General features: G+C 37.7%; 3 protein-coding genes and 1 non-coding gene across 5 annotated transcripts; 3 read left to right on the top strand and 1 right to left on the bottom strand.

Annotated features, from left to right (window-relative positions):
- The first annotated feature begins 301 nt into the window (after positions 1-301).
- Positions 302-13,143, top strand: LOC115427693 (short coiled-coil protein B). 2 transcript variants are annotated; one of them, XM_030146354.1, is made up of 4 exons: positions 302-332; positions 4,421-4,489; positions 4,788-4,868; positions 9,155-13,143. In XM_030146354.1, the coding sequence occupies exons 2-4, from the start codon at positions 4,474-4,476 to the stop codon at positions 9,295-9,297; spliced, it is 240 nt and encodes a 79-aa protein (XP_030002214.1). In that variant the 5' UTR covers positions 302-332; positions 4,421-4,473; the 3' UTR covers positions 9,298-13,143. The 2 variants fall into 2 exon arrangements, with proteins under 2 accessions (XP_030002214.1, XP_030002213.1); XM_030146353.1 differs by having other exon boundaries at positions 327-454.
- A 1,467-nt stretch (positions 13,144-14,610) lies between these two features.
- LOC115427690 (alpha-1,3-mannosyl-glycoprotein 4-beta-N-acetylglucosaminyltransferase B-like) lies at positions 14,611-60,114 on the bottom strand. Its single transcript, XM_030146349.1, has 15 exons — positions 59,809-60,114; positions 47,337-47,510; positions 46,552-46,659; positions 43,945-44,078; positions 39,462-39,508; positions 37,664-37,777; positions 36,986-37,061; positions 34,559-34,673; positions 34,337-34,467; positions 32,494-32,601; positions 32,197-32,390; positions 29,114-29,192; positions 16,611-16,686; positions 16,021-16,136; positions 14,611-14,955 (listed from the first exon to the last, which is right to left on the bottom strand). Exons 1-15 carry the CDS (start codon positions 59,897-59,899, stop codon positions 14,938-14,940), a joined length of 1,581 nt encoding a protein of 526 aa, XP_030002209.1. The 5' UTR covers positions 59,900-60,114; the 3' UTR covers positions 14,611-14,937.
- A 679-nt stretch (positions 60,115-60,793) lies between these two features.
- Positions 60,794-60,865, top strand: trnaa-ugc (transfer RNA alanine (anticodon UGC)). The gene has a single exon. It is a non-coding gene; the product is annotated as a tRNA-Ala (tRNA).
- Positions 60,866-79,778: 18,913 nt separating this feature from the next.
- Positions 79,779-99,040, top strand: mmp17b (matrix metallopeptidase 17b). The gene is made up of 12 exons (XM_030146348.1): positions 79,779-79,901; positions 84,547-84,759; positions 85,497-85,629; positions 85,746-85,893; positions 89,292-89,400; positions 89,596-89,773; positions 90,529-90,705; positions 94,619-94,709; positions 94,802-94,875; positions 94,958-95,107; positions 97,605-97,862; positions 98,435-99,040. Exons 2-12 carry the CDS (start codon positions 84,631-84,633, stop codon positions 98,842-98,844), a joined length of 1,857 nt encoding a protein of 618 aa, XP_030002208.1. The 5' UTR covers positions 79,779-79,901; positions 84,547-84,630; the 3' UTR covers positions 98,845-99,040.
- The last annotated feature ends 3,152 nt before the right edge of the window (positions 99,041-102,192 follow it).

The raw sequence follows: 102,192 nt of genomic DNA, 5'->3' as shown, positions 1-102,192 counted from the left end.
AATTAGCTAATTCCAGCTTCTTAAATATGGATATTTCCTTGTTTGTCTCCTGAAGATAAACTGAATATGACTGAGTTGTGAATGAATTAGAAAACAGACATTTTTCACAATTTTTGCATCATTTGCCAACCAATAACACATTAGATACCCTCTGACCATACTCCATAACACATCAGCCCAGTATGTGGCGGTAATGCTCCTGAGATGGTTACCACCCGACAAATAAACCCGGAAGAAGAAGGAGAAGAAGAAGAAAAAGAAGAAGAAAAAGAAGAAGAAGAAGAAGAAGAAGACGACACTCCACTCCGCGCCTACGTCGCCCCCTGGTGTCTGTAAGTGAACAGACTGACCACAGATGGTATCTAACACAACCTGTAGGGGGTTATTTAAACGCTATTAATTTTCACTCGACCTTCCTACTGGACATCAACTGTTCCGTTTTTCGCTTTGGAAGGTAAGTGTCCTGTCTTCACAGTCTTTGGCTGTGTGGTTACTGTTGTGTGTGCCGTTAGCATCTGGCAGTGTGTGTTAGCTAGCTCAGCTGCAGGCCCAGCCTGGGATTTGTTGTTGATAATTTTTCCCAGCTGATGTCACTCTTCACTCGTCTTGAATTAGCTACTTAAACAAACTAGAAACGTTTTACAGTGGTTAGAGCAAACAGAACACCACAAGCCTCTGCATGTATGGGTTCGGATAATTTAGTTTCAGGCCCTTAAGACATTTAGTGTTAGCTGCCTACGAGTTTTGTGGTAATGACGTCATTCACACAGCATCACTGCCATATTGAGACCAAACCAGACTGTTCAAAACCTTTTATTCCTTCTTTGGGACAACATATTATAGACATGCGCCGGTGTGTTGTGTAAATCCCTGGTCCAAATACTGGATGGCGTGTGGGTATGTTCCGTGTTTTACCTGCTGGGCTGCAGGGGCTTAGTGGGTTTATGGGAGCTTCGGTGAGTGTACTGTATGTACGCAGCAATAGTTTGTAATGCATTTTACGTTTTTCTGAAATGACACCATGGTTTTAGTGACGAGCGGTGTGGTTCATGGCTTCTGAGGCACAAACTTTTTCAGAGTCAGATCTACACATACAGCCCTGGAAACAGTTATGAGACCACTGCAATTTCCTGTGAAGTCAGCATGTCTGCACGATTGACACCCATTCCATTCCTGTGTCTGTTGAATTCCAACACAAGCACACGTTATTCTACTTAAACACCTGATCCATGTCTTATTTAAGAAGGAGAAGTATAAAAAACACTACTGTGGCCATCACTATCTTCTTACAATAGGGAAAAACATTGCTATTAGTACTGCAAAAGTAACAGGAGGAATCAAAAAATAACTATTGAAGACGACTTGACTAGTGCTCTGACAATGTTCCCAAACTCTTAGTTCTTCTATCAGGACAATGCTCCTGACCTCAGCTAGGTCATTAAAGGTGTGGATGATGGACCATCAGATGAAGACCCTGTCATGGCCAGCCCAATCTCCAGACCTGAACCCACTTTGAAAACTTCTGGAGGAACATGGATGGTCACAAGCCATGGAACACTGCTGAGCTTCTTGAATTTCTCTGCCAGGAGCTGCATAAAGTCATCCAACAGCAATGGTGGAGAGCTAAGACACATGAAAGCTGTCATTGAAAGTCAGGGTTATTCCACCAAATATTAATGTCAGAATTTTTCCCAAGTTACAGCATTAGTATTGTGTTGTTTAGAAATCAGTATGAACCGCTTTTCTTTGCATTATTTTAGGTCTTAAAACACCTGCAATTTTTTTTAAATTTAATTTAATTTTATTTTTTTGTTATTTTGACCATGTGTTGTGTTCTGCAAATACATGCTCTAAATAACAATATTTTTGTTTGAAATTTGGGGGAAACGTCAGTAGTTTAGAGAATAAAACAAAAATGTTCATTTTACTCAAACACATACCTATAAATTGTAAAATCAGACAAAGTGACAAATTTGCAGTGATCTCTTATTTTTTTACCAGAGCTGTATATGAACCCAAAAAAGTATTGCTTCAGCTGCCTCATGAGCCAATCACAATGATAGACACAGGATCACAGTTAACTGATAAACTAAGGTTTATTGAAGCAACAGAAAACTGAATCAAACCAAAATGAAGACCAAACGTGTCGATACAAGCACCTAGTGCTGCTGAAGCTGGTGGCCTGCATAATTGGAACCAATAAAGTGAAACAAAGGGCCTGTGAAGACTTGGTGTATCAGAAAAAAGTAGACTGTCAGAAAAAACAACATAAAACCAAAATGGAAAGACATTTTGAATATTTGGTCATATGTGTTTATTGACCATGCAGTTCTCCCTTGATTGACACCAGTGTCCCGGGTCAGATTTCATGCGTCAGTGAACAACGCTATTTTGAATTGTGCAAAAGAAAAGTCTTTTGCGCATGGAAGTGTAAGGGTTAATATGAGATCTGTTGGCATGGATGACAAGTTCCATTGGTCTTTTACTTGCATACATAAAACAGAAAAAAAATTACTTGTTAATCCTCTACCATCGATACAAAGATTCAAATTAGCGTTGCAGTTATCTGGAATTATTTCAGCTACAAGAATGATGGTATTTAAACATATGTTCTTTGTCGACACGGCCTTGCAATTGTTGCCACAATGAGAGGTAACACAACTAATTTGTTTGACCATTTATGTCGGCACCGCACAGCTATTTTATATCGCAATATGTATTGCAGGGTTATATCAGTTTTTACCAATATCATGCATCCCTAGTGCAAGGTGTGTCAGTGATGACACATCAGGTTTTAAAGGGTTAACTGCTGCTGTTGTGAGTGGCCATTTGTACAATTTTAAAGCACTTCTTATGTTCATCATTAATCTTACGGCATACCCATGAATGCTACACTACTAAGGAATATTTTAAGTCAGGCTGTTGCGTGCATTTTTTTTAATGCAATCTTCATTTACTTCATTTACTAACTTATGCACTGTTCATGCATATGACATTCATTTTGGCAAGAATGTGTATTTTGATTCTATCATGTTATTTTCAGATCGGCTCCTGCAGTAAGTCTTACAATGCACCGTGTACAAACGAGTGTTGCATTCATACAGTTTTAAAAAAAGTGCCATTGAAACCCATTCAAACTGGAGCTTTTATTTTACTTCCATTAAAGCACAATACATGAATTTTATCATATCTGAGCTTTTGCACTGGAATTGATCATTTTTACTACTCTCCACCAGGTCACTATTTATATCATAATACTGGAAGGACTCAGAATGTGTGTGTGTGTGTGTGTGTGTTTTTGTGTGTATTGGCATGATTCTGACAAATGTAGACATTTTTAACTGGCCAATGTGGTACGTACAGTTGACACAAAGCCCTCCCCCACAGTTTTAGAAAATCCTGAAGGAAACCCTGAGAGAGATAGGTAAGGTGCGTCCTGTTACTTACAGAGAAGTCCTGCCACCTCAGTCTTACAAACTGTTCACCCCCCACCCCCGTCCGTGTGTAACCCACAATTTCACTCTGCAGGCGTGCCTGCGTATTAATACTGTATACTAATTGCGGGTTACATTTTATAGAATGATTTATCAAACAATTTTTATGTCACTACTTATAAAATATAGACTACTATCTTTTCCCAAAAGGAACAAGGCATTTACTAGCTTCTTCAGTCCATGATGGTTGACCGGAAGCACAGTACCACGCTGCGTGATGGGAAATGAAGTTAAAAACAGGAACAATGCATTTACTAATGTGGTAGAAATTTGATATTAATATGACCTGTGGTTCCCCATGGGTCAAAGTGCTAGTTATGACTATATTTGGCATATGAGGAAAAAAACACTGCATATCCACTAGATAGCACTAATCTTTTCTCAGGTTTAACCCCGAGAAGTATGTGTTTGTAAGTGGGTGTAATAATTCAACACAAAACATTTTCTTTGCACATAGTATGTTGGAAATGAGTGATTAAGTTATTCTGTTTTTTTTAATCTAAAAACATGGTGGCATCATGATAAAAAACTTAAAGGGTTTAAATCTTAAGTCCAGATGTAGGTGAAAAATGACTTAATGAAAGTAGAACATAAGATGAGATATAATATTTTTATAGCTTTCTTTTAAAAATCATACTTTTTTATGCTTAACGGTGTGAGTGTGATTAATATTAGAAACAGCCCTAAGGGTTAAATCAAATTACTTTGAAAATTAGCGTAAAGTCTAATCCCTATCCTATCCCATCCTAATATACTCTATAAAGGAAGAAGAGGAATGTAACAGTTTTGGACCTTGACAAGACATTCAATGAAATTAGGTTTTAACACAGTCTCTTGGTCATTCAGGAAAAGATGACCAGTTGTACTTTAAATTGTAAATATAGACACATAGCTGATAAATAATAAATCTTTTGCTGTTGTTTCAGTGGCCCTGAGAGTCGCAGCCCTGCATTCCAAAAAGGAAGACGAGTACTTCACCATGAGCTCAGACGATGGTGAGACAACCCTCATATGTTCTATTGTATTATGTTATTGTACGAGGGGCCTTCAAAAAGTTTGTGGAAAAAGAACATAGCTTTGACATGGTTTAAATCGCATTGTCCTCAGTTTTATACAGATGGACTTAAAGGCTGATATCAACACTTGCAGAAGTGTATTGACCTAGATGAAGTATATGTTGAAAAATTAACAGTTTATTCCAACTGTCTTTTTTCCACAAGCTGTGTAAGGCCCCCCTTGACTGTAAGTCAGTAAGTAGTGGTTGACTCTTGTTTGGCTGTTATTGAGCTGCAGGTGACATGGAGAACCAGGTTGAGCTGGAGGAGAAGACAAGGCTCATCAACCAGGTTTTGGAGCTTCAACACACTCTAGAGGGTAAGAGAGAACACCTTGGGTCGGTCAGCAAAACTGTCAGTAACTCATACAAACAATGGCTGTTTGTATGCACATCAGTGTTTGTATTGTGGGGGTTTTAAAGTGTTTGTATATGCACACACTCTAAGAACTTTAACTATGCTCTACTCAATTTAATCTGTGCAACATTTTTACACTTAAAAATATTGAATTAATTTGAAAGCTGTGAAATCATTTGGAGTTACCTAATGAATTAAGCAAATGTAATTAAAAAATTGAAGCAGATCTGAATAACTACATTGAGTACCATGATTGAGTTGATTATAATTCAAATTTTAAGTCTATGCAATAGTAACCCTAAGTTCAAACAACTCACAAAATGAGTAGATATAATTAAAATGTTAGGTAGATGATTATTATTTAACACAACAAGTCTGCTACATTTACTGAATGTTTTTAACAGAATGTAGTTCATACTGGAGTTTCAAATATCAGAATAAATATGTTACATTTAATTAATTTTTAAAAATGTGTTAACTCTTTAATCTAGGAGTACTTCAGGTCAATATATGGGTGAGGGTTAGTTTTGAGTAAGACTTTCTCAATGACCCCCCTGACTGATCTGACTGACCAGACAGTTTAAAGTAAGGAGCCAAAGGCAAAGCACTGGCTGGCACAAGTCAATCTGCAACTCCCGGTTAGAGTTATAATCCACTCTCTTTGCACGCAAATGGTGCACATCATGACGTTCTGCGTATCAAAACTTACTCACTTTCTTAAGTTGTTGTTAGATATGAGGGCTATAGAGTTGGAATGAGTAACAATTAAAGTTCTTGACACTGATTGGTATAATGCACCATACTCAAATATTCTCACTGGTATTTACAGAAAATATTATGGATATCTTCAAAATATAATTCGTTACTCAAATATTCATTTCTTTTTGTGAAGTGAACTTAAATAATAGATGTAAATATAAAACAAAATTAACTGTTGGATTTTTAAGCTTTATTTTGGTACCTCCAACTCCAATAAGCACCTAAGTGAATTTCAGAGATTTTATTAAGATAGTATACCTTTTTTATTATTGAGATATTTACTAAGGCCCTGGATTATTTTTTCAAGTGCATGTAAACATTATATCCAAAGTTCAGTAACCTGGATTATCCATATGTTGGCTTTGACAAACTTGGATACTCTAGCTGAAATACTAGAAGTCAGGATACTGGATACATCGTGTTGTTTTTGGTTTGTGACAGTTGTGGTTAATGAGCAGGTGCAAAACAATATAACAGAACTACCAACATAGTGGCAGCAATGAAAGCATTTCACTTCTGGAGGAATGAGGACATGGAGTTTTTTCTTTTGATTCTGAAAAAAATAAATATAGAATTTCATGGGGGAAAAAAGCAGCAGAAATACTGTTACAAGCCTGAAAATGGATATTGGTTTCCTAATAGGGTAGAAAACACCATTTCTTAATAATCAGCACTGTGAATTCATGAGTGGTATCACCAATGCACAATGGCTCTTCCTCAATAAGTTCTCAAAGGAGCTTGTCAAACCGTACATGCGAAGGCGACTGAAGGTTGCCCCCAACTGTACACCCTGATCACTGTAGGAATGGGAAGATGTGGGATGACAAAAGCCACAACTCAGCTACAGGAAAGACAGGGCCAACCAAAGAGAAAGAGAAGTCAGATCTGCCCAAGTAACGAAGATCAGAAAATCAGCAGTCGATCTGAGAAATGCAATATACTTGTGTGTAATGATCACAACCAGAAACAGGTAGTTTGTCACAAATGAACACAGTGATGAGACAGAAGGCAAGAAGAGAGAGAGGAGCTGGACAGTTTCACTCACTCGCTCACTCACTTATGGAAGAGTGTAGGGTTCAGTCACTCATGCATCTAAGGGTTAAGCGGGAAGCAGGAAAATAGGAACATTGTCACTGTGGGATTCTCAGTGAACAGATATGGTTAACCCCACTGTTAGATTTGACACATTCTTTTGAAAGGTGTAATATGGAACAACAGCCACTCGGCCATGAAATGGTAAGCCATGAAAAATCACAGAGGGGGATTAGTGCAAGCTGAGGCGCACAGTGTGCAGAAGTCATTGATTTTCTGCAGAGTCAGTTTCTATAGATCTCTGAACTTTCTGTGGCCTTCAGATCAGAGGAGACTGTTCTCTGCAGTGAAAAATCATGCTTCTCTGGCTGATGGACAAGCCTGGGTTTGGTGGTGACCAGGAGAATGGTACTTGCCTCACTGCATTGTGCCAAGTGTTTAGTTTGAAAGGAGGATTATGACGTGGGATTGTTTTTCAGGGGTTGGACTTGGCCTTTTAGATCTAGTGAAAGGAACTCTTAATGATTCAGTATACCAAGACATTTTGGACAATCATGCTCCCAACTTAGTGGATACAGTTTGGGGATGGCCCCTTCCTGTTCCTATATGACTGCACACCAGTGCACAAGCAGACGGCCCATTACTTTTGGCAATATACTGTATGTTCTGGCTTGGCTTTTCTAGTCATGAAGTTAAATGGCCATTATCAACAGAGTTTAGTGCTCATGCAGGCGATCCATTCTAACATCAATTATTCAGAAGATAAGCATTTGGTGTTTGTCCTTTCCATCATTGTTGTGTCAATCAAATTTGTTTTGGGGATATCCAAAGTAATCCCATGGCGCTCATTCTAATTTCTTAATGAGGGATGTCAGTTTGACTTCTCTCATCCATTTGGTGCCTGTTGTCTGAGAGGCTGATTCATGTCTTGTATAATTAAATGACAACTAGTACCACAATTATGAAAAGAACTGCAATTAGTTCGAATAACTGCAACAAGGCTACATTGAGGTGCTATTATTTGGAGTGCAAAGTCTGGGCCCTGTCATATTTAAAATGTATGATTAACTGGCCAATGTAACCCCTTTAGCACAGTTGGAAATGAAGTCTTCGACTTTATTGGTAACTAGAAGCACTCGGAGAGCGCAGACCTCCGCCAAGGCTGATCAGTGGCCCCCCCCCGTGGGCCCCCCCGCCCCCGATCACCACCAAAATTTAATCATTTCTTCCTTATCCCATTTCCAACAAACCCTGAAAATTTCATCAAAATCTGTCCTTAACTTTTTGAGTTATGTTGCACACTAGCGGACAGACAAACAAACAAACAGACAGACAGACAGACAGACAAACAAACCCTGGCAAAAACATAACCTCCTTGGCGGAGGTAATAACTATTGGGGCTGGGCAATATTTCAAATTAATTTGATTAATCAAAGTTTCGCTTTCTGAGCATCATGAACAAAGCCTAAATTGAAAAACTGAGATTCTTCTTCTGGAGACATTTGCTGCTCAACAAGAATTAAAACAACCTGCTTGCTTCTTGTAATATATTAAGTGTGTTTGTTTCTCTAATCCAGATATGGCATATAGTTTCAGTAAAGAAAGAGTGTTAAGTTTTTTCTTCAGTTTATTTAGCCAGAAAATAATCAACGGAAATTCCAAGTCATCCATAACATTGGAAAACATCCAAATTTAATGTTTTGGCCATATCTCCCAGCTCAAGTAACTGCTGAACTGAAGTCAAGTAGAAAATACCTTAACTGATCAGCATGCACCACAGAACACCAGAGTTAAAGCAATGACTCAGTTAATCTGGAACTGATTATCAAAGTAAAGGTGAAAAACATGTGGCTTTACCCCAAACGACAAAGCGCAAACAACAGTAATTTGCACGTTGAATGGCTTCACTACGAACCTGTTCAATCACCTGGCAAAGTGATATCATGACTCTTGTAAATATACACACCACTTTTAATTGGCATGCTATCTGTATGCATTATAAGCTTTCTGCATATGTGTGTGTGTGTGTGTGTGTTCACGCCATTATTAGCCCCCTGTCCAACCTGAATCGATGTGTGCCCTAACAGTATGCTGAGAGCCAAACTGCTAGAAGACCAGCCACATCACAGCCAGAGGCAACAGGTAGCATTAAGCAAAAGCAAACAATTTTAACGCAAGCATTTAGTAAAGGCACTCTTTATGAGAAGAGTAGCAAATGGTGGAAAGAGGTATTGGAAGCAGTGACTTTTTACCTGGCAAAAGGTATGCAAATTAGTCTCAAAGATCAATGCAAATAATTGTGATAAAATCAAGATGAGGATTTAAAAAAAACAAAAACTGTAAGAGTCAGTAATAAGTTGATGTTAACTATCAGTCTCTGTGGAGCTGGTGTCTGCTGATACTCATGGTTTGTGAAACTTGTGTCTCTCTTTGACTCTTCTCATGTTGTGTTTTCAGACCTGTCTGCACGGGTGGATGCTGTCAAAGAGGAGAACCTCAAACTGAAGTCTGAGAACCAGGTCTTGGGTCAGTACATCGAGAACCTCATGTCTGCCTCCAGTGTCTTCCAGACCACAGAGACTAAGAGTAAACGAAAGTAAGGAGAATCTTGAGAGATAAGCTTTTGACCTAGGACCCCCACACACATACATAAATATCCTAACCTGATGGTCACCCTGATCCTGATCCATCCTGGAAGACTGCAGCCTGACCACCATCATCTCAGACGTGACGCCTCAAACATGCTGCTCAGCCTGTTAATGTGGGTGTATGGATCTACATGTCCACCAGAGGGCTGTCTCACATTCAGAAACCACAAACGGCAAGTTGGTGTCTCTTATATGAGTAAGCCAACATGTTTACCTACATGTGCCTGGGTGCATTTCTGAGGCTTTATTGGATTAAACCCAGATCTCCTGATTACAGACCCAGGGACACATTTGTTTTGCTGTCAGCTCCAATATAACAGAAGTATAATGTAATGCAGGGGTGGGCAACTCCGGTCCTTGTGGGCAGGTATCCTGCATGTTTTAGATATTTCCCTCTTTCAGCACACCTGGTTCAATTAATGATCAGTTCATCATCAAGCTCTGCAGAAGTCTGATAATGATGTAATGGCTTCAAGATGTGTTGGAAGAGGGAAATATCTAAAACCTGCAGGATACCGGCCTTTGAGGACCGGAGTTGCCCACCGCTGGAACAGTGAGTACAGTTTGTCAACTAATTCAGGAGTGATATAATAAATAATGCAAACCTTTACAAGTTACCAACAAAGAACCTGTTGAATGTGAGATACAGATGCTCTGACTTTTGAGTCTAGTTACTTGGGGATAAGCTCCCAGGCCTGTTCCAATCTACGTTACTGTGTTTTGGTGATCTGATCCTAAGTGGACAGCTCAGATACAATTGAATAATGCATTTGAATTACAAGCATGAAACTTACAACAAGAAACATGTTTTTACTGCAGTCTACTGAATTCTTTAGTACGTGTAAGTCTGTCATTGAATCTAGGGGTTGTAGTGATGAGAGGGAGAGGACAGAGCCTGTTCCTTATGCCTTAAATCTACTTCTGGTCCTATTTTTGTGTTTCACAGGAATATACGTTTCCAGTAACTCGTGATTAAAATGCAGTTGGGATTTATCAGATGTATCTGTCATTGAAATGGATGCTTAAGTTATTCTAGTAATAAGGTGATGTAGTAATAATGGTTCATTTACACATGTTTTCCTCTCACATTTCATATATAATGTGACTGAACTGCTCTACACTTTTGCGTTGTTATTAGAAACATTGATGTTTATATTAAGAACTGACCCTAAAGTGGTTATAAGAATTTAACAAAATCATGATGTGCTAACAAATGCTTTCTTTAATGCAGACAAACAGGATTAACTAACCCTAACCCACAGGAAAAGGTGTATTTAAAAAAAATCTCTGGCCTATCAATATCTGGTAATTCAATTGGTCACTGGAAATGTTTTTTTTAATCAACATATTTAAATATATTTTGAAATTAGAAAAACTTTAGATGTATTACAAGAGGCATTTACCATTTGAGCAGAACCACATTCAGCTGTTTTTTTTTTAAAATTTTTGTCCAATTGCAGAAATGGAATATTAATACATGAATGTATTCATGTAACTTGTACCCATGTTGAAGTGCTTGAAGACCCAATAATCACTAAAGCCTTTTTAATGCAAGAGAACCAATATGAACAAATGGAACAGTCAAGAGTTTTTATTTTGACATTTGAAGTGTACAGATACCTTCTAAAGCTGCAATAGTTACATGAATAGTGTAAAATTAATCCGTAGCTATTTTCAATAATCAACTAATTGGTTGAGTATTTTTAAAGAAATGAATAATATCCTAGTTCCACCTTCCTAAATCTAAATATTTTGTGCTTTATTTTCTTCATGACAGAAATCATTGGTTTGCCAACCAAACAAGACAAAATTAGCCATACTGCAATAAATGTTTTCTGTCATTTTACATTCACATAATTCAGTGAGGAAATATTTGATTGGGAAAATAAGGTAATTGTTGCCTCAGGCAACAAGAAACAGGTTTGAAAACATTCCACTGGTAGTCTGTGAGCAGCACAGTAAATCAAAGTTGTTTTTTTCTACCTCGCTAAGATTAACAAGAGGAAAAGGCAGCAAAATATCCTTTACTTTATCATCCACTTCTTAAAACAGTTTCTTGAGTTGTTGGGCATTTGCAAAGAAACATTCCAAAGCATAAAGTGACTTTAGATGCATTCTACCTCCAGGTGTAAATGGATGCACTGAGTCGTCCACTCATGACCTGATCACGCTTTTAAACCTGAACAGGATGGCAGATGTTTGCTGATGATGGGCTATTGCTGTCCAGTGCAACCCCCTACCCTGTTAAGTTTTTACAGAGTGTAAATGTTTACGTTAAACTCCCTTTGTCCTCCTCTTGTGGTCCAGCTCAGCAGGGCCTTCCAGCCAACAAAAGTTAGTGCTGGCTGGAGGGAAACCTTCCTCTGCTGCGAAAGCTCCAGCAGGCAGCAGCAGTGGTAAGCACCATCTGAGAACTGGACTGTTCCATAACAGAGGGGCGAAAAGAGGGGCACCCTTTATCTTTGATATTTATGAGTCAGTATTGATGCAGTAGTTGTAGGTAGATCTTAAAGTCTGTATTGTTATAATAACATATTATTGATTTGGTCCTGATGACTGAAGACAAGAAGGTCCATTTTAAACGGCTCAGAAGTATCACAGTGTTGCTTTTTGTTCCAGTTGAACACTAATGATTCCGTCCGTAAGCCCCATTCAAACAGGACTAGTATAACCTCCGGTGACTTTGAGATGAACCCCCCACATATGTGTTCAATGTGGCACATTCATAAGGGATTAACAATCTGTTTTTAGTTGAATTTCCTGACATTACCCATTGGTTCTGATAAGGGCAGGTTCACCGCTCACAGATAGTTTTAAGATGCCACTTTTCTGAAAGATTCAAGTTTACTCTTTCAGTGAACATCCTTACCATACCATAACACTGGCCTCCAACTGAAATTCCAACTAAAACACTTGTAAATCTTTAATTTATCATCACCAGCTCAGCCTCCACCATCCTCAGTGAGGAAAAGGGCTGAATAAATGTGTGAAGGAAAGAAACATGTTGCAAATGTTTCCATTTAATGCAGATGTTAGCGTAGGACCAGTATGTCACAGGACCTGTGTTTTCTGAAATAGAGGAGGCCATTTGCAGTGGAAGTCTTACAGACATGGTTCTTTCACACAGGATTAAAATCACAGACAACCTCCTTAATTGTAACAAACTACCAGAGGTCCACAGTAATGCTAGTCCAGTGGGGCTATAATGTGTCAAATCCACTTTGAACTGATGAGGGTCAGACTGGTGTTAAACTGCCAAACAAGGCTCTCAGTCAGGATATTTTAAAATCTCAGGCCTGGAGCAGTCTGTAAATGGACTAAAAGGGTATTAAACCCATGAGTTTTAGAAACAAACGCAGAATTTCATTTTGGGGTTTGAGTTTTAAGCGTTTCAGTTTTTGTTTTGGGTGAAGATTCATAATATTTAATCTTCAAATTTGATATTGTAACAAAACCAACATGATTTCATATAGTGCAATGAAAGATGAAATAAAAATAAATGAGGAACAGGTCCTAAGTATTATCATGAAACCCTGTCTTCTAATGAGATGTGAATTCTGTATTGAAAGAGGATTTGAAGTGTGAATGAAAATAATTAGAGAATTTAAGAATTAAATTTTTGAAAAGTTTTCAGATGTAGTGTGAACTTGTATTGGAACCCTACATGAATCAGTGGAAAATATACCGACTGTTTTTCATGTTGAGCCAAATGCATTTTTACATTGTTTACATGTGTGGTTTTATGTCGCCAGGTTAAACTGAATTTGGTTTAATAAAGTGATGATGCTTTTTGATGAACTCTGTCACTACTGTGTCCTCACTTGGCTCATCGTCTCTTTCATATCTCACATGCTCTCGGTCACTAAGGGTGACCCCCTCCTTTACATTCTGCACTTTAAATGTTGGCAACAAATAATAACAGATAGTGTTTCCTGTAATTTGTCACCACCTGTGTGAATGAAGCATGTCTGTTGGAGTGTGTTTTAGATCCAGCACTGATGGGACAGTCCTGGTTGGTTTTGTACACTGGCTCTCATGCAAGAATAACTCGCACTCACAGATTTGCTTTTAAATTCTACATGTGTGATTTAGGAGAACTTGCAACTTTTTTTGTAATTTTATGTTTATTTCACAAGTGGACAAAAGCAGGAATAGTGTAATTGTAAGTTTTACACTAAATTATCTTATATTTCATTACTTAAAAGTAATTTTGAGGGTGAAAACCCTCTAAAACTCATTCAGTTTTACAGCATTGTATGAAAGTTCTGACAATGTTCTTGCATGAGGCTCTATGCGCCCAAGGTGTGGTGAATGAGACTGCGTGTTTTCATGCGTATACTTTTTTTTGTTTTGTTTTTGGCCCCTGTGGCTTCTGGTGACACTGTAGACACTAGCTTCGAGCCCTGGAAACTTTCTAATGTACGGTTTGAAATGAGCTACAAGATGATACAAGAGTTTTGACATTTCTTTTCAAAGTTCTTGAGGCAAATTAATACCTTTTACAAAGTATGTTGCATTTACTAAAGAAAAACAATTTGACATTATCTCATTATTCTGACATCCAGAGCTGTAACAAATCCAGTTCTACAGAGAAAAAAACAGCACTTCTGTTTATTCTATTTTAATGTTTTCTGTTTTTTCATATTGTTTTAAGAAAGCATGTTTTCAATTCCTTAGATTAATTTATTTGTCATTACAACAATGAAGAAATTTATCTGAGATTTTTTTAGTGCAGAACTTCCATAACCTGACAATTTGACTTTAGATAAAGAACATTGATAGTTTTTTTTTTTTAACCAACAAAATATATGCTATGAGAATAATTAGGTTTCAGCTGATTCAGTTCAGCTCAGTTCATGTTGGTATTACAGATGTAATATGAATGATGAGTGAATGTTGCAATGCAATACATTGTTTAACAAGCAACTGTGAGGTGTGAAATGTTCACCTCTTTCAATATGGTTGGTGTTGGTCCAAATAAAGGCTGGGTGTGTTGTGAAGAAACCAGACAGACTAGAAATACTGGCAGTACTTGTTAAGAGGAGTAGTGGAGTTTATTGTTCTTGTGCAGTTTGAGAATAATTACTAAACAAAACTTAATTAGTTTTACCAAATTAATTTATGGTTAAGGAAACAGAAACTCCCCTGTTCTGTCTCTGTATTCCACATGACTATTTTTTGTGCTCTATCAAACATTTTAATCCTTATAAAACCCCATTATCGAAGCAAACAAAAAGCTGAAATTAAATACCCATGAGACAAGAATCTACTGGAGGTCTTTTCTTTATTTACAACAAAATATTAAACTTTAATAAATTATTTACTAGGAAAGTCTTTGAGTCTTGATCAGCTGCTCTGAACCTCTCTGATGTGCTCACATGGCTCTGTTGAAATATGGTGAGCTCAGTCTGGGCCAGAACGTTACATCTAGGTCCTCCTTTCACTTCGGACCACATTCATTGTCAATTAAGGCACTTCATGGTATCAATAAACGTATCGCAGAAAAAAAAGAGTTCCTGTCATAAAAGTCCTGGTCCTGTAGGAGGAACGCTGGGTCAGACGTCCTGAGCAGCTTCGTCTCTGCCGTCGTCATCAAATTTGAATGAGTATCTGACAGACAGGAACAAGAGTGAGCATTAACAACCTGTAGCTTCTCTGCAACAGTATGTCCTCATCTGGTACTAGTTAAAAGCAGAAAAACACATGACAAAGTGAAAGAGATAATGTTTAGTTCCACATGAACTGCTTTCTCCACCTTCTATGTGAAAAATCAACACATTTTACTTTCACCACCAGTCACCAACCTAATGGTCATCTTTAGCTGGTAAAGTATTTTTGATGTCGAAACAAGTAGCCTGTAGTTATTTTGTTGACTAAATAACCCCAACCAAGTATTTTGTTGACTAAATAACCTCAGACAATTTGTTTTTTTCATTAAATAACCCTAAACATATATTTTTCTTGACTAAATAACCTAAAAAAAAGGCAATTTTATTGCCTACTGTCATGAATTTAGGGAGAAAAAAAAAATCAGCGGTGTGTCATGGAGGTTGGGTGGGGGTGGGGCAAATCAGACATTTTTGAGAACTTTTTTTAGGCTTTTCAGGTAAATTTAACACTTTATAGTGTTAGAATATTTAATTTTTGCTCTCTAAACTTTTACCACTTTGTTTTCACAGTCTTACTCCGATCTTAGAAGTCTTAGAAGTTTTTATTTTTAATTTTTACGTAAGTCAGACTTTATAATCATATGAATCTACCACTTGAAATAAAAAAAAAATCTAATTTTATTATATAGCACCAAATAGTAACAAAAGTTATCTCATGACATTTTACATTTAGAGCTGGTCAAGACCAGACTGACTTTATAAGATATATTTCCTCTTGAAATATTACCCCCAATAACCACTGCAGTGAGCCTAATACACCTTTATGTAACAATAGTACAGGGAATACAAGGAAGTACAGATGGTTACTTCTCTAAATGAGAACAAGTTCTACACTAACTTATCTGGTTAAACAAACAAACAAAAAAAATCAGAATACTTTGTCAACCACTGTTCGTGAACCTCTGTTCTATTCATGTGCACTTTGAAGCATGTGTGTGGCTGGATAGTTACAGTTACAGGTGAATAAAGACATGATCATGAAAATGCAGTAGTTGTCAGGTCAGACCTCGCTCAGTACAGCCCAGACGTCAGAGTCGGATTGGACTACCAGGCGTAACGCTGACACTGGCTGCAGGGCTGTGTCAATCTCTCCCTCTGCTAAACCAGTTTTCTGAAACTCAGCTGAAAGGCACAAGAAAAACAGTGCAACAGTCACAAGAGTTTTCTTTGAACTGAGTCGTCATAGTTTAATTTATTCACAAACGTGTGATTGCAGGACAGCCTTTAAACCACGAATCACATCTCCTTAGGTAGTATTTGAAAAGGTTTTTTTTTTTTTTTTTTGTTTCCCACACATAACAGATGAGTCTTGTTGATGAATCGGAGTAGGAGCAGCTTTCATTTAGTCAGTTCTGTTGACATTACATGCCTTATCTGCTACCTCATCCAACCTGTTCTGTCATAAAGACCAACCAGGTGTGGCTGATAATCACCGTTTTCCACTACTGATATGGAATGTGCTCCATTCCATTTCTCCATTTCTATGCTCAGCACTGAGGAGTGATGAGAGAAGAGTCGAGTATTTGATGCACTATGGAGGTGTTATGATGACATACCTATGTGCCACACAGATTATATTTAATCTCTAGTGTTTACCTATAATGATGAAGCCATCACTGGACACTTTAAATGGAGAAGATGAACCAGAAACTAGTTTGTCTTGTGTCAACTCCTGTGGAAAACAAATCACAATGAACAGTTGTGGGTTAACAACATGCACATGATAGCAGAGCTGTAGAACATGACCCACATTTTCATTAGTCATTGTCCATATCAAAAATGATTTTCATCAATGCCAAATCAAACAATTCTGTACATGTAGACATACACATATGATACTATCAAACATGCGTGCACGCGCACACACAGACATACACCTATAATTATGTTTACTTATTTTATATTATTACTACTATTATTTTTACATTTTATCTTGCATTATTATTATTGTTGATGCTATTTTATTTGACTGTTAAGCGTACTTAAGCAGGTAATATCAGTATGGATTACGTTGTTTCTGAGCTTGTAAATGGATACTGTTATGTCTGTTTGTCATGGGAGGACCCCACGAAGAATAGCTGATGTCCTGCATCAGCTAATGGGGATTTAAATAAATAACTAAAAATAATTTCTATCCAGGTTCAAGGCTAATTATTAGTCCTGACTGAACCAGACCATTCTTTGTTTGGAATTCTTGGAAATTGTTGCAAATTTTACAACATCCTCATCTTATTGGAAACATCCAGCAATGTTGGAGACATTGTAAAAGCTGCAGTAAGACAAAGACAAAGGTATAAGAAAGACAAAAATGCTATTACAGACGCAATGAGATGAATAAATGATAAAAGATGCAACAAGACAAAAATGTAAATGACATGAAATGACAATAATAGACAATGACAATAATCTAAAAGATGCAAAGAGAGGAAAAGGCTGTGAGATTAAACAGTAGGATATTGTATAAAGGACGCAATGAGACGAACATAAAAGATTCAATTCTATGAAAACGCTGTAAAAGACACTAAGAGGAACACGTACAACACAAAATAAGATGAAAAGTTTATAACAAACACAAGATAAAATGCTGTAAAATAAACAAGATGAAGATGTCATAAAAGATGTAATGAGATGAAACTCACACAATGTGGCTGAACAACACAAACAACAAATGACTATAAAAAGATGCAAAAGCACAAAGACAAGACCACCTGTCTTGGATTTAATGATTATTGGTTATTTTGTTGATATCATTTACTTTGTTTTCAGTTATGCTGTGAACGTCAGTGTACACCACATGATTGTATAATAAATAAATAAAATCTGTGCAGTCACAGTGTAAGAAGCAGTTTGTAAGTGAATTAGCCAACTTTGTAAACAAAATAAACCCTGAAAATAAAAAGAACTTTCATGATAAATGTAATTGTTTAGATATAAAGTATAAGGGTAACTGTCTCATCGCACAGCCTTGTGTGACAGCTTGTCCTTTTCAGATTGAACATTTTAGGACGTCCATGTGTCACCACCATTAGGAGATGAAACACTAGAGAGCTTTCCAATGTCTTATGATGTTACAGAAAGCATTATTATTTACATTCACACTAGGATCAAATCTCCATCTACAGGACTTAGTTCAGATTCAGTAGCTGAGGGGACTACAGCCAACAGGTCTAGGCTTTATTCCATCACACAAAACGCCTTTGAACGTAACTCAGAAACACTGCAAATCCAAAGCATTAGTAACACTGAAGGTATCTGGCAATCACTGCTTTTATAATCTGCAGTCAAAAGCAATCCTGAGGATATTAAACACCAGGAGCATTTGTGCAGCTGATTCATTTATTTCAATTAGACACATACATATATGCCATACAAGAGCATGACAGATGGCGTGAAAAATAGACAAATATAAAACATGTTGAACATAACCTAAAAACATATTAACCCATAAAGACCCAGGGCTACTTTTGTGTCAGATCCCAGGTGAATTTTTCTCTATATTTAACCTTTGTTAAGTGATTAATCACCATTTAATATATTATCTTCTGTACTGTATTTTCTGGACTATAGAGCACACCTGAATATAAGCCACACCCACCAAATTTTAAAAGAAAAAAATATTTGTACATATTTAGGCTGCACCTGACTATAAGCCGCAGGTGTCCACATTGTAACATGAGATATTTACACAGAAAGATGGTAAACAGACAGATTATTTAAATATTTATTTCCATCCCTTCACTGCTTTTTTCCAAACAGTGCCTGTAACACGGCAGTAAAACGGCAGGAACAGGCTGGTTCAAAAACCCAGAAACATCATTGATCTCTCTCTTCATCTTCCTTCTGCTCACTGAAACCACTGTAGTCGTCTTCTTCAGTGTCAGAGTTGAACATCCTCAGATAGGCTCTGTCTCACACCTTCTCAGTCTCTCTTCTGTTGTCTCTCATTGTCACTTCTGTGCTGCAGCTCTATTTCCTTCTTTACAGACACATTGATTGGTCTGAACTTCAAAGCTTCATCATATGCATTTCTTTGTGTGTTTTCCATCATGAGGGTTTGTGCATGACACGCAAAATGATTGTTAAGTTAAGCTTAAAACTTCTCCTCTTCACATCACCTCTTCCACCTGTCTGTCTCGCTTTTGTGCTTCCTGCTACAGCGCCCCCTGGAGGCCATTAGCCCATAAAAATCTATACTCAAGCCACATCGTTGTATAAGCCGCAGGGTTCAAAGCGTGACAAAAAAGTAGCGGCTTATAGTCTGGAAAGTACGGTCTTTTGCATTTTATCATCTTAAATCAGGTAGTTTCCTGTATTTAATTCACTGATCATGTAGATGTTCATTAAAGCTCAGATTAAAGTTGTGGGTTATCATATCAAAAAGAGAGGAAACTGCAGAAAAACTAATATTTTCAGTAAAATATATCATTAACTAAACATAAACCAAGCCTCTTCATCCACTGTCATTGATCCAACTCCATGAGTTTTACTGGTGAAATTGGTGAAAAGAAGATGACGGTGTTTCCATGGTTACTACGGATCCTCTGAACATTTAAATGGGTCATATCTGATGACCATGAAAAGACGACAAAGTGCATTTTACACCAATTATTTCCATGTATTGACAGGATTAGTGGATCAACAGGTATTAAACATGTTAGATCAGTAGATGCCTTTGGTCGGTGATGGATGTTTGGGTCTTTATGGGTTAAAGACAATTATAGTATTGAGAGTAAAAGTAGGTTTTTAGGGTCATTTTAAAACATCAGCAGACTCAGATTGTGATGGAACGTTCCAGATCCAGGGCCCAGTCAACAAGCCACAGCGGAGGATCTGAGGGATGTTATGGTACAAGGGACAAGACCATGGAGGGATTTGCGGACAGAATTAGAACTTCATCTTGGACAGGTAGAATAGGGGTGATAATGTCATTTTTCTTACTGCTAGATTATAAGTGAGCAGCAGCATTTGGCACTAATTGTAACCATCCAATGGTCATCTGGAAGATGTAAAGGCAGAGTTCATTCTAAAACAATATGAGTGCATGAATGATTCTTTCCAAGTCCAGGGTGGAAAGGAAATGCCACATGTCTGCACATCAACATATTTTCACACTGTTCTTGTTTTTACACAGTATTCACACAGAAAGGTTATTACACAGTGAAAAGATGGGGGTTTTATTTTGCAGAATGTTGATTTTTCTGAAAAGAAAGGAATGAATCAATAAGATTGTGTATCTGTAAATTATTTGTGTTTGTAACCTTTTTTATGCAAAAATGGACACAAAGGTGGTAAAGAAAAAGAACTGAAGGATGACATACCAAGCAGCAGCACTGAACAACCAGACTATAACCCTGATAATAACATCATCTGTATCAAGTACAGTTTTCACTGTGTCTGTACCTGGATACCGCAAATAGGCAGTGGTGTAGTCCAGGGTATAGGGCGGTATAAAACGTACACCTACGTATTTTTAAGTCAGCATTGCATATACCCACTTCTAAATCCCCCTGGTGTGCACCATTCAGTAGTGGAGGGCGGATCGATCCAAATCTCGATAGTATCGATACCAAGTTGATATCGGTATCAGATTGATACTAGTAGGGCTGTGCAATTAATCAAAATTCAATTACGATTTCGATTATTACATGGAACGATTACAAAAATTATGTAATCGAGAAAAAACGATTATTAATTTTGAGTTGTTTTAATTCACGCGCACGCAAGCTCCCATGAGCTGCTCAGCCCCGCCCCCCTCTAAGCTACTGCTGCTGCTAGCCGGCAGGTCCACCCCAAGAGGACAGTTGTACCAGCGGTCTGGAAAAACGGCAAGAGAATCCCAGCAGAAGTGCTTGGTAAACAAAAAAGGCAAGTCAAATTCAATTGTATGGAATCACTTTGGGTTTGATGAAGAAGACGAAGAGCAAAAACACATCACGTGCAAAAAGTGTTTGGTAGTTGTGTCCGCACCGACCGGTAACACAACAAACCTTTGTAACCATCTAAAGTTGAACTGAAACGCATCAAACTGAAACTCATAAAAACAACTCCGTCTACAACTTCGTCCGCAATGCAACCTTCAGTCTCCGAATCTCTTTACGCTGCAACTCCCGTATTAACCTAACCCGTATAACCCTAACGTGTATTCTATAGATGGCTGATGTATACAGAAGGCCTGAACTGAAACCTCACGGCACGCCACTGAATTTACTGTTTCATACTACACTGAACATACTTGAATTTATAATTTGCACTTTACGTGGTTTTTTTTTTTTATTGCTCCAGTTCTATGGCAGGTCTAGAGCAGTTTAATTCCAGTGCACTATTTATTTACAAAAGGAAACAGACTTGAATTTACAGTACACTTATTTGCATTCAAAGATTTTCTTGTTTCGTACAAAAGTGAACAGACTTTGTTTTAGTGGTTAAAAGCTTTATTTATGTTTAAAGAGTATATTTTACATTGTTTTGCAGGAAAAAGATAAACAACTTTAAGGTTAACAAATAATCGTTTTTAATAATCGTGATTTCAATTATTGCTAAAATAATCGTGATTATTTTTTTTTCTATAATCGAGCAGCCCTAGATACTAGCGTGGTGAGATCAATACTTTAGTTTTAATTTTTTTCTTGTACACATTGCTGCAGTTTCCTCAAAGAGGTGACAGCCAGGTCACTGGACTCGCCGCTTCTGTCTTAGTGCGGAGCTGGCACACTTTGCTTCTCCTCCCCCCTCTTGTGTTTCAATGTTGTGTCGTCATGTGACTCAGCAGCACAAAGCAAACAAGCGAGCCACCGGTTCAGGTGTGCCTGCTCACCAGCACACGCACAACGCACACACAGACTGAGACACGGAGCAGAAGAGTGGCATGGAAGAGCAGCGCCATGTAGTTCAATTTTAGACCAAAAATGAGACAACGGCAAGATGAATAATTTGTAAATAGGCTATAAGGTACAGATAATTTTTATTTAATCTTTGTATTGCAGTTTTTGAACACTACCTGAAAAAATTATTTGTTTTAATTTGTTTTCCGGTGATCATTTTGTGCACTTTGTTAATTTAAGAAAAAAATTCCGGACATGACAAAATATAGGGAAAAATTGTTTTGTTACTGTTGTATTGTTTCTGAAAAAAACATATTTTGATAATAAACTATTTTCTATTTACCTATAAACTTTGCCCTAATTCTGTCCTGACTTTTAACTGTTTAAAAAAAAAAAAAAAAAGGAAAGATCACAAACACTTAAAGGTCATGAAAATTCATTGAGATTTAGCAATTGATGCATCCACCTTAATAATTAAAAAGTATCAGTATTGGTATTGATATCGGTGATACCGGCTCTGTATTTATGTGGTATTGGATCAATACCAAAATATGCAGTATCACACACCACTACCATTCAGTAGTATCTGAGCCAAATTGCCCATTTTTTCCCCTCAAATGGTGAAACCTTGAATCCGCCCTACTCTGCCTCTCATTGGCTAGTACTCAATGCCTTCACTGATTAGATTGGTTAACTTTAGGCATGAAGACTGATTAGCCAATCAGAGGCAGAGTAGGGCAGGTCATTCCAAGGAAAACATTGCTAACTAGCGCTGTCCACCTCTGGAACCTGATTGGACACTTGAGGTGCCAGTGCCACCCCAGTTGATTGACAGGTCACTGCACGTCTCGTTGAAAGATGCGCGATTACTGGAAATGCGAATGACAAAGGCAGAATAAATGTATTTCAAGTGACTAACACATATCGAGAGAACCTACTTTCATGGAATCCATCATTCTGAGGTAAGGTGGTTTAAGGTGGTTTCAGAATGGGTCACTGTTTTAAACTACTGGACATATGACTGCACATTTAGAGGAGAAGAGATTTTATCGCCAATAGTTAAACTGAGTGAATAGGCTAACGTTATGAAAGGCTAATGTTATGAAAGGCTAACTGTTTGCCTCATGTTGAATCCATTTCCATTCACGCAGCTGCTTGTGTGTCCAGGAAAACCTACAAACTGCTCCTGATCAAGTGATGATAGTTTTATAATAGTGAACAAATACTACTGACGGATTTTTGGGTAAACTAAATAGAGTAGTCTTACATGTCACTGTTTCTAAAACAGGGTGTTTTTCTGGACTACTTAAAAAAAAAAGGGGGAAAAATTGAGAGCCACTTCTCCAGGGACCACTACACCTCTACATATAGAGTATCTAAGGAACAGAAGGCTGGAGCATAGTTAGTTTGGTACAAAATCTCCAGATTGTTAACGTATTATTTTTGACTTGCTGTCATTTATTTGTCATATCCCAGGTGTCTTGAGGCCTTTAGCGAGGCCAGTTCATGATTACTGGTTTCAGGAATGTTTAGTATTCCCTATATGCCTCTTGTCTGTTCTGACTTGTAACAAGCCAAACATATTCTTGTCAGGAAAAAACACTGGCACTAATGTGAGAAAAATACCAAAGGTTCAAGATCACCTGCAGAGAGATAAGCCTTTCACCATGGGAACTATCTAAGCTGAGCTAGAAGAGCACGTCTGATATGAACTGTGTTGAAACTAAATGACAACCTGTTGGAAGTATTGGTGTAGTCATATTGAATTTTCCAACTATTTGTGCTTGCAGACAGGATATTATAGATTATATTAAGTAATATCACCAAAGAACATGAATAATTAACAAGCATCTTCATCATTCTCCAAATCCCTCTGAGCTATGAACTCTGTCAATTTAATAAGGCTTATGCTCTCGGGGGTTCCCTGAAATCCCCCCAATCTTCTGCTATATAATAAAGCAAATAAACGACACAATGGACAAAAGATAACTTAATTTGTACGATCAAAAAAAAACTAATTTGAGCTTGATTGGCCTACTACATCTCTGTTATAATGTGTAAAAAACAGATTTTTCAACAGAAGCGCCCTCATTTGGACAAGTGATAATATTCATGGAACATCCCAAATCAATAGGGTTCTTCCCCTAGGGGTCACCTAAACACGAAGGATATCCGGCCTGAATAATGTCAGAAAGGATATTAGATATTTGCTGGATGATCAATATGAACTAAGTTTGAGCTTGATTGGCCTAGTATTTCCTTAATAATGTCCACAAAAACGGATTATTCAACAGAAGCTCCCCCAACCATTTGGAAAAAATACACCACCTGCTGTCAGAATATGACATCATGTAAACTCCAGGTAGGGGCATGAAGAAAGAGAACTGTTAGACAATCGATATGAACTCAATTTGAGCTACATGGACCTGATAGTGGCAGAATAATGGTCAGAGAACCATTTTTGACCCAAAAAACTCCACCTAGTGAATGAAAATGACACCATATGAAGTCTGGATGTTAGCGAGAAAATGGACATTTGGAAGACGATGAATATGAACCAACTTTTATCTTAATCAGCCTAGTATTGCTTGATTTATGCCCAAAAAACTGATTTTCAATTAAAGCGCCCCCATGTGGATGACTTATAATACTTATAGAGAAGCTGAAATTGATAGGGTTCTTTCACTAGGGGTCCACTACGCTGGTTATCAAGGGAGAAGAAATCCAACCAAATCTGTCCTAGCTGTCAATAAAACACCAAGGTAAAACTCGTGGTTCGTTCGTGGTAAAACTATTATAAAAAGCCAAATCACATGGATGAAAGTACTCTGAAAACCTTCTTCATTCCTTAAATTATTTCAAAAAATGATTCTATGACAAACAGTGTCTTCAACCTGTGATTCTGTCACAGTCAGCATCATCCACCTGCTGTTAGCATGTTGAATTATAGGGAATAATGGTATGCCCCACTGTCTGTTCCAGAGGGACTGAAACACAAAAATCCTCCTACTTTAGTCTGATAGATATCAGAGACAGATTATTTTTTTAACATAATGTACTGAATATTCAAAATGTACATACAGAATGTACAGATGATCTGTCCCCTAAAACACAGCTGATCATGACATATTATGACATACTATAAAAAAAATAAAATAAAACTTTACTAGCAGTGTTTTTTATAGCCACTTTTCAGCCTTGACTCTTATCATGTGAGGCCGAGTATAGATAACAACATACCTTCACACTTTTCACCACTGGCCAAACACGTTACATCACAGCCATTACACACAATCATTAATTAACAAATCATGTCGGTTCCCGCACCTAATCTCGAACCGGACGACGTGTTCACACTGAAAATCAGAGCATTTGGGAACCGAAAATTTGGTTCGGTACGGGAAACATGTAAAACTTGTTTTTTCTAGGTGAACCGTGACGACATGAGCAGAGGTCACCAGGTCAATCTGGGTCATAAGTGGAAAAATAAACCAGTGAAAGTGTGGAAAATGGCAGAGAAACCGAGTTGTAATGTACTGTGTTGCATTAAATAAACACTACCAGATGAAGTGAATTGAAATGAATTGAACCTCAAGGTTCAATCTTGGGACCGTTATTATTTAGTGTGTACATTAATGACCTGCCAGATATCTGTCCAGCCAATGTACAATGTCCACTGTATGCTGATGATGCTGTTATACTGCATATGTCCATGCAAAAAACAAATTGCAAGTTGCTCATGAGCTGTTGTATGCAATGAATAATATGTTGGACTGGTTGCTAAGGTCCTTAACATGTCAAAGACCGTTCTTTTCAAAAACAACAAGTGTAGATGTTGTTGATCCTGTATGTGATGGTGCAAGGAACAAAACTGGAGGTAGTAGACGAGGTCAAATACTTAGGTGTGTTCATCGATTCTAAACCCTACTTCAAACAAGTAAAAAAAGAAAAAATGTAAACAAAATTAGATTTTCTTTATCCAATTTCAGACACATCAGAAATACCTTAACACCTGAAACAGCCAAGCTGTAATTTAACACAATGATCGGATCGTTTCACACATGACTGACTGCATAACAAGCTGGGCACTGGCATCAAAACCACTTTAAAATCCATAGAAGCAGCATACAAACAAGTTCTGAAAATTTTAAACAAAAAAAAAAAAGACTCATCATCACCGTAGTATTGTAAAAAAAACATCACTTATTGAGCTGGGAAAATGTGATAAAATATGCAGATTGTAACCTGGTCTTCACAATCCTTCATGGATTAGCTCCACCCCCGTGACAGTAATTTGTACAAATAGCCCAAAACAGATCGACCAGGGCTAGTTCCCAAGCTGACTGTATAGACCATTTCAATTATTGGTAATCAGTGATGACATAATTTGTGGGCAGGGCCTGACTGGTGGCAGGAAGTGACAGATGTGGTATCAACAGTACATGGAAGTCGGTGTCAGGAGCGCGAAAACCAGGAGAGAAACAGAGTAACAGTAACCGAGGCCTTCTCCAATTATTTTAATGGTCTGTCAACGAGACAAGGTGTCTTACAAAGATAAGTTGACCATTAGCAGTGGGGTGAGGTTTCCTGATCTATACTCACTGTCGGCTCAGTGGGTCACAGAACCGACCAAATGGTCCAAGCTACAGTGGACAGACATCTTTTTATATCTCGTTGAAAAACCCAGAGTTTACACAAAAGAAAAGCTCAAGGCATACAAATCCCTCGATACCTATAACTTTGTTGGACTGGACCTATTAAGGGTAGGAATACCGTAGTAACTCACAATTCACAGGAGAAAAATCCCATACGCAGCCCGTGTCACTTTTTATTAGTGAACATCCTGTTTGACCCTTCAGTTTGAGAGCACAAAAGATACATAACATGTTATAACATGTAACAAACTTTGTACTTTATGGTCATGTCCAAGATATTGAATACCGAGATTTGTCTGATGGTTTTCGTGTGTTGAGGACCGACGTGGACATAAAGCGCAGTTTTACAAGACGTGGGCGATCATCGACAAGTCGACCAACTATGTACTGACAGCCAACTGCACTTGCATGGCTGGGTACATGTTGTTTATTGCACATACTGATATGAAATTGGCACTGCAGAGCCCAGAATTCTGGATGATTTCATTAATCCAGTTCGTCAGTTTAATGGCTTCAACCATAAGCATCTACGGTTTGCGTCAAAGGGTGTCTTCAACGACAGTATTCGGTAAAAGTGAAGGTTGTTGTTTTTTTTAGCATTTCTATTCTGATAACCTACAGCGCAACAATAGAGTTTTCCTCCTCTTTTTTCTCTATCTCTTGAATCTCTCAGTTCACCTCCGTTGATAGGCAATGTTTTTCTGTCACCAGATTGTATGTACAACTACGGTGACATGGACCGTGACGTCGACTCCGAAGTAGTCTACAATTCCATCTACAAGTGCCTTTGGACAGGCTGTTTTTTCACACCATACCTCTCAAACTTGGAACACATGACCAACCATTATCCTGCCTACCCTCATCTTATTCACTAAACATCTAAAATCATGGTTATTGGAAAATCAAACCTGCCTCCACAATCTCATATAAAGTAATCTGGCACTCTGAAATTGTGTGTGTATGAATGCATGTTGTGTACAATGTAGCATAAATGTAAAATATGTTTAGCTTTTCTGTTGAATGAGTACATGGATTATACTGTTCTACATGAACTATGTTGTTTTATGTAGGGACTAAAGATGGAAATCAGTCTTAGCTATAATCTTGCATATTGACACATATTGTATTTATTGATATGCACTGTCCCTTTGATAAAAATAAACTTCAAACCTTTCCTTTTGGAAACCATGGATGTTAAGCCCTCTGTACTAAAGTAGAAAGGGACCATCAAGTTATTTTAGAATTTCATTCAAAACCTGCATTTCTGATGGTATGAAGATGCATTAGTGTCTATGGAATGGATAGTTTACACATCAGCTCTATTGTGAATAGGTAAAACATGGGCTCATGGCATTCGAAAATCCTTCCATTTTCATTCACAGTTTGTACTATAGTTACTCACTGGCTGGTGTGAGAAAATGTCACAATGTCATTGCTGAAAAGCTACGAAGAATAAAGCTGATACTGATGTAAAGCCCAATGACGAACTGTTTATATAATGTTACATCAGTGTACAGATTGGTATCTTATTCACAAGAGCGACTATTGCTAGCTTTTACATGGAGTTAGCTAAGTACTACCAACAGCTGGCTCACACCAAGTCTGTATGCTGATTTCTATGTAAAGGTGGCGCTTTATTCTCGTTCAAAGCCTCGGTGACTCTCCTCTGATTTTCTACTGTGGTATTAGTAACAATAATAACAATAATATTATTAATCATATTATTATTATTATTATTATTATTATTATTATTATTAATAATAATAATAATAATAATCATATTATTGGTTATTAATTATTATGAATTAATTAATTAATATTATTAATTTAATAATAATATTAGTAACAATAGTATTAACAATAGCTACTGTAGCTTAAAAATAGGGTTGGCTGACATCAACCATTAACCACAAAAGAAGAGAGGACTTGAGCGGAACTATCTGCAAAGGTCTAAAAGGTGACGCTTTTTGCAATCTCAGACCCTGTCTTTCACTCCTCCACAGAGGCAACAGCATCCAGTCTAAGATACTTTTAGTTCAGAGATGGGAGTCAACAAATATCAACAAATAATTGGCTCTTAACACAAACACATACTGAAATGTACCATGCACTAGAAAAGTGCTGTGTTTCTCAATACATAACATTAGTTTAAAGGAGTTTAAACTCAGAAAACAGAGTATGTTAATACTTGACATGAATCATAAATTTCATAAAGTAAGCAAAGTTTAGCTCCAAGTCTGAATGTGTCTACATCTTCAACTGTTGGGGTTTCACCTGCAATGTGAAGCCCCTGCACTAGACTCATCTAGTGTAATGTGGTTTCCCTCTTATCTTCCACACTGACGTTCTATGTGCGTCTAACTTTACTCAAAGGTCAGCTCCGGCATGACCACTTTTCCCCTTAAGTGTGACACAAGTGTCAGTTGACACACAAACAGAGGCTGAATGAGGCAATGGAGCGGCAGCAGATAGCGTGTTGTGGTGGGTGTTTCCTGTGTCTCTGCTGCTCTTTCCTGATGCATCAACACCTGAGATGAAAACCAAGACCTGCTTGAGGGCCGTAATGGAACCGAACACACATACACACACACACACACACACACAAAACACACAGGTTACTCACACTGCTGGGGAGCACTTCCACTGTGGTGTTGTAGAATTTATCTGCACTGGTCTCAATATTTCCACTGTGAAAGCGGTACCTGACAGTAAAGAGGACAGACGCATGTTAAACAACACTGAAAACTCTAGGGCGTAAAATGTAGTGTTATCATGCAAACATATACATGTAATTATGTTTAAAGAATATGAACAACATATCTGTCTTTCTGAAAAAAAATTAAAAATTCTGAAAAGTCAAATATGTTCACAGGGTAATTAATGTTGACTGTTGCACTAAAGAGGAGGGACTCAGCTGTGAATGACAGTGAGAGAATACAGACATGTGAACAAACCCCATAAAGGTCAGCAGCACCACAAGTTTGTGCAGTATGCACAATACTCCACAAACATCAACGCCCTTTTGTGTCTCTACATTAAACCATGACTAACTTTAGAAGGTGTGTATGATCAGTGGGTGGGTTCAGCATAGACACACACAAAAATGGGCTGAGGACTTTCTCTTATTGTGCTGTCAGAATTATAACGTGAACTTATCACAAATATTGTTAGATTACAACATTTTTCTTTTATAACTTGTCACTGTTGGCTTTTGGTGTGCAGCTGCTGATTGGAATATGGCTAAAAAATAACTCCGAGGCTGAAAGTGAAGCCAATACTGACGTAGCAAAACTGCAAGTTCTTTTAATGCTGGCTTCAAAGTGTACAAAATCATACAAATAAGTGAAAAAGTAGGTGGAGTTTACTAATACCCCCACCCCTCCTGCTGACTGATACACTGCCTAGTCAGGGATTCATTTTGAATTTTAAATGAAAGATAACTGTAAACTATACTAAACTAAATCTTTGTCCTTTTTGAGTTGTTCAGTCAAACCAAGACAAACATTATTCTGCCCAAGTCTGAACAATCTGATCGCACTTTTTCTGTCAAATCTGGGTGAATTATGTTCGAGAAATTGGTTGGACAAAAGTCTTGGACAGACGGACGTAATTCCTGGTAATACTATATACTCCCACCCTATGGGTTGGCAGGGGTCTAAAAACTACCTGTGTGGTTTGTTCCCTGCTTATAAGATAACAGACTTTTTTTTTTATCCCCCTAGGAAATTTGTTATGACAGTTGTACTTTTTCACTCCACTGTAGCTGTGATTAAGAAGTTACACTCAAGACAAGAATATTACTGCTATTTAATTAGAATATCAGGGATGTTAGCTACTATTGGCTAACTTAAGCATTAATTTGGTGTTTGATTTTATATGTTGATATGCAACCTGGTTATTAGATCAGCTAATGCTAGTCTAGTATCAGTGTGCATATACATCTGCAAATTTTTACTCTTATCACCCACAAATGTATGTTAAAATGCAAGGAGCTGAAAATACCTGGTGGATTCAACTTTATATCTTAAATAAACACAAATTTGCCTGCTGACTACAAACTATTGACATTTTTTCCTCAGCAAATAGCTCTAAAGTTTACTAGTACCATATTACAATCCTCTAAGCATAACATAACTACATCAGCTTGTGTTAAGATGGATTTGTGAGTTGATTCTTGATCTTTTAGCTAGTCTTCCAATTAGTATGGGAAGTTGATATTATTGTTATCAAACACAACTGCGTGTGATAATATTTCCAAAGTAGCTGAAATCACTTGGTGTTTAATGAAATATTGTTAGTTACCAATGTGGTGGAGTTTACAGTGAGTTAGCTGATATTATCAAGAATTTACAAGGATATCTTGATGTTAATGAACATTTACACAATGACAGTTTGAATATGAGAATAGTGCCGTTTACTGTCCTCTTCTGTTGGTTTTGCATTTTAGTGTTTGAATTATCCACCTCCACCTCTCTATGCAAATAAAGATGACGACAGACATGGAAGATCATCTTGTAAATAGTACTTTGTAAACAGTGTTGGGGAAGCTACTTTGCAAGCGTAGCGTGTAAAACTACAGTAGTTCATCACGGCAGTAGTTCAAACAAACTACATTTCTACCCCTGGAAAAATGTAGTTTGTAAAACACGGCTAGAAAAAAGGAGTTTTAGCAACTACTTTTTATTTTCAGCGTTAAATTGAGAATGTACATGTGGTGTATATGAAACCAAATATGCTCATGGTTGGGGTGGCACGTCGCTATCGGGGGTGGCGCTGGCTGGAGGGTTGTCCATGGTGGTGACGACCACACAACGTTAGTAATGATCACACATCTGCGAAGCATTTGAGCGCTGCCAGAGCAAGCCAATCAGAGGCAGCATTGGCTGTGATGTCATGACATGATCACGCCTTCAAAGCAATTCAGGATGAAAGAAAAAGAGACTGTCTGTGTTCAATGGAGAAATACAATTTGTATTACAGAAAATAAATTTACAAAAACCCCTTAATTTTATGTTGTTGCCCAAAATCGTAGTTCAAAAATGGAGTAGTCTGACTACAAAAATTACCCCAAAAGTGCTGGAACTACTTGACGGGGCACAAAATATGTTTGTAGTTTAACTACCAGCAAGTTACAGCAAAATGGAGTTGAACTGTGTAGTGGACCTACATGTAGTTTAATTCCCTCCATTACTGTCTGTAAACATCTTACTAGGTGCAAGTTGAGGCCAAATAAGATGGATTAACCTCTTAATAACAGAATGCAGGGATGTCACAGCTGGATTAGTTTTGAAGCGTCACACAGGACATGGAAATAACTCTCACTCAGTTCCTAGATTTACGGACATTCTGATACAGTTTTATTTTCCCCTGCACTGGTCACCATGTCTAGCTCAGCCCAGACAGCATTCTAGTAAATTTAGTAAAAAACAGAGGGGTAGGGGATTTGGCCACTGACACGAATGTGAAAGGGTGTGCTGCCTGTGGTCTACTGTACGTCTACAGATTGTTCCTTGATGAGGTGTTGATCACAGCATAGAACGTGGTAGCTTCTCCACGAAAGAGCCTCTACCTTTACACATGTAATGAAAGTGTAATTAAGCGTAATCATGTTGTATGGTCACACAATGCCTGCTATTTTGACTTTTAGAAGGCAGTCCAGGAAATCAGGTCTGGTTGTTAAATTATATCAAATGTATTTTGACCAACCTGGATATGTGGATTGGCTGTTGGAAGCTGAAGAGGATGTAGTCCCCTTTGACAGGTGTTAATGCCCAGAAGAAGTCTTCTCCTCTATAGGCCCTTTCCAGGCTGTGCTGCTGATAATGTTTCAGGCTGCTGTTTAGCTCTGCAGGGGGGTTACTGTGGGCCACAAACAGTTTCTGCTTCCCAAAGTCCTTATCCTGGGGTGGAGGAAGGTCAGGTGAATACACACAGTTTTTCCCGTCAGAAGGGACTAGTTGTCAAAGAAGATTTCACCACCCATTGAAATGTATGTGTGGTTACCGTCAGACGCTGCATCTTGCCAGGCAGTGAGGAGTGGAGGCCTACATGCTGGAAGAGTGAGGGCTTGAACTTCTTCTTGAGTAAAGCCTTCTGTTGATTGCAGTCTTTCTGTATGAAAATGTGAGTGGAATTAAACCAATATTGTCTAAAACTAGCACTGTCACTTGTTGATTGCCTGTGCAGCCTACAAAACTAAAAAATAGTACTATGCAAAAGAACATATGCAGTTGTCTGCCCATCATTATTATGAGTTATAGGAAGGTAAAGTCCTGCCCCTTCTGCTGGGTAAGCAACAAATCATTTCTTGATCCCACTTGTACCATGCCAACAGTTAGATATTTAATTTGAAAGTTAAAAAAGTTGTTGTAGTTTGTTGTAAACATAGTCAAATACCATTACGTTTAGTATGAAACAGCTCAGTGAACTGTGTCTCATCACTATTCACTTCTTTGAGAATGAGTGAAAAAGTAATAAAAGTCACAACAAGTCTGATCCTGTTGACAGATGCAGAGACATCTAAGCAGAATATGAGGAGATCACTTACACAACTTCAGGGCATATAAGCTTTATAATTACATATGTTCATAGTGCGGCTCTTTAACAGTTTTAAAATAAACTGTCAATTTAAAACAGAATTTTGTTAGAAAATTGCAAACTTCATATGCCAACAGGAAAATGTTTATTTATGTTTTGCCACTGACTACTACACACTGCTGGGTCAGAGCTGTAAGAGGCAGGACTTGGCCTCCATTTACATAGGTCTGCAATGAAGGGATTCTACAGTGTTATTTTTACAGAGGAGTTGATTGCTATGAGTAACAGAACATTGCTAAGGGCTACGTTCTGATCACAGACTATGGAGACCATCTTCAATCTGTAAAATAATTAGATTTTTTATTATATTTTAGGGCACTCAAAAGATTTTTGCATTTTGACAAATCCTAGGGGGCTGTCATTGAAGGCACCGAGCTGCCCTTAAAGCACCTTAACCAATATTTTGGTCAAGGACACTGACAAGAGAATTACCCTAACATACATATTTCTGATGACAGAGGAAACCAGAAGAAACCAACACAGCACCGGGGAACTCCCCGCTGAAAGCCATAAACTTCTTTAGAACGATCAAAACTGCATCATTCAATCTTTATGCGTTTTCTTTCCCTATAAAAACTGACTCACGATACATTATCTCTTACATAATGCAAGTGCTTGATCATCCCACTAATTAAATGGCTACAACATCAGAAATACTGATATTAAAATGATGTGACTGATTTGAAAGTTACTATGTTGACTGGACTAAATGAAATAGTCCATTACATAGAAATAACACAATTTATAACGTCGTTGATCAACCAGAAATGACAATTCAACAAAAACAAGTAGTTAAAGTGTTATACACTGCTGGGCATGTTTAGTCACTGATGGACATATTCTATTCTCATCTGTGTCTTTATTTTTCTCCCCTCCATTCTGGTATGTGTTTGTATCTTATTTACATGTGGGCTTTCATTTTTATACCCTTCGTGACTGTGTGTAGGTGGAATAACATTTGTTGATACTTGTGAATGAGACATTAGAGAGCAAATTAGAAATGATCGGATTTAAATTTTCTATAGCATCCATTCTCTCCACATTTTACCTTATCTTCCTTGTTCTTATGTTTTATTGCTCCATCCTGATCTGTAAATGATTACACTTTTATCTAATACCATTTCATGTGCATAAATCTTATCTGCTATGATCCAAAAATCCACCAGTGACTTAGTAAAGTGGCAATATGTGCAGTCAAGCTGTATTTTTTTTTTTTAAGGTTGTGTTTTAATGTTTTAAACTAACTTACTGGATCTTTCTCAGGGTTGCAAACTTTGACCCACAGAATATGATCTAACAACCAGTCGATGGGTTTGTCTTTATGGAACATCAGGAAAAACTCTGCAATCATCAGGAGGTCACTGGTTCGAAACATCTTGCCTAGAAAACACAGATTAACCATAGTGTATGAGGGTTAAGTTGGAAAGCGTTTATTAGTTGAAATGTCTTTTCCACAAACTAATAGTGGCACCTATGAATCCAAGCTGGGAGAACTCCAGGAAAAGCCATGGCTTGGAGGCTTCCTGGTTGGCATAGGTTTTCATGGCACTGTAGTAGTCTGTCTTTGCAATAACGTCATCCTCTAACTGAAAAATAAAATGACACACACATTTCAAAACAATTCATCACAAAACACTTACGAGCAAAACGCCACATGCTGGTATTTTCTGTGATCTGATCTTTCCAAGCTTTGATTAACATCACTCATTGGTTGTTGAGTGGGTGCAACTGCTTCTCTTAAGGAAGTTGGCGGTTCATTTTTACTGTAATGTAATCAATTAATGACTGTCTACTTTTTGCGATCTGTTTTTTTTATATAATAAATGACGTGTATTTCAGTTCAAAGCACTGGTAGCAAAAGTCTCTATACTTGTGTCAAAAAGACTGTAATTCAACTTTTTAACTCAAGTAAAAATAAAAAAGTACTGGTATGACAGTAAAGATTAGACTTTATCAATTCCACCATGGTTACATTTCACAGTTGACAGCAGCAAATACAAACATAAAGTGAAACAGAAAAGCATATTAACCCATTCCAACCTCAAATAAAATAAAAAATAATACAGTGAAAATAATGAAGAATTTGATGTTACTGTGAGCTAATCAGCTTTCAAGGCCAGAAATAGAATTCAAAAAATTGTGGTGCCTTTTCTCCTGCTCCAATTTTTGTCTGGTTATATTTTTTTAATGGGTTTTGCCTTGTTACATTTCTTTTTCCACAAACTGATCTTGCCACATTTGTCATATATATTGATATACATCAATGAATTCACCAAGAGATTATCATTTCTTTGTTACTGTCCAATGAATCTTAATATTGGGAAGATAATAAAAGAAAATAATAACAATTCCCCTCATATGCATCAAAAATGAAGTAACAAGCCTGTTTGGAAAATGTAAGGAGTACAAGCATTTTTGTTCAAAAATAAAGTAAAAAAAAAAGTTGTCAAAAACTAGAAGTGAGTACATATTTTCCTTTATTAAACATTGTAAAGACTTACAATAGTATTCCATGTCAGTCATCACTGCTGAGCCTCAGTCAGTGTGTAGTGGTGAATTCACCTGCTGTCCGCCTGAATTTTCCATGCTTTTCAGTGTTTGGGACATTTCTAGGCCTCAGCAGTGAGTTTATATGCATTGTTTTGTACAGGGGTTGGACAAAATAATGGAAACACCTTCACCTCAAGATGATAATGCCCCAATCCATACAGCTAGAATTGTTAAAGAATGGCATGAGGAACATTCTAATGAAGTTGAGCATCTCGTATGGCCGACACAGTCCCCAGACCTCAACATTATTGAGCATTTATGGTCAGTTTTAGAGATTCAAGTAAGACGTCGATTTCCACCGCCATCGTCTCTAAAAGAGTTGGAGGGTATTCTAACTGAAGAATGGCTTCAAATTCCTTTGGAAACAATTCACAAGTTGTATGAATCAATACCTCGGAGAATTGAGGCTGTAATTGCCGCAAAAGGTGGACCTACACCATATTAAATTATATTTTGTTGATTTTTTAAGGTGTTTCCATTATTTTGTCCAACCCCTGTATGTATTTGTATAAAAAGTGAGTGACTCTGCCTATACAGCTCTCTTCTCTCTCTGCAGTTTTGTCTGTCAGACAGAACTGCAATCAAAACACATAAACACAGACCTCTAACAGCCTCTAGTAGACCGTCTTTAACACGCACTAGGAAACTTGGGCATCAGTTGGATACTGCCGCTAGAACATTTCCATTTTGTAAAGATAGATAGATAGATAGATAGATAGATAGATAGATAGATAGATAGATAGATAGATAGATAGATAGATAGATAGATAGATAGATAGATAGATAGATAGATAGATAGATAGATAGATAGATAGATAGATAGATAGATAGATGACAGGTAGGTGTAGTCAAACTATATAAGATGCTTAGATATTCTTCCATCATATTGGATCAGTCCTAATGTGATCATGACTGAGACAGAGATGACAGAACCCCCCCACCCCACCCCCCACCACCACTACCACCACCACCACTCAGTGATGAGTTGTACAATCTGATGGCCAGGGGTACAAAATAGAAAAAGAAAAAGATGCTGCTGTGTTTGTATTTTTACAATGTGGTTGCTATGACAGAATTGGGAAAGGATGTTTTATATTTTTGTTGCAGTGCTTTCTTTCTCATTTGCTGGGTGAAGAGGAGGAGCCACGTTTGAACTGTTCTACTGATGAATAAACAGCAGAGGAAATTATTACCTACTTTGCCTTTAAGTACATTAAGTATCTGAACATTGTTTCCCACCTCAGATAACAGATGGCCCCATGTGCAGCATGTAAACATCCATTCATCCATAAATTTACAGCATTAGAAATACATAAATCAGCCGTGACTGTTTGACCTTTGACCTTACCTGAACATAATAGGTGCCTTTATCCTGTGCATAAAGCATGAGGAAGCTGAAGTCTAGATTCTGCTTTGTTCGCCATCTAAAAACAGTGCAACCAAAACACACAAAGAGTAAAGTGTAAGTATTTCCTCTGTATGTTTTGGCATCAACACTAATGCCACAGAGTGCAGGCTAGACCTTTTAAATTTAAAGGTAACTTATTAGCCCCAAATTTGGTCTCTGCATTTTACTCATCCTAATACACACAGTACCTAGCATTAGCATTAGTTCTTAGTCCGCAACAGGTTCAGTTAAGGTGTAGCCTACGTTTCTGCTTTATGTGACATGATTTTGTGTGTTCCACTTAAAGCTGGTGACTTCACAAGCACCAGACTTGAAAACCCACACCTTCCTTCTACTGCTCTCCCCTCTCCTCTGCAACATAAGCTTCTGTGATGAAGCCCACAGTGCAGCAGCAGAGGTGTGCTCAGAATCATAACCACAATCAGAAATGACAGCTGTGAATATCCTGTTTATCTGAATATACTGCAAAATGACCATTTTTGTAAAGCTACATTACACTTGGCGTTTTCGTCCACAACAATTTAAAAGAAGTCCTCCAAATCCTGTAGGAAGCAAGGTGCACACAGAATCTTTAAAAAACTAACAACAAAAATGCAAATAGTGAGTTTGTGAATGTACTTGACTCGTTCCTTGGAGTCTCCAAAGGTCTCTCTAAGTGCAGTGAAGTTGGGGTAGTAATATTGTGATGGAGCGATGACTTCCAGGAGTCCAGACTCCACCTCTTTTGGGAAACTACAAAGAATATACATGCATTAGTGTGAATTATCCAGTCTGTAAATGGTGCTTTAGGTCAAGTTTATTTATGTAGCACATTTACAACAATGCAAAGTGCCCAAAGTGCTGTACAAAGATACACGTAAAAATACAAGATATGATAAAACTAGTAAAAATATATAGATATACAAGATAAGATATACTAAAACTGATGGAACAGATAAACAATAATAGGATAAATAGTATCTAAAAACACAACCAGAAGACAATAATAAAAGTAAGTCACACACTTGTATTACAAGCCAGTGCAAACAGGTGTGTCTTTAAAAGAGATTTAAAGTGCTCAATGGACTGTGCACATATGACATGTTGGGGCATTTATTTAGTTAATAAATACACTCAAATGTAAGGAAAAACCCATTCTTTAAAGATAGAAATAAACCCCCCCAAATAACCTTTGTAATGATCAGCAGAGTGAATCAACATCCCAGGGCATGAAAAAAAACCTCTTTTCGGTGTTTAATTACTGCTTCAGATGATCAAGAACAGGTTCATGTTCTAGCTGTTAGGGTATTAGGACAGGTAATGTGTGCTGGACCCCAAACAGAGATGCCAAATAAGTAGCTGCTGTGAACAATTTATAACATGAATTTTTGACAGGACTTTAGCATTTGCATAATTAGACGATACATTAGCATATAGCGAAAGGCTGGTCTTTGTTCATCACAAGGTAAAGCAGGTTTATCGGTACAGGTAATTTATAGTACCATAAACATCAACTCCTCTCATGGAGTAGGTAAGGCTTACAACAAAAGAGGTTTGAGGCCAAAATGCATGTGATAGACTTTGTGAGGCAACATGTTCTAGTTTCTGCATGTAGCATGAGACTGAAAAGACCAGCGCAGTTCAGACATATAACCCAGTAAACACAGTCTAGTCTGTGGGCTCAGGAAAACAGTGACGTGACTGAGTGCATGATTATTAGTTTTTTAAAATGTAACAGCTATTATTATATATAAAAATGCACATACACAGAAAAACATCTGTATATCGTTTGTGTCAACAACTTGTGAACAAACCCTATGAACTAATAATGATTTTAAAAAGTGTCTACTCAAGAAAAGATTCCAAACAAGACATGCAGTGTGAAAATCAACCATTTGTTTTGAACATTATCATCCTGCTCGCTTATTTATAACCCAGCTGTCAAGTTCAAGGTTTATTTATCCAGAGGGCTTTCCCTTGTCACAATGGAAATGAAATTCTGATATTAATCTTAACATACACAGCGTTCAACAGCTTGATTGCCTTACAAAATGTAATCACCTTTTACTGAAAGCTTCTTTGCAAACATAAAACACATTTGTGCCTTTTACGCATCTATTTATTGGCACTATCTTTTCATGCCGCTTCAGGCCTTCAGTAAATCAGACTGTTGAAACACCAGAAGTTCTTATGCACATAAATATAGTCGGTACAACTCAAAAGAGTAAGCAGGGCAAAGAGTCTCTGTGACATTTACATAAGTGGGAAAGTCCTCTGAAAACTAGCTGCATGTGCTGTATGCTATGTAGTTCAAAGACTGTGACTTCTGAGGGTAACCACTACATGAAATGACACTCAGCCAAAAAAAACCCAAAAACCTATTGATTTAACAGTGAACCAGCACCACGGGAGGAGTTCTAGATTTGGTGTCACTCACTTCAACCTGATGGTCTCTGCCACACTGCTCACATAGTCCGTGTCCGTCTGATATGGCAGGAAGAGAACAAAAGAGAAGGTCAATGATACAGGGGATTTTTAAAAGCAGTTTTACCTCACAAGAGGTCTCGCATGCCTGTGTAACAGAATAGAACAGGTCTTACAGCCACATTTCTCTGCTGCCTTGAAGGCCAGACCTGGTATAACCAGTTCTGCATAACCAGTGATGTGGTCTCCTGGGCACCTTATTGTGTATTAGTGCCTTAAAACACAGCATATCAACAGCATAAACACAGTGTAAGACTCATACGTACTCACTCACACATGAGCACAATGGACAGATGAGCTGCTTCACCCATAGTGGATACTGCACAATGCTTACTGCCTGCTGGCTGGACATTCACATTATACTCATATATCAGTCTTGGGGAGACAAGTCTGAAAACATAGTTATGCAACTATATACTAGGGCTGAGATATAAAATGATCATGATAGTTGACAATTGTTTGTTTGTAATTTTATATCATAGCATGATTATGGTTTATATCATATTGTGATAATTTACCTTGGAGGTCAGAGATTTTTTTTGTCATGATCGTGAATAAAGTTAAAATCTGAAATAACGGTCCTTTGCATTGCTTTGCACCTTACTGAGTAAGCTCTCAGAGTATTTTGTAAATGCTAAAAAATGAACAAAATAAGAACCAAATCAGGAAATAGGAGAATATGAGTGTTTTTTCCACATGTTGTTATGTCTGTCCTCATTTTCTTCTGGCTGTATCTTTTACATAATTTTTAATCATTTCACATATTTCACTACTTTTTTTAAAGCCATAAATAACTTATAAACAACCAGAAATAATTTATTTATTATAATTATTGACACTGACAAATATGAACATTTATATTATTTTAGGCCATATCGCTCAGGCACACTATTACTCTACACTAGAAGTAGTACAGCTAACTAAAGCTACAGAGGAAAAGTGGTTTAAACTACAGGATCAAATTGTTAATGAACTTGTGACACAAATGTATAGCAAATATTAAAACTTTAAGCAGTGATTTGGTGACTTAAGGCCTGACCTTTTATCAAATGTTGCACAAAAGTGTTACCCAGCACTTCCTGCATCCACAAGAGAACAAACACTAATTAAATATCAATTCATGATAGCAAGGAAATGGAAAAATTGGACCTAATACATGTGGCTAATAAATACTGTGTCTTGGTGAAACCAAATGGAGGGGCTTAGTATTTGAAATTTTCCAGGGGCAATACTGGTCATTTTGTGGCAAAAGATCAAATTTTAGCACATTGCCACAGCAGAACAATATAATAAAAAGTAACCATTTTAATAAATTTTCACCACAAAGGTGTTCAGAAAGACGGATCGAATTTGATGTTGTTGAGGTTAATTCTCTAGGGGGAATTAAGTTAAAATACAACAGCTGGAAACAGTGAAGGACGAATGAAAAAACTGCTTATTCAAACAAAAAGGTGGAGCATATGACAGACCTTTTTGTGCATCTGGACCTGACACATGTACCCACTAAATTTGCTATGTTTATGTGGAACCCTGTTTTGACTTTTCACCACTTCTTACACGTGTTATGAAGTTTTGAGCATGTGCAGTCCCTTAAAAATATAATTGTTTTAGGAGAAGAAGAGTGCTTCCTGGTCAGTTTTCTGGCACTAATGATCAAAAAAAGTCAGCTGAGTTTATTGAAATACTTCACATTTAGGGTTGGTGTGATTCTATGCAGTTCACACAACAAGACAACAGTGGGAAAAAATACTGTATCGATCTGCACATATTAATGTTGTTGAACTACCAGCAAACTACAGCTGGACCAACAAGTAGTGATTATGGGTTAAGTTTTTGGAAACTCTGAGAAAGGAAATTCATTTCAGCTCACAACTCTCGGATGGGACAGGAGCAAGAGCCTTCAGCTATCGAGCCCCTCTATTGTGGAACCACCTCACTGCCGCGGTCCGGGACGCAGACACCCTCTGTGTTTAAGCGTAGGAAGAAAACCGTCCTTTATGATGAGTCTTATAGTTAGGGCGGCTCAGGCTGCTCTTAGTTCTGCTGCTACAGACTTAGACTGGGAGACGCAACAGGAGAACCTGAGATCTTCTCTGCTCCTCCTCCTGTCTGACCTCCTCTCTGCTCCTCCTGCCTGATCTCCTCTCTCCTCCTCCTGTCTGACCTCCTCTCTACTCCTCTTCTCTGACCTCCTCTCTTCTCCTCTTCTCTGATCTCCTCTCTCTTCTTGTCTGACCTCCTCTCTGCTCCTGTCTGACCTCCTCTCTGCTCCTCCTGTCTGACCTCCTCTATCCTCCTCTTCTCTGACCTCCTCTCTCCTCTTGTCTGACCTCCTCTCTCCTCCTCCTGTTTGACCTCCTCTCTCTTCCTCCTGCCTGACCTCCTCTCTGCTCCTCCTGCCTGACCTCCTCTCTGCTCCTCCTGCTTGACCTCCTCTCTGCTCCTCCTGCTTGACCTCCTCTCTCTTCCTCTTCTCTGACCTCCTCTCTGCCCCTCCTGTCTGACCTCCTCTCTACTCCTCGTGTCTGACCTCCTCTCTCCTCCTTTTCTCTGACCTCCTCTCTCCTCCTGTCTGACCTCCTCTATCCTCCTCTTCTCTGACCTCCTCTCTCCTCCTGTCTGACCTCCTCTCTCCTCCTTTTCTCCTCTGTTTACACCCCAGTAAATCCATGTTACTGTCTCTCCTGTTTCCCTGGAGTCTGTGCTTTATCCCCTCATAAGTTTTCCCTGGATCATCTCTGGACCTGCTGCTGTGGTCCTACTTCTCTCCTGCCTTCACCGTCATCCCTCACTCATCCACATAGTTGGGATAGTGTTTATTATATAGTTCCATAGATGGTAGAGGTTTCTATTATTTGTACTAACAGTTGCAGTAGTAGTAGATCCTCTGTTAATACTTATATTTGGAGTAGTAGTATTAACAGTTATGGGTAGCTGTATTAGTTATTGGTAGTTATATTAGTAACAGCAATTCTAGTTTTTAACAGTTGTAGTTCATTTTGCTGTGCATCCATGTGCCCCCCCCCACTCTCTTTAACCCTTTAACTGATCGTGTCAGATGACCATCCTCCAGAGTCGGGGTCTGCTCCAGGTTCAGCTCCAGCTTTAAACATAAAATATCATGAGATAACTTTTGTTATAATGTTGAACTATATAAATAAAACTTAACTGATTGACCTCTGCTACCTGGGTAACATGTTGTTGGGCCTGTTGATTTTCATTTCCACATAATCAGGTTAGAGAGGCAGTACAGTATGCATGAGAGGCACGTGTGAGGAGCAGCTCAAGGTGTGTTATCTATTGAGTCTATTGTTCGCAGCTGAGGTAAGAGATTCTGTGTAAAGATCTGATGATAGCAATGCTGACATCATACTAACAACATTTTATGTAACTGTCACCTTTTACTGTACTTTCAGTGTCTAGACAATATCAGAATAGATTCCAGACATAGAATAAAAACATTTTTCTCAACCATTTCATGCGTTATTAATTATATTCAGCATTCTTTTAACATTGAGTACATGGATCTTTACATTTTAAACTCATTGAAACTACATACAAATCAAATGCAAAACAATTGAAGTCATATTGAATGACTATGCACAAAAAGCAAGAGTTACAGTTATTTCCTTCAATTGTTATTTCTACCATTTTTTGTGATAATTGCTGTTATATAAAGATAGACAAACTTAAAAACACTATTTGTGCAGCTCTCTCCTCTTGGTGCAAATCAAATGACTAAGCTTAAAAATGGATGGCCATTGCTGTGGGAAAGTAAAGCTACGTCTTTTTTATTATACATATATATATATATATATATATATATATATATATATATATATATATATATATATATATATATATGTAATGTATTTATTTATTTTATATTTTTAATTTTTATTTTATTTTTTTTATTTTTTAAGTGAAGCCACTTCCTAGTTTCTGTATCAAGCCATGAGGTAGAGTGCTTATGCACTTATTTAAGCCCTCTATGTGTGTGACAACACCTATAAGCAGCTGAAATCTCCGGTCAGGACCCAGATTTTCTACAACCTGAAAACAGAATCCAGAGAACTGGAGAGAATTCTTGCTTCCTTTCAGACCACTTGAAGTACAATATGGAGAAAAAAAAAAAATTACATAATTTTTTCCCAGTGATGCTAAAAAACACTCCAGCTTTACTATTCTTAAATTAAAAAGTTGTGAGAATGGCCTCACTATCATGTTCCACTGATTGGATATTATGCAGCCTTGTTTTATTTGAACTGGAGTATACACAAAGCTACATTTTCTTTAAAAAGATGAACTTTCCTGATTTTAAATTTTTTTCAGTGTAGCTATCACAAACAGCAGGTAAGCAGTGTATCCCAGGTGTCACTGTGCACAGAATTAAAGCAATGCCATCACAAGTGTATGTGCATGTGTGTTTGTGCAACCTCAGCCACGAAGACAATGATAAGAAGATCTTGGCTTTGGGATGAAGTCAGACTGTAGAGCAGAGAGCTGAGAGTGTTGACCAGATAGCTTTGCTTCTGTCGCTTCACAGTTGGAATACCCAGCACCATGGACACTGAAGAGACACATAGAAATACACAAAAATCTAAAAAGACTGCATTAAGATTAAGTCCAACGCTGTGTGCTGACCCTGTCATTTGGTAACAGTATTATAATAAGACTGGTATTCTTGGATTTTACTCTCCTTTATATTTCATCAAGATTTGGCTGCAGAGTTGGGACCTTTTTTTGAGGGTGGGCAGTGAAGTATGAAATAACTGCTGGTGAAGACCCTGAGACTCCAGATGCCCTCTGAAAACCTTGTAAAACTCACTGTAAAAAACCTAAATCTTTACCAAGTGTATTTTTCTCATTTCTAGTCAAAATATCTCATCACACTTAAAATAAGACATAATCACCTCAAGAGTAACTTTTCAGTGAGATAAAAGAATTTATGTTTAGACAATAGATCTTGAAAATCTTATTTCAAGAAATCTTACCAAGATAATTTTCACTTGTTCCATTGGGATTTTTTTTTTTACTTGAATTGAGCAAAAAAAATCTTGAAATAAGCAAAAAAAAAAATCTCACTTGGTATGATTTAGATTTTTTCCAGTGCTCAAGCAAAGTCTCCTACAACCTGAGGGAAACACTGGATAGGATTGTTAACATTTCCTTAAACACTTATATTATTATTATTATTATTATTATTATTATTATTATTATCTTAAAACATACAAACTATGGATTACCTAACAAGTTCCTCTTAACCTGGAGTCTGTCACTGCAGCACCTTACTCTGTAACTTGCTGTGCATTTCTGGTTGTCTCCTCCCTTTTCCTGTTTGAAGGAACTCTCTGATTGGCTGTTTCATTTCCTCATTCATACAAGTTAAGAGAGCGCATCAAGAGTTTAAATATGAGATCAGATTTGCTTTTCTAACCTGTTTCATGTTAGTTTGTTTCCCAAGTTATTCTGATGCTACAGAGATTAATTAGAGCTCTCATTTCTCAAAATACATGTCCTTGACTCACTCTTGTTTAGAATAAAACCTATAAATTTGTGTTGTCAGGTGGGGGGGTTTTATGGGACAAGAGGACTTTAAACACATTCAGACATCTGACAGCTTATCAGGACATGCACCAGACAGCCTGAATGAAAACTGTCTGTGAACATACTGTGAATGCATGCTTAAATAAAAGATTAACACTTTCCACTAAACACATAAACAGTGAATAACTATCACTGTAGGAAAAAGTCACAGGTGTTATAAAGAATGATATATTTTGAAACTTATATATAGATATGGATGCTGTTCGCTTTATTTTGAGATGATAGAGATGTAATTTATTCTATTTCTAATCCTATAGCCTTTGGGTGCTTTTCATTCCTCTCATGTTCACTTAGAACATGAATAATTTGACTATATTAACTCTATCTATCTATCTATCTATCTATCTATCTATCTATCTATCTATCTATCTATCTATCTATCTATCTATCTATCTATCTATATCTATATCTATATATATGTATGATCATATATGAATCATATAATAATATGAACCCATAAGGAGGTGAATGAATGAATAACCAGGGCTATACAATATCTTATTAATTAATTTTCAATATTCATGTCATTAATGTAGGAGGCCTACATTGATTTCTTTCACTAGACTCTGGTTCTGTGTTCTCTGTTGCTAATGTTTTTTTTTGAGACAAATGACCTGTTACCATGGTGAAATGTCGACTCTAAGTTAAATGAATTAAATCTGAACAGCTGTCCTGCTACCAAAAACTCAGAGTTTCACATCTTATCAAGGTTTATCAACTCAGAGACTTTGTGAGATCTTGTTTGTGTTTTCTAAAACAAGGAACAGATTTTAAAGATAAAATCATGCAAATGTCACTCCTAGGCTGAGCTCTTTAAAACCTGATGTGTCATCACTGACACACCCTGTGCATATGCAGTTTGGATGGCTACTCTTTCACTGTTTGTGCAACTGGAAAAATTCCAATGGTTTCTAAAACCTGAACCTTATAGGTTTTATTGAATCATTGCGATAATTTCACTCATGCCTGTACTAGAAGCTGGAGAAGAAGCCGTTTTATCAGTATTATAACATGCAGTAAATTGTAACTCATTGCTAGATTTGGAAAGATCTGGAAAAAAAGTACTCTGGAAAAATGGGCAATCAGACTCACTCACAGCATATTTCCTAACCTTTTAGTTCGTCAAAATAAGAAAAAAAGTCCATTCGAACCATTTTAGATTTAGGGCTTAAAGGGTTAAAAGCAAAATCAGGTAAACATTGCACCTGGTCTTATAGATAAAAATAAAGGTCAAACTTTATCTGAAAGGTAAAATACACAAACATTACGAGTGGCCTGAAAGGTAAAATGCACAAATATCACATCCTGGTCTTGTGTATATTGCATGCAATCTTGAAGGTTAAAAAGACATTTCTAGTTTGAAATCAGTTTAGTTTGGAGAAGGAGATGGTAGAATACTGAAAAGAAAGCTGAAACAATAGCAGAACACTCCATACCTCCACGGCGTCCCTGTCCGATGACTACGTTGGGTACAAGACTGTCAGGATGCTGTGCGAGGTGGGGCAAATAGACGTACAAGCTGGGCTGGGGGAATACCCTCCTGACTAAAAGCAAACAGTGACAGGAGGTTAGTCATTATTCAGCAGTCCAATGTGACCATTTTTGTTACACGGCAAAAACCAAAACAGTGATTGCGAGGGCTGGGAAAGTGGGATTGGATGTTCTTGAATGGGTGTGAGATCAGGATCCTATGGATAACAATTACATTACGAAATTAGATAAAATTCAAACACACTAATAAAGTCAAATGTACAACAAAACTCTTTTGAAAAGGACATTTAGTTAATCTTGTGTTCACATGGTGCTTCTTCCTAGCATTAATTTCATCAAGATTTTTAAAATTGACACACACATACTGTACAAAAAACCTTGGATTATGTAACATTACTCCAACACAGTGAGTTTCTGAGAAAATAATGGAACTGCCCTGTTAAACTTGTACAAATGGGATTTTGGGCACGGTACAATAACAAAGTACAATGTAGTCTGAGTATTGCAAAGAATATGAATAGTGGTGCTATATAAAGGAAATTAGCTCAGCTCCTTGACACTGAATCTCAGCTGGCCGTCACAAACATGCGGACCTATGATTAGGATCTGACATTAGTTGTATTTTAGGACTTCACTAAACAAAGCAGGGCTGTATGACTACACACAATTACCCAATACACTCTTGTTCCTTTGTTCTAGGAATCCTAGTGCTCAAACCAGTTCTGAGTACCTGCGGAAGTGTTGGTAGTCATGTCACTGCTTGGATGAGTGATGTTGGGAACTCGGGACATGTTCTTTAGCTGCTCTAGGATGCTGTTGAGATCTCTGCTGACCTGCCCGCCCAGCACCTCCGCTGCCAGCAGACGTTCATACAGGCTGCGCAGATCCGGCTGCACTGCTGATCCTAGAGCAGTCACACAGTCACACTATTAAGCACTAATGGCACAGCTATGTGAGGACATTTCAGTTACATAATCAAAAAGCACAGCAGCAAGCAATGTTTCCCCTTAGTTCAATATGGAAGGCTTGTGAGTTCTTGTATGCTTATTGAATGTTTGCATTGGAGCCAGTTTTGTTGGTGAGCTCAATTTCTAAGCCAATGATTATCCACTGTTAGTACTTGTATATGTAGTAGTAGTAGTATATCCACTGTTAGTACTTGTATATGTAGTAGTAGTATATCCACTGTTAGTACTTGTATTTGTAGTAGTAGTATATCCACTGTTAGTACTTGTATTTGTAGTAGTAGTATATCCACTGTTAGTACTTGTATATGTAGTAGTAGTATATCCACTGTTAGTACTTGTATATGTAGTAGTAGTAGTATATCCACTGTTAGTACTTGTATATGTAGTAGTAGTATATCCACTGTTAGTACTTGTATTTGTAGTAGTAGTATATCCACTGTTAGTACTTGTATTTGTAGTAGTAGTATATCCACTGTTAGTACTTGTATATGTAGTAGTAGTATATCCACTGTTAGTACTTGTATATGTAGTAGTAGTAGTATATCCACTGTTAGTACTTGTATATGTAGTAGTAGTATATCCACTGTTAGTACTTGTATTTGTAGTAGTAGTATATCCACTGTTAGTACTTGTATTTGTAGTAGTAGTATATCCACTGTTAGTACTTGTATTTGTAGTAGTAGTATATCCACTGTTAGTACTTGTATTTGTAGTAGTAGTATATCCACTGTTAGTACTTGTATTTGTAGTAGTAGTATATCCACTGTTAGTACTTGTATTTATAGTAGTAGTATATCCACTGTTAGTACTTGTATTTGTAGTAGTAGTATATCCACTGTTAGTACTTGTATTTGTAGTAGTAGTATATCCATTGTTAGTACTTGTATATGTAGTAGTAGTATATCCACTGTTAGTACTTGTATATGTAGTAGTAGTATATCCACTGTTCGTACTTGTATTTGTAGTAGTAGTATATCCACTGTTAGTACTTGTATATGTAGTAGTAGTATATCCACTGTTAGTACTTGTATATGTAGTAGTAGTATATCCACTGTTAGTACTTGTATATGTAGTAGTAGTATATCCACTGTTCGTACTTGTATTTGTAGTAGTAGTATATCCACTGTTAGTACTTGTATATGTAGTAGTAGTATATCCACTGTTAGTACTTGTATATGTAGTAGTAGTAGTATATCCACTGTTAGTACTTGTATATGTAGTAGTAGTATATCCACTGTTAGTACTTGTATTTGTAGTAGTAGTATATCCACTGTTAGTACTCGTATTTGTAGTAGTAGTATATCCACTGTTAGTGCTTGTATTTGTAGTAGTAGTATATCCACTGTTAGTACTTGTATTTGTAGTAGTAGTATATCCACTGTTAGTACTTGTATATGTAGTAGTAGTATATCCACTGTTAGTACTTGTATTTGTAGTAGTAGTATATCCACTGTTAGTACTCGTATTTGTAGTAGTAGTATATCCACTGTTAGTGCTTGTATTTGTAGTAGTAGTATATCCACTGTTAGTACTTGTATATGTAGTAGTAGTATATCCACTGTTAGTACTTGTATATGTAGTAGTAGTATATCCACTGTTAGTACTTGTATATGTAGTAGTAGTATATCCACTGTTCGTACTTGTATTTGTAGTAGTAGTATATCCACTGTTAGTACTTGTATATGTAGTAGTAGTATATCCACTGTTAGTACTTGTATATGTAGTAGTAGTATATCCACTGTTAGTACTTGTATATGTAGTAGTAGTATATCCACTGTTAGTACTTGTATTTGTAGTAGTAGTAGTATATCCACTGTTAGTACTTGTATTTGTAGTAGTAGTATATCCACTGTTAGTACTTGTATTTGTAGTAGTAGTATATCCACTGTTAGTACTTGTATATGTAGTAGTAGTAGTATATCCACTGTTAGTACTTGTCTTTGTAGTAGTAGTATATCCACTGTTAGTCCTTGTATATGTAGTAGTAGTAGTATATCCACTGTTAGTACTTGTATATGTAGTAGTAGTATATCCACTGTTAGTACTTGTATTTGTAGTAGTAGTATATCCACTGTTAGTACTTGTATATGTAGTAGTAGTATATCCACTGTTAGTACTTGTATATGTAGTAGTAGTATATCCACTGTTAGTACTTGTATATGTAGTAGTAGTATATCCACTGTTAGTACTTGTATTTGTAGTAGTAGTATATCCATTGTTAGTACTTGTATATGTAGTAGTAGTATATCCACTGTTAGTACTTGTATATGTAGTAGTAGTATATCCACTGTTCGTACTTGTATTTGTAGTAGTAGTATATCCACTGTTAGTACTTGTATATGTAGTAGTAGTATATCCACTGTTAGTACTTGTATATGTAGTAGTAGTATATCCACTGTTAGTACTTGTATATGTAGTAGTAGTATATCCACTGTTCGTACTTGTATTTGTAGTAGTAGTATATCCACTGTTAGTACTTGTATATGTAGTAGTAGTATATCCACTGTTAGTACTTGTATATGTAGTAGTAGTAGTATATCCACTGTTAGTACTTGTATATGTAGTAGTAGTATATCCACTGTTAGTACTTGTATTTGTAGTAGTAGTATATCCACTGTTAGTACTCGTATTTGTAGTAGTAGTATATCCACTGTTAGTGCTTGTATTTGTAGTAGTAGTATATCCACTGTTAGTACTTGTATTTGTAGTAGTAGTATATCCACTGTTAGTACTTGTATATGTAGTAGTAGTATATCCACTGTTAGTACTTGTATTTGTAGTAGTAGTATATCCACTGTTAGTACTCGTATTTGTAGTAGTAGTATATCCATTGTTAGTGCTTGTATTTGTAGTAGTAGTATATCCACTGTTAGTACTTGTATATGTAGTAGTAGTATATCCACTGTTAGTACTTGTATATGTAGTAGTAGTATATCCACTGTTAGTACTTGTATATGTAGTAGTAGTATATCCACTGTTCGTACTTGTATTTGTAGTAGTAGTATATCCACTGTTAGTACTTGTATATGTAGTAGTAGTATATCCACTGTTAGTACTTGTATATGTAGTAGTAGTATATCCACTGTTAGTACTTGTATATGTAGTAGTAGTATATCCACTGTTAGTACTTGTATTTGTAGTAGTAGTAGTATATCCACTGTTAGTACTTGTATTTGTAGTAGTAGTATATCCACTGTTAGTACTTGTATTTGTAGTAGTAGTATATCCACTGTTAGTACTTGTATATGTAGTAGTAGTAGTATATCCACTGTTAGTACTTGTCTTTGTAGTAGTAGTATATCCACTGTTAGTCCTTGTATATGTAGTAGTAGTAGTATATCCACTGTTAGTACTTGTATATGTAGTAGTAGTATATCCACTGTTAGTACTTGTATTTGTAGTAGTAGTATATCCACTGTTAGTACTTGTATATGTAGTAGTAGTATATCCACTGTTAGTACTTGTATATGTAGTAGTAGTATATCCACTGTTAGTACTTGTATATGTAGTAGTAGTATATCCACTGTTAGTACTTGTATTTGTAGTAGTAGTATATCCACTGTTAGTACTTGTATATGTAGTAGTAGTAGTAGTATATCCACTGTTAGTACTTGTATTTGTAGTAGTAGTATATCCACTGTTAGTACTGGTATATGTAGTAGTAGTATATCCACTGTTAGTACTTGTATATGTAGTAGTAGTAGTATATCCACTGTTAGTACTTGTATATGTAGCAGTAGTATATCCACTGTTAGTACTTGTATTTGTAGTAGTAGTATATCCACTGTTAGTACTTGTATATGTAGTAGTAGTATATCCACTGTTAGTACTTGTATGTGTAGTAGTAGTAGTAGTATATCCACTGTTAGTACTTGTATTTGTAGTAGTAGTATATCCACTGTTAGTACTTGTATTTGTAGTAGTAGTATATCCACTGTTAGTACTTGTATTTGTAGTAGTAGTATATCCACTGTTAGTACTTGTATATGTAGTAGTAGTAGTATATCCACTGTTAGTACTTGTATTTGTAGTAGTAGTATATCCACTGTTAGTACTTGTATATGTAGTAGTAGTATATCCACTGTTAGTACTTGTATATGTAGTAGTAGTAGTATATCCACTGTTAGTACTTGTATATGTAGTAGTAGTGTATCCACTGTTAGTACTTGTATTTGTAGTAGTAGTAGTATATCCACTGTTAGTACTTGTATATGTAGTAGTAGTATATCCACTGTTAGTACTTGTATTTGTAGTAGTAGTATAGCCACTGTTAGTACTTGTATTTGTAGTAGTAGTATATCCACTGTTAGTACTTGTATTTGTAGTAGTAGTATATCCACTGTTAGTACTTGTATTTGTAGTGGTAGTATATCCACTGTTAGTACTTGTATATGTAGTAGTAGTAGTATATCCACTGTTAGTACTTGTATTTGTAGTAGTAGTATATCCACTGTTAGTACATGTATTTGTAGTCGTTGTATATCCACTGTTAGTACATGTATTTGTAGTAGTAGTATATCCACTGTTAGTACATGTATTTGTAGTAGTAGTATATCCACTGTTAGTACTTGTATTTGTAGTAGTAGTATATCCACTGTTAGTACTTGTATATGTAGTAGTAGTAGTATATCCACTGTTAGTACTTGTATTTGTAGTAGTAGTATATCCACTGTTAGTACATGTATTTGTAGTCGTAGTATATCCACTGTTAGTACATGTATTTGTAGTAGTAGTATATCCACTGTTAGTACATGTATTTGTAGTAGTAGTATATCCACTGTTAGTACATGTATTTGTAGTAGTAGTATATCCACTGTTAGTACTTGTATTTGTAGTAGTAGTATATCCACTGTTAGTACTTGTATATGTAGTAGTAGTAGTATATCCACTGTTAGTACTTGTATTTGTAGTAGTAGTATATCCACTGTTAGTACATGTATTTGTAGTCGTAGTATATCCACTGTTAGTACATGTATTTGTAGTAGTAGTAGATCCACTGTTAGTACATGTATTTGTAGTCGTAGTATATCCACTGTTGGTACTTGTATTTGTAGTAGTAGTATATCCACTGTTAGTACTTGTATATGTAGGAGTAGTAGTATATCCACTGTTAGTACTTGTATTTGTAGTAGTAGTATATCCACTGTTAGTACTTGTATTTGTAGTAGTAGTATATCCACTGTTAGTACTAGTATTTGTAGTAGTAGTATATCCACTGTTAGTACTAGTATTGTAGTAGTAGTATATCCACTGTTAGTACTTGTATTTGTAGTAGTAGTATATCCACTGTTAGTACTTGTATTTGTAGTAGTAGTATATCCACTGTTAGTACTTGTATTTGTAGTAGTAGTATATCCACTGTTAGTACTTGTATTTGTAGTAGTAGTATATCCACTGTTAGTACTTGTATTTGTAGTAGTAGTATATCCACTGTTAGTACTTGTATTTGTAGTAGTAGTATATCCACTGTTAGTACTTGTATTTGTAGTAGTAGTATATCCACTGTTAGTACTTGTATTTGTAGTAGTAGTATATCCACTGTTAGTACTAGTATTTGTAGTAGTAGTATATCCACTGTTAGTACTTGTATTTGTAGTAGTAGTATATCCACTGTTAGTACTTGTATTTGTAGTAGTAGTATATCCACTGTTAGTACTTGTATATGTAGTAGTAGTAGTATATCCACTGTTAGTACTTGTATTTGTAGTAGTAGTATATCCACTGTTAGTACATGTATTTGTAGTCGTAGTATATCCACTGTTAGTACATGTATTTGTAGTAGTAGTAGATCCACTGTTAGTACATGTATTTGTAGTCGTAGTATATCCACTGTTAGTACTTGTATATGTAGGAGTAGTAGTATATCCACTGTTAGTACTTGTATTTGTAGTAGTAGTATATCCACTGTTAGTACTTGTATTTGTAGTAGTAGTATATCCACTGTTAGTACTAGTATTTGTAGTAGTAGTATATCCACTGTTAGTACTAGTATTTGTAGTAGTAGTATATCCACTGTTAGTACTTGTATTTGTAGTAGTAGTATATCCACTGTTAGTACTTGTATTTGTAGTAGTAGTATATCCACTGTTAGTACTTGTATATGTAGCAGTAGTATATCCACTGTTAGTACTTGTATTTGTAGTAGTAGTATATCCACTGTTAGTACTTGTATATGTAGTAGTAGTATATCCACTGTTAGTACTTGTATGTGTAGTAGTAGTAGTAGTATATCCACTGTTAGTACTTGTATTTGTAGTAGTAGTATATCCACTGTTAGTACTTGTATTTGTAGTAGTATATCCACTGTTAGTACTTGTATTTGTAGTAGTAGTATATCCACTGTTAGTACTTGTATATGTAGTAGTAGTAGTATATCCACTGTTAGTACTTGTATTTGTAGTAGTAGTATATCCACTGTTAGTACTTGTATATGTAGTAGTAGTATATCCACTGTTAGTACTTGTATATGTAGTAGTAGTAGTATATCCACTGTTAGTACTTGTATATGTAGTAGTAGTGTATCCACTGTTAGTACTTGTATTTGTAGTAGTAGTAGTATATCCACTGTTAGTACTTGTATATGTAGTAGTAGTATATCCACTGTTAGTACTTGTATTTGTAGTAGTAGTATAGCCACTGTTAGTACTTGTATTTGTAGTAGTAGTATATCCACTGTTAGTACTTGTATTTGTAGTAGTAGTATATCCACTGTTAGTACTTGTATTTGTAGTGGTAGTATATCCACTGTTAGTACTTGTATATGTAGTAGTAGTAGTATATCCACTGTTAGTACTTGTATTTGTAGTAGTAGTATATCCACTGTTAGTACATGTATTTGTAGTCGTTGTATATCCACTGTTAGTACATGTATTTGTAGTAGTAGTATATCCACTGTTAGTACATGTATTTGTAGTAGTAGTATATCCACTGTTAGTACTTGTATTTGTAGTAGTAGTATATCCACTGTTAGTACTTGTATATGTAGTAGTAGTAGTATATCCACTGTTAGTACTTGTATTTGTAGTAGTAGTATATCCACTGTTAGTACATGTATTTGTAGTCGTAGTATATCCACTGTTAGTACATGTATTTGTAGTAGTAGTATATCCACTGTTAGTACATGTATTTGTAGTAGTAGTATATCCACTGTTAGTACATGTATTTGTAGTAGTAGTATATCCACTGTTAGTACTTGTATTTGTAGTAGTAGTATATCCACTGTTAGTACTTGTATATGTAGTAGTAGTAGTATATCCACTGTTAGTACTTGTATTTGTAGTAGTAGTATATCCACTGTTAGTACATGTATTTGTAGTCGTAGTATATCCACTGTTAGTACATGTATTTGTAGTAGTAGTAGATCCACTGTTAGTACATGTATTTGTAGTCGTAGTATATCCACTGTTGGTACTTGTATTTGTAGTAGTAGTATATCCACTGTTAGTACTTGTATATGTAGGAGTAGTAGTATATCCACTGTTAGTACTTGTATTTGTAGTAGTAGTATATCCACTGTTAGTACTTGTATTTGTAGTAGTAGTATATCCACTGTTAGTACTAGTATTTGTAGTAGTAGTATATCCACTGTTAGTACTAGTATTTGTAGTAGTAGTATATCCACTGTTAGTACTTGTATTTGTAGTAGTAGTATATCCACTGTTAGTACTTGTATTTGTAGTAGTAGTATATCCACTGTTAGTACTTGTATTTGTAGTAGTAGTATATCCACTGTTAGTACTTGTATTTGTAGTAGTAGTATATCCACTGTTAGTACTTGTATTTGTAGTAGTAGTATATCCACTGTTAGTACTTGTATTTGTAGTAGTAGTATATCCACTGTTAGTACTTGTATTTGTAGTAGTAGTATATCCACTGTTAGTACTTGTATTTGTAGTAGTAGTATATCCACTGTTAGTACTAGTATTTGTAGTAGTAGTATATCCACTGTTAGTACTTGTATTTGTAGTAGTAGTATATCCACTGTTAGTACTTGTATTTGTAGTAGTAGTATATCCACTGTTAGTACTTGTATATGTAGTAGTAGTAGTATATCCACTGTTAGTACTTGTATTTGTAGTAGTAGTATATCCACTGTTAGTACATGTATTTGTAGTCGTAGTATATCCACTGTTAGTACATGTATTTGTAGTAGTAGTAGATCCACTGTTAGTACATGTATTTGTAGTCGTAGTATATCCACTGTTAGTACTTGTATTTGTAGTAGTAGTATATCCACTGTTAGTACTTGTATATGTAGGAGTAGTAGTATATCCACTGTTAGTACTTGTATTTGTAGTAGTAGTATATCCACTGTTAGTACTTGTATTTGTAGTAGTAGTATATCCACTGTTAGTACTAGTATTTGTAGTAGTAGTATATCCACTGTTAGTACTAGTATTTGTAGTAGTAGTATATCCACTGTTAGTACTTGTATTTGTAGTAGTAGTATATCCACTGTTAGTACTTGTATTTGTAGTAGTAGTATATCCACTGTTAGTACTTGTATTTGTAGTAGTAGTATATCCACTGTTAGTACTTGTATTTGTAGTAGTAGTATATCCACTGTTAGTACTTGTATTTGTAGTAGTAGTATATCCACTGTTAGTACTTGTATTTGTAGTAGTAGTATATCCACTGTTAGTACTTGTATTTGTAGTAGTAGTATATCCACTGTTAGTACTAGTATTTGTAGTAGTAGTATATCCACTGTTAGTACTAGTATTTGTAGTAGTAGTATATCCACTGTTAGTACTTGTATTTGTAGTAGTAGTATATCCACTGTTAGTACTTGTATTTGTAGTAGTAGTATATCCACTGTTAGTACTTGTATTTGTAGTAGTAGTATATCCACTGTTAGTACTTGTATTTGTAGTAGTAGTATATCCACTGTTAGTACTTGTATTTGTAGTAGTAGTATATCCACTGTTAGTACTTGTATTTGTAGTAGTAGTATATCCACTGTTAGTACTTGTATTTGTAGTAGTAGTATATCCACTGTTAGTACTTGTATTTGTAGTGGTAGTATTAACAGTCATGGACAGTTCTGGTTCTTTGTAATTATACTAGCTCCAGCTGATCTGCTTTTGACAGTTCTAGTTCAGTTATCTGTGCATCAACTGCATCCATGTGTCTCCCCCTACTTCCCCCCTTCTCCCCCTCTCCCCCAGTCTCTCTCTATCTCTATCGCTCTCTCTCTTTTCTCCTCCTTTACCCTCTCTCTTTAACCCCAGCTGGTTTCGACTAACTCGATATGTAAAGTGTCACAAGATAACTTTTGTTATGATTTGGCGCTATATAAATAAAATTTGATTGAATCGATTGTCTTTGCAATTGTTCCTATGTCCTTATTGTCCCCAAGTTCATCAGTGTTTCTCCTACTTTTTTTTCAACAACAGCAAAATGTACTACACAAGCTACTTTTGGCAGAGAACGGTAATTAATTAATGTTAAAAAGCCATAAGCTCCCAGCACACCACATTTGTAACCATTAACTTTCTAAACTGATGAAAAAAAGCTGGCAACATTTTGTTGTGTAGTCACAATTCTATGTTCATGTTTGAGATTTAATGATATTTTCTGGTCCACCTACGTGTAAAAATTTGAAAAAAGGATGCCCTCACTTGTATTTCCTCATTTTAAATATGAAAAAAACCTACTAACCAATTCATGACCTCTGTGCCAGTACTGTACATAGATCTGGCATTCTCCACTATCATTCTGGAATAGGGTTGAATGTTATCTGGGTTGTTAGGCCAGTTTTTGAGCGATGACTGTAAAAAGGGACGGGGTGTACACTGTTCTAGTGGAACATGTGTGCACGAGGACCGTGTCAATAAATCACTAAAAATAAAACAGTACATAAAATTCCAGTATGTTTGTCCATTATTATTATTATTATTATTATTATTATTATTATTATTATTATTATTATTATGCTGAAATGCAAAAGCAGAATTTCTTTATCTGTCTTTCATTTTTACTTTTATGAATGAAACAATTTAAACTGAAGATACTAATGTCAGATCAGTTGAGGTATCTCTATGTATCTTATGTATATATTTTTTTATTCAACCTGTATTTAACCAAGTTGGTCCTATTGAGATGGGGGAGCTCTTTTTCAAGGGAGGACAGGCCAAGACGGCAGCGATACAGTCACATAATTACAGTTTACAATAAAAGCATTTCCAATTACACACATACTCAAAAACAATCAAGCAGTCAAAACATTTACAGCCTTGATACCAAGGATTTCCCTCTCTCTTTAAAATCAGTCAAAGGAATCAACGTCTGTGGATGGACAAACACTCAGACTGAAGCTTGTTCCAGGCATCAGGAACTGAAAACCTAAAAGATTTCTTTCCTTATTCAGTCTTTATCTTTGTCCATTGAGCAGAGATTGTAACTTCCATGATTCCAGGTTAACAATTAACATAAATGAGAAGGGAGTCTCTCCAACATTGCTTTGTAAATTAAAATATAACAATGACCAGTTTACATTTCTGTAGAGAACACAGTGATGAGTGAAAGAAGCACAGTTTGTAATGAAACTCAGAGCCCCATGACAAACACTGTCCAACCGGTGAAGAGAATGGGCAGGTGCATTCATATAAAGTATGTCTCCACAGTCCAATACAGGTAAAATGTTGAGTCCTTTTCACATTAAAACAGAAGCACTTGTTTCTTGTTTCTATAATAAAATCCCAACTTCAGCTTTTTGAAAACATACAGAATGTGTTCCTTGAAAGATAAGTGGTCATCAATTAAGAAGCCTAGATAATTAAAAGAAGAAACTGACTATTTGATGACCTACTTTTGTTACCATAGTTTCTGATTGAGCTGATCTTATTATGTTTAAGGTAGTGAAAAACATGAGTTTTGTTTTCTTTGTTAGTTGATGTCATTTCCTTCCACACTTGCGTCTTCATATTGCATATCATTATGATTTCTGACTTCCTGATCAAGACTAGATGCCAAAACACACAGAGACATTGTAATAGTTTAAAAAAAAAAGTGTCTTGGAATTCTTACTTGCTTTTACGTGTACAGATATGTCCCGATCCAAAGAACAGGTTTTGAGCCAGGAACCACTCTTCAACATTTTTGCAGGATATTTGAATTGTTCTCACGCTTCAGACATTGCTAACAACTGACAGTAAAGTCCTAATTGATAATGACATTGATATGGCAGATTTTTTACCTACATTTTCACTTCCTCTTCTCTGAAAGCTCACTTTTTCAGTCATTACATTAACGTTTTTTTGTTCACCAAATATATTACTTTCATGCCCTCAAAGGAGAAATTCGATCTTTGTGGTTTGGGATTGATGTAGTTTCCACATTTGCTATTGATATGGCATGTGACATCTAAGTTTCATCATAACTGGTCAGTGAGCTTTTTCCCCAACTAACAACCATGACAACAAGGCAGGTAGTTCATAGTCACAATGGGAGTGTCTAGTTTTTGGGTTTTTTTAATTCTCTGGTCAGTCACATGATCTCCTCTTTTCTCCACTCCTGATGGACGCTGATGATAAAAGCATGGAAGAGAGAGCAGGTGTATTTGAATAAGAATAGAAAGGAGGAGTGGAGAGAGGCAGACATGTAGCCTTTAAGGCCTCATGCCTTGTAGTCTGACTGGTATGTGACATACGTTAGGAGGACTGGAAGAGACAAACTTGATTTTGCTGTATGATTTCATCATAGCATGAGCTACAGATATGACTTGCCTACATTAAAATGAAAAACTAAAAGAGGAAGCATCTTTGTAACAGTTTACCAATGCGCCTTCTCAAACCAATACAGTAGACATATTTACGACTTACAGTCAGGCATGTGCTGGTCACTGTCAGACAGCAGTCAATCAATCGATCAATCAATCGAGAGAGAAGGACGTGTAAGTGTACTACCTGAAACACTCTGTTTTTACACTAAACCTCAGAGTACATATTATTATTATTATTATTATTATTATTATTATTATTATTATTATTATTTTTCTTTCCTGCATGTGTCGCTTGGTAGCTACAGGCACGTGCACCAGTGACTGTTTATTACGGTTTATGACTTTTGTAAACTTTCAAGGTTACAGTTTTAACTCTCTGTCCATGGTTTCCCATCGAATGCGACTTTCTTTTGTAATAATGCTGTCAGACTGTTTGACAGAACCAGACAAACAACTGCCTCTCTGGGAATGTGCGTAAACGGTTCATTAATAGGTAGTTAGACAAAACTTACCTCCTTCATTGGGAATCGATTTAATCCAAGTGACCGTGAGGAAACACACGGAAGCCAACAGACAAGCAAATCTGACGGAGAAAAACCTCATTTCATTTCTCACAGACAGGCAGACAGACGGACGGTCCCTGTGTGTGTGTGTGTGTGTGTGTGTGTTTGTGTGTGTGTGTGTGTGTGTGTGTGTGTTCCGCCGGTCCCAGTGGGCTGCAGGTGAATGTGAGGATGCAGCTGCCTTTACAACAACCTCACGGTACAGGAGAAGTTCTCCTCACACTACGTCGATTCATAGAGAAAGACACAGGATCACACGCACACCAACAGCTGGCCTGCCTTGGCCTGGTTCCGCCCTCTGGGGTTATAGGTGTGCGTGTCATAATGTGATGGTCATTAAAGTGCAGTTGGCACTGACAGGACCTGGAGGTGCAGTGTTCATGGAGGAGCAGCAGTGCCCCCTGCTGGCTGGTCAGCAGAACGCAGGCCTACCGATCAACACCCCAGGCAATGTGACAATGCGTACAGAGTTATGTGCCCCTCAAACCTTTAAACCCTTGAAAAAATGACAGCTGTTTTCTCATCTATGCTGTGTAAATATGTTTTGGAAAAATATTCCTGAAAATAGCATTTTCGATACAGCTGTGCTTTTCTATCGCTGACAACAGGAAGGCTGAGAAGAGAAAGCGTTTTAGTCACTGATTTGATTGATTTTTCCTACTTGATTTACAGCTATACTGAGGAAACGACATATGTTTTCTTTTTCGAAATGTATTATAACAGTACTTGGAGCAGACTGGGAACTCGGAGGAACTCGGAAATACCATTGGAAGACTACCAGAACCTACAGAAAACCCATTACTCTAATATGTGTGTCACACAATGGAATCAAATAATGGGACAGTTAGGTCAGTTCCACACTTTTATGGACTGGTACCGCGTACTGGGTTTCAACCGCATGATTTATAGTTGTATGCCAGAAAGTTTACATATGGGGGATGTAGCTCAGTGGTAGAGCGCATGCTTTGCATGTATGAGGCCCCGGGTTCAATCCCCGGCATCTCCAGCTTTTACCGGCACTTTCCATCTCCACTTTGAACATTTCTTTTGGCCCATTCCACCGAATGGGTGCCAGTTCCGTCCCCAGGACATTATATGTATAAATGCGCATGAAAATCAACTCTAAAATACATTTTACAATTAAGCAAAGTGTCCTGCACATTGATCTAATTGCAAATTTAAAATATTTATTTGAAAACAATAAAAACTACCTAGAACACTGGAAAATAGCATTTGTTGCCTGTCCCCATTCTGTAATGCCACACTTTATCAGGAAATATAATGATTAAAATACTTCAGAAATGGTTTTTTTTTTTTTTTTTTGCATTGTTGTGTGACTCCATATTCCATCTAGGCTTTAAATAAATTTTTGTCATGAGACATCCATAATATTTTTGTGAAAATATACATTTTTGTCATGTCCCTGGGTTCTCACTCAGTCCTCTTACCCCAACACATTCTCCCCTCTGAAAAATTTTAAACATTCCACAAGTCCCATACTCAGCAGGAAGTTGCATCAGCTGGATTTTCTGAAGGCCATGGGAAGATCCAAACTAAGTTCTTTCATTTTCTGTATATTTGATGATATTGTAACTGTGACTGAGAAGGTTAATCTCAACGCTCTGTCCTGTTACCAAAATTATTTCTTAGATGTTATTTGTTTATCTTAAAAATACACATTTTTTCCAAATCACAAGAATGTGCTCAGTGTCCTCATGCTATTACCATGAATGCCATGTGGCTGTATTTCATGAATTTGCTAATTCTGTGCTAAAAACTCATTCCTGTTACTTTCAGTCCTGTTACTCAAATAAAGAGTAACAGGACTGAGTAACAGTAACAGGAGTGAGTAGCGTCCTCTGGTTTATTGATTTATTAGTGAATGTTACTCAATATAATACTATTCACTTGATTTTAAAGTTTTACAGTTGAAATTACTGAAGTTGTTGACCTTTAAGATCAGTCTTACAATATGAATACCATAGTTACATGGAGCCAATCCACCACTAAGTGCTGCAGAAAAGCAGCGTTGCTATTGTGCTCAGCACAATGCTGACCCAGAGAGGAGAAAGAGAGATTTAGAGAAGGACCGAGATAAATATAGGAAGGACCTAGAGTCAGGCACTAAGAAATGTTCATTGGAAGTGGACCTTATATGTGCAAATGTTGTGACATAACTAGTTATAGATGTAATAAATTAAGCAGGAAATCAAACAGGTTGTAGAAATCCACTGGATTTTTGCCCAAATTAATATAAAGATAGCTTTGCAGCACCTGGAGGGTTCAAATTCAAACTGTATGAACTATTAGGGTCCAAATACACAAAGAAATGAACCACAAACTAATAAAATTGGGTTTAGCAAAATATGAGCCCTTTAAGTCAAATGGGGACTACTACTACAGCTGAACCTGGCTGTGTGCACTGCTGGGTTCTGCGTCCATGAAGACATCCTTTGGTAATTGTTTGAGGACATTGTGTGTATCATCCCACCCTGAGGCCAGTCACAGGCCGTCACATAGAGACTGAGAAAGAAGTCTGGGCCAACAAACACAAGTTTATTGCAGTTCTAGCTAAAACACTAGTTTTTGCAACACACAACATGCATGAACAGCCATGTACACTCACACACACACACACACACACACACACACACGCACGCACGCACGCACGCACACACACACACGCACACATGGCCATGCACACATACGTGCACGTACGCACACACACATACAAAAAAGACACACAAAAACAAACATGCACACAAACACACACACACACACACACACACACTAGGGTGGTCCAACAATCCTGGTAAAAAATAAAGTTTCAGATAACCTCAATTAGAACCCTGCATTTGGTTTTGGCATTCAAAAGATGATTTCGGAAAAATTTTGGAAGAAAAAGGAGATGTTTTAGAGGTTGCACAAGTTGCTGGAAGTTTCCAGGAAATTGACTAATTGTTCATTTTCAGCATAGCCGAGCTGACCTGTAAGAGAAGCAGCAGTACTATCAAAACCAAGGTCTGAGTGCTTCATCTAGTAATGTATGTATGAAGTAAGGCCGCCCACATCTGTGGGACTGGAGTGAAGAATTGGCTGGCCTGGCATTGTTCGACTCCAGTGTGACACAAGAGCAGAAGCAGCTGATGGTTGACAACATGATGGAAAATGAAGGTTCAGAGGTTCCACTAAAGCGTTGGGATGTCCTTAATCCATCAGATTATGAAGGGAAGCAGATCAGTGGTTTTGTCCCCACCAGCACCATGCGTTTCTTTGAAACTTTGGATCTGCCACAAACATTCTTCAGAATTCCTCCAGAAGACTGGGCTGATGATGAAGACTTTCAGAAGGCTGATAAAATTGTGCATTCCGGAAAAGTTGTCACTGATGTTACTGAAAGAGGAGCGGAGCTTATACAAGATTTCAACTGTAGCCGAACAAAAAATGAAGATCACAAACAGTACTGGCTCCAAGTTGTCAAAGAACTCAGGAACATTTTTTGTAATTTCAATAAAACAACAGTGGTTGCTGGACTTTCTAAGTAACATTTTTATGCGAGTTGCAGTTTGATTTTGAGAATAAAATTACAAATTATTCTAATATGCCTTATTCATTTGGCTAGTTATGTTATAGGATATAGAGCAATCTGCACGTGTCTTGTGCAACCTCTAAATATTAATTAATTTGCATAAAATTTGGACCAAAGTAATTGGGCCAGATATGGAACCAAATGCAGGGTCCTAATCCAGAGAATCTTAAAAAAAAATTTTTTGGACAACCCTAACACACACACACACACACACACACACACACACTCAAATGGAGACTCATTCCTGTTACCCAATGTTCATTCCTGTTACTAAATAACTTTTTTCTAAAAAAATAAAGATAAACCACCAGATTTTTCAATTATGTGTGGTCCATTTTTTGTCCAAGTATTTAATGGATTGCATCATAAAAATTTTGATAAATTTGAGGTTTGGGTCTCCTTTAAAATGAAAATATGACTTTGCAGTTTTAAGAAAATTAAGACTTCCGTGCATATATAGTGATTTTTTTAGTCACTAATATTAATTATTTTAACATGTAACCAACCATTTCTTTAAAATAAACACTTTGTTGAGAGGAAAACAAAGGAATTAGTTGACAAGCTTTTAAGTGTGCTTTTTAAATGTCACATGAGTTTTGGTAACAGGACTGACAAAAATGCAATCATGTTCCACTTAAAAACCTTGTACAAAATGAAATAAAGTTGCCTGAGATTGACCAATATACATTTTGAATAGTTAAATATGTGTGTTATTAGATTCAGTGTTGAAAAAAGATAAAAAATGAAGTTTAATTTGGAAGAGTTACAATAAGCAAATGGCACCCATTCAGTGGAATGGCCCTTTTACATTTCGGAAAGTAAAAGGTGAACGAAACAAAACACAACAAGCAAGTGACTGTCCTCACTTTAGTAACAGCCACATGGTCTTTATCCTTCAGTGGTGGATGTGATGTTTGTTTAATGTTGAATGATTTACCTACTCACATTGTCTGTAAAATTAGCCATGTATTTACAACAAGTGGTTCAAGTTGTACATATCCTGTCACTTAAACAGATACATTAAACAATCAATGAACTATTTTGTATTTAGCACACCTTTTCATTGATGCTCCCCCAGCTCACTGGTCATAAAGAGTGTTAAATGTACATAGTATAATCTAAAAAAGTCCCGCACTAACATTTCATCAGACTACTTTTAACTTTGGTTATGGTAGGCATTTGTTATGGAATTGTTTTGAAAAACTTATGCAATGCCACATTAATTTCAACCATTACTGGACACATGGCATTGTGGAACATAGACCTGACCAGCTGAAGCAGGTCCTCACTGTATTATAGTTAAAGAGTTAAAGAACTTGTTGCTCTGAGACATAATAGTCTGACAGGCACACATACACCCTGCTCATGTGTTGCTATCAAATACATCTTTAAATGTGGATATTTGCTGTTGAAATGAAAGAACTTGAACTCCTCCAGCCAGAGTGTCCAAATGCCTGTCATGTCAGCTCCCAGACTGTCTGGATGTGGTCTGTCTTTTCCGTTTTGTCTGTCATTTCCTGTTTTATTTTGTTAAGTTTCCCTCGTGTGTCGTGTCTGGTGTTTTTACTTCCCCTCCTTGATTGTTCCACCTGTGCCTGATGACCTGTCTCCGCCCTGATGTGTTCCACCTGTGTCTAATTGTCCTCCCGCCCTCCTGTGTATTTAAACCAGACATGTCCAAAGTCCGGCCCGGGGGCCAATCACGGCCCGCGGTCAGATTTTATACGGCCCACAGCTTGGGTTTTATATTATATTATTTATAGCCCGCTTGGACTGTTCAACCGAGCACATGAATCATAAAAGGTTCAAAATGCAGTTTCTCCTTTCACCTCATGGTGGCAGCACCACTCTAACTCTATGTGGCTCTGTGACCTTGCCGTGAACCTTTTTCGCTAATTTCTAACCATGGCGCCTGTAAATAAAAAAACGAAAGTTGACAGTGAGGGCCGCTGCTTCCAGAAGAGATGGGAATTACAGTTTTTTTTCACTGAAAATTGAGGCAATTATGTTTGCCTAATTTGTCAAGAGACTGTTGCCTTGTTTAAGGAATTCAATGTAAAGACACACGAGCAGACAAAACATGCTAACGCATACGACAAGCTAGCAGGGAGTGAGCGCTCCGAAAAAGTGAAGCAAATTCCAGCTGCTTTAAACTCACAACAGTGACTCTTCATGTAAACCTGAGTTCAATGAATTCACCACCAGGGCAGGCTACCAAGTTGCCAGGTTAGTTGCCTCTAACTGCTGGTGTTATGTACCGGTAGATGTGACACAAAATATTACTTTCTGAATGATTTTGTGAAAGACGAGTAAGAGTCATATGTTTTCATCTTAAACGTTAACAGACTTTACATTACTGAGTAATATATGAGTAATGATTACTCATATAAGTCATGTTTAAAATGAATGTGGGGTTAAGATTTTTATCAACTTGGATGTTTAAGATACTCTATACAGTTTGTTCTATGTTATCTGACTCCAGATGTGAAAGGAGGGCAGAATTGTTTTTTTTTTTTTTTAATTAGTTCACGCCTGAGTGACTTAGATTTGGTTACATTGCCATTTAAAAAAATGATATTGTGACAATGAAAATAAAATTGTTGTAGAACAGCGCATTTAGATGTAATTTTTACTGTTTAAAAAATGTCTGAAGGGACCACTGGCCCCTGGCAATGTCCACATTATCAGATCTGGCCCTCTTGAAAAAAAGTTTGGACACCCCTGATTTAAACCCTGTGTCTTCCTCTGTCTTTGCCATTTGTTTGCTACACTTGTGTGCTTACTCACCAGTGTTCCTTGGATCCTGTCTGTCTGCCTGTTTTGACCCGTTTTTGCCTATCGACCACAGATTCTGCCTGTTCCTTTTTGCCTGCTCGTCTGTTGTGACCTGGTTCGTAGTGATGGGCAAAACGAAGCCTCATGAAACAACGAAGCACTTGAAACAAATGCTTCGAGGCTCTGAACCACTGTTCGAAACACTTCTCCACAGTGACCTCTGGTGGTGATGTTTTAGTACTTCACAGTGGCTCAACAAAACACGTCCTGATCTGACATGGTTTGTAATAAAGTTTGTGTGTGGGTAAATGTGTCAAATTCATTTGTGTTACTAAAATACACTCACACAGAACTAGACACAGTAACAATAATAATCTATATCCACCTTTAACCTGCACTTCACATAATCAACTCAACCTGTCATACAGAGGTCCGATGCTCTGGAACAGTTTACCTACATCTTTAACGTCCCTCTCACTCTTTAAAAAGCAGCTCAAAAATCATCTACTGCACAGCTGGTCACTTCCTGCCCTCTCCACTGCCTTACTACTTTATTTGCTTCTTCTTCATCCATATATCTTGCGTATCTTGAATTATGAATTTTGTTTACACTGTATATTACTGTTTAGTAATGCTTTATTTTGTACTTTGTCTCCTGATTTTTCAAAGTTTATTTGTTAGCCTTATTAATCTAAGCCCACTGGGCTTTGTTCCATCCCTGCACCATTGATGTACTGATATGTGCTAAATGAATAAATGAAATCAAATTAAAATAAAATGAACACATGGAAATATGCATTACTTAGATTTCAAGGTTTTTATTTAAGAAGATTATTTTTTCTGCAGTGGAGGGGTGCAACCGATTTCTTTTCTTCGTTATCACCTCTCCAGCGTTGGAAAAAACTCTTTCACATGGTACACTTGTCGCAGGAATGCAAAGGAATTTATTTGAAAGTTTATGCAGATGTGGAAAGACCACTGCCCTTTCCTTCCAATATGCAAGAGGATCTGCAGATCAGGGAATGAAGGGCTCTTGAAGATATTTTCCAACTTCAATTGTTGCGTCTGCTGTGATGCTGCGTGTGGTGGTTTTGTTCTTCACTTTTTGGTCAAACATGTCCCAGAGACTGTTGTCTGCTGTGGAAGATGATGAAGGTGCGATTTGGGGATCTAAAGTAACAATAATAATTATCATTATTATCATTGTTAAATAAAAGTGTTAACAGTGAAAGCTGACAAAATATACAGGATTTTAAAGTCCCACCAGATGTTTCAGCAGGCTGGATCAAAGTGGCACACTCCAGTATCAGCTGCTTTTCTGCTTCCTGTGCTTTTGCTGAGTTGCCAAAACCCAGGTTTTTGAATCGTGGATCCAGTAATGTTGCCAGTGCCAGTGGTCGAACAATTTCATATTGACCACACCTTGCCTGCAGTCCATCCTTCAAGAATGTGCCTGTTCATATCAATAAACATATTGACATTAAAATAGTCTATTGAGTATCATTACAATTGTTACAATTATTATTAGAGTTTCTTACCCAATTGCTGAGTTGCTGGCTGCTTTGAGTGCCTCAATTTTTCAAACAGGTTGTGCTGCAGCATCCGATATAGAGGAATGACTTTTGATGCTGACACTCTCTTCTCCTCTGACAGCTCTGTTAGAATAAGAAAAGATACATTAGTTTCATCTTAGTAAATACAAATAAATACAATAAACTTGAATTACGCACTAGTTGTTGCTGCTTTAAAAGGCTGCAACAGAAACAGTGCCTCATGAATCATTTCATATTCTGCACAGGACAGAGGAGAGACATCATTCTCTAAGTTGGAGAGAGCCGCCCCCCCAGGCTCTCTCTGAACATAGAGTCTTTGAAACATGTCAAAGGTGCTGTTCCATCTTGTGTCCACCTCCTGTATTAATTTAAGGGTTGGTCGGCCCATCTGCTGTTGCACTTCAGAGAGTCTGTCTTTAGCTTTGCAGCTGGACCTAAACAACCCCACCACTTTCCTGCTTTTTTCCCTTATCTCATTGATGGGGGGTGTTTGGTCCAAGGCTTTTTTAACTACAAGATTTAGGGTGTGTGCAAAGCAAGACACATGCTGGAGGTTGAGGAGCTGGACACTCAGCTTCATGTTAGCTGCATTGTCAGTCACCATGCAGTGCACCTTTCCTGTGATCCCCCAATTTGCCATCAGGAGCCTTTGGGCCTGCACTATGTGTTGAGCTGTATGAGACTGCTCAAAGCCGCTCACTCCCAGTAAAACAGTAGCCAGCTTTTGAGTCTGGTGTCACAAAGTGACCCGTCACCCTAAGGTCCATGTTAATGGAAGACCACATATCAGTGGTAAGACAAACAGCATCTGCCTTGTTAAGGTCTTCCTTGATTTTCTCCTCGGTCCTGTCATACAGCTCAGTGATCATTGCAGCCACAGCCTTCCTTGTTGGGAGGACATAGTTTGGGTCCAGGTCATGGACAAAGGCCCTGAAGCCTTCATCCTCCACAGCAGAAATGGGCAGCAAATCCTTCACTACCATCTTCACCAGGGACTCATCCAAACTATTTTGTCTGGCTATAAGAAGCAACAAATTAACCTTTCACCGCATTATGCAAGCATAGCATTCACTTATGTGATATATATATATATATATATATATATATATATATATATATATATATATATATATATATATATATATATATATAATATGTATGGCTTCTTAAGGATTAAAAGGTTTCAAGACATATTGGCTAATACTTGAACTAAACTGAGTTGTGCTTTGGACTACATGAGGGTGTTCACTTTATAATATTATCATAGTGTGCATTGTGTATTATATACTATACATACCTTGGCCAGATGTGCCAACAGAAGTGGCACCTGCAAAACTGGGGGCATCAGCATTTTCTTCAACCTCCATTTTATGAACTCTTGTCAAATGGCAGATCATAGTGGATGTATTATTGCAATAAGCCAGCTGCTTAGCACAAATCCTACATCTCACTTTGTTAGAGGTTTCCAACTGGAAATGTTCTCAAGCTACAGAACGACATCTCTTGCTTACTGGAACATCCATCTAGATTCTAAATCCTACAAATCTAATCTAGTCTTACCTAACTTACCTAGCAAATTGCCTATAGTGTGATGCTGTGTGTTTTTTATGGAACTAAGCTTTGCTATGTGTCAGTGTGATTATATAAATCTAAATTGTGATCTCAACTATCTGCACAAACTAACTATCTAACAATTAAATCAAAGTCTCTCAGTCTCTCAAATCTCAATATCTCACTGTCAAAAAACATCTCTGTCTCTCGCCTCTCATAAACCCACAATTGGCAAACCGCCAGCATCTCTTTTAAACTTTGTGGAAGTAGGTTGAAACAGCGCTCGACTGTGTGGTTCGTTGAGAACACTGTCAATCAAACTTAGGTTTCGAGACGAGAGCCCTCTAGTGAAACGCCTTCGAAACAGCAGTGGTTCATGAATAGTTTGGGTGACATCACGCAGTTCATGAAACACTTGGGTCACGTGACCGGTGTTTTGATTCGCGTTTCGGAGCACAGCTTTGAAGCAGCTTCGAAGCGCATGCGCTTCGAAGCGGGTGTCACAAGCCCGTTTCAAAACAGCCATCACTACTGGTTTGTTTACCTGACTTCTGATTCTGCCTACTCCCTGTGATACCTCAGCCTCCAACGTTACCTGTGTGTTTTGACCCTCTCCTGGATTACTGACCGTGAGTTAAGCCTGCTCCTCATGTCCCGTTGCCTTCTGTTCTGCTTACCCGTGTATGACCTGGTTTGTTCACTGACACCCCTTTGTTTTGCCCTAGTCGGGTTGCTGTCGGGATTACTTCGGCTCGGCTGTGCTGACCGCCCGCTGACCCCGCTCGCAGCCCGGACGACGAGTCCAGAAACCTACGCCTTCACAGACGTGTTAATTATTCTGTGTTGTGCTTTATTACCTGTGATTGTGTTAAATAAACACTCTCAACCTTACGTCAGTTTGCTGGTCTTGCATTTGGGTTCAGGCTTTGTACTCGGTTCGTTACAGTGCCAACAAATCAGCTGCAGTGCAATGAGTATGTGTGCTTGAGACAATGTGACTTCAATTTATAATGTCTATCTGTTGACAGGCAAGTAGAAAACCCATTGTAGGGTGGTTAGACGAACAGCTGAAGGTCCACTCCTGTAGTAACAGTATTTGAACTACACAATGGCCTTCAGGGAGCAGGGAAATTTTTAATTTATCATAGTAAGAAATAGCATTTATAAAGTACCTCATTAATAATAGAAAAAAAAGATGAAATTTAGCTGCTGTTGTGTGTTTTTCTACACATTGAGATAAGGAGAGACACTGGTATTTCAGTAATATGTAGAATAGTAGATGTTATTGTTGCATTATTTTCTGTTTCAGATGGGCGAGAAGGATAGTCAAATCCAATGCCATAGAGGAAAACAAAAAATAGCTTTTCATTAGGGATGCACCGATACCACTTTTTTCCAGACCGAGTACAAGTACTTACATTTGAGTACTTGCCAATACCGAGTACTGATATGAGTACTTAATAATCCCATTCCAGTTGTTAGTTCCTTTTGTAAATGTGCTTTATTGTCATTGTCATTAGTCTGACTGGAACAATGTGCTGCTACTGACATTTAATGTGTTGGAATGAGCATTTGTCAATTAATCCACTAGGGGGCGCCACTCTGAATTAACCATACTGGATAAATACCACAAAGAAGAGAAATTTTTTGAGAAGATGAAAGTCAGTAATAACAAACACGGAGACGACAGAGGTAACACTAATGTGATACTAATGTTGCAGCGTTTTCTTGATAAGGTTTAAAAGCTTAGCTTCAGCAGAAGAGAAAAGAGAAATAAGAGATAAGTTTCGTTTTCACTTCCGCTGGCGGCGGTCCGCACCGCTTCGTACCTCCATAGTATTATCAGTAGGATGGAAACCGGCCCAGCCCTGGGTAGTTGTCCTAAATGTGTCAGTGGTTTTTCTCTAACTCACACAGTGGCTCTTTGAACAGATCCTCTACCTCCACGGTTCCCGCTGATATTCTCCATCTGGGTACTCATCCGCCAGCACCTGGAAAACGGATGGAATGTTCGCAGAGGACGGACAGAACGCTGCGTCTGTATCTGTCTGTGTCTGTAACGTTACTTGCAGTCAGCATTACTTTTATCACTGTCATTTATTTTGAAAAATGACCACACTTTTCACACTCCCCACACATTATTCCACTGCCGCGTACCTGCTGCACTGAACTGTGAATGTCACACGGTTGTAAGTGGTATCAGTGCAGTTGTATCGGATTACTTTTATGAGTACGAGTACAAGTACACACACTGAGTATCGGAGCCAATGCCTGATACTGGTATCGGATCGGTGCATCCCTACTTTTCATTTATGGATTTTTTTTTCTGACCTTTAACTTTAAGTTTATTATATTGAGCTGTGACACATCAGTGGTGATGGCAAGAATTCTTGCATGTCTATGACTTTATTAAAAGGAATCACTGATTAATCATCACACATTTTCATGAATGAATCGTATGTTCACAATAGCCAGATATGCTCTATGATGATGAAGATACACAAACAAATAAACAAATACATACATACATACATACATAAATGTGTATTGCCAACAGTCCCAGTCCCAAAGAAGTCTCAACCATCCAGGCACAATGACTATCTGCCCCTAACACTGACCTCCATCATCATGAAGGGCTTCGAGCGGATGGTCGTGCAGCACATTAAGTCTATCCTCCCCCCAACCCATGACCCATTTCAGTTTGCATACAGGTCTATCAGAACCATAGAACACACTATCGCTACTGCTCTTCACCCAACCTAACCTGGACTAAAAAAAATTCATATGTATGAATGCTGTACGATTCAACCCAATTATCTTCCAGCAGTTAATACAAAAACTCAGACACTTGGGACTCAAAACCTCTCTCTGCAACTAGGTGCTGGACCTTTTCACGGGGAGGCCACAAAATGTGCCAGTCAGCAGGAATATCTCAAGGACCATCATGCTGAGCACAGGGGCCCCTCAGAGGTGTGTGCTCAGCCCACTGCTCTTTACCCAGCTGACCCACGAATGTGCAGCGACACAGCATCAATTGCATCAAGTTTGCGGATGATATGACGGTGGTGAGTCTCATCACTAACAAAAATGAAGCCAATGACAGGAATGAGGTGAACCAACAAATCCAATGGTGTAAGGACAACAATCTCTTCTTGAACGATGGGGGAAAACTAAGGAGATTGTTGTTGACTTCAGGAGAATACACATGCAGCACCCCCTACTTACCATCAATGGTACTGCTGTGGAGAGGGGGAGCAGCACCACGTTCCTGGGGCTGCACATCACTGGGGATCACTCCTGGACTGACAACACCACATCACTGGCCAAAGGCTCAAACATGCCTCTACTTCCTCCGCAAACTGAGGAGAGCACAAGTCCCACCCCCCATCATGTGCTCCTTCATTGAGAACTTCATCACTGGCTGCATCACTGTGTGGTACGGAGGCTGCACTGCCTCCTGCCCAAAGACTCTGCAACACATCGTCAATACACCTGCAGAGCCGTCAGCATCACTGGTAACACCTCCCACTCTGTCCTCAGTGTCCTGCCTTCAGGAAAATGATACCGTGGCCTCCAGGCCTGATCCACTAGACTGTTGAACTGCTTTGTCCAACAGGCTGTCAGGATGCTGAACTTCCTCACCCTCTGACCCCTGACCCCGGACTGTAACCCACCCCCACATTTACACAAAGACTTTGCCTCAACTGTTTTTGCTAAGGTTTGCACAGACTTGGTAGATCTATTCTTTTTTTTTAATTTTTTTTTTTTTTTATTATTTCAAATTATACATTTACATGAACATGTGCTTATACATATGGAACCACACAGACACAATATATACAAACAAATTATACAACAAACCTACAAACCTATTAAACCCCCCAGAAAGAAGAAAAAAAAACCTAAAACAAACAAAAAAAACACAACAACAACAAAAAAACAACAACAACAACAAGATAAATAATGTTATCAACTCCTCTTTACAATACTCAGGGCTGATTAAGAGTTAATATAATGTATACTAACAACACATTTCTCCGTCAAAAGGGCATGGGAAACAGCAGGACACTCACATTGTTGATAAAACAAATTAATTTGTCCACGAAGGGACAACTTAATCTTTTCCAACTTTAAAAAGAAAAGTCAATCATGCACCCGGTAGACCCATTCTGTTATATTCTCACAGTCGCTGCTGACTGTCTTCTACACTTTATTTTAAACGTTGCACTATTGTCATATCTGCTGCTGCTGACAATCTGTTTGGTTTCACCATGCACCTCCTCACTTCATATCCGTCACTATATTGCATTACTGCTGCTACTGTAAATAAACTGACATGTACACTTTTATTTATTCCTATTCTTATTCTGTTTTACCTCCTTCTTTAATGCATGGCATTTAACAAGGTGGGAGAGAAAACAGTATTAGAATTCTCTGTACATTTAATAAATTGACAATAAAGAATCTTTGAATCTTGAATTATTAAGAGAAAACAAACTCCCTGTTGTTCAGTCCCTAGATCACAGGTGTCAAACATTCGTCCCAGGGGCCAAATCCGGCCCGCCAAAGGGTCCAATCTGGCCCGCAGGATGAATTTGTGAAAAACTGCAAAAAATTACACTGAAGATATTAACAGTCAATGGTGTTAAAATCATTTTAATTCAGGTTCCACATACAGACACATACAGTCCAATTAGATTTCAGGTGGATCAGACCAGTAAAATATTATCAGAATAACCTATAAATAATGACAACCCCAAATTTTCTCTTTGTTTTTTGGTGTAAAAAAGTAAAATTACATGAAAATATTTACATTACCAAACCACAGGTTTACAAAAAATGTGAATAACCTGAACAAATATGAACAAACGGAAATGTCTTAAGAAAAGTAAATGCAATTTGACCAATATTCTGCCTGTTACTAAATGTTTTGTGTGATTGTAATGCGCATGTGTAAATGATTAACTGATAAACCGAGGTATAATATTGTTAAAATTGCACTTGTTTTTCTTAAGACAATTCAAGTCGTTCATGTTATTCAGATTTTTAAGGAAAACTTCGTAGGTCTAGACCGGATCATAATAGAATTTTACTTTTTTCACTGTTATTATTTTACTGGTCCGACCCACCTGAGATCAAATTGGGCTGAATGCAGCCCCTGAACTAAAATGAGTTTGACACCCCTGCCCTAGATAATAATAATGGAATATTATCCTAAGGTCTTATGACCAAATTCCATCTTAATATCAGAAGTGAGATGACACTTCTTTGCACACCACTGATGTCCTCTGAGCTCTGTGACATCCACATTAATAATGACAGTTTAACACTGCTCCCTTTGTGGACCTGCAGCCTCCTCCACACAAAGCCTCTCTGACCGTTTACTACCATCTGATGAGCAGCCACCGCAGCCCAGCTTCTTAAAAACACCAACATGAGTCACTACCCAAAACATTTTCAAACAAAGTGACAGCCTGTTCGTGTTAGGAGTGTCATCACACAATTAAACCCAGAATAGAATCCTAATGGAAACACTGACTGTCACCTCTTGTACTGAAGCACACTACATTCACTAAAGGAAAAAAGGTCCTATAATCAGTAGGTCCTGAAGAAAAGGCCTGATAAATACAGGAAAATTAAAATAAGTTATTAATCACATCAATCAAAAAGCTCTCTTTCCTTTCCAAAATTCTGGAGAAAATTGTTTACTGTCAGTTGAAGTCATTCTTAGATGAGTACAACATTTTTGAGGTATTCCAATCTGACTTTAAAACTTGTCATAGTGCTGAGTCAGCATTGTTGACAGTTCTCAGTGACATTCTTTTAACCACAGACTCTGGTCACTGTGTTGCTTTGGTTCTGTTAGACCTGACAACTGCCTTTGATACAGTGGACCATCACATTCTCCTGTCTCGCCTGGAGAACTGGGTGGGCATTCAGGGTGTGGCTTTGGAGAATTTAAAACTATAGTGTACAATGTGGCATTTTAACACTTTTCTTTTGTAATCTTAAAATGCGCCTAATAAGAATGTGGCAAACTAAAATGTTAAAGAAATCCACCAGGATTTGAAACTCAAAAATCATGTATTTTATTTTGTCCAAATAAAATGATTGGCCGAGCTTCCTGTCTGTCATCCATCGTCATCAGTTATCAGTGCCTCTGAATCTGACTCCACTAACCCGTTTCACTCGCACTGCTCCTACTGTCAAGGGGTGAGAATGGATAGGACTCAAATGCATGGTGCTGAAGGGAAAAAACAAATTTATTAACAGAAACAACCGAAGAGAACAAACAGAAAAACCTGACAGCAGCAGTCAGAGTCCGGTGAATGAAGGATGGTGATAAAACCTTACCTACCCCTCTCTCTCTCTCTCTCTCTCTCAAAGTTCACTCAGTATGCACAGGCTACAGTCGCTAATGATTGTGGGGTGATGACGTGCAGTGAAGACAATGATCCAGCGCTGCACAGCCACAGACCAGACCCTTAAATACAGCTCCTAATGAAAAAGGAGCTGTGTCTGTGCAGTGGTCAGCAGCTGGATGATGGTGTGTCTGGCTGCTGAGGGAGGGGTCTGTGGCCATACTGGAGCAGACCATGACACCTCCACTTCTACCTTTGCTTCCCATCAGGGTCAGGGGAGGAGGGGAGCATCAGATGTTAGGCAGGGGGAAGCGGGCAGGACTTTGGAGGGAGGCGGGTTGATCATGTTCAAATTTTTATGGAGTGCTGTGCGACATGCCAGATCGGTAGGCATAGCTTTAACAGAGAAAAGTTTTTGCATCCATGTTGGACCTGTGGAGTCTTATGCTCTTCTCTTCTCTTCTCTTCTCTTCTCTTCTCTTCTCTTCTCTTCTCTTCTCTTCTCTTCTCTTCTCTTCTCTTCTCTTCTCTTCTCTTCTCTTCTCTTCTCTTCTCTTCTCTTCTCTTCTCTTCTCTTCTCTTCTCTCCTCTCCTCTCTCTCCTCTCCTCTCCTCTCCTCTCCTCTCCTCTCCTCTCCTCTCCTCTCCTCTCCTCCCTTTACTTCCTCTATGATCCATTCTCCGTAAACATGGCATTGCATTCCACCTTTATGCCAACAATAGTCAAATTTATGTACCACTGAAACAGAAATTGCATACTCTGTGAAACAGCTACTACAGTGCATTACAGAAATTAAGGCATGGATGCCACTGAATTCTTTTCACCTGAATGATCAAAAGACTGAGATCATGTTGTTTGGGCCTGGTGATGCCTCCAAAGTTGATGTTGATCTAGGTCCTTTGCATCAGTATTTGACACAGACAGACATCTATCTATTAAAGTTCATATCCCTGACAATCCTCCAGTCTGCCTTAAACATTATTTAGTTGTCAAGTTACCATAAGAAAGAGAGAAGTACAACCTGATTTATGTTCATTTCAGTAAACAGGTTTGGAGCATACAACTAGGCTTCACTGTTCTTTTTACGGGGTGGGTGCAGGGAAAGTCATTCAGAGAACTTTGACAGAGACACCATGCAGTCCAAAAGTGCCATTTTTGTTGCTATGGATAAGAGCAGGATGAACCCCACACAGTTCCACACACACAAGTCCATTCACAGATGATCCACCCCAGCATCCATCACCCATTACCCCCAAGTAACCTTTAACCCTGTCCCAGCAGCTGCATTCATAAGGAAACTGCCTGTTGTCACGGTGAAAGAGGAAACATTTCATCTGTCTTTATCCTAAAGTCTTTGCTTTCATGTTTTACTTTTGCCTACTTTTTGCTCAGTGTAATCACAGTTGTGTTTTGGTTTCAGCTCTTGACAAATGTAGGTCTTCAACTTAATTTTCAAATATTTTATACTACAAAGTGTAAATGTGTAGTGTAATGGTAAAGTAATAGAGTAAAAACAAGTAGGTAAAAGAAATTGACAACATGTAATATTTTTCACCAATCACAAATGACCATGCACAACAGCAGGTGTTTAATGATTAATGTTAAGATTAGGATAATATCAGGACAGTGGGTTAGCCTGTGCTGAAAATGCTAGTCTGAGAAGTTTGTGTGAGCCAATTAAAGTTATAGTTCAAAATAACAGTGCAATAGCTTCTACAATGAAAAATGAAAACAAACAAACAAACAAACAAACAAAAAAAAACACTAAATCTACAGTTTAACATTTTCAGAACTTTTTTTTCCACCATCAAATTCTCTGGTCATAGTCACTTTTGGCTCCTTTAAGTCAAAATGGCAAAGGCTAAAATATAAACTCCAGGTTTTAAAACCAGGGTGAAGGAGTTAAAGACAAGTGTTTGCATTTATCTTGTGACTGTATGGCAGCCTCTGGGGGTGGTATAAATAAATGGGGGCAAAAATTTTATGTTAGCTAGGTAATATTAGTATACTGAGCTGCTTGGAGATTAAAGAAGTGGAACATATGTAGTCTAATAATTATTGGATAGAGGATGTTTAACATCATCTTATGGTTTCTGAACTGCTGGTTTGAACCTGGTAATTTGTAATGATTTTGCTGTTGCTGCGTTGAGACTCCAAATTGGCAGGCCAATGAGTTGACATTAATACCTGTCAATCAAAGTCCAACCTGGCAGATATCAAAAAGTCTGTTTGGCCTGACATCTAAAAGAGCATATATACATATATAGTTGCTGTCCAAACTATTTTGTCATGTGTGTGATCTGGTCTATATATATTAATTATCTACATTTTATATATATATATATATATATATATATATATATATATATATATATATATATATATATATATATATATATATAAAGTCCAGTGGTGTGAGGTCTGGTGAACTTGCCAAACAGGTGGTTTGGACGGAGGGGTTTTGTTGAATACCCTCCGCATTCACCAGACCTCACACCACTGGACTTTTTTGATGAGGATACCTAAAAGACAAAGTCTACGCTATGAGACCTGCAACAGTCGCTGAACTGAGAGCAGCCAGTGAACGTGAATGCACGCAAATACCAAGGGAATTGTTTGGTGATGTGTGCGATTCCATTGCTTTGCGTTGTCAGCAATGTCTGCACCAGAACGGACATCAGTTTGAGAACAGGCAGTGACAAAACAATAAAATGATGTTTGTAAATTCTATTACATTTTGAAAATGTAATGAATTTTAATAAACACCTACTTTACAATTATTTAAAGTGTGTATACATTTTTTGGGACACCCTGTACATATCAAGGTCATCAGTTGTATTTTGTGTACTGTTTGTGTACGTGATGTTAAAACATCAGCCCTCAAATCAATGGATAATGGTTTCATCCTCGTCCTTTATACATTTTAATATTTGAACATTTATTGTAGAGGTAACAATTCATCTTAATGTATCATTTGTAAATATCCATTAAATACCACAGATAAGAATTTTATTGCAATGCCTGACATATATCTAATCTGCTCAGTAACTGCCATTTAATGAGATTTGTTAGAGACGGCTGCAGTCAGTATTGTCGAGGGTAAACCTGGGGTCACCATGGACATGAGAAATTAATTTCACAAGTAATTCTACACTGAAGAAAAACAATTGTATCCAGTGTGACGAGCTCAGGGAAGGCTTGAAGAGCATCAGTCAGTCACTGGTTCTGCCTGTCACACTGCAGAAACTCATCTGCAGAATCAGGTTTCAAACAACACAGAAAGTCTACATGTGTTTTTATAATCAGTCATTGTCCCTCCTCACACAGAGCAGATTATATGGAGCTTAATGACCCCAGTGGGACACAGTAGGAGCTAAAAGGACTCAACAAAGAGCAGAATAATATTAGTATTGATCTCAAGTACAGAAATATGGACTATTTAAAGTGGTATGACATGTACAGCAAATATGTGAACGAAGGGAATGTACATTTAGGCAGTTTCCAGTCTTTCTTCTGTAACTGAGAATATATCACAGTGCATGCCTTTACACAAACAGCAGAGTGGAAATGGATCAGTAGGACTTTAGAGTGATCACATCAGTGTGTTGGCCTGGTTGACTCTCTAACAGTTGTTCCAGAGGATTTAAAAACAAAGAAAAGCTCATAAAAGAAAAAAAAAACACAGAGATAGAAAAAGGGAGAGACAAATCTGCCTGTCTTCATTTTAGTTTCATTAATCCTTGCATTAAGAGGATTGATGGTAAAATGTTAATGCCAGCACGAGCAAGGATACACATGAACACACACATTCAGACCCACACTCTGATCCAAACCCGTGTTTGCTGTGTTACATTCACTAATCCTCAGTGGTTCAAACGCATGGCTCCAGATTCAAGGTTTAGTTTTGGAAGCAGAAATGATATGAAATAAGTAGTTATTAAATAAACATTAAGATATTTTTGTGCACAGGACAATGATATAAGGACACTGACAGATAGTCAAATCCAAACCTTCTATGGTGAATGAACATGGTTATTTTTGCAAACACGCAAACCTCCATTTGTCATGGCAGTTTGGTAATGGGTGGGGTAGGGGGAGGGAGTCTGGAGCTGGGCTTTGAGGGAAGAAGCAAGAGAAGAGAAAGGACCCATCTGTTCCTGTAGTAGCAGATAAAGAGAGAATGAGAGGGAGGAAGGACGGAGAGGAAGGAAGGTAAGTGTTAAACAGTCATTTGGTTTGAGTTTTTACTCTGTAGCCTCTATGATGAGCTCGATAAAGACATTTGCATTTCCCTTGCAGTTATACTTGTGTGTGATGCTGTGACACAGTATGTGTGCTGAAGTTAGAAGCTGAAGGTGTGAGATCTTTGAAGTCCGTGCCAGGTCGCAATATTGTATGTGTCAGAGTATACATGACCAAAATTACAGTACCATTGTTTACAGCCATTCAGCAAACAGTGCCATGTCATTTAACAACCTATTAAAAAACAGGACAGAGACAAGACAGTTGCAGTGTGTCTTTTTCTTTTCTTTTTTTTTTTTTTTTTGTGTAGTCTACAAAATACAGGGTCCGTTTTATACAAGTCATGATCTCAGCATTGTCACTCATGGCTACATCTCTGTTTGACGGGAATACCATGTTTTTCACTGTTAAAATATAACCGTCGTACACTGACTGAAAAGATTTCATTATATCATTATGTAAGATTCATGAATGTTCATCTACCCATATGAAGTTTGTGCTTATGTCTGGTTTGTGCTAGAGCCAGTCATTTATCAGCATCCACTGATTAATATGTTGAGGATTCAGGTCGTTTTTTTTTTTAAATGAAGATTTCCTAAATTCATTCAATATATGTGTTCCCAGCTAACTCTTTTCATTTTTGTTTTCAATTTGAACTGAATAAATAAATAAATAAATATCACAAGATTTTTTTTTACCTGAGAAACTTGAAAAAGTTGGCATGTACAAGATAAATGCAATGTGTGCTAATGTGAATATTTCTTTTCCTAATTTTCTGTGGGAGTTTTGTTGGAGTAGAGTTAACTAACATCGATAAAGAACAAGCTTCTAGTACAAAATTAGCTTAATGTTTTTACATTCAGCTTTACTGGCTGATTTGATTTCATTTTTAATGCTGCCGTCTGACAGGATGTGCTCAAATTTATTTTCTTTGTACCGTAACAAAGACCAGAGGCACAAAAGAACTATCCAAACTTATTGAAGTCAATAAGATGAATGCTACCTTTACATGTGAGGGAAGATGTTTGTCAGTTCAGTGAGCAGCTTGGCCCTCCTGACTCTTGCCCTCAATTCTCTTTCCTGCTTTAATCTCATTACTTTAACACTCTTCCTCCATTCACCCACCCTCCCCTTTATCCTTTCCTCTTTGCCCCCTGTGCTATAACTGAAATGGTATACCCTCTAACGTAATTAAATGAAGCATCTTCGGTCTGACATAGACACATGCAGTCACTTCCACCAGTGTCCTGTACAACAGTCAGCCCCGCCCTTCTGTATTTTATGGTAATTTCCCTCCATCTTCTGATTGCATCTTAGAGATTGTTTCCCCTGTGGGAATGCAGCCTGAATGTTTCCCGTCAACTTCATTCACTGACCGTTTTAACTCATGAATGTTATTTTGACACTGGATGTCATGGTGTTGCTCCTAATTTTGGCATTAGAAAATGAAGGACTCTTCAGTCATATGACCAGGACTAATCTGAGAACAGAAAGCCAAAGCAAGTTAAAAATATCCTAATTCAGGGATAATTCTCAAAGTGGAACAACTGGAAATAGTTAAAAATACAAAACCTTGTCAAAGTGAAAAAAAACAAAAACTTAAGTACAAGCTGAAGAGGCAAAAAATGGAAATGCAAAAGTGAAAAATGTAAGTTGAAAGACAACTGAAGTTGGTTTTAATAATAATAATAATAATAATAATAATAATAATAATAATAATAATAATAATAATTTAAAAAAAAAAAGCTTAATTAAGCAAACATTGAAACATTGTTAATGAATAAAAAAATGACAAAGAAACAAGATATCTAACTTGAATGAGGAGGTTGAAAAGTGTGAATGAAAAAAAAAGAAATGTTGAGTGAAAAAAGTTTTTCAGTGTTGAGTTTAAAAAAGGCCAAAGACCTTGAATCACAAAAAATCAGGTTGAATCAGAAGCTCAAAGAGTTTGAGAAGAACAACCTTGTAAAGTTATACTTGTTAAGTATGAGAAGTAAAAAGTGGTTAACTCTATGACAGATAAAATTGTTGTGGCCTACATTACTGAACTTTAAGGAGCTCTATGATTTAAAAAAAAAAAAAAAAAAAACTTGTGAAGGATAGATGGAAGTGATTTGAAAGTGTCAAAAGAATGAGTGTGTAGAATGTGCTGTAGAGCAATAGACCAGTGAGAATCAGCAAAGTCCAACCAATAAAAGAAACTGTTTCAACTGCCATTTCACTGAGGAAACAGTCCAACAGAAGGTGTTTTGTCAAAGGGTATAGCTGAGACCTTTAAAATGTTTACATTATGAGTGAGAGGAGACTCTGCTGGACATATCTGTGTGCTATTAGTTGAAATTAAGTGAAAAATAAATGAAATGTGACAAGTTTTAAAGCCCCATATAATGTGTTTTGTTAAAATGTCTCAAAGCTGAATTAACATATGGGTCAGTAGGATCAGTAGTTTCTTTTGGCTGAAAATTTCAAGTCACACAACTTTACAAGTGGTACTCACTGAAAGCAAACATTCCTCTACATATTACGGTAAAAGGTACCATTGGGACTGAAATTTGAGAAACCTGCATGAGTATCATTGACATATTTTTGTTAAGAGCTGAACACCTGAGGGCTAGAGTGGCAGTGATGTCACCCACTGTGTTAGATTTATCTGTGTATTTTGTCTTGTTTTTGTGAGGTGAGGTCGTCAGTAAAATTAGGCCAGAGGGAGCAGGATGGGCAAAAATGACTACTGATCTAATGCAGCTCAGATAGAATTGTTGGTCAGCACAGCAGCAAAGTAATTATATTAACTATGTTTATTGTTATACTGACATGTTGGAGTAATATTTATTCTATATGTCTTCCAATCTGACAAGTGGAACCGTTTAGGTACAAATTTGGTCACTTCAACTCTGGGTTGGCTGGGTATATATTTTGCTTAAGCAGCACTCTACTTGTGTAACACATGAACAGACCTATTATACGGGCTAGTTCATGTTTCAGCTAAATGCTTAATACTGTATAATCACATGTAATATTGGAAACCCTAAAATGTCATCATCCATTATGTGCTAATTGTCAAATATTCTCTGTGGCTCCAGACCTGCTTTATAGCCAAAAATCCATCTTTAGATAAATATTCCTGACCTCTGGATTAGCATAAACAAGCAAGTATCATAGACACCACAGTGTCACATACTTTGACAAGATAAGTTTTGTGAATTTCAATCATATGTGTCTTCAAAAATGACCATTATAATCAAAGTGCTAACTAGAAGCACTCGGAGAGCGCAGACCTCTGCCAAGGCTGATCAGTGGCCCCCCCTGTGGGCCCCCCCCCACGCCAAGGAGGTTATGTTTTTGCCAGGGTTTGTTTGTTTGTTTGTTTGTCTGTCCGTTAGTGTGTAACATAACTCAAAAAGTTATGGACAGATTTTGATGAAATTTTCAGGGTTTGTTGGAAATGGGCCCCCCCGTGGGCCCCCCCACCCCCGATCACCACCAAAATTTAATCATTTCTTCCTTATCCCATTTCCAACAAACCCTGAAAATTTCATCAAAATCTGTCCATAACTTTTTGAGTTATGTTGCACACTAACGGACAGACAAACAAACAAACAAACAAACAAACAAACAAACAAACAAACAAACAAACAAACCCTGGCAAAAACATAACCTCCTTGGCGGAGGTAAAAATTTGGTATTTTCAACGCCTAAAGTAAAGTTTTTGGACAGTCCACAAGAACAGATCTGTTTTTAAACACTAGATTGTTTCAGCTAAATGCTTAAACCAGGAGTCAACAACCTTAAAAAAAAAAAAGACTGAACGATGTAAAATATATATTTGCTAAATAATAGCCAATTACAATATTTATTTTACCTGGCTAATGTGATTTTTACTTCTGAACCCCTTTTCTATGTTCATACAAGTGTCAGGGATGGTATTCCATGTTTCCAACACTAGTTTGTTTGGTTTGGGAAGGTTGAAGGTTTTCAGTGTCTGTTCACTTGTGATTCTGAGCAAGAATGGCCTTCTGAGGGGCAACATCTTCAAGATTAGCTGTCAAGTGTTTCAACTTGGACACCCATATATCTTTGACGGCTAGGTCAGCCTCTTCCATCTCCAGATCGGGTTGACTTACACCTGCCATTGCAGTCATAAGCAGTAAGGATGGATCGATGGTCAGGGCAATGACAGGGAAGGTCATTGTGAACTCTTAGAATCCTTTCTCAAACGATGTTTGCATTGTGGTGATTGCAGACTCTAAAACCTCTGAATTTATCTTATTGTGAGCCAGTTTGAACTTTATAAAAGAGACCAAGTGAGACAGTGTGCCTGTCTGTTTATAATCTGCCAGACAGCAATGGACTCCTCCCACTACTACATTGTCAGGGTTTATCTTTTGACTATCCAAAATATGGCTGTCTAGTAATGAAAGGTCCTCAGTCAAGAAGATGAGATTTTGTTGATTTTGTTTTGATGACTGATTGACTGTTCATTGTTCTTCCAGTAAGGAACACGCGGGTCCATGACAAAACCACTAACCTACTCAAAGACCTGTCACAGACCAAAATTTGTGTCTGTATTATGCAACATCACAAGATCTAATTTTACTTTTTAACTTCATTGCAGGGATGGAACACCACACTACAAGTCCATGTATTTACAAGGAACTCTGAAGATTTCTGTTAAGTGACTCTTCAACATGCAGTCAAGATGAAGATGTGGATTATTTTTCTTTGCATAAGCAAAGTATGGATACAAACAGCCTTTACAGCTGATGTTACCCCAACGCCATCAGCTTCACCAGTAACACCCACTGAAGATGAGAGCACTGAACTAGTGGTAAAACAGCCCACATTCATTTAGGCCATTGAAAATTCGAAAGCTACATTAGTTAATGTTACCATTAATTTAGTATGGCCTTGTGTAGTCTGTATTGTTGTTGATACAGGGTTTATTCTCTTTTGTTCAGACAAAGTAGTAGTAGAGTGATGTTCTCATATCTGACATGAGGTGTGGCTGTCCCAGTGAACTTGTCAAATCCACTGGGACGGCCTTGGGATGGTCTCTGGAGAAGGGAGTAAAAACAGCTGATAACACGTCAGCAACGCATTGGGAGATGCGTCTGAAGAAGGCTGCAGCGACAGCCAAAACATGTCAGGTATGAGAACATCACTCTACTACTACTTTGTCTGAACAAAAGAAAAGAACCCGTGTATCATTAAGATAAGAAGAGAAAATGAAAATTCTTTAAGTATTATATATTGTTATTGGTAGCTTGGTGAGTGTTACCGCTCGCTTTTCTCACTTTCACTGTCTTGTCCAAATATGGGCACTGTTTCAACAAGATGGTGATGGCCAAAATGCCAAACCCAGGACATCAAGGGGCAGTCCACAAACCAGTGGGTGACGTCATGGAAGCATCATCCACTTTGTTTATGGAACCTATGTTTGTGACCATCCATTCCATTCTTGATCTTTTCAGTGTTTTGAGATCTTTCTCTAATATGGACTGAGCACTTTAACTTACATAAATATGATCAGAAAAACAGCCCATCAACTTCACTGTCTTCTCATAGGATTGGCTGAGTAAGTATGGCTACCTACCACCCTCAGACCCATCGACAGGACAGCTACAGGCCTGGACAGCCGTCACTAATGCAGTTAGGGCCATGCAGAAGTTTGCAGGCCTCAAAGACACTGGAGTTTTAGGTGGGCATCATAGACTATATTATATAAATTATTTTTAGGTGCAGCACATTGAGGCTAATTCACTGATGGTAAATTCTATGATTCCATGAATCTTCTGTTGCTCTTAATCTGTACAGATGAGGAAACTAAGGCCCTTATGAGCAGTCCACGCTGCTCCCTACCAGACCAGGAAGAAAGTTCCAAGTCACCATCCAGTCATGAGGACAGAAAAAAAAGAAAAAGGAGAGCTATTTCCATGTGGAGCCGCAGGAACATCAACTGGAGGTGGGAGATTTCATTTACTGGTAATTTGATTCTAGACTATCTAGAGAATTTGTTGGGCAGACAGTGTCTGAAATTTATTCAGCATGTTATTGATGTTGTATATTCAGACTTTTTTCATTTTACAAAACATTTTGAAACTTAGGTGCATGAGACCTTTTAGAGATTCTGAGTCTCTGATAAATGCCTTTGTGTGCACCAGATTAAGGCAGTGCCATGCAGTGTACTTTCGGTCAAGGATATATTGCACAGCCTTAGTTGATCCATTAATGGCTCTTCAATGGCCTGCCATCAGATATAGAATTGATTTTAAGATTTTATCAATTAAGTACAAGCCCCAGAATATATTACTGAGTTGGCATTGCTGTATACTACAATTAGCAACTTCAGATCCTCTAATAATGATCTGTAATGTAATCCAAGGTCAAACCAAAAACTGGGGACTTCACAATTTCAGTTTGTGCCCCTAAAATATGAAATTTCTTGCACATGTCAAGAGTTGTCTTAAAAGCCTCTTTTATACTTGGTTTATATTGGTGTTTTTATTATTTTAATTACATTTTAAATAAGTATTAAAAACTTGGGTGGTGTCGCTGCGCTCCTCCATGAAGTGCCCAACCTAACCAGGTGTGGACAGCTGCTGGTGCTCCTGGGGGCCTAAACTAACTTTTTATGTGGCTGTTATGAGGTGAGAATTATCTGCTCCAATTTGCAGAAGGGGCTGCACTTTAGAGAAGAACTGAAGGTGAATGCCCTGAAGTTTGTCTTCTGAATAACTGTGGTCTAAGGGATATCCTGTCAGAGTTGAAGGCATCTTTAATTGTGAATCTTTTCTGTGGATTCAGGGAAGGTGAGATCTCAAAACTAACAGGAGATCAATCTAACTTTTCTGTCTGATGGCACATACAGAAAGGTGTTCGGTAGGCCCTTTAAGTCCTAGTTTTTTAAAGGCTGATGGCAGGAGCATTGTGCATTGAGGACCACCATCAAGAAAGGCATATATGTCTGGGCTGTGGTGTTTATTCCTGAGGATCGCTTTAACCACCTTCAGAAGGACTTTAGGAGAGCTTGGCTGAGGGTTTAGGTACAGGACTTTGGAGTCTGATTTTCTTTCTTTCACATAGTGAAGGACATCAGGGTGCTCCTTATTGCAAAGTGGACATGGTTTCTTCAGATTACAGTTTGTAGCTGTATGTGGCCCTGTGCACCATGCCACCATATTTTCTCACCCTTAATCCAGGATATTGTATCTTCCGTCTTCAAATCCTTAAACATTTGATTATTGAATGATCAGATGAGCTGCAGTATTGACATGCTTTGGACTTAGGGTGAAGGTTTTCAGAGGAAGGGTGAAGATTCATTGGCTCCATGCAGGATGGTGGTTGAAGCAGGAGCAGATCTTGACACTGATCTTCTGGAATGCATGGAGGGTTCAGAGGTCAGATGTCTGACTGACTCACTAGAGACTGACACTCTGCCTCATCTTCAGATGGCAACTTGGTTAGAGGGTATTGAACATGAGAGGAACATGCACTCTGCCCCATAGCCTGCAGCATCCCAACTAGGGATTGAACTTGAACTGCAAAATTGTGAAATGCTCTCCAATCACCAGGTTGCACTTTTTGGAGGCTTATTATGGAGGTTATTTCTCTTAAAGCTGAATGATGACGTTGTCCACACTGCTGGTCTAGAGCAGCTAAGGACTTGGTGTAGGGCTGGGGGTCATAAGCCTCTAGCTCTGCCAGGAAGAGTAGGTTTCAACATATAGGGTAGCTTGCTAATGTTAGCATAACCATCATCTTTCAGTAGTGATAATTCTTTGAATCACTGACTCATTTGCCCAGTCCCAATTCGCCCCTTGACCTTCCCCTGTAGCCCTTACACTTGGCGCTTCCCCTTGAAATGGAGTTGCCGGGGGTAGGGGTTGAAGTATTCCCCCATGAAATGAGACAACCCTTCAAGACCGGTTATGCCATCAGCTGTCATCAATGCCACTATAAACAGCTGCAACAACTTTGTTTCTGAAAGAATTCCCCATGCCGTCTGCAGCTGTAACCGTCTGTGTTGCATGGGTTTTGGGCATCTTTTTGCAGCTATCAACTGCAAACTGCAGAAATGAAAGGGCATTAAATGGTTGATCAAATGATTAAGTTGTTTATGAAGAAAATACATACATTTGTGTGTTTCTTTCATCACACTGCTGCACTTTTTTGCTGTGTTTACCTCCATCTTGCCGATGATTCGAACAGAATTATGGGAGATTTCTCATACCCCTCCATTTGTAGCGTGGTCCTGAAAAATCCCTGTTTCAAGGGCCGAACAGCCCTCCCTCTTAGCCCTTCCCCTCTGACGCATCGAGAATCAGGACACCACTACCCCTTCACGTGAATGTGCAAAATGGAGAGGTAGGGATAAGGGGGAGGGCCAAGGGTGAACTGAGATTGGGCAATTGACTTACACACTCAGTGCTATGTGTGATCCACAATTGAAAAAAACAGAGTGCCCGTCTACATAGAGTAGCATCTTTCTTCCATCTTTTTAGGTCATGAACCCCTATTACTCCCCTTCAGTTGAAATCACAAGCTCAAAGTGTTAGTACTATAATGTGCATTTATTGCATATCCGTGTCATCAACATGCCATACCATGAGAACTAGATAAACGAAAAAAGAAATCACATAAAATGAGCATAAAGCTGTATAAATATTCTCATAGAGAGTAACAGATAAAATTAACCAAACATACATTTTCTCTTACATATCCATTCATTCATTAACAGATTATATCTTGGATGTTCACAAAAAGTTAGCTTTCACTTCCATGAAATTTAATTAGTATAATTAAAATGTAAACATAAGACGTACCTTATCGGCCGCTTTAACTCAAGGGGAATAAGAAGGAAATTTCTATGGTAACAAGTCTTTACAAAATCCAAATGTTCAGAAAAATCCACTTTCCAAAAAAGAAATGAAGACCTTACAGGAGCTCTCTGTAAAGCCTTACAGGTGCTCTCCACTACATGGCACTGCATGCATGGTGAATGCAGCAACAAAAACTTCCTGACCCCACAGCAATACAAGAACATTAGTTCCACTAAAAACATAAGACAGGTCCTCTTAGACCAATGTACCAGGTTTCATGTTCCTATTTATGTTTATTTATTAAGAAAAAATGGTTTTTACTATAACATGAATTAACCCATTAAGACCCAAAATATACACCAGCAACCAAAAGCATCTACTGATCTAAAATGTGTGTGTGGGGGGGAGGGGCAGGGGCAGGGGCAGGGGCAGGGGCCGTTTGGCAGCCATGCTTCCTTCCTTCCTTTTTTCTAGATCTCATCTGAGTTTTTTGATGTCTTCATTCTGTTTTAACTTTTAATACACACTTCTGCATTTATAGGGTACGTTCATATCCATCCTCTTCAGCTCTGTCCCGTGAGATGATTCGTTCACTGGTCTTCTATGCTTTAAGAGTGTGGGCAGAGCCAACGCCCCTGGAGTTTCATGAGGTATGTATATTGGACTGATGCTGTATTCAAATACTGTGTGAAATAGAGAACATATGCATTTCATATGGATTGTGATGGAACACAGAAACCTGAAAAAAGTCCACTCTCATCTGGTCTAGACAGTTTTCCTAAAGTTCTGAAATGTTGCTTCAACAAAATCACTCTGAGGTCACATTTTTGCCCTTGTGTCTCCAGGTGGGCAGCCCAGAGGCTGCTGACCTACAGGTAGACTTTCTCCATGGTTACCATGGTGACAGCTATCCTTTTGATGGAGTGGGAGGTGCAGTTGGACATGCTTTCTTCCCATCAGACCCTACCCGGGCTGGGGGGGTTCATTTGGATGCAGAAGAGCAGTGGGTCTTCAGACAACCAGGTGGAAGTGGGGACAATGCACTTAAATTCACATGAGTTATACTAAGAAGGTGTTATAATAATATGTTGCAAAAAAAAAAAAATTGCACCTGTGTAGCCAACCATGTTATTTAGACTCAGGTGATGTATACAATTTTGTTGTAGATGTATTTTAACCCAAATCAAGATGTTTTTCTTTACCTAACCAACTATGTCTAGTGTCTAAACCCAAAACAGTATCAGTGTATCTTTTTTTTTGTTGTTATTCTTGGTTGTGTTTTCCTGCTGAAGAAACACATGATGGGAGCTTTTGTCTGCACATAGGTGTTTTCAGACAGCTACGGGGTTCAACAAACCTGAACGCTATTTAGATTCAGTCAGATGTGACTATTGCTCTAGCTTGGAAATCACTTGACAACAGTCATTGACCTTTATTTTAGTTTTTTTATTTGGGCTCAGAAGAAAGAGCAGCAAAAGAGGGTGTGCTCTTTCATTCCTGTCTGTCAAACCTTGGTATCATACATGAAAGCCGAATGACAGATTTATGTCGTATATTATGTTACAGGTTTTTGGGGTGCATTTGGTTTTAACTGGCCAAATAGTGACTGTTTAGGCTTTTTTTTTCTTTGTACACATAGATACTCCATTAATGTGGTTTATTAACAACAACATTGGTAGACAATAGAGTTTTACTCTTCACTCTAGTAAAATCTGAAAAGCACATCAAACTCCTGTAACTGTAGCCTCCCTTAATGTCCTCTTTTGCTTTCCCTTCAGCGTCTGAGGGCACTGATCTCTTCACAGTCCTGGTCCATGAATTTGGACATGCTTTAGGCCTGGCCCACTCCTCATCCCGCCACTCTGTGATGAGGCCATACTACCAGGGTCCTGCTGGGGACCCTCTTCACTACCGGCTGGGACCCCAAGATCTGGAGCACATCACTCAGCTCTATGGTAAGGCTTCATCAGACCTATGTGATCCCTGCATATGTAAGTACAGTCTAAAACAGGACTAATTCATGCAGAAAAGTAAAGCTTTTACATTTACACATATTAATGAATACAGCTGATAGGAAGCCTGACCTGACCTCTGTTGTGTTGTTGAGGAAGTACATTGTCTTGTTCTCAGTATACTGAGATACTCATGTGAAAGTCTTTGAACTGTTGTGGATCAAAATATTAAAATGGAGGAAATACCGGAAATGATAAAATAAGTGACTGGATTGTTGCTGCGCCTAATGTTATGCATACTTCTTCCCATCCGACCAGCTGCTCCTGAAACACAGACACAGACTTAGACTATGTATATGCATCAGTGTGAGAATAATGTAGCTGCTTGATGACCATGGATGCAGCTGTGCTTTTTAAACACATTGCTGTCTTATAATCCTAGAATAGTTATTGTAAAGTCAAACTGTTTTAAACTAAAACTTTTAACTTCAATGTGGGAATAGACATGTCAGGTTATCAGTTAATCCCAACTGAATTCGCATCAGCCCCATGTGACGTTATTATGCACGATGGCCTGAACGGCTACAGGTGTTTTAATCAAACTGAGCTGAAAGTTCTGACTAAATACTGCTGCAATGCTTGAGTGAATCTTTGGAATACTGTGCAACTACAAGACATCTGAAAACTGTGGAGAGGCAGCTGTTGAGAGATTACTCTTAATTAGTGATGGGCAACATGAAGCTTTCTGAAGCAATGAACCTTTTGATCACAATTGTGTTGAAAAAGGTTCACTATTCAAAGCTTGTTTCAATCATGTGACCCATGGCGTCCGACGTTTCATTTGACACATACAGCACGTGAGTGGTTTGAATGCTGATTCAGTGGTACTGGTTCATGCTTCACTGCTGATAAATCTGTACGGGTGATTTGATAAGAACATGAACAAAACAAACAAATAAATAAATAATTAGATCAATGCATGATTTATATACATCACTAAAACCAAGGAAGTACATGTATAGTAGTGACCCAGTGCAGTAATTGTTCTGTTAATGTTAGTGTTTGAATGTCTGTCTAATGCAGGGGTGTACAGTCCTGGCCCTCGAGGGCCGGTATCCTGCATGTTTTAGATATTTCCCTCTTCCAACACACCTGGAGGCCATAACATCGTTATCAGGCTTCTGCAGAGCATGATGATGAGCTGATCATAATTGAACCAGGTGTGCTGGAAGAAGGAAATATCTAAAACATGCAGGATACTGGCCCTCGAGGACTGGGTTTGGACACTCCTAGTGTACAGGGCTATGATGGACAGGTGAGTGGATGAGAAAGTTATGGGGGCGGAGCCAGTGAACCAGTGTGTGTGTGTGTGAGAGAGAAAGAGGTCAGGTGCAAATAGAGCAAGAGAGCGCAGATGAGTGAGACAGATCCAACAGCATTAATTTGCATTAATTTTTGTGTCCGTTGTTTTGGTGTGGTCATGGCCGACAGTAACCAGTACTGTTCTAACAATAAAGTGACCAGTGCAAGTTTATTCCACTGGTTTAGGGTTTACCTCGTCTTTCCTTCTGATGTCCAGTTGGACACTAAAATATTAACAACTTACATATGTATATATATATATATATATATATATATATATATATATATATATATATGTGTGTGTGTGTGTGTGTGTGTGTGTGTGTGTGTGTGTGTGTGTGTGTATATATATATATATATATATATATATATATATATATATATATATATATGTATACATGTTCACATCCGTTTACTTAATTGGGTTTTAGTGATGTGGACAAATCGTACATTTATCAGTTCATTTATTTATTTGATTTCACTATTTGATTTCTTTTCAAATCCCCCAAACAGATTTATCAGCAGTGAAGCATGAACCATGACCAATTAATCAGCATTTGAACTAGTCATGTGATGTATGTGTTAAATGAAGCTTCAGACGTCATGGGTCACATGATCAGCAAAAAACAAACCAAGCTCCAATACAAGCTCCACAGAAAATTGGTTAGTTTTTCTGACACATGCTTCGAAGCTTTGGTGTCTTAGGTAACATCACTACTCTTTATAAGGCCTCATTCAATGTGTTGCATGGAAACTAGGGATGGGAATTGAGAACCGGTTCTTTTGCTCGATTCCTTGGCATCGTTTGCCTGCCTGCTTAACGATTCTACTTATCGATTTTGCATTCGTTGCACATGCGTGATGACGTCATGTGCACGCGGCATTGTTTTGGTCAGAGCGTAGCCAACATGGCGTTGAGACAGAATTGCTCCAAACAGACGACACCAGGTCCACTTGGAACACTTGCAAAGCTTCCATTTCTTCAAAAGGGGGGAATCCCTCCAATCTGCTCAAACTTTTGTCCACAGCATGTGGTTCATTTACAGGAATGTCACGTATTTGATTCGCTACTTAGCAGCGCTTGTGAATCTAGTGACAGAGTGAACACCAGGCCGTCATCCGGGCCTGGTTCCGGTTCCGGTGTGGGGCTACAAACGTTGTGCCCCCTCAAATACAAGTTTCCGAAGGTAGGGGAAAGGAAATGAGGTGCACAACAACAGGAGACAGACCGAGTCGAGCTGGTTCCATGTAGTGGAAATGTGACAATAGAGGAATTAGTAAAGCGTCTTAACTTTCACTTTCACTGCACCCCCCACCCCACCTCCAAACTGGGCCCACCATCATCTGTTGTTATTATTTGTACATACTGTATATGTTATATTTTCTGTGCAGAGATGGAAATATAAAAGACAATTAAAGCAAACACACCTGTTTGTACTCTTTTATTCCCTCACCCAATGAGAATCGATAAGAGATAAGGAATTGAATCGATAAGCAAAATTGATAATGGAATCGGAATCGTTAAATTCTTATCAATTCCCATCCCTAATGGAAACTGAAGTGAAAGTGTCTTAATTAGCTTGACATCGTAGCATTGGCCTCAAGTTGTTATGTTGTGCTGTGTGTCTGAGTATGGCTTTGGCTGCATGACTGAGCTGGAGTGCACAGGGGCGTTTGATTATCGTATAGCCCGATGCCACCTACGTCATCAATACTGGAAGTGAACAGATACGTACCATACTGGAAGGCAAGAGTGGAGGCAACAGAGTGACAAACTGTGTGTTTAACAGCTGCTTTATCAGTTAGAAGATATTTTCTGAACCCTGCTCAAAGGCAGCGGTATACTGAGAAACTGGCTGTGACTGATGGGTTTGACCCTTAAAAAGACACATGCTGAGTGGGAGCAGGAACAAAAAATAAAAAATCATACACTTATTTTTAATTTGAATACATTGTTGTATTTTTCAAAATTCAAGATCAAAACTTGAAAATTCAGTTTCAAATTTTATTTTTTCAAGTACAAAACTTTTGGCCTCGATATAGCTCCACATTTTTAAGCATTTTGGCACATTATCAAAAGTATTGCATGTTTGCACATTTGTAGGCTGATGAATAATTGTTGTGTATTCTTTTGCTATTTTATTTTCTGTAAAGGTTTTTCTAAAGGCTAACGAGTTGCTTGCCACAGCTTATATGACTGCTAAATGTTCCACTGTTGATCTGCTTAATACCCATGGATCTATGCCTTTGAACTTTAATAAAAGAAAAACAAAAGGAAAAGAAGAAACAGAAAGTAATCTTGTGAAGTCTTTGAGTGAATTCCAGTTCTCCAAACCTTCATCAGATTTTAATTCCTTTATTCAAGTTGGAGAAAATAGCACAAGCCAAAACAACACAAACTGACACTTATTATGTAACTATTTTAGTAGAACCTTATTTGTGACATGTGATATTTCAGGTTACACTGTCTTTCTTTAACTAACAGTTATTCTTACCTACTGCAGCTTCCCCAAAGGATCAGCCATTGGGTTTCATTGTTTCCATTTTGACATAGGAAAAAGGAACCAGCTCCTGGCCACTGATGCTCCTCGTCTTGCCACAGAACCTCAGCAGCAGCACCGAGGCCACCGTCATCACAGATATGGGTATCTTTCCCCATGTTATTCAGTTTTAAATGTAACTTCTCCATCAAATATAGACACCGAGCTCACTAACTTCTCCCATTTGATCCCCTCAGCTCCTCTATAGATCGCTGTAACACCAGTTTTGATGTTGTAGCAAGAATCCGAGGAGAGATTTTCTTCTTCAAAGGTCTGATGCAAAGATAAAGTGACATATTTGCTTGTCCCTTCCTTCCGTCTTTCTTCATTTTGTGTCTTTTGCCGTCCCCCAGATCTGATGATGTGGCGGGTGAATGGTGGGGGTTTGGTGTCAGGTCGCGGGGCTTCAGTCAGGAGGCTGTGGAGGGGGTTGCCTCCCGACCTGCCTCGAATTCACGCTGTGCTGGAGAGACAGTCGGATCACGCCATCATCTTCATTAGTGGTAGAGTTACAGTTATTGTACTTACTACTATGTTGGTCTAAATCATACAACTTTTTGTTTTGGATCTACAGGCCTCTAAGCACACAAAATGCTGATTTTCATCCCATTCACTCTCATGTAAATTTTGGTCACTAACATGTTTGACTAAACTCGACATTCCCTCAATCACTGCTTCCTCACTTCTGACTTTGTTTGCACATATTACCCATCAATACGTTCGAAATTCTCACAGTGCAAGAATTTTTGAGATGGGATGTATGGTTATGGCTGTAAAAGTCCAATTTCCCTTTGATTGCTTTTATTTACTTTTTTTTTTTTTTTCAAACATGCAAAGAAAAAAAATAAAACAAAATGAAGCAAATTAACACAAAAACAAAATAACATTTAAATGAACAAAAGCTATCTTCAAGTACGTGCAAGTCTGAAATTTGCAAGGTTGAAAAGGAGTAGGAAGAAGTATAAACTTATTTAATCCAACCCCTCAAGTGCTTTTACACCTTTATCGCTAACTTATTACAACAATCAAACAATACATTTTTCCTCATTTTAGCATTTTTCCACAATCAATACATAATGCAGTAATTGAATTATACACAATAATATGATCATGGCAGTACAGTCATACAAATAGACTCAACAATTCAACAATTTACTTCAATAATTACAGCAGATTTATCAATACAACATCATCTGTAAACAGACAGCCCTCATTGTCATTATTAAATACTGTACCTCTCAAGAATCTTTTTTAAACTGAATTATGTTCGATATTTGTCTTATCTCCACACCCAATTTGTTCCACAGTTTTACTCCACAGATGGTCATCCAGAAACTTTTGAACATAGTGCACACTTCATGAATCTTTAAATTTAGTTTTCCCCATAAATCATAGCCTCCCTCTCTTTCACAAAAAAGTTCTTTAATATTGCCCGGCAGTAAGTTATTCTTTGTTTTATACATTATTTGAATAGTTTTGAACTCCACAAGGTCAATGAGTTTTAAGGTTTTAGATTGTAAAAATAGTGGATTCGTGGATTCCTGAAAACCAACATTGGGAACGATTCTTATTGCTCTTTTTTGTAGTATAAGAAGTCTTGGTAATGAACTTGCATATATATTTCTCAGTTCTTACTCATTCTCCACATGCTATGACCCTTTATGGACGATTGTACGGGGCTTTGTCTCACACAGGCTAAAAAAGAGTAAAAGGAAACATGTTAACAAACAGGTTTTCATGGGCTGTGTGTTTTGTCCCCCCCCGACACACACACACACACATTTTCATATTAGTTTATCTTATATTGCGAAAACTTCAAATATTTTCGCTGAACCAATGAAATGCAGACATGCCTGGACAGGATGTTCCACATAGTCTGCACTAAAATGTTTATGAATGAGTATACTATCTTATATGTTTGCAGTACACCTGGCCAACACTACCTCCACACCCTGATTTTTAACTACGCAAATTTTTCCGATCCTTCCATTGGCAGTGATTAATATGTTTCAGATACAAGTTCTTTAACACTAAATGATGCAGCAGTCTGACTTGCATCAAACAGTGGTTAAATTCTTCAATTTATCAAGACTGAGACCTTGATTATTGCTCTGGAAAATCGGATCCCTCTTATTAGACATCACTTGGGTTTCGTAGGCTCGTCCATTCAGTCAAGTCTTCAGAATCTGGGTGTTGTTTTTGACTCAATGCCACTTCAGCCTCACACAAAAAAAATTAATTAGGAACTGCTTTTTTAATCTGAGGAACATTTCCAAAGTGAGAACCTTGGTGTCAAAGGTAGAACTTGAGATGATCATTCACGCTTTTATTTCTTCCCGCTACTACTGTAACAGCCTTTGTCTGAGCCAAAAAGATCTCCACCATCTTCAGGCTGTTCAGAACTCTGCTACAGACTTTTAACTTGCATCAGTAAAAAAGCACACACCTCACCGGTTTGAGCAGAACTATATTGGCTCCCAGTTCTTTTTAGGAATAATTTTAAAATTTAAGTTCTCACTTTTAGAGCTTTAAATGGTCAAGGCCCTGTTTACATTTCCAAACTGCTAAAATTGCGTAACTCTTCATATGCTCTTAGATCGTCAAATGCCTGTTGGTAATCCCCCGAACCCACTTCATAACTAGAGGGAATTGAGCCTTTCAAGCAGTGGCCCCCAGACTATGGAATGCATTTTCACTATCACTTCACATTTTAAATTCTGTTGAATCTTTTAAAAAGCAGCGGAAGACCTTGTTGTTTAGACAGGCTTTTCGTTAGGGGTGGGTTTCATGACAATTTGCGCTTATGTTTTTATGCCTGTGTATACAGCTGTGTGTCTTTGTCTACGTATTGTACTTGTGATTTTACTGTAAAACACTTTGTGAATTCTTTCTGTCAAGTGCTGTATAAATAAACTTTACTTACATACTTATTTTGTTACTTACTTCTCAAGATTATAGTTTTGAAAATGTGAAAGTGTTTTCTGCTGTGTCTTGCTCTAGGTTCACAGTTCTGGCTCTTCAGAGACTTGTCCCTGCAGGAGGGTTATCCACAGCCCCTCTCTGCCCTCAGGATGGGGCTCAGCTTGGCTGGAGCAGGGAGTGATGATGAGGACGCAGTAAGGAGGTGGGGTCTGGTCTGGGATCCAGAGGAGGGTCCCATTTGGGGGGACATAAGAGAATCCAGAGAAGATCAGCAAAGTGACACCTGGACTCAGCTTCTTACAGAGGGAGTCAGTGGCATTACCACAGATGCAGATGGTGAGAGGAAGATTTTATTGTATTTTATTTCATTGTCATATTTTATGTTTATGTTTTCGGAATGAAAAAGCAGTATCAACTCACAGCCATTCTGGCAATTTCAAACCAAGCATGAATTTCCATGCATCTAGGGATGGGAATCAAGAACTGATTCTTTTTGAGAACCGGTTCCCAGTAGCTCAATTCCTTGGAATCGTTTGCCTGCCTGCTTAACAATTGTGCTGATCGATTCCGCCTTCACTGTGTATGCGTGATGATGTCACACGTACACTGCATTGTTTTGGTTTAGAACATAGCCAACATTGTGTCGAGGCAGAAATACTCCACAGTATGGCTATATTTAACGCGAAAAGATGGCACGAGGCATTAGTAAAGCGTCTTAAGTTTCACTTTCAATTTGTACGGTCATATGGTGTGACCCCCCCCCCCCTAACCCTAACCCTAACCCTTTGAATCTGTTTCCAGAGTATAAAAGTTGACCCAGGTCGATTGCAAAAAGAAAAGCAAAAAAGACTTAAACAAACATGTAAAAAACCTACTGTAATTTTACTAAATCCCATTTTCTCCTCCAGGCTCAGTCTATCTGTTCAAAGGAGACTCCTATTGGAAGTTCACGTTTCCAGGCTCCACGCTACTGGATGGATACCCTCGATCGTCAGCCGCTGATTGGCTGGACTGCCCTGACTCCTCTTCATCTTCCACCTCCTTCTCGTCCTCACCTGGCATCAACAGCATAGACACTCTGTCCTTGTCTTTTTCTCCATCTGCAGGAAGACAAGAGCTCAGGGAGAGGTGGGGGGAGGACAGAGAAAAGGATGAAACAGAAGGAAGAGGAAAACATGGAGATCAACACAAAGACAGACGAGACACAGTGAAACATATCTGGACTCAGTGCACCTGCCAAAATGGCACACCTTTTGACAGGCCTAAACATGCTTTTGCTGCTTTGTTGCTGAGTGTGTGGACATGGCTAGTTTTTTAAAACTACTGAAGTAATTTTTAAGACTAAGATTAACTCCAGTTCACCACTGGAATACACCAAACTGCAGAAACTCTTAACTTAACTCTAAACTTAATATAATCAGCCCCAAACTGTGCTGTGAAAAGTGCTGAATTGCACTTTTAATATGAAGTTAACATGTCTGCAATTGTTTTAAAATAAAAGCATAGCATTAGCATTTCAGGAGACAGAAATCAGTCATTTCTGCAGCACTTGTAAATTTGGTTGAAATGTTCAGACACCTGACCCGCTAATAAACAAACGAACCAAGCACAGTCAGTCTAACATGAAGCATGGATGAATTATTTATTTTTAAACACACATGATGTAATTTGTGCTACTAGCCATCTCTCAGTCAAAACAGAAACAATGTTATACCACATGTATGGCAGATCCACCACTTGATATGACCTAAAGTCATGGCTTCATTCACATCACACTTAGAGGCGCCTGCTACAGTATATTTAGAATATGGTATATCATCATAGTGCTGTAACTGGAAGTAATGTTAAATGCTAGGCAAGGCAAGGCAGGTTTATTTATACAGGACAGTTCATGTACAAGACAATTCAAAGTGGTTTACATAAAACATTAAAAGCATTACAGCAGAAGCAATAAAAAGTATAGGCATGAGAAAAACAAACAACCAAAAAAATCAGATAAATAAATAAAACAGATCAACAGATAAAACAGACAAGCAGATAAAACAGATAAAAACTTTTAGCTTTAAAGGAACAGTGCAAATCTGAACTGATGAATATAAACTGTATTCAAATGCAGCTGAGAACAGGTGGGTCTTTAACCTGGATTTAAATAAACTGAGTGTTTCAGCTGATCCGAGATTTTCTGGAAGTTTGTTCCAGACATGTGGAGCATAGAAGCTGAACGCAGCTTCTCCTTCTGTCTGGTTCTGACTCTGGGAACTGACAACAGACTAGATCCAGATGACCTGAGGGGTCTGGGGGGTTCATACTGGGTCAGGAGGTCACTGATGTATTTTGGTCCTAAACCATTCAGAGCTTTATAGACCAGCAACAGAACTGTAAAGTCTGTCCTCTGACGGACAGGCAGCCAGTGGAAGGACCTCAGAGTTGGACTAATGTGGTCTGGTTTTTGGTCTTAGTGAGGACTCCAGCAGCAGAGTTCTGAATGAGCTGCAGTTGTCTAATGGATTTTTCAGGTAGACCTGTAAAGACACTGTTACAATAATCAAGCCGACTGAATATGAATGCATGGACTCGTTTTTCCAGGTCCTGCTGAGACATCAGATCTTTTATCCTTGAGATATTCTTAAGGTGATAGTAGGCTGATTTTGTGACTGTCTTGATATGTTTTTCAAAATTTAGGTCTGAGTCTATCACTACACCCAGATTTCTGGCGTGGTTGGTGGTTTTTAGGTCTATAGACTGAAGCTCTGTGGAGACCTGCAGTCGTTTCTCTTTGGCTCCAAAGACAATTACCTCAGTTTTGTTTTTGTTCAGCTGAAGAAAGTTGTGGCACATCCAGTCCTTAATCTCCTCAGTGCATTTACCCAGAGCCTGTACAGGGCCTTGGTCTCCAGGTGACATTGTGATATAGATCTGTGTGTCATCTGCATAGCTATGGTAGCTAATATTGTTGTTCTTTATAACCTTTGTCAGTGGGAGCATGTAGATGTTAAACAGAAGAGGCCCCAGGATGGAGCCTTGGGGAACTCCACATGTAATTCTTGTCTGCTCAGAAGTAAAGTTACCTAATGAACCAGTGAACTAATGAATGCTAGTCATCTTATTGAGTGGGGTCACTGACAGATGACTAAACAGACTAAATATATCTGACTTTCAAAATTGCTGAAGTAGCAGTAGTAGTAGCCACTAGATAAACAGGAAAATGAAAGGCTGGGCTGTGGTTTTAGATAAGGTTAAAAATCACCAATGTCACAGCACCCTGCTTTTACCAATAAATCCAATAAAGGATTTTGTCTAAAACCAGAAACCACTGCTTTTACCACATATCGTGTAGGAAGAATAAACCAACATGATTTCAGTTGTAAGTTTTGTAAAAAAAAAAAAAAAAAATTGAAAAACTGGAGAGGACATATTCTCTTGAGACCCAGCAATGCATTTTGTCCTCTGTCGGGGACAAAAGTTTCACAGCTTTACTTAAAAAAAAAACAAAAAAACAACCAACCACTGTCCACTGCAAATGACATTCCATAAAAAAATTAAATAAAATGTATCTGAAAAATCTGTTGCATCATGCTGTTTTCAATCAAACAATTATTTAATATAAAAAAGCCAAAACTTACTTTTGGGGGATATAGTTGTCACAAAATGTTCAAGATTCCTCAAATACTCCTGATCAAGGGTAGTGCATGTTAAGATTTATGAGCCAGTATCATGTTTTGTTGTTCTTCCCTCTGACAAAATACAAAACATGTATGACAATAAATAAGAAAAAAAAAAAACTTCAATGAACATTTATTTAAATATATCATGACTGTGCTATCTGTTTTGTTATGTGGATTTATTCTGCATGGTCACATGTAAGCAAAAAAAAAAAAAAAAATTTGGGTTTTTTAATTTTTATTTAAAAAACAGTGCACTTAACATAAGTGTTTATCAGTAGATACCAACATCTCATCTCATCACTTTTTGTTTACATGACTCACAAAACAATCAGCAAATGGCATTCAATCAGCTTATCATCAGTCAACAGCCACATTTAACCTTTTAAGTTCCAGGAACCTTTGCTTATGGTCAGTGTTAGGCTAAGAAACAGAGGAAATGTATGAACTTCAATTTAGTGTGTCTAAAACTGCATCAGTTCAAGCATGTCAACCATAAACCCCACATGTAGATTGTACTCTGTGTATTTGACTGTTGTATTTAGGGGTAACAAGTTGCATTGCATAGAATGTTTAAAAGGACTGCAGAATTCTACAAATATTGCTATTACTAAAAAAAAAAACAAACTGTTATGTTAACAACTGTCATTCAGATCCATGTGGCCTCTTACAGACAACTTTCTTCTCAGTGACCCATGAAAATAGGAGCTTTTGGATGAATTGCATTGGTTTTCACACGGTGCATCCTTCTCTGCTCTTTCATCATTAGATGCTTTTAATCTACAGATGGGTTCTAATAGTGCAGTAGAAATGCTTGATTTCTACCATGTTATCCATGAGGACTGACAGAAGTACCTAAACACGAGGGTTAATTATGGTGGGGGTTTTTAGACAGATTAAGAGTGGTAGATTTATTTGTCATCCTGATCAGATTGCTGAGGAGTAAACTGTATAGTTGAATATGTATGTTACTTTCACCTTGAAAGTTAATCAGTGATTACCCA

This window comes from Sphaeramia orbicularis, chromosome 10, assembly GCF_902148855.1.
Source record: "Sphaeramia orbicularis chromosome 10, fSphaOr1.1, whole genome shotgun sequence".
NCBI classification, from domain to species: Eukaryota; Metazoa; Chordata; class Actinopteri; order Kurtiformes; family Apogonidae; genus Sphaeramia; species Sphaeramia orbicularis.
This window is presented reverse-complemented; position numbering and strand designations above follow the sequence as displayed.

Coding starts and splice junctions, on each gene's coding strand:
- LOC115427693 (XM_030146354.1), top strand. Junction 4,869..9,154: donor GCTTCAACACACTCTAGAGG/GTAAGAGAGAAC, acceptor TTGTGTTTTCAG/ACCTGTCTGCACGGGTGGAT.
- mmp17b (XM_030146348.1), top strand. CDS start 84,631: ATGAAGATGTGGATTATTTTTCTTTGCATAAGCAAAGTATGGATACAA. Junction 84,760..85,496: donor ATGAGAGCACTGAACTAGTG/GTAAAACAGCCC, acceptor GTCTTCTCATAG/GATTGGCTGAGTAAGTATGG. Junction 90,706..94,618: donor GCACATCACTCAGCTCTATG/GTAAGGCTTCAT, acceptor ATTTTGACATAG/GAAAAAGGAACCAGCTCCTG.
- LOC115427690 (XM_030146349.1), bottom strand. CDS start 59,899: ATGAGGTTTTTCTCCGTCAGATTTGCTTGTCTGTTGGCTTCCGTGTGT. Junction 47,511..59,808: donor ATCGATTCCCAATGAAGGAG/GTAAGTTTTGTC, acceptor TGACTGCTCTAG/GATCAGCAGTGCAGCCGGAT. Junction 32,602..34,336: donor GCAACCCTGAGAAAGATCCA/GTAAGTTAGTTT, acceptor ATTTTCATACAG/AAAGACTGCAATCAACAGAA.